This window comes from Lemur catta, chromosome 25, assembly GCF_020740605.2.
Source record: "Lemur catta isolate mLemCat1 chromosome 25, mLemCat1.pri, whole genome shotgun sequence".
Classification (NCBI taxonomy): Eukaryota; Metazoa; Chordata; class Mammalia; order Primates; family Lemuridae; genus Lemur; species Lemur catta.
This window is the reverse complement of record NC_059152.1, coordinates 11,426,821-11,570,999: the sequence shown is the minus strand read 5'-3', so window position 1 is coordinate 11,570,999 and position 144,179 is coordinate 11,426,821.

Below are 144,179 nucleotides of genomic sequence, written 5' to 3'. Positions count from 1 at the left end.
TGCAGCATTTTCATGTCCCCACACCCAGAGGGAGAAGCAGGAACAATGTCTTTCCGTTTCTGCTTCTGATGAACAAGAAAACTCCGCAGAAGCCCCCAGCTGATTCCGCTCATGTCTTACAGACCTGGACTACCGTATATACTCTTTTCTATACCAACATTGGTAGACAAAATGTGGTCATCTCGTTTGGTTTAAACTAATAATCTGGAAATAGGATAGAATTTGGGGGAATGAACCCCAATGACAATTACAACTTCTGGGATATTTCAGAATGCTTATGCCAGAGTAAAGTAAATTGCTTTTACAACTTAAAACTTTTTAAATTGTTGACTAAGAAGATAAAACTCAGCAGACACACAATTCCTAAGCAAAATTAATGCTTAGGAAAGACACACACAAATATTTTTATGTACTGAATTTAGTCCAAAACATGTGAAAAATATTTAGTACAAGTCTTACAGACATTACAGTAACATAAATAAATAAAATTCGGAAGAGCGTGTCATTCTTCAAAACTGTTTCTCTCTGCCACCTATAGTATTCTATCAACAATTCCATGTTAATAGGCGTGTTTCACATGATCCCAGAAGCTCGTGAGTTTCTTGGCTGGAGTAATCACACGGAAATCAACTCCAGCTGCACCTTGAGGGAAACGTTAGCAAATATTTTATATACAGATTTTCCCGGAGTAAGAGGCATGGATGCTGTTGGATGGAAATCCTGGGATAATTTCCTCTTTATATAAATGAAAATAGCATATAACTTGGTATTCCCATTGATGACATTTATTAAAATAATTTCAAGATCATAATAAAATCTATAATTATTCAAGAGTTTAAAAAAATGTCCTTGCCATATTGTATCCCAGAAGGGAGGGTAACAAGAAAGAATATTTCTCAGTAAATAATATTAATCAAATATATTCACTCTCTGCCTGCACTTTTTCACAGAATGGTTTAGCTAAATCAAGAGAGTAAAATACTAGCTCTTGATTCTGAAGACCTTGTGCTTGGAGCCAAAGTGACAAATTCCTTATCACTGTAATACCTAGTTCAGACGGTCAATAAGTATTTGTTAGGCTGGAGACATTTTACACAGTGTGAGGTGAAGACCTAGTCTTTTCATTGTGTATTTATTTGAAACAGTTTCTTTTGACATAAATTCCTGCTTTTTCTAGTCTTCCCCACTGAGTACAATTCAGGTAAAGCTGATGTGTTTTCCCACATACTCTAAGCCATCATCTCACAATACACAGCTGAGCCATAAACCTAAAGAGTATATGGCTCTATAGATGAAACCAAAATAGAAACAGATTGAAGGCCTTATTCCATTTCACGACATAACTAGTCAGGGACAGATTTGGGATTACAGCAGAGCTCATTTGATATTTCATTCATGACTCAGTTAATCAATAATTATATGTTGAACACCCACACATCAAAAGCACTTTGCTAATAATCTCTAGGGCTGATTTCATAAGAAAGTGCACACTGGAATTATAAATAAGAGGTTATTGGTGATCATGCTTGAAGTGAAATGAATAGTAAGTGTAGGAGCTGGACCTGCATGAGTTGAGGAAGAGAATAAAGACCAAAGATGTGTCATCGCTTTTATCTTAAACCTTAAAAAAGAGTATTACAAATATTAAATGGCAAATAACAAAACCAAAATAATTAAAGCATGACCAAAAAAGAGTTAGTGATGCAGTTCAAAGAAAAAACACAAAGGATTCCTTTATGTTCGTATTTGGTGCTTAAACATATTATTTACATTTTAATGAGAACTTTCTGACATTCATGATAATTTACCTATAAATTCCAGAAAATATGAGGACACATGGTTTGAGATCCCAAATTCCATTGTACAGAACTGCCGAACCTGATAATTGCCCTTCATATTCAACTATCAAACTAATCTTAAATGAAAAATGTGTAGCTTCACCTATTTCTCTGAATACTAACTTGGGAGAGCCCATCTAATTGGGTTTTTTTTAAATATAAATTTGAATATAATTACTAGTCATTTCCAACCAAAGACTCCCAGATTTAAAGAAGAAGCTTATCTGGTGTCACCTTCTCTGTGAACTCTTCCTCTGTCTCTACAGTCAGAATTAATATTTTCTGCCTCAGGCTCCATGGCATTTTGCTTGAAATAATCACTGCATTCTGCCTTGCATTCTTATCAGTCATACACCAAGGAGATTTTCTCCAATTGTGCCTTCCATTATCATTCAAATCTCTGTTTTTCTCATAAGCACAGAGCTCACATTTTCAGGAACTTCTTTGTAAATTATGGGGATAGCCCCCTCACATCTTAAGCCCCACAAGTCCAAAACAGAATTTATCTTTTTCACTCTAACGCCGGTTCTTTCTTTAACTGTCCAACAAGCACAGCTGTGCTTGACATACAAAAGTAAATGAGCCCAATTCCCTGAGTTCCATGAGTTTTAGTCTATTCCTATAAACAGGGCCATAAACATATCATTGAAAATATACACAGTAAGCACATAGCCCATTTGAAGGTGACCTCTTTATGTTTTCACCACCCTCATTGTCATTATAAAGAACAATGTCATTATCATCATCACAGCAAACAGTTATTGAGTACTTACTATGTCTCAGCCGCCCTTCTACATGTAAATTCCACTAATTTCTCACAACGGTGAGAGGTAAGTGCTAGTATGAGACCCACTTTTAAAGCTGAAGAAACCCAGGCTAAGAGAGATCAAGAATTTTCTTAAAATTCAGAGCTGACAGTGAAGTTTTTGATTATGATTAAACTCCCATTTAATTTATTAACATTATCAATATATTCCAGTATACATAGTAAATTTATATTAATAATTAATGCAACAATAAAAATATATTATGAAATAAAAATGATATGTAAAATTATATATAAATCATGGAATATAGATCATATATGATTATTAATATATACTGATAATATAATTAATAAAATAAAAAGTAGGTATTCTTAAACTCCATTATAATGTGGAGTTATTAAGCAATAGAAATACTTTATTTTGTTCATAAGCCCTCAGGGCTGAGTGGGGCACTTTATTCTACTCGTTCTCCAGTATGCCCTTCTACCTTGCAAGGCTGTACGATCCAAGCCATGGTTGAACCTCAATTCAAACAGTTCTTGAGTACATTCCACTTGCTTGGCACTGAGGAGGTTATAAAGGTAAAGGCTCCTGACTGCAAGTATTTTTACATCTACTAGGCAAGGAGAACCTCTACATAAGACAGCATGCTAAATGCTAAATCAAATAGATATAACATACCACAGAGTAGGTGAAGATCAAGTAAAATATGCCCAAGGTATAATTGTATACAGTAACTTGTAAATGCCCAGAACCTAGAACCATTTAAAATTGTATTGGCTCTCTGTTCTCTAAAAGGACAAGAATGGAAAGATATATTTTACTTGAAACTCTTAGAAATTAGTTTACACACAAAATCACATCGGGCTTTGTCAGACACCTACATTTCAGCTCATGATATTAAGGTGATGTCCGTTACAGCACTGCTTAATCACTTATTAATCAGTCAGAGAAACAGTTTTCCTGTAAGCTCTCAGAAAGTCTATACTCAAGGTTTACGTTTCCCTATTTTGTTTATTAATAGAGCAAAGTTGTGGTCTTTTGCAGATCCAACTGTCCTTGAGAAAACTTAGATCATACACAAAAAAGAGATGTAGGATTCATTACTTAGAAACTTAATCTTATTTAAATCAAATTTACTTGGGAATGAAAAGCAATATAGCTGGGTGGCTGGAAACATAGATGCCACCAGGGCTCCAGTTTTCATCCTGCACTTACTAGCTGTGTGTACTTCCACAAGTTATTCAGTATCTCAGTATCTTTGAGAGTCAGTTTCCTCATTGCCAAAATGTATCCAGTTACAGGTTTTACCTCATGGGGCTATTGGGTGGATTAAATAAATTAATGCACATCACACACTTGGATGAGTGCCTGGCACACAGTTAGGAGTGTGTGAGTGTTAGATAGTATTTGTTGTTGTAGTATTTGCTTCACAGCAACTGCTTGCGCTCCACCCTGCATGGCTGTTAAAACAATCTAGAAGGCATTAGAAGGCAAAGAGGAAGACCAGGTGTAAAACGCAACAGAAACAACACTGTTGGTGGGAATATAAATTAGTACAGCCGTTATGGGAAATAGTACGGAAGTACCTCAAAAAACTAAAAATAGAAATACCATTATGATCCAGCAATCTCACTACTGGATTTTATTTTCCAAAAGAAATAAAATCAGTATGTCAAAGAGATACCTGCACTCCTGTGTTTATTGCAGCACTATTCACAATAGCCAAGATACAAAATTAACCTAAGTTTCTAACAATGCATGAATAAATAAAGAAAATATGGTACATATACACAATGGGATACTATCTAGCCATAAAAAAGAACAAAGTTCTGTCATTTGCTGCAACATGGATGATCTTGGAGGGCGTTATGTTGACTGAAATAAGCCAGGCACAGAGAGATAAATACTGCATGTTCTCACTCATATGTGGGAGCTAAAAAGTTTGATCTCAGGAGTACAATAATTGTTACTTACTAGACTGGGAAGGGTAAGGGGTGGGAAGGATAGCCAGAGGTTGGTCAATGGATATGAAAGTACACCTAGATAGGAGGAACAAATTTTAGTGTTTTGAATGTTCTTCACCAAACCTATCATGCACAAAAATCATAAAAAATAGCTTTGTCTTTTCTTACTTTAATGTCTTAAACAAGGGCCTTTTCCTCCATCTACTTCGAGTCTATGGAATCCACAAAATTCCATATATGGTGGCTTTACTTTTCTTCATCAACTTTCATATTCAAGTAGAAGAAAGAATAGCATAAAAAGAATTTAGTCTGTTCTGCACCAAATTTTACAGCTTCTCTCAATAAACCCTATCCAGAAATTGGGAGTTGCCATTCATGCCAAAACCTAGAAATTTCAGTGGCATAGAGAAAATGGTTCTTCATATTTTTATTCAATCAATGTTACTGAATATAAGGATTAAAGAAGAATGACATTTGGTCCTGCTATCCAGGAATTCATATATTTTTAAGGAGGTAACCCCCCCCATTACAGTAGAAGTAGTAGAGGTGAGTGCCACAGATGATCAGAAACAAGAATTCTCTTTTGGTGAAGATGAGAAGAAAGGTTCAGAAAGCAAAAAGTCCAGGAACACAGAAGTAGGGGAAATATTCTAGGTCAGGGGTTGGTAAACTATGCCCTACAAGCCACTTGTTTTATAAATCAAGTTTTACTGGAGCACAGTCACGCTCTTTCATTTACATTGTTTGGCTGTTTTCATATCCCAAGTGCAGAAGTTAGTAGTTGCAATGGAGATCATATGGCCGGCAAAGCCTAAAATATTTACTATTTGGTCCTTTATATAAAGTTTGCCAATCTCAGTTCTAAATCATGCCATGATTAAGTCCCCATAAAAAAGAACAAGATACTTGCTACTGTTTATGTGTGGGGCAAGGGGATGATGGTTGGTGGTAAAAGAGATTGTTGACAGTGTATGGGGCTTGTGGAGGGGGAAGTTGGGAGCTCCCAACTTGTCCATGGGAGACACCATGATAGATGAAGTAAAGGATGGACCACAGCCAGAGCAAAGCCTTGAACACTGGGCTGAACAGTCTAGATTGAATCTGGTAGCAAGAGGGATTCACAGATGTTGCTAGAAGGAAAGGCATGATCAATGTGCAAACTAAGAATGATAATCCTCATGTTTGAGTAGGAGTATTTTACAAAAAAGAGATGGGTGAATGGGAACCAGTGTGTGGGAATGTGGCTTACTCAACTTTGCGTGCCAAGTATGTCACAAGGTGTCCTGCATCCAGTGACCAAATTTCTCTCCTTTATTTTTCTTTAGTAGACACTCTGTTCCCACATCAAGATCATAATGAATGGGAGAATGTTCAGCAAAAATGAACTTCCTTTCAAGACTGCCATAAATATAGGTATGTGCCACGTTCCTCCACCCAACAACATTGGACAGATGAAAGTATAGGTTTACACAAATGTATGAATTGGAGTTTGCTTAGACTTCCTGTTATATGAGGAGGCTTTATTTTATGGAAGCCTTTTTTATAAGATTCCTTTTGATTTTACCTTTGCTTTCTCAGAGGACAGAAGCCTGAGGACACGAGCTTCACACTGAATCCACACGGCACCACTGGCTCCTGCCTCTGTCTGCATAGGATGTCAGCCCCCACACCATGCCCGCCCCTCTCCTGTTTCCAGGTCTAGCTTGCTTTCCTTCTAATAACTGTGTTCTGCATGTTATAGTTATAGCCTAAAAACATTTTAACATAAAGATCTTTCGGAGATCTGGAGGGGATGTTTCAAAGCTGAAAAGACTACACATTTATTTTGTTAATAGCATTATGTTTTTCAACAAGTCCATTGTGGTTAAATTACTGTTTTCCTTCCTGCACAAAATAAGCATCTGAGAGAAAGGTAGTTAAATTAATAACTGTGTTAGAAGGAGACAACAATATCCTGGTTGTGTGTAATCCACATTTGCTGTGATACCAAATCATCATTGTAGCCACTTTAAGGATACATAAAAGGTGAGAGTAACAATTTACTCACATAGTGGTTAAGTAGGGAGGGAAGAGTCATGATTTGCCTCCACTTTATTAATACCATTTTCTGTTTACTTAGACTCTGTCTCTGAGGTGCTCAAATAATTTTTCAGACAGTATCCAATTAATCTCTAGCTACGTAGGTGGCAGCATTTCAGATTAAATTATCTCTCAGTCACTTCCTCATTAAAAAAAGAAAAAAGATGTCAAGCATATGACAAAGCATCTTGTCAAAATGATTTCGCAGTTGAAGAAGGCTTGCAAAAGAAGAGCACATCACTCCCATTTGCTCCTGCAAATCCACTCTTTGGAGGAACAACCATCTTAGGCCACTTGGGCTCAATCTTACCAGGAAGTACAACAGTGAGTGGCCTTTTTCAGGATTGTACACAGGAAATGGAGAATCAAAACTGGGAACCCAAGCAGGGTATGATTCCTTAATTTTATAGAATCTACAGAAAAGCAGTTTGGCATTACGATGACAGCTTATAACAATGAAAGCTTCTTAACAGCTTTGGGAGAGGAACAGTCTCCTACTGGACAGCATTTCTGAACTTCATCTTAGTCAGTAAATCTTTATTTAATACCCTCCTGTACAATGAAGGTTAGAATAATTAGAATGTAGAAAATGTTGCAAGGAATGTGAAGTAATTTTTTTCAAAAATTTTAACAAGTCCATTAATTACGCCATGTTAGCACACTAGCATCCTCAAAAGATTCCCTTTCCTCCTTCAAATTTAATTTCAGAGGGCAGTGAACCTAAAAGAAGGAGTGACCCTAAAAAGGTTTATGTGACTTAAATAGCACTTTCTACAAACGTGATTATGCAATCAGCAGCAGATAGCATGGTGACTTTCCAGGGCCACGGGAGAGCGATACTTGGGAATCAGGAATACAAAAAATGTTAGCAAGAACAAACTTCTGAGGAATTTAGTTTCGTGAAAACAAAAATAAAATAGTTCCCTATTTTATACCATGTTATTCATTCAATCATTTGACAAATATTTACTAAGAGTGTACTAATTTCCAACCACTAAGTTAGGCAGTGGCCATAATAGATGAATCTGAAAGCTATGACACAAAACTAAATGAAATGTATAGCCAAGTGGAGAGGAGAGACACACTAGCCATTGCAACTCAGGGTAATAAGAGACTTGGACGGTTCAGAGTTATACAGAAGCAACCTCGTTATGAGATGTCAGAGAAGGCTCCCTGGAAGAAGTAATATTTGATCTCAGATACTAAGAGTAAGTAGAGATTAGACAGGTGAACTGGAGTTGGGAGTTATTCTCAGCAATAAGGTTGTCTTGTTTTTGCTGATAAACGAAATGGTAGCTCAACCAGAGTATGTGGCTTTCCAGGCTCAGTCCCGTTTTTGCAGAGTAGAGACTTGAAAACCATCTTTTTTGGCTTCCAGTCTTGTGGGTGCTTTTATCCCCTAACGGGCCACAGTGTTATCCATCACAGTTGCATGTCCATGTGGATAGAGGTTCTAAAAAAAGTCATGCAAAAAAGAGAAATGATATATTCTACAGTAGTGTGAGAAAATGCTTGTTCTATGAGTAAGCAGAGTGGCTTGCAAAAACACGTGGGTGTCACTGGCCTGTTACTGCCACACTCAAGGCAGTGGCAGAAGTGCCAGGAGAAGAGAGAGAAGGGAAAAACGAAGAAGTTGGGCAAGAACGCAGGCAAGGCTGGGTGGGAGAGTATGAAAGAAGAGAAAATGGAAAAAAAGAGAGAGAGTCTTTGCAATGAAAGAAAGGACTGCCTTCAAAACTAACTTCAAAGAAAAAACTCCTGACCAGATTAATCTTCCTAAAGCTACATTATGTTTGAGGTACACCTTGCTCAAAACCCATCAAAGACCCTCCTCCCCTCCCCTCCACAATATGGTACCATTTATCTTCCCAGCTCATTATTTCCCCCAAAACATGCTATTATACCAACACATATCTAGACTGCTCTGCCTCCCCATGTATGTGGATATCATTCTTGCTAACTATAGCGACATACCTTGTATTTCAGCCCCCAAAATACTATCACTACAATCAGTCTCTGTTCAAATATCACCTCCTACATTACATTTTATTCTGAGCTGTCCTCCTTATTTCTGTGTTTGTTTCTTTTATCAATAGTCAATGAAATTTCACTCAACAACACCAACATCCTTTTCACTGAATGTTCAACCAATACTAGTGCCTATATACCAGGGCATTGTGCAGGTACAAAGCAAAGAAAAAAATAATATGTCCTCTATCCCAATAAGCTTATGCTGTGACTCTTCCATTCTAGTGCAGTGAAATGAGCAAACATACTATCTATTTATTTTAAAATAAGCTTTTCAAAATTGAAAAAAAAAGTCCTAGTATGTGGAAAAATTTAAACAGTGCCAATACCAAATGAAGTAAAAAAAAAAAAAAAAAAATACAGTAGAAAAGCCCAAACTACCAAGTTCTAAAATACTTCTTTCAAAATTCAAAATCTATTAGCAGCAGTTTGAATGTATTATTAGGAGATGTTGCCTATGTGTATATCTGTGTATGCTTGTGCATAAAAGCATACATATATACACACATATACATGTGGAAACATATAGGTTACTGTACTCACCTGGACTTTTTCCACTCAAAATTATATATCATGAATATTGTTCCAGGTCATCACATTTAGATCTACCCCATGCTATTTAACAGCTGTAATCTTCCATTGAATGGAAACATCATAATTTATTAAACAGTTTCCTATAGACAGAATCAAGTTATTTTCTGTCTTCTGTTCCTACAAATAATGTTAAAACCCCATACATGCATTTTGGAGTACAAGGGAAAAAGGGCTAAAAGTCTTGCTCAGCAACTTAGTGCCTGTAGGACACTGGGGATGTTATTTCACTCATCCGGGCCTCAGTTTCTTATTCTATAAAATTAGAGCTATCGTAGGATTACCTGAGTTAAAATGGATAGGGTACATTTCCTGGCACACAGGAGGCATTCAATAATTATATCCCTTATTTTTCTAGGACTGTATTAAGTATTATGTCAGCTACTGCCCCTGTGCTATGTATCTGAGTACACTGTTAAATATAAGCTTTGAACAGAGCTTTAGAGATAAATAAATATATGTACATAAACATACACACACACACACACCAAAAAGAGTCCTTTTTTTACCTACATAATTACACTTTTTGTTGTTCTTCATTTTTCTTTATGGATTGGATCTTTTATCTGGTCCTCTCAGTCTAAATCACTTTTTTCAGTATTTCAGTTGGTGCAAGTTGGCTGTTGACAAATTATCTTAGCCTTCGTCTGCTTGAAAATGGCTTACTTAATCCTTATGCTTCAAAGGATATTTTTTACTCGAGGTAGAATTCTAGGCTGACACACCGTCATGCTTAACAACATTTTGGTCACCTATGCATTATGTGTGTGACAGTGGTGCCTTGAGATTACAATGGAGCCAAACAATGCCTATTGCCTAGTGACGTGAAGGCTGTTGTACCATTGTAGCACAATTGTTTTATTTTATTTTATTTTTTATAAATTTAGTGTAGCCTAAATGTACAGTAGGGTACAAGAATCTTCTAGGCCTTCACATTGACTCACCACTCACTCACCCAGAGCAACTTCTAGTCCTGCATGCTCTATTCATGGTAAGCACCCTATACTGGCATAGCATTTTTTATCTTTATACTGTAATTTTACAGCATATTTTCTATGTTTATATACATTTAAATACACAGATACTTACCACTGTGTTACAACTGTCTACAATACAGAATGTCCTCTGAGTTTCTTCCCTGTATCTGTGTGACTCAAATCTCCCTCTCCTTCCTCTTCTAAGGCCACCATCATTGGATTGAGGGCCCACCCTAATCCCGGATGATCTCACCTCAAGGTCTTTAATTACATCTGCAAAACCCCTATGTACAAATAAGGTCACAGTCACAGGTACTGGAGGTTAGGTCTTGAACATATCTTTTGGGAACCACTATTCAGTCCACTACACAGAGCGAGTGACACAGATAGGGCTTGGCAAGGAAGACGTGAGGGTCACACAAACCTGGACCTTCACCTGGGACTCCAGCCAGGTCGAGGAGCTTGGCAAGGGCAGGGGTGAGCACAGTATGGAAACAGGTGGTTGGTGCTTTGGAAAGGAGGCTGTCAAAGGAATCTGAGAACGTGCTGAAGGTTTGTATCTAAAACATACCCCCAAGCTAGTTAATGTCCAGGTTGAAGATGTTCACGTGAGACTAATGATTATTAAAATAATGCTCTTTCCTTCAAACATTTGCTAAGAACTTTCAATGTGCCAGATGCTGAGTATACCAAGATGATTCATATCCAGACCTGAAAGAGCTTACAGTCTAATAGGCAGAGACATGTAAAATATCTCTATAATACACATAATATAATTATATTGCAATATAATAAATTGCACAAACATTGTATCATTTGACTGTCTACAACAATTCTATCAAATAAACTAGTTTTGGAAGAGGAGACCCTAAGACCCAGGTTGAAGAAATAATCCAGATTTTCTTGCTGGATAAACATGAATGAGAGACTGAAACTCAGGACTTCGGACTCCTCGTATAATTTATATTGCTCTTTGCCATGTGCCTTTTATATGAATTAATGACCTCTGGTCTTCCTTTATGAATTTCGGTTTCTATAACTCTAGTGTGCTTTTTCCTTCTGTAGGAACATATGAGTCTCTTTGTATTATTTACTAATAATGGTTTGCTAGTGAATTCATTGGACTGTGTAGAATTATCTCCTGCTGTATTTGGACTTACAGTCATACCTTTCCTAATTTGGCTAAGAGATTGCATTTATGGGACCACATAGTAGATACTTGAGTTCAAGGTCATGCTGAATCCTTGTAATGGCTTTTGTACATAAGAATATCAAAATTAGTTATTTAAAGCATATTATGACACTAAATTCAAAGAGAAAATCGCAGGAATAGCATCCAATTTTCACTGTTTTAAATTTCAATATGTCAAATGCTAAACAGTAAAACGGTATTGTCCTAAATACTTAAGTGTACCATCTAAAGCAAAGAATTTAAAGACCTGACTGCTGTTTCTAAGAGCTAACAAAAAGTCCTCCCAAAATAGCGAATTTCATTTATATAGGATTGGCAACCATCGCCCTCATTTTGCCAAAAAAACAGAATGCCAAACATTAACTTCAGCAACTTTAATTTTCGAAGGGAGAAAAATTGTACTTTAAAATAAGTACATACTGAGTCATTATTCATAGAAAAAAATATATTTACCATCATAATGGTAAAAACACATTCCAAGAATAAAGGCACATGAGGACTTCTCTATTTTTCCCCAAAAGTCAGAAGCTTCCAAGAAAACTTAGTAATAATCTTATCACTTGATATAGCTTATTTCCCTTATCAATAACGCAAGGAATCATGGCCTCTTTTTTCACAAGCAGTAATGAGAGTCTATTGAGCTTTGCTCGATGACATTTTCACTCTGGGGACAAGAGGAGTGAGTCAGAGTGGAGAGAAGCAGAGATATCTTTACGCCTTTCACAGGGATATCAAAGCCCATTCCATTACTAAGACAAAGTTTTGGAGCTTTTTAAAGAAAAAAATGTAAGGGGCCATGTGCTTTTAGCATAATTCCATCTGTTTTACCACTCAGAACTCTTTAACACCCTCAGACTCGGAGGAGACAAATGATCACATTTTGTCATTTTTTCCTCTTGGAATAAAGTTGGGAGGGGGTGGGGAAAATTGGTGGAGAAAACGATGAATTCTATTTTGAGGAAAACACTCTGGGAAATACAGAAAATAAAAGAGATCCAACTCCCTGAGCAAGAGAAGAGCATGACGTTAACCATAACTTGCTTTAATCCAAGATTCAAATTATCTTATCAAAACGTATGCGCTATTCAGTGTCAGCACTATAGCTGTGTACTTTAAAATAAAGCCAATAAGTAAAGCTCACAGAATATGTCCAGTACCACAGCCATGATCCACCACCCAGTTCTTTTTTTAATGTCCGTACATTTCTTACTCAAGAACTAAAGGCATTTAAGCCAAACAACCCGCATTCATTCATTCACGATTTAACCTGTTCATCAAAGAGAATTTAAAACAAATGTACTTTTCAAAAGGAAAAACAAGCACTCCTTTTTAAGGTATGCATTCTGTTTGATGTTCCTATGGATGGAATTCTTAAAGTGATACGGTTACTTTCTTACTTGCTAAGTATACCACGTTGAAGAAAAAATATAAGGCTGGGCATGGTGTCTAATGCTTGTAATCCCAGTGCTTTGGGAGGCTGAGGCAGGAGGATCGTTTGAGTCTGAGAGTTCGAGGCTACAGTGAGCTATGATCATGCCATTGCACTCCAGCCTGGGAAACAGAGTGAGACCCAATCTTCAAATAAAAAAAAGAGAAAGAAAAGAAAAAATAAAGAAAAAACAAAAAACATCTAGAGAAAAGGTCAATAAATTTAATCACCCATTAAACAGAACAACAAAACACTTCTTAATATTTTAAAAAATGTATTACTCTTTATCCAGGGTTATAGTACCTTTAAGAGTGACTAGAAAAGGCACAAGGATAGGTGTCTGAAGATCTGAACTTTATTCCCAATTCTGCACTTAATTATATAAGTAACCAGGGGATATTGATTGAAACCTCTCAGGCCCAGTTTTCTCACTTGTCTAATATAGATAATATCATCCTCCTATCTATACTATGGGATTTTTATGAACCCAAATAAGTTTAATATAGGGGTAACTTATAATTTAAAATGTTAAATATTACACAATAAGTAATTGGAAATTAAGAATCCTTCTTTTTGAAAATATAATTGACCCTAAATAAGATACAGGTTGGGGCACTGACCCACCTGCACAGTCAAAAATCCACACAGAACTTTTGCTTCCCAAAAAACTTAACTACTAATAGCCTACTGTTGAATGGAAGTCTTACCGATAACATAGTCAATTAGCACATATTTTATATGTTATATGTATTATATACTGTATTCTTACAATCAAGTACGCTAGAGGAAAGAAAATGTTACTAAGAAAATGATAAAGAAGAGAAAATATATTTAATATTCCTTAAGTGGAAGTGGACTGTTATAAAGGTCATCCTCTTCTTCACACTGAGGAGGCTGAGGAGGAAGTGGAGGAGGGGTTCATCTTGCTGTCTCATGGGAGCAGAGGTGGAAGAGGAGGAGAGGAGCTGGAAGGGAAGGCAGGAGAGGCAGGCACACTCCGTGTAACTTTCATTGAAAAAAAAAAAACCCACGCATATGTGGACCCACACAGTACACACCCGTGTTGTTCAAGAGACAGCTGTGTATCTTAGCCCTCAGACTTGAAAGTTTGGAATTACTCAGTATGATGAGGCAATACCTGAATCTAAGTTACCTGCCCAGCAATGCGGCCATGAAGATACGGAAGTATAGAAAGTGACTCCTAACTCTGCATACCTCCTATTTAATAGTTTGGCTGTGGAAGAGAAAACAAGCACAATGTCATTGATGGCAAACAAAGGCAAGACTGCCACATAGGGAAACTGATGCACAAGCCACTGTCACCACATTCACATCCTTCTAAACTATCTACTGGGCTTTGGCAAAGATACTTGGCCTATCAAAGGATATTAAAACTCTTGCCCTGTCATTCAAGACTCTCTACCCCTATGTCATCCTTCCAACTTTAGTTGAATTTTTCTTTATATATATCTTATGCTGTAGTCAGAATGAGCAACTCATTGGCTTATGTCATTTCCAGATTCTTCCTTTTCCTGATGCCATCCCATAAACCTGGAAATCTCTCTTTGTTATCTCACTCACCTCCAGGGAGCACAGGGCATAAGCTCTCTGTGAACTGAAAGACCTTATACATCTCTGTAACATCAGCTACTAGCACAGTGCTGGACTGGCATATCATGGATGTTTAACATTGATTTGCTCACTGTATAAATAAAATTTAGAAAACATCTCATTTCTGTTTTATATTTTAATATTATTGTTAAACACTTGCATGGAAAATTTTGTAGGCACCTAAAGAAACGGAATTAGATTTTAGGAGAATAAATCAAATTTAGAGGCATACATTTGGAATTCTACATGGAGAGACTTTGACTCATCTCTATTTTATTTGTGCATTCTGCACATTTCAGGGACTTGCAAGGTTGCACTAGACATTAATCATGCCTCTTCTTTTAGGAAGCACAGGTACACACATACACACATAAGTTTAGGATAGTTTAGGCCTCTGGACTTTGAACTTTATAACAATGCAACGCTATCATTAAAAATATTTATGCATGTCCTTCAAATAGAGGCATATTCATACATAAATTGCAAACACATATTACATATCATACATTACTACGATATAAATGATGTACCAAATAGCAATTTTAAATTATGTCACAAAAACACATAGCATTGCAAATTATAATATTTACTTGCTATACCCAAATAGATTGTTTGTTACACCTTATTTAGGAGACTTTCCCACTTTAAGGGAAAGTCTCAAATAAAAACGTAAGTTAGAATCAGAAACCATTACAGTCCTTTCTTTAACAAAAAGAAATAGGACTATCTCAAGGTAGTCAGAATTTTTACAGGGTGGCTCAGGGCGTCAACAATGAGAGCTCTAGGAGAAAGAAGACAGAAGTTGCTGGTATCATAAGGCCCAGAACTAGAAATTGGCCCAGTGTCCTTCCTGCTGTATGTGTTGGTTAGAGCATTCCAGAGCCTGCCCATATGCAAAGACACTTCTCAGTGGGAAGAATGTCAAATAATTTGTGGCAGTGTTTAATCCATCATGCCCAGAAACAAAAACAAAACTACAAGTATGCTTATAACCCTGCAGAGTAAAGTGGTATAGGACTTTGGGGTTGAAACAGAAGGCATTACAGATAAGGGGAGAAATGTCCCCATGGAAATGAAGCCTAGAAAGCGTTCACAGTATGAGAAGTAAAGTTTACCACAGGAAGAGGCAAAGCCAGACAGAAATAGAGAATGCATGCCCGTCAGAAGTGGGAAAATAAGACAGATAGGTGTTTAGGTTCTAATTGTAAGGGCAGATAGGGGACAGCTAAACTTTTATTTGCTGAGAAGAATCAATGTGAAAGCACTATTTTAGCAAGATGAATACTGCATGATTTTACTTATACGGGGTATCTAAATTAGTCAAATGCAAAGAATCAAACGGGGGTTTCCAGGGGGAGTGGGGAGGGAGAAATGGGGAGGGACTAACCAATGAACATGAAGTTTCAGTCAAGTGAGCTGCATAGGTTCTAGCGATCTGTTATACCACACGGTACCTATAGTCAACAATGATGTTTTATAAAAACGAAAAAAAAAAGGAACAAGACTGGAAAAATATCTAAATGTTAACAGTTAATAATTTTCACCTAATGATGGGATTATGAGTTGTATTTTTTCTTGACGTAGCCCTATATTTACACAACCTTTGAAAAATGTGTTAATTGAAAAATTAGAAAAAAAATAAATGTCATTTTGAAAAAAAGATGAATACAGCAGTGATGGTTTAGAACTGAGAGATCCTGGATTCCAAAATCTCAGCAGGGGGACTTCGATTCCAGCATGGAATGAGATAGCAGCAATGCACAGTTCACACAGGAAAAGGGCAAGGAAATCAAGATACAATGTTGTCATGAAAGTTGTTCAGACCTCACCAGGACAATGTATGAAAATTAGATTATATGTAGCAAAAAATAGTCTGTCCTTGGTTGGAAAATAATGCCTTATATAATTGGAATACTTATATAATCAGTTATTATTAATATTTATTCATCCATTCACTCACTGTCAGTATCTATTATGTACCAAACTGTGCGAGGTGCTTAGCATTATTTCATCTCATTATCAAAACTATTATAAAGGAGGTGTGAATATCACTCATTTTGTTACCTATGTTGTTCAATTAATTAGTTACACATAGTCTGGTGGAACATAAAAATGCAGCCATGTATTTTAGCTACATAAGGTAAACTGCCTTTTCTATGAATTAGGACTCATAATTTTCCCCTCATATATTTGCTGATTGGTTATCAAACAATTAATTTTGTCAAACTGAACTAGGAGAAATGTAACACCAAGTGTCCAAAATTGATTCTATCAAATGTCTGAACTAACAAAGTATCTTTGCCTCACACTACGGAATTTTAAAATTCTGTGCTAATATAATGTGAAGCAGCAAGAAAAAAAACGCAAAAATAGTTGTTAAGTAAACTTGAGATATGAATCTAAAACCTCACAAAATTATTGGTAGCTTCAAACACTCTGTAGGTACAAAAAGTTAATCTAAGACTTTATTTTGCATAAAGTTATCTCTTTTAGAGCATTTCTGAGTAGTTTAATATCAATCATCTATTTTGATATCCTAATCCGCCAGAAAAGTAATTGACTTCTAGTCAAATTATTTTCACACATACCCTCTAAGCAGCTGTAAAAGTATGAATATACAATATGAAATGATATTTTTATATCCCTGGATGGATTATATCATAAAAACAAAACAAAGAAGTATTTATAGTCTGGCACAAGAATAACAATACAAAAAAGTTGTTTGGCTTTTTTTATGAGTATAAAGTTTCAGAATTACAACTTTTGAAACAAATCAACTTTAAATAACAAAAACTGGTTCCTGATAATATGACAAACGTAGGACAACCCAGAGTACATTTTTTATTGAACCATCTATATACCAAAAAGGTAAACACATCTGTTCAGATACAACTGCTTGTGGGAAAATAAAATGAAGGCATCCTCAGTTTTCGAATTTAGTGAATGTTCCCATTATCATCACAATTCCCACTTTAAGCAAAATCAACATTTAGACATTTTACGTTTCCAAGAAAACGACAAAAAGATGTTCAGAATTATTTATCAGTTAAATAGAAGCAGAAAACAGAAACTCAACCCATTAAGTACATTAAACATAATTTTAAAAAATTAATATGTCTACTCTGCTGAGAGAAGAATTGGTAGTACCTGAGGATGGAGAGGTCAGAGGACAGGCACATTGGAGCGTAAATTTTTTTCCTGTTGATTTACTTATTTATTTTTTTTAAATGGGAGAGAACTGTGAATATTGAGGAGAAAGAGCTGGTAGAATGAAAGCAGAATGTAACCAACCAAGATGTCCCCAGAGGAGACAGGAGGAGAAGGGCTGTGCTGGCGTCTTGGCAATGTCGGGGGGACAGGCAGCAAAGGGGAAACAGAAGATAATACTAGTAACCTTCCTGGGGAAAGGGCTTGCATGTGCTGGGTGAAATTACACTGTGAATCAACCATAAACACCACTCAAAGAGCTCATCCTGTCCAGGGAATCATATTAATTTGTGTATACATGAGACAAGCAGATTCTCTGTCTAAGGTTTGCTTGTGTACAATCTGCATGAAACATACACAAAACAGAAGGAAAATAGATGTAAAGAAATCATGACGGTGTAAAGGAAGCCAATCCTCCCACAATGTAGTTTGTGAAAAAAAAAAAAATCCATAAATAACCAGCTTTTGCGAATTCTATCGTCTTTAAACTATTTCTCCCTGAGACGTCTTGGGATTCAAACATCGTGTCTTCTATGTATATTGACCAAAAACTGCATCTATTTAAATCTCCTCTCAGTAGAATTCATATACAAATTTTAAATTATAATGCCTTCATTATATAATAAAGAGTAAACAAGATTTACATTTAAAAATAATCTTGATTAGAACCTATAATCCATATAAATCTGTCCTTATTCATTGGCATATTATATCTAGATTTCAAACATGTGTCAGAGAATATAATCTTGAACTTCTTGAAATACACTCAATTTCACCCTTGAATCAAAACAAAATAATGAGCTACATACATGGACCATATCACATTGGCCCTTAGAAGAATTACTTTGTTGGATTTTTCTTGGATATATTATGCTATAGACCTCAATGAAGGACATTTTAAGAAATAGCCCAATGAATTTCATTTGTGTATTTACTATTAGTATTGGAGATGACACTCCTTAGTTCACACAATGTCTCTTTACTGAGAACTATGGAAGTTTCTCTCTTCAGCACAGGAATAACTATAACCTCTTCTAAGAATCTTTTCAAACCCACAGGACGCTGCATTTTACTTTGAATTTTCCTTTTTTGTATTGATTGCTGAAAGACTATAATCCCCTTTGCTTTTCACTTCTAAGTACACACGAGTTAATGGTGTTAACTCATTGTCAGCTTCTGCTAAGTTTTATATAATTATTTCCCTTATCTACTTTAATATCTTCCTTTAATTTTATTGGCTTGTACTTTATGCAGTTTTGAAAATCACCTTAAATTTTCTTTGGAAAAAAATTTTTTTTTTTTTTATGTAAAGGAATTACGGTAGGTTAAGGAAGGATGTATTCCTTCAGTGTATGGATGGATAATATAGAATAACAGAGGAGAATTGCCCAGAACAATTATAAAAAGAAAAAAAAAACACAACATCATATGCAATCTCAGGTTGAAAACAACCCACTAGTTTCACTGGTTACACACCATTCTGGGATAAAGTTTGGCAGCAAGTCTATCTCCTAATATGAGGACATTTCTTCAGCATTAACCACAGTTAAGGAGCTCAGGTTGACAAAGTGGAGAGGTCTATTTTTAATGCCCTGGAACATTTTAGCAGTAAGCGGCAATCCTTAAATCATGACTGAAATAAAAAAAAAAAGGTAGGAGTGGGAACCCATACTCAAGAGAGAACAGAGAAGTACCAAGAGCATTATGCAGATCCACTTTTTCTTCCCTGATCCTTTTTTTCGTTTTGTTTTATCTTTCCATTTCCCCCCAATACTTATTCCCTACACTTTCTAACAAGCAAATGGATAAACATCCAACCTTTCCCCTTTCCTAGGTACATTTCCTGTTCAGAACCCGCTCTGGAGCAAGACTGTGTTTTTTAGCCATGTGACTTTGGGCAAGTCGTGTATAACTTGTGTCTTGATTTCTTCATCTGTACCTTCCTCATAAGGCTGTTTGGAGAGTTAAATTAAGTTAGTGTGCATAAAGGCCCTGAATAGAGCCTGATGCACACTTAATGCTAGATATTTATTTATTCAATAAAAATGGGTACTTTGAATGTTGACATCTTTAAGAAGACAGCTAGATTATTTCAAAATGCATTTTCATTACATTTTCAGGAATATTTTGAAGTACTTTTAATAAGGATTTCTGGAGAAATGCCGGAGGCTCCTTCACCACCATAATTTGCTTTACAGAATTGGTAGACAAAACTATCAACTGTCTACCTCAGAGTATTAGCCATCCCCTCCCTCCAAAAAAAAAGCTCTCTAAAAACTAAAATAAAAACATAAATATTAACGCATGTTGCTTTAATTTGCATATAGTTATCAATCTTAATTGAAAATGTGTAGCATTCAGTGGAACTTACTTTTATCCTTATAACCATTCCTCTTAAAAACTAGTGCTTAAAGCAAAATAAGGATCCTAAGGATGAGATGAATCTGGAAAGTCAATGAAATGTAAAATGATAATAATAATCATCTACATTCTGGGGAAGATTCTCTTATACAGGGTACAGGAAAATTTAAGAAGATTAAATAGATTCTTGCAGACACCTTTAAAGCAATGTATTTTCAGCCATATTTTATTGAAATCTAAGTGGATAATGTAGCAAAACTAATATAAAATGATTTTTATATGCTTGTTATTTTTTGGTTTTAATTATGACTACTGTTTGTAATTATCTGAAGTAGAAAAGATTCAATCTTATTTAACAAAAGTTAAAAAAAAAGATACTTGATTTTTCCTTTAGATTTGGAAGGACTTCAGATTCCAGATGATGATTAAACTTCATCCTACTTCTTTGGAAATATTATTCCCACACCTCTGGCCACTGGCCCATGTTACAAAATCCTGTGTCCACACCTCCCCTGAGTCACAAGAAACTCTGAAACCTTGACCACTTGGGGGAGAAAAACAGTTAATGTTGGGGAAAGATCTCTAACTATAGTGAAAACAATTCTTTAAAAGAGACCCCTATAGCTCTGTTCAGCATAATACACCATTTCTGCACAAAGGGCATAAATAATTCCTGTACATCTAAGGTGCAATTAGCTGGAGGAGTTGTACCCTGATGGTGCTTCTCCCATTTCTTCTTCCTGCATTCAGATTAGCAACAAAGTGCATAGCCCTGTTTCAAATTTGTGAGTCTGTGGTCATTATTTTCACAATACCAAACGATTTCTTAATCTGTCTGATGAGGACCTTGTAGAAAAAAAAAAAATTAATGCATCCTAAAAAGAAACATTTTTTCAATCAAGGATTTACCAAGTTTGAAAATTCCTTCAAAAGGCATTCAAGAATCAAACACTTTGGATTCTATATTTATGACACTTTATGAATTTAGACAAAATATGACTTATGATCTTAGTTATTCCGCTTCACTTTATCTACCTATCTTCATCCTACATTGACTTTACATACACTAAGCATTGAAATTTATCATTTTAGTACTAAGATAATAGGGACTTCCAGTTTGGAATAAGCAATATGTTTCTTTTAATCTGAAGCCTGCTTTATTTATTAGTTGAAACCACACCAATATAGTCCTGATCATCATTGAGCTCTGTTGCCCAGACAGATACCTACCACACCCCTAAACTCAGCAGCCAGTCATCTTAAAAATATGGGATTTCCTATTCAGTGGCTTGAGTATGCCTGGAACAACATTTATAATCTGTTCACTGTAAAGTGGATAATCGATGGATAGTTTATGGTAACCTGGGTCACCTTAAATACAAGATCTTCTTCTCAGTTTTATTTTCCTCCATAGCATTTACCACCACCCAACATACTACATATTCTTCTCCTTTCTTATGTATTTTCTTGTATTATATATTCTATCCTCTTCTTTCTTCTCCCAACTATAATGGAGGCTTCTTGAGCACAAGGTTTATTTTTGAGCTACAAATCTTCAGCTATCACTGTGGCATGTACCTCCCTGGACAGCACAAGCACAGCATAACTGAAATATAATTGATACCCACAAAATTTATACTTTCCCAAGGGAACCATTTCTACCACTGGCAGAAGCAAGTGATGAAGTAGTTTCACAAATAGCTTGGTTTAGGTCCACATTATAAGCCATATTCGACCCCATCCTTTAATTTAGTTTATAATCTCCTCAAGCTATTTCACTTTTTCTCACATCCTTCAAGAGCATTCTCAAGCAGTTAATAATTTTATGGGGAGCATTTTTCACAAGGAAACAATAGTAACAAACATTGTATCACTTCTTGATTAGTTAACTGAGCTCTCGGAGGCACGGGTGTCTTGGCCTTGGTCTAGACAGGTATGAATAACTTGCTTCCTTTCATACACCCCAAAACCCTCAAAATTTATTTTTGTCCCTCAGAAATATGAAAGTTTAACGCACTTCACGGAGCTATGATTTTGGTTGCAAATAGGCAAAACCTTAAATTGAAAATCTACATCACTGGACAAGGTCCTGACTTTGTACTTTATAGATCTCTGACACCATTTATTCTATACTTTAAATTGAAGGACACAATTGGAGCTCTCAAAACAAGGCTCATCAGCTTAAATGGAAGCAATGCATACGGTAACCTGGTTATTTCTGGAGAAGTGCAAAAAATGCATAGATAACACAAGGTTATTCAAAAATTATAATCCCAATAAAAATTGCTACTATTTTAGGGTAACTAACATATGCCGAGCATCATACTGAGAGGTTTATATGTGTTCTCTCTTGTTAAATCCTCACTTTCAGTCTCTGGTTCTATTATTATTCCCAGTTTACAGTTGAGAAAACGGAGGCTTAAAAAGTTAAGTAACCTGCTTATGGTCATATAAAGTAAGGGCGGACTGGGGAGCTGAATCTAAATCCCAATGACTGTGCTCGCTTGACCTGAGAAAGGATGACACACGTCAAAGATACATCAGGTAAGGATTTCTGGGAAATGACATCAGCAGGCTGTTTAGTCTATGGCTGGCTCTCAGAACTGGTGTGGCGGAGACTTAAGACTCCAGACCACAAAGTGGAGATGCACATCCACAAGCAGATGTTAAACAAGTTAGAAGTAGGCAAACTGTCAGTTGCTGCTCTTGTGCAAAAGAGACATTTTTACCTTTTACATATTGGTCAGGAAGGTGGCCACAATGGTTTCTGCTCAGAGCGTTCTTCAGTGGAATCTGCTTTGGGAAGGGCAATCGCCTGACAGCCTCTAGCTTTGTACTTTTCAATGCATTGGGACACGAACACCAGGCCACACTCCCTTTCACCAGCCCCAGCCCTCTAATGCCCCACCCTGGCTACTCCCAGCCCATGGTCACGGGTGGCAGGGTACTTAGGTCACGCTATTCTTGTGTAACACTTTGGCTTGGAGACTTCCAATGACATAGTAAGAAATATGCACAGTTACGCTTTGCTTAATGACAAGGATACATTCTGAGAACTGAGGGGTGGGGAACCCGTGGTCTTGGGGCCACATGTGGCCTTCTGGATCCTCGAGTGTGGCCTTTTGACTGAATCCAAATTTTATGGAACAAACCCTTTTAATAAAAGAATTTGTTTTGTTACTATACTGGATACCGTAGGCAACTGTGACACAATAGTAAGTATCTGCGTATCTAAACATACCCAGAGGTACAGTAGAAATACGATATAAAAGATAAAAATTGGAATACCTGTATCAGATAATTACCATTAGCCTGGAGCTTGCACAACTGGGACTTGCTCTGGGTGAGACAGTGAGTGAGTGGTGAGTGAAAGCGAAGGCCTAGGACATTAAGCTACTGTAGACTTTATAAACACTGCACACTTAAGCTATGTTACATTTATAAAGAAATATTTTTCTTTTTTCAATAACAAATTAACTTAGCTCATAGTAACATTTTTACTTTATAAACTTTAAAATTTTTTTTAACTTTTTGACTCTTTTGTAGTAACACTTGGCTTAAAACACAATGACACTGTACAGATGTACAAAAATGTTTTCTTTTTTATATTCTTATTCTATAAGCTTTTTTCTATGTGTAAATTAGAAAATTTACAAATTCTATTTTATTTGTGGTTACTTTTCCGGCTTTTTGTTAAAAACTAAGACACAAGCATACACAATAGCCTAGGCCTATACAGGGTCAGGATCATCAATATCACCGTCTTCCACCCCGACATCCTGTCCCACTGGAAGGTCTTCAAGGACAATAACAGGCATGGAGTTGCCATCTCTGATGGCAACAATGCCTTCCTCTGGAACATGTCCTGAAGGACCTGCCTCAGGCTGTTCTACAGTTAACTTTCTTTTTTTTTTTTTTTTTGGTAAGTAGAAGGAATACACTCTAAAATAGCAATTAGGAAGCGGTATAGTAAATACATAACCCAGTGAGATAATAGTTTCTCATCATTATGAATTATTATTTACTGTACATAACTGTATGTGCTATACTTTTATATGACTGGCAGCACAGGTTTGTTCACACAGGCATCAGCACAAACACAGGAGTAATGTGTTGCACTACTACATTATCATGGCTATGCCACTAGGCAATAGGAATTTTTCGGTTCCATTATAATCTTATGGGACCACTGTAGTGTATGTGGTCTGTAAGTTGATGAAAATGTCATTATGCTGTGTGTGACTGTATTTGTTCTCTGCCCCTCTTTTATGGCACACAGCTCCTAAAACTCTTGGGCTCACCAAAGCCCTGTCTTTTTGTAGGCTAATGAGATGATTGGTGGCTTGAGACTCCCTGGATAGCTTCACCATTGGGCTTGCTGGCAGGGGAATCAAGTTCATGATCAGAGGGTTGGAACTTTCAGCCCCACCCTCTGGGGGATGGTGGCGCTGAAGGTAGAGATGATCACCAATGGCCAATGATTTCATCAATCATGGCTACATAATGAAGCCTCCATACAAACCCAAAAGAATGAGATTCAGAGAATTTCCAGGTGCAGGGAGGATGGCCCGCCTGGACTGGGCTTGGAAATTCTGCACCCCTTCCCCTACAACTTGCCCTATGCATCTCTTCCATCTGGCTGTTCATTTGCATCCTTGTATAATAAACAAGCAAACATAAGCAAAGCATTTCCCTGAGCTCTGTGAGCCATTCTAAGAAATAATCAGTCTCCAAAAGGTGGTCATGGGAACCCCCAATTTACAGCTGCCAGACATCCCAGAGGTGGGGACTTGCCGCTGGCTCATGACAGGGGGATTAGTGTGGGAGACTAAGCCCTTAACCTGTGGAATCTGACTCTACCTCCAGGTAGACAGTTTCAGAATTGAGTTGAATTGTAGGACACCCAGTTGATGTTCTCTGAAGAAGTGCTTGGTGTTTGGGGGAAAAAAACACATATTTTGGTGATGAGCAGTGTGTTGAAAGTATAGTAGGATAAAACAGTTTATTAGTTTATATTTTTCCTGCTATTATCCACTTCCCATCAACCCGGATAAGACTTTCTCCTAACTGCATGGCAATGTGCGGCTCTCTCATTGTAATCATCCCCTCCCTTGTCCCTTCACAGGTGTGGCACCTGCATTGCGATCTTGAAGCCCTCCCTACCTACATGCACTTCCTTCTCCTTTTTCCTTCATGGGCATGTCCCCTCCAAACCCCATAAATCTCTTATACGTCTAAACTCACCTTGGGGCCTGCTTCTCAACTGACACAGTCAGCTTTGCTCATGAGAATGATAACACTTTTAGAATCTTTGCGGTATCTAAGATTATCTAATAGAATGCATAATTAATGTCTTCTCTAGTAGAATGCATAATTTATATCTATGTGCATCCTTCTGTTTTTAATAGCTAAACTTGTTCATTCATTTCGGAATATATCCATGTTCATTGTGTGGAAGTACAAGTAGGCATTATCTAGTTTCTAAAAAGGCATAAAAGGTGTTTGTACAACAATTTCATGCACAACTGTACAAAGACGTAGCTAATGCTATTTGAAACAAAAGCATAGATGTTATTTATAAGTTTAGATGAAACCACATTTAAAAAATTAATCTTTTTCTGAAAATAGGCATTTTAGCTTAGCTTTTGCTACTGTAACACACGGAATAGCAGCACATCCATTTTCATTTATTATTCTGAATTAGCTGTGATTTCACATCGATAAACATGGTAAGGTAGGAATAAAAGAGGACCAGTTTAAAATTTTTCTCCTCCTCATTTCTCAGAAGTAGAGCTGAAATATAATGGAGAGGTTAAATTATCTTCATGACAGCATATTGAGCGTGAAGTTTTAAGGGCCTCTGAGCTAATTCTCTTTTCTCCAAGTCCGTTTTATCATCCCCCAGTGTTTAATTAGAAGCAAGCCTAAATAAAAAAGGAGTATGTTTCATCTTTTTAACTTCCATTGCTTTCTGGAATAGAAATGACTTTCTTTTTAAATATAACTGTCAGATATTAATCTAGAGTTCTGCTACAATTTATACTCCCTTTGGGTAATGAATTTGACATATCCATTAATTCTTTGTTTGCAGATGTCAAGCGATAGACTCTGATTGATACTACATTATAATTACGTCTTGGTGAAAACTATTGGTTACAGTGAAAACTGGTATCTGGAAGTACTGGAACATATTTAGTAGCTCAGTGGTTCTTCAGCGAGAGATTTTTAAAACAGGAAACCATCTTTAAAATCTGGGCTTAATGAAGTAACTGGTTTCTACAATTCCTGAAGTCTTTTTCTCAATACAGTCTCAATTTCTTGGAACTGTCATTGGCCACTTACCACTGTAAATATCCATGGTTGGGTAATGAGACTAATTGTTAATTGTTTAATAATAAACAATATGAACTTTTTAAAGACACGAATTACAATTGGCTTCTATTATATTATATTTCTATTATAGGGTCAGTGATTTTTGTTACATTAGTGGGAACCCAAATCAAAGTTAAAAATAATTCAAACATATGGATTCACAACTATTTCGCATGTGGATCTTTTTTCTTTCATGTGGCCTAAGTCTATATGCTTTTTTGTAAAGATGTTTTTGCATCTAGAGTCATTAATTTTTTTTTAAAAATTCTAAAATACTCATAATCACAATAGAATAAATACAAACCATTTTTATAACCATACTTATTCTGTATACAGCTAACACTGTGTAGGAGAGGACATCCCCTATCTGGGCCAGATGAAAGCCAGTCCTAAAATTAACATATTGAAATCTCAGGATTGTTTTCATGATGTGGCAGAAATGGCAAAATTTCATATTTTTTAATATCATCAACAACTAAGAAACAATTTATAGAAAAATAAGATAACGAGCAACAAACTACAAAACTACAATTCGATCTACAAATTTTAACACAGCACTATTTTTCACGGCAGGCTCCCTAGGATTAAAAAATGACTAAGATATAGCTCTTGCCAAGCAGGAGTTTATAGTCTAGTGGCCGAGAGAGATGAGTAAATAAATCATTAAAATATAGTGTGATGAGTCCTGCCCTTGCAGGAAAAGCACAGTGAAAATGGCACTGCTGCACAGAGTTGGCAAAAGTGCTAAACGATGCAATTTCTCTAGAGGCCCATTTGGCAGCATATTTCAAAAGTATGAAAAATGTGCATACCCAGGAATTCTTCTAGGAATTTGTCCTGCAGAAATAGTTCTAGATGCACCCGAGAATTATTTATAAGGATGTTTTCATGCTTTGTCTATAAAAGCAAAATATTTTAAATAGCCTTGATAGCCAACAAAGAAGGAACTATTGCATTAATTATTTTCTGTCTGTGATGGACTACTATAAACATCTGAAAACCATATTTTCTAAGAATATTTAAAGATGAGAAAATGGACACAATCTAATGGTAAGTGGAAAAAATAATTTAAAAGTATGCAAATCAGTTCCCAAGTTGGTTTTGTTGTAGTTATTGGTTGTTCTTTGGAGGGGAAAGATGGATTTGTATAAAATAAAAATGAAAGGAACTATACTAAAAATACTACTGATATTTATCCTTAAATCATAGGATCATGGTTGGTATTTATTTTTACCTTTTTATTCCTGTATTTTTCTACAATGTATTTATGTTATTTTTATAATCAGTTAATAATGTTTTTGAAACAAAAGAAGAGATAACTAAAAATGCTTTGGAGAAAACTTTAGAATAAAGGGAGCATTTGAGATGGGCACAGACGGATGACAAGACCCATATGGGAGGAGGAGGGTCAAAAAGTATTCCTGACAACAACATGCACGAAAGTAGAGCCATGAGACGCTGAAGACAAGTGAGATCTATTTGGCTGCAGGGAAAGAGCACAAGATATATAACTTGCAAAGGTTCCTATATTATTAACCAGCCCAGGGCATTCATATTTCTTACATAATTCTAAGTTAAGATAACAGAATTTGAGAGCCTGAACTAAGCCCCCAATAATTCACATTGTTTAAGGCTGATGTAGAAAAGACACATTTCTTGAGCATTTCTTACATGTTTGTTAGCCACCTACCTAACATGTGGCCAAGCAGGGACTTGAATTTAGGTTTTCTTATGCTAAACCCATGGCTCTTTCCAATCCACTTTGTCATAATGCCTCTGTATGTTACAATTTTACACACACACACACCCGCCCTTAGAAAGTGACAATTCATCCTAAATAGAAAGTTGGTTCAAATTGAGTCTAGTTTGGTAAATACTGCAATTAATTAAATTTTTTATCTTAGTAGCATCTACTCTACTTACTACAAAAGAGAATTTGGAACCAGCTGCAAATTTCACCCTCCCCTGCTTTTAGGTACTCAACTTACGGGATAGAGTATATCACATACTCTTCCACTTTTAAAGTCTTCTGCAAGCTCATACAATGATCTTTACATTCACCTTGTTTGCAAATTTAGTGTATGGGGTTACATCATATTGTTCAGGTTTTTGTCCAGCGATTTTCTTTTGTTCTTTTTCTAAAACATCTGCTAAAACACTTTTTTCTGTAAAAAGACCCAGTTGATTATTTCACTAGTAAGAACCTAAATAGAGTTAAATATGCTAAAAGCATAGTAATAATATCTTTGGGGTTTGACCAGATACACTAAATTGAGCTGTCATAAGCCTTCTTAATTTATTTGCACAGCAGAATTGTAAATGCAGCAGAAAACAGCTTACTGTAATGTAAACAGAGCTTTCCGTGTACTGCGCACACGACAAGTTTATTTAATGTAATATATTACACTCACCCATCATTGCTACCTTTCAGTTTATACTTTTATGGTAACGAACGGTTATAATAAACAGAGCCGTTGTGTTAAAATCAAATAGAAGGCTAGGTATTCATCCTCCAGCTGAAAAGAATCTGATATCCCTCAATCGTATACTTTGTGATAATAAAGACACTCAAACCACAGGATTTTCAAACTAGAACAGTCCTCAATTCCTAATATTGATGTATGAAGAGTTTTGGCCTAAACTTTTTATACTTAGCTCACCATCTAGTATCTGTTTTCATGGTTTAGCTGATCTGTAACCTGATTGAAAAGAAAAAAAAAAAACCATGTGGCTGGAATAAAACTATTTGGGTGCTTTATCATAATGATTATTACCAACAGTTTTGTCTTCTTTTAAAATCATCTTGTAACTACACCAATATTTCAGTCAAAAAGAGAGAAATCGGTTAAAATAACATTTTGAATGTTAATAAGGAACTATGTATTTAAATTTTTAGACAACTTAGGAAATTTCTCATACAAGGGAAAACTGGGCTCAGACCTGTTACAAATTTGATTTAGTGTGCATGTTTTAAAAAATCAGTTATCTTTGCCCAAACTTCATAACAAATATTACATGTTTTTCCTCAATAACTTGACACAATCATTCACCAAATTTGAGAAATACTTTAATGAAATATATTCTAGACTCCATTCTTACATATTAATGATTTACCAAGCACATGCTAGTGTATACATACTATTTTTAATTAAAGTGAATAAGTAATAGTGACAAGAAGTCCTAAAGTTTCCGGTCCAGACTGTGGACTCTATAGGACTATTGCATCTACTTTCAGAATCAACAGTGGAACAGACACCTGATGGAGGCTGATTTAGAAAAGACACACTACTTGAACATTTGTTATGCTTTTATTGTTGTTATTTTTATTTGCTAAACCTTTTCCCATGCTGTCTTGTTTAATCCCCCAAAATTACTTTATAAGTTACTGTCTTCAGTTTAAAAATGAGGACACTGAGGCTTAGAGAATTTGAATAATTTGCCCAAGACCACGTAACAGTGAAATGGTAGAACCCGGAGTGGAATCCACGTCTGTCTAACCTTCTAGCCTGAAGTGCATGTTTTGTCAAGGACAAAGTGTCGGATTGGGTTTACACCCAGCAACGTGGTGGCTGGGATGAATCTGGAGCTGAATGATGACATATCAAACCTAGCCCCCAAAACCAAGAACTTATTAAAGGGACTGGATGCCAAGACAAATGCTAATTTATAATGTCAATTCCAATGATGCTTTCTTGATAAATGTATGCCAACTTTAAGGCTCTGCTTTCTTATCTGGACCAAAAGCCCCTGCTCTAATATTAAGCATTTATGATTTTTGCTTGTTTGTGTTTTCCTGGCACCCAGATTCTTTTGAAGAAAAAAATACATGCAATATTTTTTTCTCCAGAACTTTGCTTTCTCCCACCCTCTCTCTCCCCAAATTCTTGGGATATTATAAGAAATGTCCATAGTAACTAACTTGTAAAAGCTACTTTTACTTAATACTCTCTATATCTTTTTTATAAAGATTCTTAAGATTTTTCTAAAATAATATTTTTAATATTGAGCAGTCATGAACCCCTGTTACTTTACTTTTAAAAGAAAAATACGTTGCCAACTCTAACTTACAAATATGTGGGAAAAAATCAAAGTAAAATAATTTAGTGAATATTTAAAAATGCTAATCAAATTTAAGTTGGTGATGAAACTGATTGCATGCATACAGGCTCATCAATTAGATTCTAATTAAATAATATTTATGAAGTATAGAAAAACTGGAAGAAAAAAAAGTTCCTTAAAGACTTGCTACCCAAAGGTGACCACTAACAAAAAAATACTCTTTTTCTGAACATCATTACATTAATGATATTATACATACATAATTACATACATAATTTTTACATCCTGCTTTATTTCTTTGATATTATTTTGTGAACAATTTCTATGCTGCTAAATAAACATCACTAACACCCTTCTAAATGTTCCTATAGAACCACTATTTACACCTACCCACTCTCCACTTCTAAATGGGTATTTCGGTTGCTCCAATTTTTCTCCTACTTTAAATAGTGCTAAAATGACAATGCACATTGCCTTACCCATACTTAATATTATTTCAGTAGAACAGGCCCTCAAATGCAGACTTACACATTGCCACGTTATTTTCTTCAATGCATTGCACCATTTACACTATCATTGGTATTACACAAGCTAGCTTATTTCACTGCCAATTGACAAACATTGAAAATGTCAGAAAATTGTGTCTTATTTACCAAGTAAAAAGTTCACTTATGATGGTTTTAATTTACATTTCTCTGATTACTGTTTAAGTTGTAGTGTTTTTGTTCTTGTTTAGACATTTCACTACTATTAATATTTAGTAAATGATTGTTCACCTACATTGATCATTAATCTATGAGGTGCTTACTTATTTCTTAACAGTTCAACTGATACCATTATATACTAAAAACAGTTTTACTTTATTTTGCTACAAATTATATTCACAGTTTATTTGACTCCAAATTTGATTTCCTATTAAGAGTGGTAAATAATGCACTTGTCTTTGTTATTTCTTTTGTTTTGAAGGCTTAGAAAGTACAAACCATTTAAGACGTCTGATAATTAATTCAATCTCTTCTTTTTTTTTTTTTTTAATGGATCAGTACCCTCTGTAGTTGGCAGATTTGCCTTCCTCTCCCACCAGACTGTTCCTTAATGACAGACTATGTCGTTCATCTCTGGATTCCCCAGTGCCTAATAAATAGCACTGATATTTACTGGCCTTATGAATGGATGGATGGATGATGGTGGTAATAATATAGTAATAGCTAACGTTATTTGACCTCTTCTTAAGCACTATTCTTAAAACAGTGTTCTAATCACTTTTATAAACATTAACTCATAGATGCACTAAATTTTTTATTGTTAACTGCATTTATATAACAATCTTGGAAAGAGTCAGAAATCCACTTCCTAAGGCCTGCTTTTTTAATGAAGGGGCATTAGGTAATTGTCAAACTTCTACTTCCACCCCATGTCTTAGAGGATGGCTGCACTGTCTACCAGGAATTATGATACAGAAGTATCTGAAAAGTTCTATGAACCAGTAATGGCATCTTCTATCCATTCCAGTTCCTGTGAGTCCTGAAACATGTCTTCCATGTGGCTGATCATTCCCTATTAAGTTCCCTGTGTCTTTTTCCCTTCATCAATAAGATGAAAATAATAATAGAATCTACCTCATGAGGGTGCCATGAAAGGTAAATGGGAAAGTACTCAGGGTAATGCCTGCCACCTGGTAAGAGTTCACTAACTCTCAGCCATTATCATCAACATCATTATTATACCAGACCAGTAAGCATCATCTGTGTATTATTCATTCTTTCACCTCTGCCAAGCTAGAAAAGTTTCTGGAAAAAAATTATTTCATAGCTGCATGGTTCAACTTCCCCAATTTTCACATATTCTTCCACAGACAACTGGATTATCACTCATTAATATAGTTTCTCCAATGTCAATGATCCAATTAATATAGTTTCTCCAGTGTCCAATGTCAGTGTTGCAAAATCCAATGGTCTCCTGCACAAAAGGAAATCATCACTGATCACATTAAACCTGCTCATCCTTCTGTTTTCCCTGTCGCTACTCTGCCACAGACCTCAGGACCGCTTTTGTTCTTTCTCTTGCCGTCTGCCCTTATTGGCAAATAATCATCAGATCCAATCCTACTGTAGGGAGATTCTCCTTTTCCACTTCTACGGTCTTGGTTCATTCCATTCCTCTGGGCCACTCAGAAACATACAATATTCTCTGGACTTTTTTATTTGTTTTGTTTCTTCATCTCATACCTTTTATATACTTTCGTCAGAGTTGTTATTCTGATTATATTATCCAGTCAATTTCCACCCTTCTCTCCCGCCCTAAATTCTCTCCATTCCTTTCTGTTCATACTTGGCCTCTCTCCTTGACAAAGTCCTACCCATCTTCCAGATTCCAGATCCCAGCTCCTCCGGCAGGGCCTCAAAGGGTCTTTCCTCTTCCCTCCAGCACGAATTAATTGCTTCCTCTTTTATAAATCCCTAGTATTTTATATACTCCTCAATTTATTCACAATATTCTTTTTATTACAGTTGTGCATGAAATATCTGTCTCTCCTACCATATCGTAAAATATCTTGTTTATCTTTGCATGACCCGTGGTACCCAGTAGAGTATGTGTGTTATTTAACTCTTTCAGACCTTTACATTTTCTTCTTTTTTAAGAGAGAAAGCAATTTAAAATATATAGAGAGAGTTGAAATATAGTGGGCTTTCATATATTCCCTGGCGCATACCAGCTGTGTGACTCTTGCGGAAAGACCCATGGCCAGTCGAAGGTGCTTTACTCATCAGCAAAGCCGAATCCTAACAACCAAGCGGAGGGTTCTGGAAAGACCTGAGATGACACATCACATGCCTGGCCAGCTGCTCAGCTCCAGTGCTCAAAAATCACAGCTGCAATTGTTAAAAGCAAACATCTCACAAGCATTAACTAAGACAATAAATGCAGAAGGACTTTGAAAACTATAAAATATGAAACATATTTCACACAAAAAGAGCCCAATTGATATAATTGGGAAAAAGAAGATTCTCAATGAAAGCTTGTGGAATTGAATCCTCTTTTACTTCCTTCAAATTCTCTCTGATGAATGAAGTTTCTCTCAACTATTCTGGGCATATCTAGCCTTGGAGGAGTTAAAATATTATACTGACTAATGCTAAAATGAAGAAAAGTATTTTTCTTAAGATTTTCATTTCCTAAGCATTTCTTCAGATTCTTCATTAAAGTAAGCACTTTCCGACAAAATACTCTGGATTTATTATACACAACTTTCAATGTCACAGGCACCTCAAACAGCCGGAAAAATCTTATCCTAGCGGCAGTTTTTCTTCACAGACACTTTGATGTGATCTTTGCAGTTCCAACTTCATTTGTGCTTACATAAATGTGGTCCAGTTTTGACATTCTCATAATTATTTATTTAGAGGAATTGATATGCATTTTATATTCATGACAGTACAAAGAGCAGCTTTCCTTGGAAAACTTCAAAAAAACTAAAGTAAGAAACACTTATTTTAACACCATATCGGGACATGATATAACAAAAGATAAATCATACAATCACCGGACTATTCTCAAACACATGACTATTCCATAAATGACTTTCATCCTCTATGAACACCAAAAACTGTAATCACACATGAAAGGAGTAAAAGATCGTAAATTTACTTCAGATATTTTTATATGAGAACAATTACCTCACACTTCTGTAATTCACTGTGAAATAAAATAAGCTTTGTTATCACAGTATAAATTAAATACATAAAACCATCAGGCAGTAATACTTTGCGCAAGCAAATAAAAATGTTAAGGATAGGTGGATCTATTAAATTAAAATTGGTATTTTATCTGTATTTATAAATACATTTATTGAAATTTCAGACTTGATTAAATTGCAGTTATTGTTCCTTCTACCCTGCAACCCAAAGACACGTGCATAGTGACAACTGATGTATCCACTGTAGGAAAGAGAAAGGCTCAGCACTGAGAATTCGCCAGAAAAGTGCCTCTTAGCATGAGACAAGCATTTTGTTTCTCCTCCTAAGTCTTTTGACTACCTGAGAATTTGTAAATATCTGCCACTTCTAGACTCCTTGTAAACTCAAAAATAAAACTTGTGTCACAAATTTAACCAACTTTTTAAAATTCCCTGCTTATATTTTTCTTTTTTTCCTTCTCTAATCATAACAAAAGAGTGAGAGTATGCTCTCTCAGAGCAACCTCAAAGGGTCCGATCCAAATTCCCCATTTATGCTTCAAATTCCCATTGGCAGAGTAAAGACTTTTGAACATGAAAAGAAAAAAAAAGTTTTCTCTACCTATGCATGCATCAAGAACTAACATGTATTTATTTATTCATTGTTATTATTTTTTTAATTTCAGAATGTTACAGGCGCACAAATGCTTTGGTTACATACATTGCCTTTGCACCACCCAGATCAGAGCTACAAGCATGCCTGACCCCTAGGTATTGTGCCTTGTACCCATCTGGTGTGAATTTACCCATCCCTTCCTCCCCACTCCCACCTGCCCAACATCCTATGAATGTTACTTCCATATGTGCATGTAAGTGTTGATCAATTAGTACTAATTAAATGGTGACTATATGTGGTGCTTGTTTTTCCATTGATATTTCACTTCAAAGAATGGGCTCCAGCTCCATCCAGGATAATACAAGAGGTGCTAGTTCACCTTTATTTCTAAAGAACTAACATGTATTTGAACTGTCTTTAATGCCCCAATGACAATCAATCTTGGACAACCTGATATTGAACCATAAGCATTTGAGAAAACATGCACATTATACACATTTTGAAAATTAATACATGGGCTATTCCTTTTTTAGGTAGACAATGAAATTCAAATAACACTGGATGCGGAAAACGGAAATGATAATATTTGAAGTTTTATCTTAATTTCTCTTAAACATTGATTTGCTATCAAAGATTTTAAAATCTTTCATCTGGGCTTGGAAAAGTGAGGAAATAGTTCAGCTCATGAGCAGGGTATGGATTCTCACACACACAAACATCTTTATAACAAATTGGCCATGGCAAGATTTGAAGGAGAATTTTGTTTCATTTAAAATTATAGCTACAACTATAAAAAGTAAGCAACAGCATTAACCATCTGGGAAAGCCTTTTCCAGTCTCCCCAAAAGACTTATTTGAAAGAATTTTCATTGTTTTATTTTATCACAGGTCAGAAACAACATTTACGTGTCTACGGACCTTTTCCAAATGTGCTGACAGCTGGTTTTGTCCATCCTTCGCTACATTTGAACAAAGCCAATCTACTGGTTGGCAGACAGATGTGCCAACTATAAATCTGTTAATTCCTGGACCCTCCACTTGTAGATACAATTCTGCTCAAATTTGGAGAAATACCGGCGGCTCTGAGAGAGAAATGAAGCAATGGAGATGCCATCTCACCCTCTGACTTTTTATAGGGACAAGAGATTTTAAAAACATTTTATTAATAGTAGGTACTAATGAAAGGTGCAGTTGTCTAAGACCTTACTTAGAATGGCACAGAAAAGCATGAAAACTAGCTCCAATTTAGGTAACGACTGCGTTATTTAATTTTTTATTTTGTCTTACTTTTGCTTAACTCATTCAGGAACCAACAGCTCTAGTAATTTTTCTAATTATAAATGTTCGTTCTCATTTTTTTTCCATTTCAGATTGATTTATCAGCAAATGGTGATGTATACTGAAAATAACAGCCAGTAGTTCTGGAAAACTTTACAAACCCTTCCACTAATTAATAATCAATATCAGGAGAATCAGTCTTTTGCTTATTTTTCCACTTCTGCCCTCAATCTGCTGGTTTATGGATTTAACTGTCAACACTAAGAGTACTAAGCAATCAAAAGGCTGTCACAGTGAAACACCATGCAGAGTAATGTCTGCCTTACAGACAGAGTAAACGTAAATTCAGTTGCCCCAGGGAGACCGAGCTGGTTATGGAGTTTAACCATGAAGATGCTCGAGTTAATATTGCAGGTTTCCGGACAAGAATTAAGAAATAATTTTATTAGGTACAATTTTGGGGTCATACTATTTCAGCTTTATTATAAAGGATACATTTGTTAATTGGTGGAAGAACAACAGAGCACTGAGCCCAGTTCTCTAACAAAAAGTAATTCACTCAACCAATGTTGAGTATCTACTCTGAGACAGGGTACTTTAAGAGAGAGCAAAGTAAACATGGGTTTAATGATAAATATGCTCTGTATTCCTCTAAATTCCAAACTGGAACAAATGAACACTTGAATATAGAGTCAGCCCTGCCCTTAATTCTCCTAAATGGGATATGAGCATATTATCCAAGACCAGCAGCTCAGTCTCCTGACTGCATTTTCTTGTCTCTTGTCCTCTTTTCTCTTTTCTTTGTGACTCACTTTCAACAACTACCTTCTGTACTTTTGGCTTACACATAAAGTTATCAGGCTCGTGCTCCCAAATTACTATCCCCGTAGAGAGGTTTTTAAACTTCCTGATATCGACCATCTTATTTGCACACGAATTATTTCCTACAATCCAGTAACATGACGCTGCACCCTAATAAAAGGCACGGACAGCCTGTTACTCCCTACTGACCCTTCTCTGTCCTGACAGCCCCATGCCCAGTCTACATCACTCAGGTGCTAAGGTGCAATGACCATAATAAATCACAATAAACCAACAAGGCCTAAATTTAAAGGAGCTTTAATAACTTGTGCTTTGGTCTTAACGATCATCTTTTAGTATTAATAGTATGTTGGTTCATTACATTCTCCATTATTCTAAGAAAAACTACCAAATAATTAGGATTTATACAATAAGCCCTTTCTTATCCTTCTTTGACCCAATTTCAGTCCCCCACTTTGATTGCCCTTACCTAGTCCCTGATGCTGCCAACTAGCAGTTGGAAGGACTGACGCCAGCCCCTCGTGTACCTGTCCTCAAAAGTACCACAAATTCTGTTAGTGCTTCCCTTTCTGCCATTCCATTTACATTTTCCCATGTATGACTAAATATAAAATCTATGGCAAGCTAGTGTCATTAGTATTATTGCCAGCAGAGCTATTCAGATTTAGGTGTTAGAGGACAGTTACTATCTTGACCTCACCACATAGGATATTCCAGGGTTTCCAATCCAACACAAACTCAAGGAGCATGCTGCAAAACTGTATTTTTACTGTCCACTCTCTGGAGGCCTTCAGAGGAACTGCTGGTCAACTCAAAGCACAGTGTGCCTTTTCAGTACCTGCCACTAACTGACCTGAGCCTATAGATTTTCACACTAAGTTAGCCAGGATAAGATACTGCTGCAACTATTTGAGAAATGAGATAAGAAGTTAGCCCTAACTTACACAACCAGGTAGGAGGGGGGTTATGATGTTCATGAAGGAAACTTCAGTTTGGAATGCACCTTAAGTCCATAGGAAACATTCTTTGTTTCCAGGGTCCCTAAGACATCTTGATTTGGTTTTTTATTCTTTCATAACAGGTATACATTTGGGCAACAGTTTGCTTATGTAATATGACAATTCTAGAACAGGTTTCAGAAGCACATCCCTACTGAAAAATAGTACACTGAAAAATAGCTAAGCTTTTCTTAGGTTGCACACTTAATCATAAAACCTCAATTCTCTTTATGAGGGATTTATATCTTTATTTATTTTTTATTTTTTAAAGGCTGGTCAAGTGAAGCAGTGGGAGTGGAGAAGGAACAAAGGCATCTGTAACTGGCTGTGATCAATTAGTTGTAAACACCACTGCACTCGGACCAGCTGGGATTCATACCTTTATAAAAGTAAGCATTATCTCCTCTAACAGACAGATCTTTTCAAGCTTTTGTAGCCCATGAAATTTCCCCAAATCTCAAACATAACGACACAACAGTCCTGTCAAGTTCAAAGTAACAATAGTGCTCACTGTGACTCCATATCACAAGGATAATCTACAGGAAGGAGACGATGTGACAAGCTGTGGTGTTATCAAAGTAAAATATAGAAAGGGACTTCATCAGGGTCAACATGTCAGAATAAAGCAGAGAAATGTCAAATAGACATGCTCATGCCCTATTTAACTTTACTAGTTAATTTATAAAGTGTAACTCCATTTTCAGCTGGATGTGGGTTTGAAATCAAACACTGAGCTAGCTTTGCACGAATGTCTGTGTATGTGCATATGTGTGTGTCAAAAATTTATCGCTATTTATAGATAACATTTAAATTTTATACCCCAATACTTTAACTATAGCTTTAGCGAATAAATCTCTTAATTATTAAGAAATATTTTTCCTAGGGTAGAGATAAATATAAATATAATATGATGAAAGATCATTTAGGTGAGAACATTAGTATGTTTCATTATATTTGAAAATGTAATGTGGTTATGGCTGAAGGAGAAATTCAGTGAATAAGAAGTCATTAATGAGCTTTATTATTATTTTTTTTTAAGTCTAGTCAAGTGCAGCAGTGAGAAGGGGGGGAAGAGTAGAACAAGAAGTTCAATCTGTAACTCACTGTGAACAATCAAGTGAGATAATTCACTACCTCTGGACCAGCTGATGAGCTTTAAATCGTATGGTTTTGGGCCAGACACTGTGGTTCATGCCTATAATCCTAGCAGTTTGGGAGGCCGAGGCATGAGGATCACTTGAGGCCAGAATTTGAGATCAGCCTGAGAAAGAGTGAGACCCCGTCTCTACAAAAAATAGAAAAAATAGCCACATGTGGTGGTATATGCCTACAGTCCCAGCTACTTGGGAGGCTGAGACAGGAGGATCAGTTGAGCCCAGGAGTCTAAGGTTGCAGTGAGCTATGATGATGCCACTGCACTCTAGCCAGAGTGACAGAGGGAGACCCTGTGTCAAAAAAAAAAAAAAAAAAAAAATTCTATGGTTTTATCTGCCTTTTCTATTCTACGTGACCTTCACCGTGTGACTCCTCCATTCCCCATAACCATTATCCCAAGAAAGATCATGGTCACCCACCAGGCAAAGCATTAGGGACATAATAAGGCCTTAGAAATTTGCAAGAAGAATTCAAAAGTGCTTGTGGGTTTTTAAAATCTTATCGATGATCTCTGGTGTCAGATTTAAGACTCATATTCTGAGTTGTTCTGATGATCCTTTTGGCCTCTCATCATTATTTTGTCCATTTCCCTCTTCCTCCACTTCAACGGTGCACACAGGCCCAGTAAGAGAGCCTTTCCATGCCGTCACAACCCCCAAATTCACCAGTACCACTGAAGGAGCAGCCCGTTTCCGAGAGGAGTCAGTGGCAGTATTTCAAAGCTCTGATGCCAACAATGGCATCGAGAAATATTTAATTGGAAAAAAATTAAAATTTTTCATTACCCACTAGACTGTAAACGGCATAGGGTCATTTATTTTTAAAAAAGAGTTTCTGCGTGAGATACAGTGAGGTACCATATGCTTAGAGAGCCCTCATCTGCTGGCCTCGAACTGGAGATCTCACGGGAGGACACTTCATTGGGAGCATCCGTAATGATGAGGTCAGACAAAAAATGGGTAGGCAAAAGCGTAAGTCTCGATAAAGAAGGAATGATAGCATTAACCAAGTTAGGGTTTTATTTGGGAGGGGTGCTGAGGAAAAGAACAGGGCCTAAAGATAAAACCCTGCATGGCTATGTTTGCCCCAGAAGAAGAGGTAGCTGTCAGTTACCCTGAGGTTTTGGAAGGTAAAGCACTGGAAGGTGGGAGGTTACAAGAAACACCATACAGAAAAAGTCTCTGAGCACAACTAATGAATGCGAGAGAACTTCATCAAGCTTTCCCACTTTCAATCAAGATGAGGACAAGTGACTATCCCCTGGCTGTTTCTGACAGGCTGGTGAGGTAGATGAACAAGCACAGCAGGAGCTACAGAGGGGCAAATAAAACCGTGTAGTCTCCGGACTGCGCACGTGCGCGCTGCCCACGTTGCAATGCTAAGGCGGTAGCGGGCGCCAGACCGCTCCTTTGTCATGGTGTAGTAGGACACAGCTTCGTCCACCTCCAGGAGAGCGGGCGTCCACCCTGCAGACCCTGCTTCGCAACGCTTGGCACCAGCTGGATACCTCCAGATTCCAAGTGGCTTGTAGTCCTTCAACTCCCCAGCTCGGAAATGACTCGACTGGCCCAAAGTGGTACCTTTTAAAGTAATATGTTTGCAATCTGCTGGAAAACTTCAGGAAAAGTCTCCATAACCAAACTTAATGCCTTTTAAAGTACTAAACTAAATAGCTATAAGGTTTGTCTCCCTTTCTTACGTGCCCATGAACGTACACATGCACAAGTACATATCCACAGACACAAATTCATTTTTAAAATATTTGTCTCCTATATCCAATAAAGTATCTTCTAAAACTATTTTTAAAAATATACATATCTTTAATTCTTAAGAGAGAAATGTAATCCTCTTAACAATGCCTCATATACAGCCCTAACAGTGCATAACATTACACTATGAAAAGGGGGAAAAAAAGTGGTATAAAATACTTTCCGGGAAAATCAAATGTTCAAATGTGAGTTCAAAATTAAATCTTTAATTTTATAAATTAAATTTATAAACATGGTAGAATTCACTACCACTAGGACACTCTTTCTGTAAACCATAGAAAACAGAGAGTATATTTTTATAAGTATGGACACTTACCAAAAAGAATCATAAAACTTCCAAATGCCTAGCCTACATCACATATTGATTTGGAGGAAAAGCTGCAAGCCCAAGCAGGCATTCACATCTTTATTCAGTATTTCCTTGGGATGACATCAAATGACAATCCCCCCAACAGTAGTGGGAGATTTTTTTACTGCACTCTTCAAAGCAGTCAGTATTACTAACCAGTCTTTCTTAAATTTCTGAAAAATTATATAACGTCATATAATTTTCTTTACTGCAAGTTTTATTCAATATTTATTAACAGGAAGAAAATGGGAACAGTGCTGACATCCACAGGCAGTTGATTCCTATAATGAAGTTACGAAGCAATTGGCAGAAAGAGAAGAAAAGAACCTCTTGAGGAGTTCTGCAGGGGGCCCAGTTCCCTTTCCATAAGCTGATGATTTGGAAATCTAAAATTCCTAACCAGAATACCCATTATTGTTTCCTTTCAGAGAAATTACAATCCCCAATTTAATCTCAATTCTTTCTGTCCTTTTTTCCTTTCTTCTTTTGCTCCATCTCTTTCTCACTCTCTAGTAAATATTATGGGCTAGAGCATAAATACATGTATGCAGGGATTTTTGTCTTGCAAGTACTTAATGTCTGGCACATAGTAGGTGTGCATTAAATATTTATTGAATTGAATTGAATATGCCCATCACTGGGAAGAGAGTGATAAATAAGACACAGTTCCTGCTCTCAAGGCAGCCACTATGTGAGGAAATCAACAAGGTTATCATATAAACAAATGCCTCGATTCTAGAAGGCATGCACAAAATGTTCTTGGAATACCAACAGGCAGCACAGCAACACTACTCCTATATAGATAGTCTTGGGAAATATCCCAGAGAAGATGTTTATCTTGAGTTATGAAAGAGGTGTAGGAATTAGTTAAACAAACGAGGCAAGAAAGGGCCTTTCAGGTAGAAGCAAACAGGACGTGTAAAGACAGGGAGGGAGTAGGAGATCACAACACTTTGCCTGCGGGACCACAGGGAGACTTGTTCAGAGATGAGGGTACAGAAGTCACCAGGCACAAGGACAAAAGTGTAACTGAGGGGAACCTTCGAAGAATTTCCAATGAGGTAGTAATCTGATCTAGACTGTGAACCTCAAAGGAGAGTTCTGAGGTCACAGGAAGGACTAAAACACTGGGGCCAGATTAAGGATTAATTGCATTTTTTTAGGCAAAAAATGAGAAGAGCCTGAACTAAGGCAATAGAGGTGCTTTGGAAGCAAAGGGAGTGAATAAAAGAGCTCCTTAGGAGGCAGACTTGGCCTGGCTAAATCACTGATTAAAAGGAGGTAGTTAGAGCAGAATAGGAGTATTTAGGTTCCATGTGAGTTTTTCTGATTGGGCAACTGAGAATCTCTGAGACCAAGGATAACGAATAGGAGAGTATTCTTTATAGTCTTAATATTAAGAATTTAATATCTAATATGAGAATACTATCCTATTCTTAAATTAGGGTAGCAATATTTTAAAAAATACATAGGTTCCGCTATTTGGGGAGCAGTCAGTGTGGGTCATGAGTTTGAGCTTGGGATTTGGGGTATCTGATGGAGATGTGGGGGGAAAGCTGGAAATACAGGTTAACAGACTGAGCTGGATGAAAACCATGTGAGGTTATGGCTGAAGTAACAGTGGAGAAAGTCAACACTCGAGATAAGCTATCCCAGAGAGAGAGAGAGAATAAAGGAAAGGACAGAGTGCAATAAATAATTGTTGAATTAATGAGAGGACCAAAAACACCATCCTGGGAAATCTTGATATTCAAAAATAAAAGAGCCTACGGAAGCAGCTCAGAAAGTGATACTTATGTATTATTTAACAGACTCTTATGATTTTTATACAGAAAATGCATTTGACTGAATTTGACAGTTTCTCTTTCAATTTTGAAGTACCAAAGAAAGCTCAATCTTCTCTTAAAATTACATTAGTAAATGATACTGTCACCGCTTTTTGTAAATTCCTCCATCTTGCTGGTTATCACATCACATTTTTAAATAACGAACATCAAAGCTAACTTTTCAAAGCAAATAAAGTAGATGTCCTAGCATAGCACTCATAAATGACACACATGGGAGTAGGTGTAAGCTCAGAGCAGTTCACGTTTGCAAAAGCAACCTGCTCACAATCCACCTATAGAGCATTTCTCCATTCACTCTTTATATAACAAATAGCAACAGCACACTGGCATCTAATTAGGTAAGATTAGACACAAATGAAACCCAGATGACTGAAGAGGAGGATCAATATATTTCAATATAAATAGAAAATATCAATTAATTTTCCAATTTATCATGTCAAATCAGCAAGAGCACAGGCCATCTGATTTAATGCCCTTGAGAAGTCACCAACAAATAACAAGATGTTCCCAGGATTTTACCAGGCAAAAAGAAAAACGCTTACAGAATGACTGAGTAGGGAATCACCAAATAGACCATTTCTAGACGGGATTTTGAATTTGAGCCCCTCACCTGTTTTCCTCCTCTGCCCCATGTAGAACCCTGTTGGCAGTCATCATCTACAAAGCATCTTAGAGTGACAAATTGCGCCTTCACATCTTCTCTCAGATCCAATCCTTCCAGGATGAGGGAGATGGTCTTCAAGGAAAAAGTGTATTGAGTGATCAACACCTGGGAAGCCTGGGTTCCTAATCTACACCCACAAGCAGGGGCTTGCTGGGGTTTTATTTAGTTATTTATTCATTTATTTTAGAGACAGGGTCTTGTTCTGTCATCCAGGCTGGAGTGCAGTGGTGCCATCATAGCTCACTGCAACCTCAAATTCCTGCCTCAGCTTCCAGAACAGATGGAATTACAGGCGCATGCCACCATGCCTGAATAATTTTTTAGTTTTCAATTTTTTTTTTTTTTTTTTGTAGAGACAGGGGTCTTCCTATGTTGCCAAGGCTGGTCTTGAACTCTTGGCCTCAAGTGATCCTCCCACTTAGGCTTCCCAAAGTGCTGTGATTACAGGTGTGAGACACCATACCTCGTCTTGCTGGTGTTTTAAAACGTGTCATAACTATGGTTTTAACACTCCAGCAGATTTACCCTAAACAGAAGATTCCTTGAGTTTTGGGGGCAAGTATCTGGATCCAGTAATATGGAAATGGTACTAGTTTAGGGTTAGAGTCCAGAAGTTTAGTTAGTTAATTAGCTTTTCAGATTCCCTAAGGTAGAGTAAGGGTACCCTTGTCAGTTTAATTTCTTCAAAGGGTAGCAAGCACTGTTCTTTATTACTTTGTATCTCTCGTAGTCTTAATAAGCAAGAATTGAATGAAATAAATCATTGCACACTCAAATGGTAGTTGACACTACCTTTGTGAAGTACAGAGCATGGGAAAGGTGGGAATCTCAGGAAAATAACACTAATAGTCAGTTTTTCTTTTCAAAAAGCAGCACCTGAACTTGAACACTGGGTTTATTTTTGTTCCAACCTAAGTCCATACTTCATAATTTTTAGGCATAAAATTTATTTCCTTGTTAGGGAAAAGGCTGTTGTGTCATGTAGAGTCACTGAACCTTGTTAATTTCATTATTTGGTATGCCTAGTTATATCCTCAGGCATTTTAATTGCTATTTTATAGCCTTTAAAAAACTTTTTCCTGAAAATGAAAATCCATTAAGTAGAATTGATCATCTATGGAGGATTGATAGAACAAAAAACTGTTATGTAACCCTTATGGACCTTATAAATTTATTTTAAGTGGAAAATAAAGAAGTTCGCATAGACTTATTATGTAAATTAATTTTACTTCTAACATACACCAGAGCATTTTATAGGCATAGTAGATGTCCATAAATATTTCATAAACAAGTGAGTAAATGAATGAATTTCATTAGACTTTTCAATGTATAGGGATTAGGAAGGTCCTATTCTCTCATTCACGGTGACATCTGGTTCTGTAGCATAATGTTGTATGGATCAGAGGCAGAGACTGGTTTAAAAGAAACCCTGATGCCCATTAAAAGTAACAGATGTCATGATTTTCAATATAACATCAATACATTGAAAATGCTTTTATATTATTGACTTAATATTGAAAGTAACAGATCTCCTTAGCTATTGCTCTCCTCTCATACTCTGAAAAATCCTTTCTCACAATAAATTCACCTACTATAGAAAAATCAACGTACTAGGCAACATTCCAATGCAAAAAAAAATGCTAAAAAGAAAACAGCAAAAAGCTAAACTCCAATCAGGCTAATATATATTAGATATTAGTATATATTTTGCCCATATATATGTTCACACATATATACACACACGCATATTTGATGTGTGAATATATATATATAGGGTGTGTGTGTTTGTGTGTGTATGTACACACACATATATATCTGGAGGAAGAAAAAGAAAACTGTGATTTTAGGTATGGAAACTGCTTCTTAAAATTGGGTCTACCAAGTTTAATGCTTAGCCAGTTATCTATACCAATGTTTAATGGTCACATGAAAACCATACCTATTCACTTGTAAATTTCGTACCTATCTTGGACAGATTAATAATTTGTAAATGTTTATAAAACTATATGCATTTTAGGCATCTATTTATTTAATCTGGAATCACGTGTAAAAATTTTAAAAATTTGTAAAGTTACAAGTTTCACTTATATTTTATACTGCGCAAAAATATTTAAAAGACTGGGTGTTTACTTAGTCACATGGTTTTACACAATTTGAGCATTTATTTCATTTAATTTTAATTCAATGCTTAATAAGTTTACGATGCATAAATATGGTAGAATTCATGTGTAGGAAGTTCAGGAAAACATATATGAATTATCACTGAGACATTAGAGGAGGAAAAACTCCCAACAATGAAGATGGGCAAAACTACCAACAGAAGGGAGAAAATAATTAAATGTAAAGAAAAGAAAAATGCAATCAGACTAACCACCAAATAAAACTACCAGACATGAAAAATCAACACATTGTCATCAGTGTAAAAGAGCAAAGCACAGAAAATATGTGCCTCACACATGCGCTTTGCACGGTAAAATACTGAGGAAAATGCTGTGAAACACATTCAATAAGCATTGTTAATAGCAATTCCATACTAGTTTTATAGCATATGTTATACCGGGTATGACTACTAGATCACAGTTAGCTTCTCTGATCTAGTTTCAAGTACGGTATTACAGTAAATCATGGTTAAATTGAAATAAATCACAGATAATTACTTAAAGATCATGTATTAAAACCTTACTTTCCAATTCAATTCAATTCAATAAGTATTTGTCATCTTAAACTTTGTACTCAGGGATAATGGGTTTTAAGTCACTTTGTTAACTTCCCTCTTACCTAGAACTATCACTATTTACATTCCAGCAGACTTAATGATAAAAACCACTGGAATTGCTCAGGTGAAGGAGTTTTTAGACATGAAAAAGCTGAAAAAAATAGAATTCTATTTAATCCAAGGCAAGTTTAAGAATCAGTAATATTAAATATTCCTTAAATGGCATCAAGATCCATCTCAAATCTTTTGCTCTTGGACCTAGTAATTTGATTTCAGGAAATACAAAAATTTCTTATGGAAAGAACTGAAAACTCAGTAGAAAAAAGTCTGGGTACCAAGCCCTCATATGTATATCTATAAAAATGAAAAACGTCAATCAACATAAATACTCAGTGACAGGGCAACAGCTAAGAAAACCATCTTAAATCTTCTAGGTAGGCTACTATTCAGCCACCAAAAATGATTATAAAGTAATGAGGAGATTTTTCACCATATAAAGCCAACAAGGAAACACCATATACAAATACGTATATTATATGCAGAAAAATGCACATAAATATAAACATCCAGAAAGAAATTTATCTAAGTGATAGATATGGGTATGTTGGCATGTTAAAATTTCTATTGTAGTTGTTTGGTTTCTATTGTAGTTGTTAACACGCGGTTAAATTTTGCAATGGAAAAAAAAACTAAGAAGGAAAATGTCACTTTTACTGATCTTTTGGTAAGATATCAAGCATTATAAGATGAAAACATTTTCCCTTTCGAGTATTCCCATGACTAAATTTTATTGAATCTACTTTTTTATTTCATTTTATTCAACAAACATGTATGAAATGTGTGCAATATGCTGTCCCCTGCCCTGCACGCATTTCACTCAAACTCCAAAGTGCTATTCCCCTGACATTCCCTATTCAATACCAAGACTATCTTTTTCCTGTAAAGTATCTCCTATGCTATGATTTCTGACTCCTTGTCACTTCATCGCCTGGTCCTATCTTGCACTCTGAAATGCCTATTCAAACTGCACCAGACCAAGACTGGAGTTGCTAATCATTTATGTGAAATAATCCACCACCATTTCTGAAATGGAAAATACCGAATCTCTTGCTCTTGCATCTGGTACTGTCAGACTCCAAGAGGACAGAAAGAAGCAGGATCCTCCTGCCTTCCTTCCTTGGATAATGTTATGGTGGACTGAAGTTGATGACCATCCATCTCCTGTTATAAACCTTTTGGAGCATGTGCTTATAGAGTCAGGGTCAGAGACTGGGCAGGAAATGCAGGGAGTGAGGAGTCCACGATGTGGGGTGGCAAACTTTCTCCCCTCCTCTTCATGTGCGATGCAAAAATAATGACAATGAGTTTTACAAACCCGTTCCTGTGGCTTCCACCAATTTAATAACATCATGTGCAAATCATAATACGATATAAAAATAATCACCAAGGATCCTAAATGGCTAATTTCCTGGGCACTCTTTGGACTTGTATGATTAGGTTTTTATCTTGCATGTGTGAAATTGCTGATTGTTTCCTCTTTCTCAGAACGTTCTCGTCTCTTTCAGCAAAACCATTCACTCCTGGATTTCGTCTCGTAGACTTTCTGGATGCTACTTCTCAGGCTCCTCCTTCCACCCATCTCTTACAGGTTGGTGCTTCTCAAGGTTCCCTCTTGTCTCAGGCTCTTAAGATCATCATCTCATTGGCTATTCTCCACTTGCCATTCCAAGGCCACTGTCCCACTATCTGCCTTTCTCTACCCGGCTCTGGGACCCAGGAGGATGGCCTCTGTGGAGCCTCAAAGCATTTCATTACCCTTTGGTTTCATGATGGATTGGGCCAGTAAGAGGCCAAAGATCAGAGTGTAGGAAGAGAGGGAGGTCATAACTCCCCAGGCCTCTCTCCTGCTAGGACACAGTGGGCAGTGGCTAAGTTCCCCTCACCTACAGCCACGTAAAAGATTCGACTTCTGCTTCCCCGCATCATGGTAAACATTCCTTCCACTCAACCCTCCAGGCCTAGGAGTGGAAATGGCTCTCTGTTCTTGCTAGTGCCACCGGGTTTCATCATCTCAGTGGTTTTCCAAATTCTGCCCACAACTTTTATGAGTAGTCTTATCATCAAATTCTCCTTAATTACCTCATTTGAGTGTGACATCTGCTTCCTGCTGGGATCCTGCCTAACACTCCCACTTACTCTCACTGAGTTTTAATTACTGCCATATGATAATGACTTTAAATCACTGTGGCCCAATCTCTTTCCAATTTTCAAACAGGAATTGCTAACCGTAATATTCTCAAACAACTCCAAATTAATATGCCCCAAATGGAGCCCACCTCCTTCACTCAGCTCTGCCTGTCCCACCCACACCACCCACTTCTCAGCCTGTATTTAGAAAACAACCATCCACTCACCTGCACAATCTTCTCTCACCTGTTGTCAAGTTCTCTTGGTTTTACCTCCTATATAATTCTTAAATATATTTCCCCCTCCATCTGCATGGCCTATACTTGAGTTCAGAATCCATCCTTATTTTGTTGTACAGCAATCTCTGTTGTTATCTCTCACCAAGGTTGTATCCAACTTGAAGAAAGAAACCATTGCCTGCTATATAAACCAGTAAGTGCACTGGCTGAATGAGCAATTGAATGAATTAAGTGTAAAATGAAGATGAAAATAACAGAATTGCACTTTTTTTTCATATGTCTTACAAATAGCTCTAGTCACTTCAACCCGCATACACACACATGCATGTATACACACATTCAAGGGCTAACTTAATCCATTTAACCCACTAAGCTTAGTTTGTTTTGTTTTGTTTTGTTTTGTTTTCCCAGGGGTGGAGGAGGGAATTGAAAGCAATGATGTGCTAGAAAGTAATTAACGACTGGTTTCAGCAGAGGAGAGCCAAAGCCCTGATTTATAGCTTCTACCAATTTCCATGGTGAAAATATTCCCATTATTTCTTATAAGAAGGTCAACACTCCTGAATGTGGCCTACAAGGCCCTATGTGATCTGGCCCCCACTGGGTCCTTCCGTCGAACATTCCACCACCCTCCCCCTCGTTGTCCATGGATTTCTTTTAGGCCATCGAGTGCAGTCTGCACACACTACGTCTTTTGGTAGGAATGCTCTCGCCTGATTTTATATAGACTCTGTCTTCTGTGACTAGGTCAGACTGTCTCAGAGCACCCCGGAGCTCTCCTTTGTGGCATTTATCACAGTTACAAATGTGTACTTTCTCTTATGACTATTTGATTAATGTTGTGCTTTCTCGCTAGTCTGTACGTCCCAGAGGGAGAGGCTATATCTGTTTTTACTCAAGTGTTTGGCACAAAATAGCTGCTTCAGAGGTGTTTGTTGAATGAATGAACAAAATGCCATGTTCATTTCAGTCCCCACGTCTTTAAAGATTGTTCCCATTCCTGAAGTGACCTCACACCCCTGCAACCCCGCCACAAATGCAAATCTATTATGGTATTTCTTTCCACGCCTGGTTCAAAAGCCATTATTTTACTCAACAAATATTTTTTGAAAAATGATTGTGTTCCAGATCCTGTGCTAGGGACAAGGACTATATGGCTGCATAGAATCTTAGCAGCTTCCACAAGGAATGCCTGTTCTAGCCAGGAGGATACCCCACGAGTTGTCATGCTGTATGCCAGGAGCACTTACAGAGGTACAGCACATTGGAGAAATAAATTAGTAGTCTCTGGATGTTCAATAAAGCCTCACAAAGCAATTGGCTTAGATTTTTAGGACTTTCTTCTTTAATGTTTTCCTATTTCTTAGAAAAAAATTACCATAATAATATGTATTTTTTAAAACCTATTACTTATCGGGCTTCTACTCTATACCAGTCACTCTGATCAAGGTTTTTTATAAATTGCTAATTTAATCCTACCTCAGAATCTTTTCTGACTTGAAATTTTAGCAACACAGGTTTATAATAAAATTCCACTGAAATATATAATGCGTGGTTGTTATTTAAATTATTTCACTTAATGTCTTGGCTTCCCAAAATACTGCTCAAAAGCTGCAATCTGATATTGTATGTTTTCTGCATTCCCCACTCCGCATCCTTTTCCACAGTGCTGTGTGAGACACAGGCAAAGTGGTTAATAGATACCTTTGGATAAATGGAATCCAGGTGGTCTTTGAGTACATGTGGTAGAGAGTTTCTATTCCAGTCGAAGTGTTCCACAAACAAGTTATCATCATCCTGAAAGTTTTAACTTCTTAATTGCATATGATTTTCTTTTAAATGCAAAAATATGAGGATCAACACTGCACACCTGCTGTACATATTTTTTTAATGCATGTCCTTAAAAAGACCGAGAAAAAAATGAGAAAGAAAATAAAATTTCTTTGGAATTTCAATCTATGTCCCATGGATTCCCTAGAGGCAGACACTGAGCAGGTGCCTCTGCCATGCTTTATTTCCTTGAGTCTTAGCTACAGCCTTATGACATTGAAATTGACATTGCCATCTCCAACTGATAGATAAGAAAGCAAGGATCAGACAAATTTCATGAAACCCGGACAAGACCAGACAAGACTGGCACCCAGAATGTCTGATCTTTAAAGCCCACCCTCTAAACCCCTATTTCCTTCTATGCAAAACTATCTCCCCAGTGAATTGTTTTATACGATCATTGCTTTCACATGTTAGATGGATTTTATTCTTATCAAAGTGCTTCATAAATAAGTTATGATTTTTATAAAAACTTTATCTTCTTAAATGCATGAGATTGTCTTATAAACATAAAAATGTGAGGCTTGACATAGTAAAACGGCAATCTGTATTTTCCCAGTGCTTGCTCTGAAGACGCAAATTAAAATAGGGAAAGGACAAAACATAAAGTAAAAGGAAAAACGACTTATTGACATCCCAGACACCCCCTAAATACATAAACTTGGAGAGCCACTCTCTAAAGATTTAAAGGTCTAGAACATTAAGTTACTGCACAGAATAAAACTCTCAAGCCTCCGCTGAAGTCCACAGCAACAGGAAAAACGTAATCTATGCCCAAATATTGTAACTTCAAAGCTTCCTTATGGTATCGCTTATTCTTGAATTAGGTAAAAGTATTTCGTAATAAACTAAACTCCCCCCCTTTTCTTTGCCATAATCAGTAAGCTGTTTCTTGCATCATTTATTATCTCTCGGCTAAGGTGTCCCATGGCCCTCATTTTCCTGTAATGTTATCTGTGTTATAACTTTAACGGTGACATCATCTAAGGAAGATAATTGCATCTGAGTGGCTTACAATTATTGAATTTTGCACATTCCACAGTGTAATATAAATTATAACCCTCATTCTCAACAAGTTTAAAAAAAAAAAAAGATTTGAGCATATTCTTTAGCCCAATAAAAAATCTGGCGTCAGTATGATGTGGTTTGGCAAAGAAGACTAGAGACTGTAAAACTAGCCTAATATAGAGAAATGGAGAGATAAAGAGTATATTAGAGATGACGCATTCCATAGCTTAAGCTTCACACTGATGGTTGGAATTTCTGAATAAAAGGTTAACACTTAATATTTTCTAACCCACCTATGGAGGTCAACTCAAGAGTAACTGATCAGTTAACATCTTTACAGAATAAAGCAGTTATTTTTATAAACAGCAAGGTCACACATACAGAACATATATATTAATAAAAACAGTATATAAATACAGTTTTAAGAACTAACATTATTTACTGGGTATTTTAAAGAGGAATTTAATTTTTAAATATAATTGAATGATAAATATTTATTAGCAAAAAAGATATGTAAGCTTATAAAATCAAATGCAAATTTATACCCTTCAAGTCATTTTACTCTAATGAAAAGGTCAATGTCCCCAAGTAAAGAATTTAAAACATTATGGCATTTCATACAAAGGAATCAGAAAATGAAATGGGCAAATGAGGTTCACTTATCACTAATCATGCCATGTTTCCAAAATGACTGCATACTGAACCTGAAAACTAAAAAGTGAAAGAATTTTTCACAAGCATTTTGAACATACAGCATAACCTTGCCATCTTATGACAGCCCAATATATAGTATGTGTTTTAAATACACAATAAATGTTTGTTGAATAATTAAAGAAAGGTTGGTTCAGGCTTTAAAAAAATATTACATTGGGATGCATTATTATTTATTCACTTTTTTAAAAAACTAACTGCCTAGCTCACCACCTATTTTAGAAGTTTTATGCACTCTTTATAACCGCCTTTGGCCTTTTTCTCCATTAAAAACAAAAATTCTTAAATAAAATGGAATGTCTTATTACAGATTAAATAAAGTTATGAAATGACCACCAGACCTATAGGTTAAATATGAAAAGGATGACAAATATGCATCTGCCCCGGTGTGTCACTGTTTTACTATCATCATATGCTTATAAAAGTTTAATTTTCTTTTTTTTCCTTAAAACTAATGATGTACTGAGGCAAAAGGCATATTTAAACTTTGGACTATCAGGATCAAACTTATTGAAATAGATAAACTGGGAAAGCAGGCATACATTTCTCAGAGGATTTACACTGAAACCAATACCTATCTACCCGTCTTGAAAGCTAGGCGGTATTTTTAATAATCTTACTCAGAATGAGGAAAATCTGGAAAGACCTCCTAAGATTTCCTCTTACGAAACTCATTTTTAGGTCGAAATGTAAATGTTCCTTAAAGCGTGTTGACACTATTAAGTTTACAAAAACTTAAGGAATATCTGGCTCAGTGGCTCTCAAGTCTACTGTGAATCAGGATCTGCTGAGGAACTTTCAGATCGATTGAATCAAAATTTCCCAGGTGGAGTCAGGGCATCCGACTTTCTCAGAAGCTCTACAAGGGGTTTGGGCACTGCAGTGATGAGCCTACTCATTCAGCATGTGCCCTCTGGTGCATATGCTGAATGTATTCCTAGGTGAATGTATTCCTAGGTGCCTACCACTGAGGCATCCAGAAAGCAAAGTCCTTGTCTTTAAGGAGGGGAAACAGTCGGGAACCATAAAGCATGGTGAGCGTTAAGATAAAGTACATAACAGAGGAATCTGGAGTGATGAAAAGGGAGCCCAAAACCAGATCGGGTTAAGTGAGACAGCTCAAGTCTCCATAAAGAGAAGCCTTCTAACTCTCCTCCTTAAACTACAAGCACAGCTCCTCAATGGGCCTAGCTAGGACCTCGCCTTAAACCATGTTAGAACTTTCTCTGTTCTAGGGAGCATACCAGTCTAATTATTAAATTGAGTCTGTGTATATAACAGGAAGACCAGAAAGTTACTGGACAGCTGAATTTTCACACAAGGGTGGGGAAATGACCAGTCTCACTAAGAGGTCAACAAGGGGCAATGGAAGAAAGATATAAATAAAATTTCTTTATACTGGCACCACACAAGCTGTGCTTGTTCAGATCAATGATTCCGTAGATAAGCTATTGTAAAATAAGAGCATGAAGAATGATGCAATACCACAGGGAAAAGGCTGAAGGTATTTCCATTTTGATCTTTACGTGTAATAAATTGCTCTTCAGTCACATTGTGATGGGTACATGCAGACATTGCTAACATTTAATTTTACTGGATGCTGGAATAAATGAACAAAATGGACCACAGAATCCCCAAGTGTAAGAGCTTTAATCAAACACAATCCGATTCTTCTTTTTAACTATTATCCTTCAGAATAACAGGTAGACGTACTAAATATCCTTAGCTGTTCTTCTCCTGTGATTTCCTAACATCAGAATGTAGATCCAATTGTATATACTGTCACAAACTAAAAGAAAAATCCAAATGTCAAGACAAGTTCTATCGCCACATGATTAAAGACATGAAAAGCAGAACACTTCCATCACCTCTCTTCCAAAAAGGTTAATTTGTAAGAAAGGTCAGGCGGGGAACCCTTGGTACTAAAATGACTATAATAAGTAGACTATATTTGCAAAAATCCTATTGAGTGCTGGACAGCTAAGGTCAAATCATCAAATTCATTGAGGCAATATTATGGATGATGGAAAGAAGGAACAGATGTGTCTGTCTTCATAAAGAGATATATTAACATAGAGATATGTAACATAAGGAGCTTTAGGCAAGAATGTGGCTATTAGTCTTGCTTTCATTTCCTTCCCTCCTGCTTTAACCCTATGTTTCAGGGGCACTGGGTTCTTCCCCCTCCTCCATCCCCAAATGTGCCTACAGGGGCATCTCAGCACGTCCTCTATAAACAGTCCCTCTGCCTCTGAGAGCCTGCAGATCCTTCAAGGTCTATTTCAAATGACATGCTCATGCTTAATACACATTGGGTTTTCTCTTTCCTTCCAATGAAGCCCCATCCTGTCACTAGAATGAGGTCACCAAGTATGCCTCCCCCTCGGGTGAAGTAGCGGCAAGGGAACCAACCACTCAAATGACTGATTATCATGGGCACTGTTTTCCTTCCCAGGAGTTACACGTTGTCCCGCTGCAATATCAATAGCCATAGAAATTTTCCCTGAAACACACTTGGAGGGCAAAAAGAATACATTGAAACATCCAGTTCCCTTGGTTTTCTAAAGAAGCAAACAGATTTTAAAGAACTGTGCTGTTAATAATGAAAAACTTTTCAAGGTTTTCAAGAAATTAAAAAGATAACCATAAAAAAATTTCTCCCCCAAGTATGAAAATTGATGGAATCCAAAATCACAAAATGCTTCTGTGACACAGGTTACAGTCCAAGTAATAGAACACTTTGTGTACGCGGTACTGTGGACCACACACACTGCTGTTCATCCTTTAAGGTAAACATGGAAAGCTGACTGCCTACCAGTTAGATATGAGCCTCAGAAATCTTTTGTTTGCTTGCCCACGCAATAGTTTTAAATTAAAAGATACATAAAGCAACATCTAAACATTGCTAAAAGTTACGTTAAAAACTTGATTTTAAGCATCCCTTAGAAAGACAGATCTGGCAGCAGAGGGTGGGCATGCTTTGTGGTATTTTTAAGACAGGCTCAGAGTTAGCAGTGCGTGGCCTTCCGAAGGGCAAGCCGCCAGAGTCCTATCCCAGGGGATGCGTGTGCATCAGCATGGCCACTGCCTCTCTGCTGCAGGCGCTTCTGGTTCAACTCCTGACTGTATGTGTGTTTCAGCAAACCTTTATGAAACACGGAATTAATAGAGCAGTCATTACAGTCTAGGAAATCTGACACTCAGCTTTATTTCTTATCAAGATGTATTGGCATCTTATCTTACATAGTTTCATCTTATACAGTTTTATCTCAGAAGCAAATGTTTGGTGATGGTAAATAAAAAAATCCATTGAAAAGGGGAAACATCTGTTTGAATTGGTTATCTGCTACCAATAGTTATCAAATTTATGACCTGGGCTATTTTTTCCTTTCATTGTGTTCATTTGTCTAGGGTAAAAAGATTTTCTCTCTTTTTCAAATTGTCTTTAGTTAACAGGGAAACCTATGAGACTCAGAATTAATAAATTAATTCTTTCTCAATGTCTAAAATTTTAAATTAGGAATATTTTAAACAGATGTTTTCATAGTTAAAACTAACTCCTAACACCAAATCACAGTCTAAAGATACATACATACATATGTAGGTGTAAAATGTGTGAGAAAAAGCAAAAAATAAAACAAATTAATCTTAATTTCTCAATCTCACCTACCGCCTTAAAAACACAATTTGTGATGAGTATTTAGGATAATAAACATTATCACCATGCACCTATAATTTATTGTTCATTACGAAGTTAACCTTTCATCAACTTCTCTGACAATCTGCTGAAATAAAAGATGTGATGCCTGGCTGCAGGATATGGCAATTCAGAAGGGCATGTCGGATAACTCTTTAAAGAACCAAACGGAACAAGCTCAAAGTTTACCCAGAAGCATAGGCCACTTATTCTAAAATATACTGTAGTATATATTCTTATGCTATCATGATGTCTATGAATTTCATTTCATAAAGTTTTTCTCCATTCACACATTTTTTCTTTTAAAAACAGCATGTGTGAGCAATGCATATTCACAGCTGAAATTGTTTTCTTCACATCTTAGAAGGATGATGAAAAGTTCACTTGCATCTTCCTTCCCTAAACTCAGAAGCAGATGGTAAGGCTGACTGCAAAATCACCTAGTCAGTCTGTTGCTAGGTAGCCTCTGATACCATGAGACGCTGTCATTTTCAGGCCTTTTTTTTTTATCTTACAAATGGACCCCCGAATTCTCTAGACTTTATAGATTATCCTTTTTGATCCATAAAATTGCTGAGCAATTTTTACTACCATGTTCCTCCCTACTGGTTCTCCCACCACTGTCATAATCAACAATGTGGTGATATGCTATCTCATTTTCCTTTTCTGTCCATCCTCATACTTACTGAGAGAGTCGAGGTAACTTACTAGCTGGCAGAGATCTGGGCTTTCAAGCCATATTCATTGCTAATCTATTTGGAGAAGAGGAGGGTTATATATAAACCCTTCCTGAAATTTTCCTTGCCTCCCAACCATGGAATGAATCTGAAATCTAAGAACATATTTCCGGTTAAGTCTTATCATTTAAACCCTTTCATCTTGACTTAAAAATTAGCAGTTCTTGAAATCATTTTCTGAAAAGACGGAAAATATTAATTGGCAGCAAAAAGAAGAAAATAATTCACAACTTTTACTGATATCTCATAGTCATTAGTATAGACCAATACGTTTTCATTGGAAAGAAAATCAAGTATATTTCATTCTGGTTCACGTTGGTGAATATTATCCTTCAGAACAATAAGATTCAATAGAAAGGGAATGGAATGCCTGTCAGAAGCTCTGCTCTTCATTCCTGAGAACAGTAATATTGTTCTACAGAGAAAATCTCTCTTTTCTCAAGGGGGAAAAATCCTCTACTTTACTAGATAAGACACTCTGCTCCAGTAGTTCCTTCCTATATTGATAACATTGTTTGAATCTAAACTTTAGGGGAAAATCAGTGATCAAACCTGATAAAAATTAGTTCACAAAACTAAGTTACCATTTAATAAAAACCAACCTATAATCACTGGAAAATCTTATGAAGTGTGGTATGCAAGATTTTATTTCTTTAAAATAGATTTTAGAATTCAGATCAAATCTGGTTTCCCCACAATACTTAATTCTGTTCCTGAAGAGCCTTTTTTATGTATCTTAACAGGTGAGATAAATAAAAGAAAGGAGGCACAATGGCAGGGTCCCACTAGCACATACATATATATCTAAACTCTGCTTTTCTTCCCTTAATTTTTATCTGCTTGGGAAATCTATGCCAAATATAGGAATTAAGGATTTCTACATGTCATCGTTTATATTAACAATTCATTATTTACATAAGACCACTGAATCAGTTTCTAAATTGCATAGAGAACACTATTCTCAGTGCATTAGATGATCCTACTTAGATGAATGAACTAACAAATGATTAGAATCATGCTATAAGTGTAACTTCAAAATTGTTTTTTCTCCCGTCAAGCTATTGTTTAAACAATCACTTGTCCTTCTTGCTCTAGTGTCATCTGCTAATGAAAATTTATTATCCTGAGTGTGTCAAAGAAATACAAATGAAGAATTACACTTTTAGATACATTTAATTGTTCCCTATCTGAATTTGGGTTTCTTAGTTGTTAACAACTTTGTATTTTCCTCCAGTTCCTCTTATCTTCCTACTTTTTATATTTTATTCTGGCCTTAATTTTATGAGTTGTTGATATTATAAGAAAAGTAGAGCTGTTCAGATACAGATCATGCCTAAAAATTTTTGTAAATATTAATATTGATATTTTTACCAATGAATTATTTTATATGAAAGAGTAAAACTATGGTTTTTCCACAAACTAGTAGTATTTTCACTACTAGCTACATGTTCCTTAAGAGCAGGGGCTTCCAAGAAACTGACCAAAATACTTTGCATAAAATACATATTCAATTTCTACTCTATACATTTCATTAATCCTCCTTAATTTCAGATGGTTTTAATTTAAGGCAAACTATGAAATCAAGTGTGCTTTCTACGCCAAACTAGCTTTTGAAAATTTATCTTATCTGATCTAAAATATTTTGTTCTGTTCCAGATTTCCTACTACCTGCTTTGGGACAAACATAAGGGAGAGGCTGATGTCTGTTTAATGTCATATAACACAGACAAATTGGAAATATTGGAGAACAGTTTGTTCCAAATAACATCAAACTGCTGTAAACATTTGCCTTAGGTAGACACAACCTAAATGAATATTCAAAATTACTTAGGTTTATTGAAATCAAACTGGGGAAGAAATTAACAACTTTTTTTTTTTTTTAAAGTAGGCCACTTGTATCATTCAGTGTAGAAGGATCCTTTTCATTGAAATTAAAGACAAGCATTTAACTGTCATCAAAGCATGTGGGTTCAATGCAAAATTAATTGTGAATAGAAAGAAAGCAAAGGAGTAAATGAAAAAAAAGAGCAGAGCAGTGCCGAGGCGTGCCGGGGCCCCAACATCCAGACACAAACACGTTTAGATTCTTAGCTCTACAGACAGCACCTGTTCCTAATGGCAACATGCGGGCTGCTCATAAAACTAGCATGGAAGTGCCACAAATGACAAGAGCCTAGCAAAGTTTAAAATTCAAATTCTTTTCATCAGGAACCTTGGTTTCTTCTCAACAAGCATCTTACCCTTGGGTTTATGTTATTTTGATATCATCCATATGATTTTAAAATCAATATGATTTTAAAAATCAAAGCAAGCATTAACAATAACAATGGAAAACAATCTGACATTTAGTTCTTTGTTTAAAAAATATGCATATGTAAATGTGTGCATCCTTCACACCCCCAAACTATGCTAACTTGAAGGTAACATCTGAATCCTATTAACCTTGACTCTTTCCATTTAATGAATTAACTAAATAATCTTGATAAGTGAGTTCTCCATTTTAACACAGCCACTCTCTCATTCTTTCACGTCCCATAGTTTTGTTCAAAATAACATTGAAGGAGTTAACGGAAGCTCATAAAATCCACAACACTACTAAAAGACACCAATACATGATTTAAATACAGATTTTGGTTCACTTCCCACCTTCATGGAAAATGAGCTTATCTTGCCAGGCACAGAGCGTAGGAAGGTACGGACAGCAGTGGTTAATTGGCAAGCCCCAGTTAGACTGGAAACAATTGTCCTCTCCTTCAAGTGACATCAGCTCTGATTTATCCTTGAAAGAAGTCTGCAGTATAGGGGACCATTAATAATAATTCTAATAATTATGATTATATAATCACCCCGCAAGGTCTTAACTTATTCTACAGTAACCTACCACTCTACTCATACTATCCCATAGAAACATTCCTATGAGGGAGATAAGATAATAAGAGAAATATAAATAGCAATAAAAACAGTATATATAATAGCAGTAACACCTTTTTTGGGCGTTTACTATGTACCAAGTTCTACTGAGCTTATACATGTACTCTTTAACCTTTCTGGTGGCCAGAAGAAGCAGGTATAATAATTTTCCTTCCTTCTGCAGATAATGAAACTGAAGAACTGTGAAGAAAAGGTACAATGGTCAGGGGAGAACTGTGAAGGAAATACCAAGACTACAGCTGTATGGCAGGCTTGGAGAGCAACGAGTGCTCATTGGGGCGAAGGCTGGATGGCTTCTGTAGAAAGGAAGAGAGGAAGGAAGGAAGGAAGGAAGGAAGGGAGGAAAAGGAATACCAGCTCTCTAGCAATGGACACCAACCAAAATCAAAATATTGAAATGACAGATAAAGAATTCCAAACATGGATTATAAGTTAAGTTCAATGAAATACAAGAGAAAATGGAAAACCAACACAAAGAAACCACAAAAAAAAAAAAAAAAATCAGGAAGTGAATGAAAAATTCACTAAAGAAATTTAATTATTTTTAAAAAACCAAATAGAAATTCTGGAAAGGAGAAATTCATTCAAGTAAATACAAAACACAGAGGAAATTCTTAAGAATAGACTAGACCATGCAGAAGAAAGAATCTCAGAACCTGAAGACAACATCTTCAAATTGAACAAGTCAGTCAAAGATAAAGAACCAAGAATTAAGAGGAAGGAACAAAGCCTACAAGAAATATGGGATTATGTAAAGAGGCTAAACCTAAGAATTACAGGCTCCCTGCGGGTGAAGAAGAAATCATTTTTTAATCTGTAAACACACCCAGCACTGGGCCTGTCCCACAAGAGATCTCAATACATTTTATTTCTTCTTCCTTCCTTCTCCAAACCTAATAATAACTGTATGAACCAAAACTAAAGTATTACAAAAGCTTAAAAACCCATTAGTGACACTGGAATGCAACAACTGTGTAAATCATATTTAAAAACAAAACAGAGTGGACAGATCTAGGCAGGACTTTATCTTGACTGTACTTCAGTGGTGAAAACAGGCAGATTCCCCAGCCGGAACACAGCAAGTTTAAGGATGCCTACAGCAATGAGGCTGAAAAAAGCGGTAAGAAGCTGGAAGATAAATGAAATTGTGCTTGTTTTGCCTTAGAAAAATATATTGATCTTTTTGACTTCTCAGAAACCAAGTATTAAGGAGCAGGGTAGTAGATGTTTTAATGGAAATCCTTCTTTAGGGACAGCAGGTGAGTCAGCTCTGGGGCCAGGTCTGGAGGGACTAGAGGTTCTCAATGGAGAGGTGATGGAGCAAGTGGGTGGAGAAGGGATCTTGCATGTTTAAGCCAAGGTGCAGCACTTCTCAGTGGAAGAATTCACATGGAAATTGTAGGACTCTGAGGTGTGAGGGGCCGTGGGATCAATGCTCTCTCACCTCAGCCATAACATCCTGATGGCAGGATGTGTCTTCTGCCATGGTAAATGACTGATGCATGCATTCTACAGGGATGACATCATCATCCCCTAGGGCATGAAAATGTGTTCTTAGAGGGTGAAAAACACTTTAGATTTTGCAATGGTTTCTGACCCTCTAAGTGGCCATATTATATGAGCAGATATACAGAATATGTATGGCATTAAAATTTCATGAGGTGGAGAGGTGATTAGGAAAAAAGTCTGAAAGGCTTCTTAGGTGGGATGATAATAAAAAATACCCAGTTAATAAATACTGGCTTAAGAGAAAATGTAAGAGGAAATATTATGATTGGAAAATTCTGGACTGTAAATGGATAAAAATTGAAAAGGCACTCACAATTCTGGGAGCATGAGAGCAGTTTGTAATTGAAAACTATTTTTTAAATTGATAACAGACATCTCAATACCATACATCGAAATATTCTTAAACATGATGGAAAAGAACATTTGATATCCTCAAACCAAAATTGCTCTAGTTTCTAGATCATGGATTTTGTTTTAACCAAAGACATTCTGTATTCAGTGAATTCCTTGTTATCAACCCCAAACATCTCATTACCTTTTAGAGATTTAAAGTGAAGCTCACAAAAATCCCAAATCCAATTTGACCATGAACTTACATGTAATTCTAGTAAAATAAGCATCCTAAATTTTTAAATATCTGCTTAGAAGTCACACATGTACAAGTATGATTTTCTGCTTCAATTCAGAGCCCAAAGTTTTCACATAGACATGTGAGATGGGAAGATGTGAGATGGGAAAAAATTCAGGCCCAACTGAGGTCTGTTCAGGCCCTGTCAAAATAATTCATATCCTTGATTGTGTGTGCGGGATTTGGTGGTCTCAGTTTTAAAGAAACAATTTCTCCAGTGAGTATCTTCTACCTCACCAACTTCAGACTGAAAATTACAGTTTTAGGGGTATTGATCTTCTCACCATCATGCCCATGTCAGCATCCTTCAAACTAGATTATTTATTACATCATAATATTTCTAAAGCTATTTCCCAACAGCAAGAAAAATTACTCGATCCACTTAAGTCCCACTAAACTCAAGCTCCAGGAGGGCAAGATCCTGTTTTCCTTCCTCATCATTCTCTCTCCAATACGCAGCAGCATCCCGGCATTGGCAGCTGCTCAATAAATATTTGAGAAATGAACAAATAAAAGAATACAGTACCTTCAAGCCTGTTTAGCAACATTTCAAGACTTAGACTTTAAAGTTGAAAAATTTAATAGAGTATACCATTTAGTTATTTTAAAGAGCCTCAGACTAACTGAATCACTAGAAATCATATTAATCATATTCTAGAAACCAGCCAAGTAATATCAAAAACTAAGTGTCTTTTGGCATGTCAAAAGCATCCTGGGCCAACATACTTTTGATTACTATCACATTTTACATAGTGGCACATAGTATTAATAGCTACTCAACTATTGATTTCCTAAGGTATGCCACTGAAATCCAAATTCACAAGAGCCCTGTTTCATCTTTCTCTTCCATTTTATGACCTAAGGAATTCCTTTCCTTCCTTTTTAATGCATATGTGCATCATTAAGCAAATGAGTATTTCAATAAATATATATATTTTTTAAAATTAGAAATTAACAAATCTATTCTCTCTTATCTACTTCTAATAGAAAAATAGCATTACTGGAAACAAAGCTAGGCATACTCAAGTAACTCTGATTGAATGTGCTAATTATGTCATTGTTCTTCCGGTGTACCATGTTACAACTTATTGTAAATAACAATATTAGTGGCGATTTCAATGTGAATGTCCAAAAGAAAAGGCCCTGGGTGAAAACAATACAAGATTGGGTTTGTCAGTTGTCCTTTCTGCAATTAAAAACAAGTGACCTTGAGTATTCATTTATCCAGATAGAGTTGTTTAGAAGCCTATCTTGGGTCCGACAGTGTTCTAGCAATTAGAGATTTAACAACTTAAAAAGCATATCTGTTAAGTCCTTACTTTCATAGAGCTCATAGTGTGGTGGGTGTTTGCAGTGGGTGTTAACAGACAATAAGTGAAAAAATAAATATATTATGATGTCAGGCAGTGACAGATGCTGTGAAGAAAAGGACAGCAGATTTAGGAGATGGTGAATGATGGAAGTGATGCACGCTACTTAGATGAAGTGATCACAAAACGCAGCCTGATCAGATGGCATTTGAGGACAGCTCTAAAATAAGTAAAGAAGCAAGCTGTATAGATTTCCGGAAAAAACAGTGTTCCAAACAGATATAATAGTAAATGCAAAGGTTCTGAGGTGGAGTGTTCTTGGTATACATAAGAAACAGCAAGGAGTTTTCCCTTGTAAGGCAAGTATTTCCTGAATCTTCCACCTTGCATCTCCACCTATTTAAATCTTACTGGTCCTTTAAAGTATTTCTCTCAAGGGAAATCCCTTAAAGGAAGAAATTCCTGGTAACTCTCCAAAATGATTTGGCTTCCCCATCCCCTGAATCCTAAGAATGACTTGGCTCAGATAACTTTCTTTTACAAGTTAACATATTTGTAGATTATAAACATACATCTAGGGTCAAGATTTTGCTATGAGTTTTTTTATAGCCTTCCTGAACCTAGCTGCCTTATAATGACATTGTCCAAGCTGCTTAGGAAGTCAACATCAGCATCTATAATTGGTGCGGGCTTTGCAGAAATTTATAGTGTCAGTGGGCACTACTTTATAGTTCAGTCTGGTCTGGATTTGGAAAGTACACAATATGGCACCCTGATTCTTCCAAAGGACATGCTGAGTTAGTTATTTCTTTGCTGAAAAGAGAATGGGTAAGCTCCCCATTAGTTGAATTTGGGCCAGCTTTTGGTTCTGTAATGGTGACTTTAATGATGATGATCCTGGTCTACACATGCGACTTGCCCAATCTAATTTTGGTTTATACTTCATTTTCTTTGGACTTTTCTAACTAATGGTAGATCAAGTGAAGGAATCAGGCTGAAAGTATCTAGTTTCTGTGTTTCTTCTGTCATCACAGGAAAATGAAACATTTGTTTCTCACTCATCTGGAAAACTAGCAAACTCCCTGGAGCCGCCAGTGCAATAATCTATCTCCATTTGCAAAGCCTATTCTGACTTTTCCATACAAACAGGACACTGGTCAAAGTATACTGGGGGGCCCTGTTTAACTTCAAAAATACATGTGACTTTCAAAGGGACTTCTTGCCTTCCACATGAAAAGGAAAAGAGCAGGTAGCCAAATGGAAAACTAAATGCCAAGGTGTCAAAAATGGTCTTGTTTAAAACATGGAGTTCAAGGAACATAACAGCAACTCCTAACTCTCACTCCTGTGGAATTAAACTTTTCTTCTTTTCGTATCAAGTGGCATCTTTTTTGTTTTTGTTGGTTGGTTGGTTTTTTAATTTTTTTTCAAATTTTTTTTTAAATTTCGTAATGTTACAGGGGTACAAATGTTTTGGTTACATGGATTGCTTTTGTAATGTTTGAGTCAAAGTTATAAATGTGCCCATCACCCAGATACTGTACATTGTACCCTTTAGGTATGATTTCACCCATCCCCTCCACCCTCTCCAACCTGCATGATTTCTGTTGAGTTTTACTTCCCTCTGTGCATGTGAGTGCTGATCAGTTAGTTCCAATTTAATAGTGAGCACATGTGGTGCTTGTTTTTCCATTCTTGCTATACTTCACTTAGGGGAATGGTCTCCAGTTCCATCCAGATTATTGTAAAGTATTAATGCTTTTTTGTTTGTTTGTTTGAACCTTTCAAAACTTGACCCACTCATTGGACACAGAAGTGCAGGCGTCTGCCATCTAGTGGCAAAAATCAGTATTAGCAGTTTAATTTTTCTACAAAACAGTCCCTATATTTTTTTGAGAAAAATTTAATCTAAGCCTTACATTTAAGAGGTAAGGCCTAGGGAAGGCCACACATTTAACTGGCTGCACTATCCTAATACACTCATCTTCTCTGATCTTGACACCAAGTGGAGGCAGGCCTGCTTAGCAACCCCCTCAGCCTGTACCAGTCCAGATTTGGAGGATTCAGCATCTTGTCCTACACTTTCATCCCTTCATCCCTAGCACTTAGAACCCTGTGTGACACAATTCAGGAACTTAATACATTGAATGAGTAAGTGAATAACCAACAGAAGGGCTGGAAATAGACCACACTGTAGGTCACCTGGCTCCAGGGTCTCTGCTACCACAGGAATTTCTAAAATTCTAAGAAACAGAGGGATTGTTCATTTTTTGTTTTTTCCTAAGTTAATATACTACTTTACATTTAATTCGTGAAAAAAGTATTAGTTTTACGTAATTTTTTTAATTTACTCATTTACAGAAGACCTTTATAAAGTATATTTTAATTGATGGGCAAAACCAATCTATGTTCATTTGTTAAAATGTTCATGATGATCAAACTAGTATGCACACAGGCATCAGTTCTAGACTATTTTGTATTTGCTTTTTCCTGCTGTTCGTATCAATAATATATGTGATATACTTGCTCAGAAATGTAACCTCTAAATATAGCATTATACACACGCAAAAATATGGTTTGTTTATGATAGTCAGCTCCCTCATGTAACTCAAGAAACAAAACAAAAAATGCTAAGAACCGCCTATATTTCAGGTAACAGTTTCTGTTTCTATAGCACCTTGTGAACATTGTTAACCATATTTTCCTCCCCCCAAAAAATTCAGATACAGTAGGGTACATTTGATGGAGGCAGTTTCATCTTAATTCTCCAACTGAGATCTGAGTTCTTGCTCCATTATGTTTCAATTCCAGTAGGAAAGACCACTCCACCCTTTGCAAGCCTGAGAAACACCCCAAATTGAATACACATCATCTTACTAAAGAGAACAGCCTACGATAATGTACCCCTTTCCAATCCAGGCTATAAATCTACTCAAGAAAAAAAAGAAAATCTTTCTCTCTCCTTCTCTCTCTTTCTCTTTCCCCCTCCCTCTCTATGAATTTGTGGGTCTTAAAATTTAGCAAGCAGAAGTATCATCCAAGGTACAGTATTTACTTAAAATGCAAATTGACAAATGCTGTTTCCATTCTGATTAAGCTGGTCTGGTTTCAAACTCCAAGACTGCATTTTTAGCAGCCATCTCACATGATTTTAGTGCATATGATCCTCGGCCACACTTTTAGAAACATCACCCAAAATCCCTGTGATGGAAACTCTTCCAGTGGTTACCAGATGAACTGGCTACTTGATGTAGCTGATGAACAACCAACAATGACTACTTGAAAAACACTAGCAGTTAAAATTGGTTGGTGAGAACCATAATTTGGGGGATGTTGTCTAAAAAAACCACACCTGTTAACATGTGAGGTCACCAGTACAATCGTTATATCTACACAGACAACGATTCAGACAAGTAAAGTTCTCAATCTCACCTGGGAAAGTTCTATTATGCTCTATATAACACTCATCAGGAACTGCTTACTCTTTACAAATATATGAACTATTTTGTCATTATCAAGATACGTTGAAAGCTGCTAAATCTCAGATTTCTTTTGCTCCCCAAAATGAATAGTAACAGGGAACTCACTCAACAACAAATATGTAATGAAAGTCTATTGTGTGTCAAACAGGCCCTTGGAATATATCAGTGAATAAAACATAAAAATGTCTGCCTGCAGAGGGACCTAAAGCATCCTTCAATTTAGTGAGCTTCTGCAAGATGTAAAGTCTTTGGGATAAAGAAGTAAATAATGGATGGCTCCTAGTGACAAGTTCACAATCTGAAGAAAAAAAGATCATTATTTACATAATTTATTCTAATGTAAACAAGTATGGCAAATGTTATGACAGATGTGAGTACAACACCCTAAAAGAGCGTAGGAATTGAAATTATGTACATTGGCCTCTCCATATTGGTGGGTTCCACATCTGTGGATTCAACCAACTTTGCATCAAAAATATTTGATAAAAAATTTCACAAAGTTTCAAAAAGCAAAACTTGAATTAGTCCCTTGCCCAGTGCTAGGTTGAATCCTCTCAAATGAAGTGATATGTAGGCATTTTATTAGGTATCATAGGTGATTTAGAGATGATTTTCAGTGTATGGGAGGCTGAGTGTAGGTTATATGCAAGTACTATGCCATTTTATAGAAGGGACTTAAGTGAGCATCCTCAGTTTGTGGCATCTGCCAGGGGTCCTGGCACCAATCTTCCATGATACTGAGGGATGGTTGTGTTTTCTTGGGGAATGCAGATCTCCTAATATTTGGAGGACTGCTACAGGCAAGCCAGGGATAGCAAACTGCAGGAAGTGTGGAGGCTTCATGGAAACCTAGAGGCAGGAGAACGGAGGCACAGCCAAGGAACCTCAAGCAGGCTGATGTGGCCACAGTGGCAGGCGGAGGGAGGAGAGGGAGACCGAATTGAAAGTTATGTAGAGGTGACACTGTATATCTAATTACAGAACAAGTAAAATCCAAAAGACCCTGGAAGTGGGAGACATGTTAGAGGCTATTGGAGCTATGCAAGGGGAGATGATGGGAAAACCTGTATCAAGAAAGTAGTAGTGGGAATCGGAGGGAAGGAATTAACGAGATAATAGTTTGGGAAAATCCAACAGGACTTAGAAACGACATATAAAGAGTGAAGGCATAAAGGAAATAAAAATTCAAAAGGATTCAAGTCTAGGCTCTGAGGAAGATTGTTATACAATCAACTAATACAGGAAAAATAGGAGAAATGGCATATTTTGGAGAAAGGTGGTGTGTTCCAAGGTCCAAATGATACATTAGAGGTGCTTGACTGATATTCTTTGTAGACATGTCTAACACAGGGTCAGAAATGGATATCTACCACTTGAGAAGAGGTCTGAGACTGGAGATCTGCTTCTACTGGTACTTGATGCCATAAACGCAGCTGAGGTAACCAAGAGAGAAGGCAGAGTGAGAAAAGAGGCCAGTTGATCCCCAGGAGGTGACTTAGCATGAAAGTACACAGGAACTTAGACATGGAGTCAAGAGATCCAGGCTTATTAATTTTGTGGCCTGGAGTGTAGCATTTAACTTTTTGGGATCTCAGTTTCTTCAAATATAAAATAAGAGACACAAATTGAATAATCTCAAATATTACTTTAAAGTCTGCATCTGATCATATTACAAAGGATTTATATTCAAGGCAAAGGAAGAGAGACTGACAATGGAGACTGAAAAGGAGGAGTCCTGAGTTGAAGAGAGCGTGAGAAGTGAGCATCTTTCGTACCAAGGAATGAGGGAGAACCAAAGTAGGGGAATGAGTGGAAATGCTGTGCAGACAGCACGCTGCAGTTTTAACTTTGACCTGAGTGTGTTAATGCATAATTTTAGGTGGTCAGTTCCACAGAATGGTAAGAGGACCATATTTCATAGGATTGCAAAAACAAAAAAAAAAAAAAAAGAAAGAAAAGAAAGAAATGGAAGCAGGAGAAAAGACTCAGAGGGAAGAGCACTTTGAAATCAGGAGAAGACAAAACACAGAATGGTAACTTGAACAATTTAAAGACTAAGGAAAGGTGCTTTAAGAAAAGTCAAGGAGAACTGCATCTACCAGATGCCAACAGCAGTGGATATTTTCACTGGATGATATCCACAATAGCAGACGGCTGGGTGTTTTGGTTTGAAAATATTTTCTTTGTTTTGTATAAAATTTCTTAAAGTTCCAAATTAAATAAATAAAATTCATTTCTACAAAAAAAAAAAGGAAGAAAAGAAAAGTCAAGTCAAATATGCCATAGTAAGAGGAAAGTATCTTACGGACAGGAAAGCATGGAAAATGCAAGCAGGCGGTGGAAGTTACGAGGGTACAATAGGAAAGTGCTATTGGGCACCGATCTTTATTCATGATGAACCTGGAGAGAGGCCACACGCTGCTTCACCTGGCACAGCCTTCTGACCGAGGTACCAGTTTCTTTATTCAGCTTGGCCTGTCTTTGAGGCCTGACCATGCTAATCAGCATTTCACCAGTGGTTCAACAAGGGCTAGGTCTGTCCCTAAGACTGTGGAAATATTTCAGTCCCTCCCAGAATCTACTTCCTGATTTTATCTTCAAGCCTAGACCTCTGGATTGTTCTTTTCTTTGCCTGGTTCCTTGCTTCTGATAACAAAGGCATGTATATTACATAAAAGCCAAGATAGTAAGGCCTGGATTCATTCTCTGACATTATTAGCTATTTAAGCTGGGAAAATTTCTTAACCTCAGTATGTTTCAGTTTCCTTTTCTGTATATACACAGAGATAGACAGATAGATGGATAATAACAGTCTCTATTTAAATAGGGCTGTTGACTGCATGGTACTGGCACAGAAACAGAGACACGGACCAACAGAACAGAACAGAGAGCCCAGAAATAAATCCATGAATTTATGGTCAACTGATCTCCACCAAAGGTGCCAAGAAAACACACAATGCAGAAGGGACAGTCTCGTCAATAAATGCTGTTGGGAAACCTGGATATCCACATGCAGAAAAATGAAATTGGACCCTTCTCTCACACCAAATACATAAATCAAATAAAAATGAATTAAAGACAAATTTAAGACCTGAAACTATGAAACTACTATAAGAAAACATTGGGGAAATGCTTGAGGACATTGGCCCAGGCAAAGACTTTTTGGGTAAGACCTTAAAAAGCAAAAATAGACCAATGGGATTACATCAAATTAAAAAGCTTCTGCACAGCCAAGGAAACAATCAACAAAATGAAGGGACAACCTGTGGAATGGGAGAAAATATTTGCAAAACACACATCTGATAAGGGGTTAACATCAAAATATATAAGGAACTCAAACAACTCAACAGCAAGAAAACAAATGACTCAATTAAAAAGTGAGCAAAGGACATAAACAGACATTTCTCAAAAGAAGTCATTCAAATGGCAAAAATATATGAAAAAATGCTCAACATCACTAATTATCAGGGAAATGCAAATTAAAACCACAATACTATATTATAATAAATCATCTCATACCTATTACAATGACTATTATCAAAAAGACAAAAGATAAACCAGGGTAGACGAGGATGTAGAGAAAACGTAACCCTTGCACACTGTTGGTAGGAATGTAAATTAGTATAGCTGTTATGTATAAAGGTTCCTTAAAAATTAGAAATAGAACTACCCTTTGGTTTAGCATTCCCACTACTGGGTATTTATCCAAAAGAATAAAATCAGTATGTCAAAGAGATATCTGCACTCCCGTGTTCATTGCAGCACTTATTCATAATAGCCAAGATATGGACTAAACCCAAGTGTTCATCAGCAGATGAATGGTAAAAGAAAATGGGGTACATATACACAACATCATGCTATTCAGCCTTAAAAAAGAAAGAAAGTCTCCATTTGTGACAATATAGATGCACCTGGAGCACATTCTGTTAAGTGAAATAAGCCAGGCACAGAAAGACAAATACTGCATGTTCTCACTTACATGTGGAATCTAAAATACTAGAACTTACAGAAGCAGAAAGTAGAATGGTGGGCACCAGGGGCTGGGGGAGTGGTTGGAAAGATGTTGATCAAGGGTGTGAAGTTTCAGTTAGATAAGATGAATAAGTTTGGGAAATCTATTTTGCAGCACAGTGATTAGGGTTAATAATAATGACTACTTGATGCCGGGTGCAGTGGCTCATGCCTGTAATTCCAGCACTTTGGGAGGCTGAGTCAGTAGAATTGCTTGAGGCTAGGAGTTCGAGATCAGCCTGGGCAATATTGCAAGACCCCTATGTCTAAAAGAAAAAAAAATTAAAAAAAAACAAGAGTTGTTGTTGCTTCAGTGATATATTGTCTGAAAATAATGAATCCTTATAAATTATCAGCAGTCATCATTACAATCATCATCATCATCATCACCATCATTACTTCTTGCTTCGGGATATCTTGTATTGACTTAAAAGTTGCTTCCTTTGCCCATGGTGGTTGCTGGTATTTTCAGACCTCTAAAGATTTGCCTCTTTTGATTCACTTTAAATGTATTTACTTACTTTCCTTTTTTTTCTTACCTTAATATCTGAGCATATTTTCATAGGTATGGTTTTAGACTATATATTTCCAAATTATATCCTGCCCACTTCCCAAATAGAATCTGAAAGTGCTTATATTAATACTGAAAGTTAAAAAAATACTAGAAATAAAAAACAAGTAATATACTGAAAAACCCAGGCAAAACTGGCTATCGTGATTGAATGTCATTTTTAGATCTGAGTTTCCCAGTAGCCACAGAAAAATAAAAATAAATATGGATTAATTTTATTATTAGGTAATTGCTTGCATTATTCCAAAAGAGATTCTATTTTCACTTGTACTAAATTCTAAAAGAAACATATAATACCATAAGGAAGACATATTAACTAAACCAGTGGACACAGTTTTCAGGGATTTGATAGAATATGTAGAAATACTTATTTTTTTTGTAGAAATATTCTTTATATAATTTCCCTAACCCAGACTGCACAAGTCTCATACTGTTTCAAAGCTGTAGCCCTTTATTATCTACTGTAAGTTTCTTCTCCCTAAGACACAAACAGTTTTGCTGACAACTGTAGTTTCCTCAAACGTAATCCTGCCTTCCCTCCACCCAGGAAGATGGTCTTCCAGAGTTTCACCACAGAACTGACTGTTTTAAAAATGAGAAATACGGCAACAGAACAAACATTCATTATTATGAAGAGTTATCCCTACCAAATTCCAAGAGAAGTATTGATTTTCACTTTTATGGGGATTTTCTTCTCAATAAATAGCTTATATTGTGCCCTCAATTATTGGCATTCTAAAACACAGCTCATATGATGTTTTATTTTTGTTTTTCACACTGCTTCTCCCTAAATTGTAGTTTTATTAAATATACAAAAATGTTTTGTTAGCTCTTTGTTAAAAATTTTCTGTTTTTATTCCAAGCTCACATTCATTCACAAAACGAAAAGTAATATTCCTAAATATTAAAAAAGTTATAGACAAACATGCACGCATTCAGAATTCAAAATATGTAACCTGTTCTTTAAAGATCTAAAGAATGTGAAAGCTCACGTTTCAACAGAAAATCCAGCAATCTAAGTGTGTGTGTCATTAAACATGATGGTTTTAATCTAGCATCAAATATGAATGATCACTCCTCTCCATCAGTCCATCACTCAATGTTAGCTGGAAGGCTTCAGAATAGCTTGGCCCTTCTAGAGCAGTATCTGTGTCTTACTCTTATAAATCCAAAGTGTCTAGCACAATCTGAGGAGCGGAGAAACTGCTGAATAAAGACATGCTTAACTGATCAGAAATTCAAAGCAAACATATTTCTACATTGCTAGACCATTTTAAGCAGATTGATTTTATGCAGTTAGTCAATCTTTTGGAACAAGTTGCAGATTTTAAAAAGAGGAAGGTAGATTTACATTTGAAGTCAAGTTGCAAAAGTCTATTATTGTACCAGTTTTGTACAGAGTCAATGTTAGGATGTGTCCAGAAAAATATCAGAGGATTATGCATCAAATTGCTAACCATATTTGGGGAGGCATTGGGTCATAGTGGACTTTTACTTTTGGTATTTACAATGAAAAGTATATGTTTATACTTTATAAACGTATTATAAAAGTTTATAATGAAACAACCAGCACAAACACTGTATTTACCTATTTTATATGTGGATGTGCATTTTGAGCATTCATGGAAAAGACTCTGTACTAGGTAACTAAGGACAAAGACAAATGGAATATGGCATCTTCAAGAATTTCATAGGTAGGTACTTGAAACAATTTTTGTACAGACACACATATACACACTAAAAAAAAAAAACCAAGAGGGAATATAATCAGTGAAAAAACTGAGATTCTGATAAAGTACTAGAAGATGGATTCATAGGGAGAAGTATCATTTCAAGCAGTCCTTGACAAACTGCTAAAATTTATACCCCTGAAGATGTGGCAGAAACGGCATCCTCAGCATCATGAGAACGTGCCAGAGGGTACCTGCATCAGCAAATACTCAGGGGAAAGTGAAGGGTGACCTTGAGACTGGACACTGAATTTAAAACGTATTTCCAACTCATGGAACAGGATAAGTCGGCCGCAAAACTTTTAGTCATTACTCAACAGGAAATGGAAGGAGATGTCAAGGAAAGTGTATAAGGGTAAGAGAAAAATTATCAGATTTGGTCTTCAGTACAAGTAATCTGAGCGTGGTGGCTCGTGCTGGTGATCCTAACACTCTGGGAGGCCGAGGCGAGAGGATCACTTGAGGACAAGAGTTTGAGACCAGCCTGAGCAAGAGTGAGACCCTGTCTCTACAAAAAATAGAAAAATTAGCCGGGCATGGTAGTGTGCACCTCTGGTCCCAGCTCCTTGAGAGGCCGAGGCTGGATGATCACTTAAGCCCAGGAGTTTGAGGTTGTAGTGAACAATGACGACGCCACTGTACTCTAGCCTGGTCAATGGAGCAAGACCTTGTCTCAAAAAAAAAAAAAAAAAAAAAAAAAGGAATCTCTCTAAAATGTATTAAAAGGCCAGAATATATTCTACAAGATCATCTGGGAAGCTCAATACTGTTAAAAAAAAAATTCAAATTTAATAATTTATGCATTACCATCAAGACATACATGTTCCTATGTTAAGACAAAGAGAAAGGTTTAAAGGTATCACTCCAGGCCTTTCTTCTCAGTGTAGACTGAGCCCAGATGAGCAGCATCTACACCACCTGGGCGCTTCTTAGAAATGCAGACTCTCAGGCCCCACCTCAGTCCTCACAAATCAGAATCCACATTTTCCCCAAGATCCCTATGTGACTGGGAAGCACATAAAATTGGGAAAAGCAATGAATTAAGGAGATGATAGCAGGGAAGAAAAAAAAAAAAAAAGTAGCCAAGAAGTTTGAGATCTTAGTTGGTTGAATTATTAGAATTTGTTGCCTAGCTAAATGTGGGAGGCAAGGGAAGAGAATAAATCAAGATTACTTGATTTATTCAGAAAGTTTGAGCTGTAGGATGGTCATGCTATTCATAGAAATAGCAACCCCAGGAGGGGAACAGGATGAGAAAGAAGCAGGCGAAGGCTGCGCTACCCAGCAGGCGCACGGAAGTGCTCCCCACCGAAGCCAAGGCAGGCTCGGAGAGGCGCAAATGAGTGTGGCCCACACGGAAAGGCTATTTGAAACCACGAAAACAGATGACATCATGAAAGGAGAGGCAAGGGAAAAAAGCACGGGAGTCAACTGAGGAGACACTGCTGGAGAGCCCTACATTAGGCAGAAGAGGAGGGTGGGGAAGTCGGAAGGAGGGAAAAAGAACCAGAGGAGAAGAGACCCACGGAGGTGTCATGTTCTGAAAAGAAGGGAGCATAAAAGTGTTGCAAAGAGATTAAAGAGGACAGCCAAGAAAAGGGCTACTCCTTTTGTGACTTCGGAAACGTGGTTGCTGTGAACCTCCTGGGGATGGAAGTCAGGAGTCCAAAGCTCAGCATCCGCGGGCAGTGAAGTGAGGAGAGTGCGGATGCTGCTCAGTGCGTGTCGATGAGACGGCTAAGAAAGAACGTGACAATGTAAGAGGGGCACAGAAAGAGCAGGGTGAATTAACTTTGTTCCACTTCAAAGGGTTTCTTATGGCAGAAAGATCAGAAGTGTTCTCATCCTAATTCTCAGTATTAGGGAAGCAAACAGGCACAGTGAGTGGGAATTAGATTTTTGGCTCAATATAAGGAAGATCTGCCTCTCACTGCTCTCTGGGAATGGAACATGCTGCTGTGTGAGTGCTAATTTCTGAAAGCCTACAAGACTGCACAGCTGGAAGAACACCCATGGGGAGTCGCAAAGTAGAAAAGCTGCTCATTGATGGTCCCAGTGGTGGCCCCCCAAAAGAGATGCCCACACCTCCTGATCCCCAGGATCTACAAGACTACCGTATGTGGCAAGAGATGTGACGAATTTAAGGCTCTTGAGAGGAGGCACTTATCCTGGATTCCTGGGTGGGCCCCAAGTGCCATCACAGAGGAGGAGACACACAGAAAGAAGAGCGGGAGGCAATGTGACCACAGAGGCAGAGATGGGAGGGATGTGGTCACAAGTCAAGGAATGCAGACAGTCACCAGAAGCTAAAGGATGCCAGGAAGGAGTCTCCCCTAGAATCTTTGGAGGGAGTATGGTTTTGCCAACACCTTGATTTCAAACTTCTGGCCTCTGGAATTATCAGAGAATAAATTTCTGTTGTTTTAAGCTCTAGGGAATGAATACAAAAGCTAAAATCCCTTCCAACTCAAACGTGTTGAGCCACTCCCACCTCATGTTGATCATATCCTTCTGGAAGGCAGAGCCCTAGACCAGTGGTCCCCAACCTTTTTGGTACCAAGGACCATTTTCATGGAAGACAATTTTCCATGGACTTTGGTCAGGAGATGGTTTCGGGATGATTCAAGCACACTGCATTTATTGTGCAGTCAAACCTCTCTGCTAATGATAATCTCTATTTTCAGCCACTCCCCAGCGCTAGCATCACCACCTCAGCTCCACCTCAGATCATCAGGCAAATGCTCACAAGGTGTGCGCAACACCTAGCTCCCTCCCATGTGCGGTTTACAGTAGAGTTTGAGCTCCTGTGAGAAGGAGGTGGGAGTTCATGTCATGATGCAAGCGATGGGGAACGGCTGTAAATACAGATGAAGCTTCACCTCCTACTGTGTAGCCCAGTTCCTAACAGGCCACCCAGACTCACCCTTCCTGAGTATCCAAAGCAGAATATCCATGATGCCTGGCACATCAGATAACAATAAAATGAAAGAGTTACAGCAGAGATGTATAACCAGGTGTGTATGTGATAATCACAGATAGATTAGATAAAGAGACTGATAGGTAATTGAGAGATAGATAGAGTGATTTCCTCATTCTACTCAAACAAGTATATGTTAAAATTTACTTATCACACGCTCTCATGAAGTTAACTTCTTTCGAGAGAATCAAAGTAAATACTAGCTAGGTTATCCTTGAGTTATCAAATTTAACATTAAAGATAGTAAGTACTGCCACGATTCAGTGGTGAGAAACGTGACCTGTAGTTGCTCAGTCAGATGGGTTTTCAGTTTTGAATATTCAAATGAATCAAGTGATTATTAAGATAATTTATCACAGGGAAAGCAAAGTGATAGCTGCACTCAAGGAAAGCTGGAAAAGTTTGGCTGTTCCTTGCATGATGAGAAAGACTTAGGGGCGAAGACAGAGGAAAGGAGGATGTCATATAAAGAAACATCATGGCCAGTGCGGTTTCCCTTCAGCTCTCCCATAACACAACATACTATATGTGGTGTGTGTTATTGTGCACATGAGAAATCATGGGCAAAAACAGGACAGGAGGATCATAGTATCATTTGGTGAATGAAAACATCTTTTCATTGTAAATGGTTTGAGGGACATCCACATACCAGAAATTGTGCTTTTAGACTCTTTGCACTAAGAAAGTTGAAAATCACAAAAATCACTGTGTTCAATAACATTTTTAATTGAATATACATATATAAATATAATCATAAAAAATACTGTTGATTTGAAACCAAGAACCCGATACTTGAAATTTACATGGATTTTTTTTTTAAAGAGATGGAGTCTTGCTGTGTTGTCCAGGCTGGAGTACAATGGCTATTCACACGTGGGATCATACACACTGCAGCCTCGAATGCCTGGTCTCAAGCAATCCTTCTGCCTTAGCCTCTTGAAGAGTTGGGACTACAGGTGCATGCCACTGTGTTACATAGATTCCCAGTCTGTGAATTACCACTGGATTGGGGTCCAGTTCAGGTGAGAGCTAGCTTGATGGGACTTCAAATGGCTGTGGGCAAGGACTGCCCTGTCGTTAGCAGTCACCAGTTTTCTCTACTGTCTGGATCCCACAGGCAATTCCAATGGGAAAAAATGTACTCCAAAGTGACAAGTTTAAAAATGTACACAAAAGCTGTCAGCAGATCCCTGTTCCTATAGCTTCATGGCAGGATATTTTTATATGAATCTAATTCCAGGCCATAGCTACCTGTGATAAACTAGAAGGCTTCTATAGAAGAGCATTAGAACACCTCACAGTCATAAATACAGGGTCCCCTGAGGTAGACATTTGGTAGCCCCTCTTTTTGGGGACCCTCTCCAAAAAAGGCTGAAAATATTGTATCTTGGTTTAAACTCACTTGAATTTTATCTGAACAGTAGTAGTTGGAGGATATCCTGCCTAAACCGGGATGCCCATATTAGCACTACTTCCTGGCATGGAGGTGACTGAAGGTAGACTATGTCATGGCTCAGCTGGTATGCCAGATTTCAAGGAAAACATGGGGACAGGAAATAGGGTAGGGCTAGACTAGAACAAATGACCTTAGGAAAGATTAATTCCATAGTGGACAGTCAGCAACTCAAATTACAGTGGCCAAGAGGGGTGTGGAGAACTGAGATTTGATCCTGCCAACAATGACAGACAAGGCACATTTATTTGTCAAGTGGAACTTGGCAGTACCAGTCTCCAGGCAAAATGATACATTGTGCCTTAGGTCCCGGGGTTGTCCACACTGGGATTGAATCAGAGGCTGAGAATAGAAAAAATGGGGTCTTGCTCCTGGAAAGAAGTTCTTGGCAAGGGTAAGGCTAATTGTCAAGGTCATAGCTAAAATCTTTCCAGGTAGGTAAGACATTAAGTCCAGTACTAAAAATGCAAACTGAAAACATAAGAGAAGCCTATTCCTGTGAAATGGCAAATGTCACAGGAGTTAGAGACACTGAGGTTAGGGGGGCATGGGAATTACTAGAGCTCGGTAGGGTTAGTGCAGACTCCCCTCCTCTGTGCTCTGCACTGGTTGAAGAATCAGAAAGGCCAGGCCCCTAAGTCCCATGCAGAGCAGGGCCTGGAAGGCAAGAGCTCAAAGCCCGCACAGAATAGCTGCCAGCTACTGTTTGTCTAATTGTGCTGGGTTTTCTTTCCATTGTTTTTCTCAAAGTGTTCATATTTTGGTTGGGTTCCGGATGAGCTGGTGACACAACTGGATGAGAAGATGGCAGTGGTTCAGAATATTCCTTCTGTTGACTTCCTGTCGTCACTAGTGGCTCCTGGGCCTGCTTCAATGTGGGACGCTGCAGCCTCAGCAGAGAAGCCTAAGAAGGTGCACTTCAGCCAGAGTCCTTGGCCTTCAGGATGGTATGAGCAGGAAGTTACAACAGGTGGGGGAATGCAAATCGCCAGCCTGCCAGAGGCTGGGGAATCTGCAAGCTGCCAAAACTTCTGGACAAAAAGGCACACACAGCAGCCAAAGACTGAGCCAGCCAGCGACTACCTACTGGCACTCAGTGCTCTCTGTCAAGGAGTGTTGAGGTGGCGGCAGGTCCCAACCGTAGGCTGCATTTCACAGAGCTTTAGTGTTTGTTCACAAAGCACTTCCACATGTATTGGATCCTCAAAACCACCCCAGGAGGTGGACAGGGCAACTACTGTTGTCTCCATGTGTATGCAGGGGAGAGAAATTCTTCAGGAGGCCATTCAGTTTTCATATAAGCCACACTGTGGTTTAATATTTTCAATTGCTTCACTAAACCAAAATTATTTCTCTATTTGAAGACAAGGCTAATGCGGATCTATACTGCCCAGGACATGCAGCTGTTAGGGAATGTAGCAGTCTAACACAGCCCTCCAGGAGTTGGGTGGACCACTGACAGGGGGAAGCTTCCATACCTGCACATCCTTCCATGGAGAGCTGGTGGAGGAAGCAAGGCAGCGATGGCTGATTTTGGATAAAGAGCCTGCTTTGCATTTGATCTGACCAACGACCTCTTCCTTCATGGAGAACACAGAGCTTGGCAGACACCAGAAATTAACTTCTAATTTGTCTGACTTTGCCTCCTGTCAAATTCATTAGATTATCTCTTCATAAAATCAAAACTTTCCATTGAGGTTGAAATTCTCTTCCAAAGTTCTGTAAGGCTAACAAACCAGGACAGGGCTTCTACGGGTCTAAATGAACTTTATAGGTGAAAAATCTGTGCAGCACTTCAGCGATATCACATCTAGGAAAACTCTGCATTCAATGATTAAGAGTAAGGCACATTTTATTGTGCTGAATTGATTTTTTTAAAAAAATAAACATGTTAGAGATTTGATTACTTTTTTATTGGACTCATATATACCTTTTTAAACAAGCTTCTCTAAGGAAAACATATTTTAAATTCACAGACATATTGTATAAAGGAAAACATTTCCAGTTATCCGTAGATCTTTCAGAATCACATTGTGAGAATAATGCTGTTAGTCATAATATATTATGATATAAATTAAGCAAAGGACAGATGCATCTCTCTGCATACCGATCAGAGTCTCGGTCTTCATATGAGTCACAGTTCATTCATCTCCCGTCTGAAGTGCCACTACACCACAGCTGTTCTCAATATAAACTTCCCTGCCCGCAACAAGACCCAGGCCATTTAGGAGTAAGCAACTAATTCGGCCGATGTTAACCATGTTGTTAAGCAAGAACAATATGTTGGCTCAAGAAATAACAGGACATGTTAGGTAAAAATCTGAAAAAATAATTATTACTGTATAATATATAAATACATAAAGCAACTTTGTTTTTAATCATATGCTTTAACTTTCTATTCAATTTACTAGTGTGGATCCAAGATATTCTATTTCTGCCAATTTCATATTTTTTCTACGCTCACTGTCAACAGGTTGCCCACAATATCATTAGAAGTTCATACTTTTACATAGTCTAGCTTAAAATAACAAATTTTCTTAGTGTAAGAAAATAAATCATTTGTCTTTATAAGGAAAAAATGAGAAGGTACACTCTAAGGAATTTTTACACATGCCTAAATAATATTCAGAAATAAATAATACTTTTGAAGTGACATTTTACTCCCCTCCCAGAAATAAAAATAGGATAATGAATATTCATAGATTTCTCTAAACTTTAAAGGAAAGTTTCCTAAATAAGCTTAAACGTAGGTTTAATACAGAACCACTTTTATTATAACACTTGTTTTTTCTCTAAATCTTCACCAATTCCATGCTTGCTTCTTTTCCCAATTTACACTCTTCCCTTACAGTAATTTTCCCTGCAAAAGATTTATAGCCAAAGACATTTTTAAAGTCGACTTTTTATCTCATTTTCTTTTCCAACTAACAAGTCCATTTGCATAATTATCCATTGTTATTTAAAAAACAGTATTCCAAAACTACTATTTGCATGTTAAATACAATCTCATAGCACCCTCCCAGCCTACGGAACCCATCTAAATCAGATCTGCAATGTTAATCATTTTTAAATTAATAATTTAAGCGAAAGTTATATTTCCATATGGAAACCACTTCAAAAATAATGTGTTCTCTAGCCCAAGAATTGCTAATTATGTATTAAGCTAATTGAGATTAACCATGTAAACAAAATCTAAAGACAGGTTATTCAGTGGTATGATGTAAACCACACTTCTGTGGCATGTCGGAATGCACACACAAGGGAGCAGCAGGCATGTTCCATGTATATGCATACTTAGAAATATCAGCTCCTGTAACAAGAGAGTGCGTCCAACACCGTCAAAAAGACCTTAATTTTTTTATTATTGTGCTGCCCCCACAATCCTGGCCACATGCATGTATTTGCTCTAGGTTTAGCTTTCCCCTTTCTGAATTGTATATTTTTATTCAGGGTCTCTCAAGTAAATACATAGTCATTGTTTTAAACACGAGACATTGTGATGGGTAGTTCATGCAATATAATGATCTCACAATATAAAATTATTTAGACTACATAATCATTAAACCCACTTTAAAAAGATTATTCTTCAAATAGTAACCTACACAGAAGGCCAAAATGGGGGGAGGGATAGGTTATCTGTCTTCTTGCTTCTTGGTACTCAGAGGGCAAGAGAGAATCTCTTTGATAAATACATTTCCGTCCCACAAAGAGCGGTCCTTTCTCATTGCAAACACGGACACACGCAGGGATCGAGGGGACATATCCTTACAGCCTTTGGACAGGTTCAAATCACACTTGCAAACACACGAAGGTTTGCATTTTTTAAGTCTGTCCATATGGATGCAGTTCCCGAACTCCTGCTTCCTCTCTACCACTTCCAACCTGCGTGCGAAGGGAGTCGCACACACGCACGAGCGTGCAGAACGGGATCACAATTCCAGCAAGCACACCGCGAAGTAGACAAGCGGATTCCGCCGCTAAAGTCAACTGTCCCCCCCCCCGCCCCGCCTTTTAAAAGCATGCAGAAAGTGACCCCCGCGGTAAGAGGCTGTGCCGGGCAAGTGCTTCAAATGCGAGATCCGACGCAGTCCAGCGGCTGCTTCCCCGCCAAGTGTGGACTCTCCGTGGCTCAGTAAAGACGCGCACCAGGCGACGTGCCTTCGCCCAAGTGTTAAGCAAAGTGCCACATTTGCCTATGCGCCCCCCGCCCCCCGAAATGCAATCGGGACAGGCGGCCCCGCTGCGAGGTGGGCAGGGGTCTGCTTTAACCTTCTTGAAAACCGCAAGGCTTCAAACGGGAGAGGGGAGCCCCCACGCACCACACACACACCCCGAGCCCAGCAGCTCCGCTCGCTCGGACACTTGGTGCTTCCAACCTGGCATCTGGGGACAAGGGAACGGAGCGGCGGCGCGGGAGCAGGGTGGGGCGACGCCGGCTCTCTCCCGGCCACCGCTCGCAATATTCCGGTCCCTTTCCCGGCACCTGGGTGCCCCCCGGCCATTCCCCACCCGCAGTCCCGGATCGCGCCCTCGGGATGCAAACACCCCTCCCGCCCCCCAAACCCACCTACCGGCCTCTCTCGTCCCCCCGTCCCCAACCCTTTTCGTGCCACTCCCTGAGCAAAGGCATTTCCTACCCGCGCTAAAAACTTTTCGCCACGAGATAAGGCGACACGGCAGGTCAGCAGCTGCCGCCGCCCGCCGTGCCCAGCGCCCCGGTGGCGGGCGCCGTCCTCACCTGGCGGCCGGGCTCCAGGTGGCCGTCCCGCGCCCGGTCCCACGCAGGTCCTCCGCGCCTCCCTGCCGCGCGCGCCGGGGGGTGGGGGGGCGTCGGGGCCGCTGTCCCTTCGCGTCCTGCCGCCGCTCAGGCGTTCAGAGAGCGACTGTCCCCAGTCAGGCTCGTGCGCCCCTGCTCGGAGCCGCCCTTCGGTTCATCGCGCGTCTTCTCAGAAGCGCCGCCGCCGCCGCCCCGGCGGGCCGAGCAGGAGAGCGGGGGTCCCGGGCGGCGCCGAGTCGCCCCGCCGTGCGCGCTCCGCCCGCGCGTCACATGCCGCGGCCGCCACCTGCCCCGGCGGCGGCGCCCCGGCCGCTCGGGTGCCCGCTTTCTGTTCACGCCCTTTTTTTTTTTCCCCCTCTGTCTCTCCCTCACTTTTCTTCTTCTTCCCGTCTCCTTCTTTTTCTCGTATTCCCTGTTTCCAAAAGCTGACAGGAGAGTGGGAGGAGGGTCTCTCCCTCCTCGGGAACTCTTCCTCCGCCTGGTGGTGGCGGTCGCCGCTACTGCCGGCCGCTCCTCCTTCCCTTCCTCCTCGCGCCCCTCCTCCTCCTCCTCCTCCTCCTCCTCCTCCTCCTCAGGCTGCGACCCAAACCCGCGCGGCTTCTGAGCATGCCCCGTAGCCCCGCCGGGCCCGCGTCCTGCGCCTGACGGGGGGCGACCGGGCCCCCGCGTCCCCCCGGAGCCGGAGAGAGACGAAAGCCTCACCCGCCCCGCGCGGCCTCGCCTGCTGCCCGATTGTGTCCCCGGTGCCTCAGCGGTGGGTTTTGTCCGTCCGTCAGTCAGTTGGGCTGTGTTCTCTCTTTCAAACTGGTTGCCCTGGACTGCTTAGAAGGATTGCAAGGAAGTCGATCCCCTCTGGGCACAACTTAGGGATGCATGACCCCCCCCCCCCCCCAGCTCGGTTGCAGCGCAGGATGCAGGCGGAAACCTTTCCCCAGGGAACAGTTTGCTGCATCTACTTTTTGCCGTGTGATGAGAAAAAGCCAAGGACGTCTTGGCTTTTCCCGCCCTAGGAAAATACATCTTAGGAGAAAATGAGGTGAGCATCCATGGAAAAGACAAAGGAGTGCACACACACACCCCGCCCCCACACACACTTTTTAAATGAGAAAATAAAATAAAAGGTATACTTTTGCTAGCTAGGCTTTTAAAGCTCATATATAACTCTAGAAGGATGAGAGAGAGAGAGAGAGAGAGAGAGAGAGAGAGAGAGAGAGAGAGAGAGAGAGAGAAATGCTTACTACATACTCCTGTCAGCTAACTAAGGAAAAAGTGGAGAGAGATCAAATATCAAAGCTGCAAAGATAAAATGAGGCCGGAGGTTTCTCTCAAAATCGTGTAAGAAAACATGCTAGGAGAATCCCACAAGAAAGGACAAATGTACTACTAGTTGTAACTCTGGGGGGAAAAAGGAAGAAGGAAGGAGAAAGAAAGAGAAGAATGAAAAAGGAGGGAAGGAAGGAAAGGAAGGAAGAAAACGAAAGAAAGAAAGAAAGAAAGAGAAAAATGAAATTAAAGCACAGTATGAAATGAAACTTTAAACAACATTAAAGGCACCAAAGTGATTTTAATTCTATCTGGAGCAAGAAAATGCACAGGAAAAGATAGAGCTTTTTGAAAATATAAGTAATGTTAAGAGATTAGAAAAGCATAAATATACAAATTCCTTCCTGAGTCTATATTCTCCTTTGGGTAGAGCAATTTTTAGGAGGGAAGAGACTAAACATTGCTTAGAGAGAACTGAGGTCATAACAGGAAAAACGCTAGTGATAAAGTATGTGGCTACTTAAATTAATTCAAATATCCAGGCTAAAGTGAACTGTATACTGGAATGATAATGTCAATTAGCAGCTATCTTGTTTGAGTACCTCCCAGATGGAAATATAATAGTTGCCTTCATATATTTCTCTAATTTTCAAAACAAACATTCAAACTATTTTATCCCCATTTAATAATGGAGAAAGACAAGGATTTACAGGAATAAGTGAATTGTTCATTATACAACTAGGAAGAGGAACATGAATTCAAATTTAACATATCGTTCCCATTATATAGAATTGCTGTTTGCCTGTGGGAACGATATTTGGTAAATCCATAAAGAACAGACAGGGACCAGAAGAATGGGCAAATAGAGATTATCTAGGTTTTTTTTATTTTTAAGGCTAAAGGTATATTCTGATATGTACACAATGATTAAGTTTGCAACTGTGCTCTAGCAATATGCTAGAGAAGATCCTGAAATGAATCATTTGTGAGTAGTCAGAAAAGAAAAGGAAACAACTGCAATTTAGTGAAAGTATCGTACCAGACTATATTCCTTTCTCTTTGTAAATAGCCACTAAACTCATACATAGGGTATTTCCTGATTCCAGCCAACCTTCTCATTATTTTTATGGACAAGATAAATGTAGATTGCCTGTTTGTATTGAACAAATTACAAACAACAGTTTGTACAGAGTTGCCCCAAGTTTCTTGGTACATGGATTCCTGCTGGGTTGGATAAGGAAGGTATTTGGTTCTGACTTCAGTGCCCTATTGTTCAGGAGATTTATCAAATTATGTTTCAGAGAAAAATATAAAAAAGATACTTAGTGGATTTGAAAATGAACCAAACTCGGGGTAGGGCTAATTTGTAAGAGTCCAAAAATCAGAAACCAAAGTGTATTTACCTTTGGATGTTAGTCTAAAACAAAGGAAATCAAACTAGAGCTGGAATAAATTTTGGAATCCTCCATGTTAAGTTTTTTTTCTTTTTAACACACACAGGATAAGCATAGAATTCATTCCATTATTTATTTATTTATTTATTTAGACAAGACGTGGTCTCGCTCTGTCACCTGCACCATAGGCTGGAGTTCAGTGGCATCATCACAGCTCACTGCAACCTCAAACTGCTGAGCTCAAGCGATCCTCCTGCCTCAGCCTCCCAAGTAGCTGGGACTACAGGTTTGTACCACCATGCCTGGCTAATTTTTCAATTTTTTATAGAGATGGGGTCTTGTTCTTGCTCAGGCTAGCCTTGAACTCCTGGCCTCAAGAGATCCTCCCACCTCGGCCTCCCAAAGTGCTGGGAATACAGGTGTAGGCCGCCGCACCTGGCCAGGATTTATTCAATTATTAAATGAGACTCTGGTTATGAGCAAGACAGATAGCTAATAGTACTCTTACCCTTCTATCATAAAATAGCTGTGAAACCTTGACAAAGTATAAAACAAAGTATAAAACAGCAGAATTTAGTTATAAACCGCAGCCAAAATAGGGTTATAATTTGAGGTGATTAGAGGCACATGGGGTAAGCCCATTCCCACTGATTATTTTCATAGGGGACTGTTTTCCAGCATAAGTACTGGGATATTGAGATCAAGCAGAGAGCTATAGTCTCACTGGGAGAGGATACATGACTCAAGAGCTTGCAGCTGCATAAGCAACTGAGATTACGAGGGTTGAACACAGTGACAGAGAGGTAGGTACAGAGAGGCAGTCCCAGAAGTTGTGTGGCAATTCTGTTACTTGGCTGACCTGCTAGGCTACATGTGCTCAGGACATGATTCTGCAGGCCTGATATATGGAGTTCAATGGCTTAGAGGCTGAAATTTGAGTAGAGGTTCTTGAAATCCCACAATTCTGAGAAGTTGCAGTCTGGGTCCAGCCTGTCTGGAAAGACTTTGGTGAATACTGTAAATGTTCTGTGGAGACCCCCTGACTGATAATCCTTAGATGTAATCACGGTGATCTAAGAGAAAGAATAACCCAAAATAGATTTGTCCTAACAAAACAAGATCCAGGCTTTTTGCAGGATTCAGGCGAGCCACTGATGATTTAACAACCTGCTAGAACATGACCCAAAGTTCATGAGAGGAAGAAAATATAAGCTAGAATCTCTCCAAATGTAGCACACAATCAAAACTCACTAGACAGGCAAAAAAGCAGAAGAGTAACTGATGACCAGAAAAAGATACCAGGAAATGTTCCAGATTTTAGAATTAGTAGACAAGGACTTTTAAGTAACCATAATTAATAAGTTATATAAACTATCCTGGAAGTGGGCAAAATGAATGAAAAGACAGAGCATTTCAGCAGAATATTGGACTGTATAAAAAAGAATCAAGTGGATTTTGTTGAACTGCTGAATCAAGAAGTAATTAGATAGGTTTTAAAGCCACCTGACACAGAAGAAGATAAGTCAATAAAAAATATCCCAAAACAGCAGAAAGAAGAGACAGAGAGGACCAGAAGCAATATTTGAAGACATGATGGCCAAGAACTTTCCATGTCTGATGAAAAATATCAGCTGTGGAATTCAAGAAGCTCAATGAATCCTAAGCAAAGAAAACTCCAACTAGGTCTATGAGAGTCAAACTTCTGAAAACTGAAGGTAAAGAAAAAATTTTAAAAATAGCCAGGGGTAAAATAAACATCACCTTTGGGGACCCAATGTAAATGAACATTGACTTGAACAGAAAAATAATGAAAGGAAGAAGATAATAGACATATTTCAGGTACAGAAAGAAAAGAAGGAAGGAAGGAAGAAAAAGGAAGGAAGGAAAGAAGGAAGGAGGAAGACTATCAAAGAAGAATTCTATGCCCATTGAAAGTAATTTAAATATGAAGACAGAAAGATACACTCAGGCTGACAGAAACCGAGAGAATTCATTGTCACTTGACCATAATCTACTGAAGGATATTCTTCAAGCTGAAAGACAATGATCTTGAATTGATTCACAATAGTGTAAACAAGAATGAACAGCTCCAGGAAAGGTAAATGCATGAGAATATGCAAAATACTATTTAAGTTATAAATAATATCTTACAGAGCATATACTATTAATATTTATCAAAGTAAAATTTTAACCAGATGAAAAAGGGTAAATATAACATGCTTGCATTTGATGAAGATTTAAGGTAATACTATTAAGGATGATTTTTTTTTAGTGTAACCAATGAAAAAATTATACCAAAAGTATAACAAGAAAAGGTAATGCCTAAAACAAAATTGATTTATAAACCATACTTGATTGATGTAAAAGAAGTCAGGAAAGGAAGAATTAATGAACAAAGAACAAATGGGGCAAATAGAAATAGTAACAAGATGGTAAACTTAAACCTCAGCAGTGCAACTACTTACATTAAATATAAAAGACCATTTAATAGACAAATATTAGATGCAAAGCACTAAGACTGGAGAACGCAAACTTAAATAACACCTAATTCCTGCTCTCTGAAGAATGGGGACACCTGGCTTGTCTAAAGTTCATGTAATAAAAACTTGAGGTTAATTGTTAGAAAACTTGTACAACTTTCTTCTTAGTAAGGGAAAAAAGTCGTAACCTGATTAGGTGATAATTCCTTGGTACTATGTTTTCCACAGAATCTTCTTGATTCTTCTGAGTTAAACCACTAGATTTTAAGAGGTGAGAACTACAGACAGAATGACTGAGAGTCATTTATACTTTCATGCATCTCCTTACTCATTCACTTACTTTAATGGACTTATTTAATTTTTCTCAACGTCAGGTACTAGGCGGTGCTCTAGTCGAATAATAGTTAAAGGATGCCGCTCTTTTTAGAAGACCTAGAGGATGTGAATGGCTCCTTGGAACTTTTGAAGAAAAAGTAAACAAGTTATTTAGTTCTAGAAGAAGCCTCCAGGGCATGTTATAAGAGACTTAGCTGTGAGGCAAAGGCAATATATGTAACCTAAACATTTGTACCCCAGTAATATGCTGAAATTAAAAAAAAAAAAGAGAGACCTAGCTTAACCTTTATGAAGTGTCCATTTGGCCTAAGAAATGGTGAGATTTTTATCTCTGGCAACATTTCAATACAGAATAATAGTAACAATCACTTTTAACCTTACGTTTTTGCTAGGTAAGGAGCTATGCACTTTGTATTTATTTTAACAACTACCTTATCAGGAAATTCATATTGGTGCCCTTTTATAAATGCGGAAATTGGACAAGTGACAGGGCAAAACCCAAACACAGCTGACAATTTCCCTCTTTTAGATGATGATTTCTAAGGAATGTTGCCACTGGAATTCTTATAGTGTTGGAGGATACATATGACCTCTCATATCTTTTCCAACTCAAAGATGTTGTAAATTTATCTTGCATGTAGAGTGGACCCTAGTTTCTGAAACCCGCAGTTTATACAATTTGGTGAGTTTTCTTCAGGCGTAGATAACATACCTTTAGAAATATTAATATAGGTGTAAAACCTTAGAAGGGTGTTCATGCCACTAAGAGGCTCTGAAGTTTGGATTATTCACTTCCTAGTTAATCATCTCGTGCCTGCTTGTCATGAATGATTTTCCTAGGGAGCTGATAATGACAGGTTCCTCAGACCTAGGCTTTCTCCCTGCTGCTCTGAGTTCTTCTATACTTGAGCAATGTCATCCGTAGTCAACGTTATCACAACTACAAACTGGATGATGACAAATTCACCAACACCCTTCTTTCCCTCTCTCCTCCACTTCCAAACCTATTTCATCTGAGTGTTTTGTTACCAGGTGAGCCCCCCTCTTCTTTATAGTTCATTACACAGCAGTCCCAATTCCTTTGACTCAACTCTCCATTCCTTCAATAAGTCATTAATTACCATCTAATTCGCTCCCTAAAATTTTCCCAAACTTGTAAATGGATTGCGGATTAAAACTCAGAAAGTTCATGATAGATACCAAGATTGAGAAAAAAAACTTAAAGCAAGAAAATCATCTCTAATTTAGTGGCAGAGGCAATGTCATTTCTAGAAACAATATGACAATATTGTGTTTAACATTTATATGTAAACTTTTAATACTTTAAATACTTTCATTTGTGTTATTTTGATCTCTGATGTCACTAACTCATTTTAGAGGGGAGGGAAAAAAAGGCTAAAATAGCATGGATGTCTTGTTAAATGTGACAGAAGTGAATAAATGGCAGAAGTTGGATTCATACTAAGTTTTCCATTACCCTGGAAATCATGCAGAGATGATTTCTGCTCACAAATAAAACTAGCCCAGTGAGGGGAGCAGCTGTTCTTAGGTAAAAATAAAACAAAAACCAAAAGCCCTTTATTCTCTTCATTACAAATCAAATTTTTCCTCTCACATAATTGTTTTATAATATGTAAATTTAAAATTTTAAAACATGTGTCTCATTTACTTTGGATTATCTGTGGTATAATTTTGACTCAAGAATTTCCTTCTTGCCATCCTACAAGATTTGGAGTTTTTGTGCTTTAGAGAACATGTACTCAGGAACACAAAGTAATTACCAGAGTTGCTAAGGAAGGAAAGCAATAATTTAGAAATGGAATGTATTTGTAAAAATGCTACATAATGAATTAAAAGGCATATATATATATATATTACTCTTGATTATCTGTTGAATTATTAATGCTTATAATTGAGAACTTAATTACAAATCATTAAATACATTGGCTGATGCTTCCAGAGCTATTAACCATATGGATTATGCTAAAATGACCCATAGCCTTTTCTAGACGGTGTGAGACTGCTTTTTGACTTGTAACATGAACTTCTTTTACAGTGTCAGTCTCAATCTACAAAACTTTTGTTGGGTTTTGAATTTTACAGCTTCCTTTCCTCCTCCTCTTCCTCCTCCTTCTTTTTGCTCCAAGACATTTTGAGGTTCTGAATTACCTTCCTCCTTCCCTCCTTCCTTCCCTTCTTTCCTTCTTTTCCTTTCTTCCTTTCCTCCTTCCTTCCTCTCTAGCAGTCCATATTCATAAATCAACAGTCCTCTTTCCGAATATTTAATAACTACTTAGCAGCATTTATTAGTACCACACATGTGTCTGACACCAAGCATTTTATTTACCTAGCATAGTGCCTCCTTAGGAGGTCATTTTATTAATTGCTCAATTGCATTTACTCTTCTATGCCTCTACTAAGTGTGCTAAACAGCTGACACTTCTCTCCTGAGATTTGGGGGAAGATCCATCTAGCTATTCTCCCAACTTCTATACTTGACTGGATCCTCCCCAGGGCAGATAGAATACTATTTTAAAGTCTTTTGGTAGTATAATCCTTATGTTTCCACTCTCTGGGAGAGAAGAACCCTTTAACACAGATTCCTTGAAAAGCCTTCTAAAGCCTTTTAAGTTTTAGTCTCTGCTTATTTATTTATATTAATTTTATTTCAATTGCCATCCCCTTTCTTAGAGAATTCTCACCAAATCTTCCCTCTCCTAAAATGCCCTTAACTTTATTACTCACCTAGCTAACTATTTTTCCTCCTTGAGATCTCAGCTTAAAAGGCACTATCTCACAGGAGCTCCCTAGACTAGACAGGTTTCCTGTGTACCCCGTACTCTTTCTTTTGAAAAGTCTTACGCTTAGATTCTGATTTTCCCATAGACTGTAGCCCTATAGTGATAGGTACCTCATTGCTTTTCTCTTTATTGTATCTGTAATACCATGATTTTGTTCTTTGTCAGAATAATCTTGCTTATTCTTAATTTTTTATATTTCCACATGAATTTCACAAACAGTTGTCATTTTCCACTAAAAATCCACTGGGATGTTGATGGGGATCACATTCCATCCATAGATCAATTTGGGAAGAACTGACATCTTTATACTGTTGAGTCTTGCAATCCAGGAATATAATTTGTCTGATTATTAATTTAAATATTCTTCAATTTCTCAAAACGGTGATGAGTTCATCTAGGACATAGATCAACTTAATCTAGTCTATCTTGAGTTAATTTGAAACTCAGTTTCTTCAGCCTTGGAGGGAATTGCACTATTTTTAGTTTGTTATGACTTCCAGGGTTTAGTCTTAAAGGGCTCCAACTGAATGCCTGGGGTGGTTACAAGGGAACCTCTTACTCGGCCAGCCCTGAACCTCAATTTTTGTTTTCCTATCAATAGGATTGCTCAAAAGTCTTCTCTGCAATCTAATCCTTTGGTCTTTGCATGAGACTTGGCTGTGTGGCCTCTTGGCTCAGAGAGATAAATGTCTCTAAGGGAAAGGTAGTGCACCATGTCAAGCTCATTAGTCCCGGTATCTAGGTTTGCATTGACAACAGTCCACATCTTTGATTTTTAAAAAATGTTTATTTATAAATTCTAGCTGTTCTCCTTGAAAAAGCTGATTTGATTCATTTGTGGAAGTCAATAACAGAGAGTTAGATTTGAAGGTTATGTGTTCAGCAAGTCCAAAACCATTATAAATTAAGAGTTCTAATTGTATGGGGATGGCTGAAAACATAGTTGTGGCAATACTTGTCAATGACAATCGTGATGTTTTACCTTCTAATCTGGTCAGGTCAATTTCTTGACTCATACCTGAGTTTCCCATCCAATTCCTATATGTGTGCTTTTAGGATTAAATTTAACACATATATGATAAGGCCTCAATATTAATATCAAAATTAAATAAGATAGAGGCTTATATATCCCACCCATAAAAAATACCTAAAAGTATGGTAAGACCACAGTCATCAGGGAAGCATGTTCCTCCTAGCTTTCTGCTTCACCACCTTTAATTTGTAGCTTTCATCCCGTTCTCCTTAGGGTCTGTAATGGCTGCTGGTGTTCCTGTAATCACATCTATGTTTAAAACAAGAAAAGGTAAAAGGGCTTATCTCTAGCCTGGGATGGTCCACTTTTAGGCTAAAAGATACATCAAGCAACTCCCCCCTTATATCTCATTGACAATTCTATTTGCAAAGCAGGCTATGAAATGTGGTGCTTTGTTCAGAATGTAATCTGAGTTTTATAAATAAGAAAGACAGGGAAAATGCATATCTGATAAAAAAAACACTAACAATCTCTGCTACATTTCCTCTTTGCTGTTAGGATGAATGTGTCACGTATTTTGAAGCGTTACTTCCTCATTCATCCTTTTGTAATTCTACTGCAATCCACATTACTGCCCATATCATCTTATTTATAAAATAGAGTTACTCATATAACTGATTACATTACTAAACACACATACCTATACTATCCTAAACAAACCTCATCCAAGACTGGATTAAACTTAGTTGAAGAACATACGGGAATAGTAGGTACTAATTGCTTTTTTCCTTTTCTAAAGTATAGGCTCCTTAAAGGTACAAAATAAGTTTTATTCATTTACATACTTCCAAAACTTAGTCAGAATGTTATCTCCTAATGAAATATGGAAGCAATCGAAATAAATCATAATAAATAAATAAGAATACAAATTAATTGAGAAAGAGCAAAAATTTCTTCTAGACTCTCAGAGTTGTAGAGTTTTCACTGATAACTAGCAACCTGTCTTAAAACATTATTTATTAGCTGATTTTTAGGCCTGTATCTGTGCATTTTGCAAAGCAATGGGCATGCGTTTTCACAAATGTACCTTTTAGTGAGGCTGTATGGCTACCTATATTTTGTATGCATTTACCACACACCAAAATTATACTTCCTTGAAACCAAAGATAAAACAAAGTACACAAACAAATGAAATCAGTCCCTTATTTCTGAACTCTCTGAGCTCAGTAAAGGCATATTGGTTCAGGATTCACAAGCACTGTTGGTATTAGAAGTCGCTTCACATCATTCTTTCATATTGACTCGAGTTTTTTCTTTAACTTCCTTTAAGTCTGGTATACTTTTAAGTTATTCCTAAGGAGATTTAGGTGTTAAATCTTTACCTTCAACCAACTGTTCATTTCTCAATCTCTCAATCTCTCTCTCTCTCTCTCTCTCCCCCTTATTCTAAAATTCTATAACCAGCTCAGTTTTCTTTTTATGGTCCACTCAACCACGAACTCATTATAATATCAGTCATTATCCAGTTATTAGAATGTGTTTTATTTGGGATTTCTTCATATTATTCAATGCCGTCTTTTTTTCCACTTTTAAGATTAAGGAATGAATGAGGTCACTGGGGAATAAAAATTACCAGACATATTGATTTCTTGATGTCAAACTTGGACCAAATTGGAGTAGGTGAATTTTCAAAGTTATTCCTACTAAAAGGTTATTTTTGTGTCTAATTTTACTTTAAGGGACAGTAACTGGCTGAGTGGATAGAATTTGAAGCAGATCTCAGAATTCATTCATTCACTGGACAAATGTTTGTTGAATGTCAGCTGCACCTGGCCCTATTTCTAGACATGATAAGATGAACACAGAATTTCTGCCAAAAGAGAGAATGAGGAAGAGAGGCAGAGAGGAGAGGGTAGTACAGAGATTGGGGGGGGGGGCAGGGGGAGAGAGAGACAGAGACAGAGAGAGACAGAGACAGAGACAGAAAGAGAAAACACAAGACTATCTGTAAGAGGTTAGGCTCTATACTTACATAGATGAGTTCAAATCTCATATTTCCCTACTAACAACTGGTTAAGTTATTTAATTAACCTCTTTAAGTCTTAGTTTCTAACTTGTCACCTAAAAATAGGGACACTTGGCTCGAAGGAGTGTTTTGAGGAACAATTGATTGTGAAGTTATTATCACAATACCTGAGACACATTAGATATTAGGAATAGAGAGAATTTAAATTCTTCTGGAGAAAATTGATCATATCATAAGCCAATAATTGCTAGAGTGACTTAGATCAAACCATGATGTTTGGGGAGTACTGACAATGGCTTCTGGATCCAGCAGGAGTGACTGTGGTGTGGTTGTGGTGGTGAGTGGTAAGGAAAGACATCAAGGACTAGTTAACTCCTATTCTGAATCTGAATAGACAAGTAGAAGTCACGTGGAAAGGGGAAGAAAGTGCATTACAGGCAGGAAGGACAATGGGAATAATAACATGGTACCAATATGTAGCATGGTGTGTGTGCAGAGAACTCGATGCCACTGTATATTGCCAGAGCAGAGTGTTTGCAGCAGAAAGCAAATGTAGATGTTTGTTAACAAGATCTGTAAGGCCAGACTTTGGAAGGTTTGTGTCTTGATTGCCACAAGAATGTGTTTGCGTTTCATCTTGTAGTTAATAGAGTGCCATAAAAGGATTTTCAGCTGAAGAGTGAAATGCACAGCCACTGTGTGCAAAATGGGCTTGAAGTGGAATTGACTGGCAGCAGAGGAATTTCTTAGGAGGCTGTTTTGTAAGATAAGCAAGAAAAAAAGAAGAACTGATGCAAGGCAGTAACTCCAGGGTGATTCTTGGGTGATAGTGGGTAATAATATTTAAAACAGAGGCCATTAGTGCTAAAGCATGACTTTGGTTGAGTGAAAATGACGAGTTTTTAATTTGTCAACAAAACAAATGCAGTGACAGATTTTCTTTGGAAAATGGATATGGAGACGTCCATGAAGTATTTGGAAATAAAACTCTGAAGATTAGAGTGAGTTTCACGCTAAGGATGTCGATGGGGGTCCCCAGACAGCTGGGTGCCTGAGAGTCAAGGAGAATATTAGGGAAGATTGTTCTGATCAAGGCAACGTATCAGTGGAACCCTGAGAAATCATCACTGTTCAGAAATCAGAACAGAAAGAGAGACGACACCAAAGGAACACAAGGATCTCTTAGAGAGCCATAGAAGCTGGAGCTGGAAGACTGCAGTGTTACGAAACCAATGGAGTGAAAGAATTCAAGTAGCGGGAGTCATCCCAAGTATCAAATGCACCAGAGGGTTCTGATAAAATAAGGATTAAAAACTTTTTTTTGCATTTGTCAATTCAAGTATTAGTGAAGATCTTATTGAAGCTATTTCTCAATGACAGGGTTTGGAAACCAGACTGCAGTAAGAAATAGACAGGAAAGTTAAGGTACAAAAATTTTAATAGGTTTATTGAGGTATAATTGACAAACAGTGAAGTGTACATATTTAAAGTGTACAATTTGATGACTTCTGACTTGGGTATATGTGTGTGTGTGTGTATATATGTATATGTTTATGACACCATAATCATGATCAAGATAATAAACTTATCTATCTTTTCAAAAGTTTCCTCCTGATCCTTTTGTAACTCTTCCCTTCTCTTCCGTCTTGTCTGCCACTACCAAGCAACAACTGATCTGCTTTCTGTCACTAGAGATTAGTGTGTATTTTCTAGAAATGTATATGAATGGAATTATACAGCATGTACTCTCTTTTGGGCCTGGCTTCCTTCATTCAGCATATTTTGGGATTTATCCATACTGTAGTCTTTATCTGTAGTTAATTCCTTTTTGTAGTACTGAGTAGCACGGTTTGTTTACCTGCTTACTTGTTGGTGGACATTTGAGTTTGGACTATTGTATATAAATATTCTAGGAACATTCTTGAACAGGTCTTCTTATGGATACAGACTTTCATTTCTCTCACTGCCCAGGTGTTGTGGAGTGATCTGATTGTACAAAAAGGATATGTTGAACATTTTAAGAAGCTGCCAGACTGTACCGTTTTACATTCCCACTGGCAGTGGCTAAGAATTCGAGTTCCTCCACCTTCTCACCAACACTTGGTGTGGTTAGTCATTTTAGTTTTAGCCATTCTCATAGGTGTGTAGTGATATTTGATGACTAATTTAATTTGCATTTCCATAACTATTGATGGTGAGCATGTTTTCGTGTGCTTATTTATCATTGGCATATCTTTGGTGAAGTGTCAGTTCAATTCTTTGCCCATTTTTAACTATTATTTTATTTGTGTGTGTGTATTTACATATGTATCTCACCAGAGAGTTTATATATCATTTAGAGAGTTACATATACATCAGGATTCCTTTATTTTAACAGTGTAATCAGAAAATTCTTGGGTAGGAGAGAGGAATTCTGATGGAGAATTTCTTAGAGTGGAAAAGGCGTGTGGTCAAAGGAATATAGATGGTGGGGTTGATTGAAAGGAGATGGCATAATTGTCTTCCACGACCAGAGGAAGGAAGGCAAAGGTAAGCATTGACATAGAAGCATAAATGGCTAAAGAGAACTCAATGAAGCATCTCACTGTTCTCATTCCCTTCTAAGAAGGGGCCTTTGCTCACTCCATGGCCTGGTACAGATGGGAAGAAGTCTCTGCCAGTGAAATAGAGTTTCATAGTTCAAGACATGGTGCTCCTCTAACAGCGATAGCTCTAACTCCTCCTCGGGAGAAAGCCACGGGCTAAAATTTTTTAGAGAACCAGACAAGAGAGGTTTTGGGACAATAGATATAACACTAAGAGGGAATTTGGGAAAGCTTTGGGAAACCTTGCTGTGTGTATAATTCTGTAGTACATCTTCTAGGGAATGCAGTATAGATGCCTACTCTTCTTCAATGCTTTTGAAGTAAAAATTGTGTTTCTTTTTAAAGCAGAGCTCTTGTAGGACTAATGTTATGCTAAGATTTACACACACATGCACACACTTTATAGTTGGGAGGGTACGGTGAGAGATCATGCATAATGGCTAAGCAAAACTCACAGGAAGTGGGGATAAATAGTCACTGAGGGGTGGAGCATGGGGTCTGAATAATGAGTGTACGAAGAGTAATAATGAATAGGGAGCTTTGGGAAAGGCATTGTGGGAGATGACAAAAGAAGCAGAGAAAAGATGAAGTGACATTTTTACAGGCTGTTCTGAAGTCTCAGCTAAGTTTTAACACTGCAAGATTTTTAAGCCATTATTTTAGCAACCCTCAGCTTTCAGGGTGTAGGAGCTAGGATTATAGTGTTAAATGTTCTGGGCCTGGACGGTGGAAGCCTAAGAAACAGGCTGGGCAGGAAAGGAAGAAAGGCAAGGAGAAGGTGAGAACTCTGAGAGTATGTGCTGCTGATACCACAGTGGCTGGATCTTCCACTCAGCTTTGTCCTACCACGTGGTGTTGTCAAGGAGTCACCCAGTAAACCCAATCTTGCTATTATTTTTATCACCATTATTCCCAACTATTGGTATGCCAATATTGGTATATTGTCAATTACTGAATGAGTACTACACAGCACACCTGTGCAGTATGCTAGGGATATAAAAATAACCAAGACCCTGCACTGATGGCATTCCTAGTATTACACTTCATTTTACAAACTTTTAAAGTCTTTTCTATCTTCAAATAGTCTTAGCACATCAATATTTCCTAATTAAATAACTTCTAGCATTCCTTAAAATTAAAATGCTTTTGACTACTGTTTCCCCGTGTTACCTTGTATTGTCTAATTCTTCTGTGAATGATGTTTCCAGCTTATATTTCATTTGCCTTAGTAAAATAAGATACCTACTATGGCAAGAAAATATTTAAAGATATCAGTTTTGGTGCCCTATAAAATGGCAACTGTTTGAAATTCTGTCATATATTCCCTCATCATTTTGTAGAAGTTAGAGCTTCTTGTTCTTTCTCTATATTTATAGTTGACTCTCCTTTTTAGTAGTTCACCTACCTTTTCCCAATATTATTACAGCCTTGGGATATGAAAGTAGATTTAATTGCTTCATTAACCCACATCTTTTGTGCTTGCAAGGAATGGGGCTTCTAGCCAGATATCTTTGCCACTCCAGTCATTTATTAATGGACCAATAAAACATACCCTAAAGTGTGCTCATGCTCTAATAGAAATCATAGCAGACATTTATGCGGGAGTTTTCATTCTGTGATATTCAAAGCACTTGGCAGATTTTTGCCATCAAACTTACTGAATTTATGAATAGCAGAGTATCAGTTGATTCAGCAAGGAAAGGTATTGATTTCTGAAATACAAAATTCAAAGGTAGTGGCTAAATGAGAAAAAGGAAAAACATCTTAAAACATCTACGCCTTTCTCTGATGCTAGAAGACGATGGTCTCTAGGTCACACAGGAAAATTTAGGATAGAAACAAAATTACAAAAGTGTGCTCTGAAGGGAGCAGTGATAGGTTTATAAAATAAAAGGAAAGAGAAGAAAGTTAAAGAGTGAGTTTATGAGGGAAAAGGAAGTAGAAGAGTATAGGGAGCAAAATGAATGTTTCTGTTGGGCATTGTGCTGCTTCGAACCCCACCCTATGTATTGTGAAAGGTCACATGTCAGGAGCAAAAAATAATCTCTGGGTTTGTTCAGCTAGTACAGACTGAAATGCTAAATATTAGGAGTCATGAACTCTAAAGGTACAAAGACCATAATATCCCTTTTTATGCAGTTTTACCTGATAGGCAATTAATTTTGAACCTTATATTTCACTGACAAGAATAACAAAGTTGACATTTGAATTTCATATTTAGACACGGTTTAGGAATCCCCATGCACCAACAATATTCTTCATAATTAACAGGGGAAGTCTATCTTGTAGGTTGAATATATGACACAGGAACAGTTTAGAGGTGTCAGAAGAAAGAGAAACATTTCTATCTTACCCAGAAAATAGATGAAAAGTATAAGAGTAAAATATAAAATCCATATTACATTATTCTTCCTTAAACCTTTTTATGGGGTGATTAGTAAATAATATCATACATTCTTTTGGAATTAATATAAGTTAAAGTTTATTGCTGAGTAGAAAAGAAATTCATATGAGTTTTTAAGATGAAGGAGAAGGTTTTGGAGAAATCACATGCTTGTGGTTAGATACTTTGAGCTATATGGCCAGTCCCTCCTCCCAAAATACAAATGCATTCTCCTCTATCTTAGGGGGGATTTGGTGGGTAAGTTTGAGCTTTACTGCTATAAGAGAACAGGTTGTAGAAGTGTCCTGATAGGACTCTGACAGCCAGTTTGTAATTATCAAATCATTGATAAATCTAGTTAATACTATCTGAAAAGTAAGTTATGAGAAAAAATGGGAGAATGAACCATTTATTGCAACAAAGCAGCATTAGTATCTCCTTCCATATAATGGCCTCTAATAAAGCTTGTTTAATCACCTGCTGCGAACAGGAATTTCCTTTCAACATGTCTAGAGTCAGAACAAAAGAACTATTTTACTTTCTCCTTTTAATGCCTTCTGTCAAAGCCAGTCCTCAGTATAGCTGAATTGACAACCAGTTATGTGAAAGGTGGGAAGATTTGGAAAGTTCGGTAAAGCCTTCCTGTCTCCCAAAGTTCCACCTACCCCTGAATCAACCCCCTCCTTTTTGCCTAGACACTTCCTCACCATTGAGGAACGTCAGGTGACTCCTGTGGAGAAGGTCACTGGCATTCATGTGTGTTACCTAAGAGCGTTGTGTAAGACAGTGGGGAGAGCCTGAGGCCAGCATGGGATTTGTGGGCTTGTCTTTCTCAGTAAATTTCCTATTAACATGGTTTACTGTGTTGTATTCTTTAGAAACAGATAGGACCTGCTATTCATGTAAATTAAATATATATATATATAAAGCCATGGACTATTGAGGCACTAGGAACTGTATGGGGAAGGGGAAAACATTTAAACTTAAAGTGCTTTTTACGTTCTCCCACTCAAAACAACAATCAACACAGTAGACTTCTGTGACCAAATGTGGGAGGTGTCTCCCCACCACCAAGCAAGCAGTCAGTTCTGCATTGGACACCAGGTGGGTGTCCTCCAATTCAATGTTGACACTATCTACTTGGAGATGGCATCAGATCCAATAGAGTGAGGGCTCGGTCCCTAAGACTGTCCCCTCCTCCCCAAGACATCTGTTGCAAGTCTAGGCCTCTGGAACCTCTGACTGATAGACTTCTAGCTGGGGTTCTCATGTCCCCCTCTTTGGGTTCAAATAATTTGCTAGAGTGGCTCACAGAACTCAGGGAAGAACTTATGTTTACCAGTTTATGATAAAGAATATTACAAAGGATGCAGATGAAGAGATAAGTAGGGCAAGGTCTGGGGGGAGGGGCACAGAGCTTCCATGCCCTCCTTGGGTACACGACTCTCCAAGAACCTCCACATATTAAGCTATTTGGAAGCCCTACCAACCCTGTCCTTTGGGTCTATGGAGGCTTCATTATGTAGGCATGATTGATTAAACCACTGGCCACTGGCGATCAACTTCAGCTACCCATCTACTAATTAGTATACAAGAAGATATCACTTTGGAGATTTTAAGGATTTTAAGAGCGGTATACTAGAAAACAGGATTGAAGACCAAATATATATTTCAATATTGGGGCAATTTTTGAGGCAGTTTTTTTTTTAAAGAATCTTGACTGTTAAAAAGAACTTCATTGTTAAAACTGAATTGAAGCAGTTTCTGGTATAAGATGGCAACATAGCAAAGTTTCTGCCCCTGCCCAAAAGGAGAAAAACACTGTTTTCATCCGTCATTAAATTAGGAGATATCTATAATTTTGAAACAAAATGTATGATGATTAAAAGAAATAGGAATAATATTAAATAAATTACTTCACAAGGTAGAGAAAGTTCAAATATTTATATCCATATACAGATATAGGTATATATCTATCTACAAAGGGAGTTATCAGTGAGAAGAAAGCTGGCTTGTTCTTTGGATTAATGGAAAGACTTATGAAGCTGAGGCACCATGAGGGTAAGGAGTGTGTTTGGAGGTGGGACATATACTTGGGGTAATTTGGAAGTTGACATAAAAGCAGTGAGATGCTTAGGACCCACCTCTACCTCACCAGTAGTCAGGCTTATACACTGGACCGAGAATTTGAGGGATCTTTCTCTAGAAACAACCATTCCAGAGAGAAAACTTGGATTCTGCCATTTAGTGATGTCCAAAGGCCATCTGAGTGTCTCTGAGTAAAGTCTCCCAGTCAGAACACTCTGCCACTCACACAGAGCTTAAAAGCAACCTTTGTATACAAACAAATAGCTAAGCATCTCAAAACTTTTGAGAAAAACCCCTCACTTGAAAGTGAGAAGCCAACAGCAATAAATAAGAAGCTCAGAAAAAGCAGAGGTAATGTTGAAAGCAAAGGAAGCTTCAAAGAAATTTGTAATTAATATACTCAAGAGATGTAAGAGAACATATAGGACCCATTACAGAAGAGCATAATGCTATGAAGAAGGAATTGAGATCAAAGTAAGAGCTCCAGGAAATGAAAAACATCATACCAAACAATTTTTAGACAAAAGCAAAAAGTTTGGGGTGCCAAAGTTAAGGAAAACTCCTGGAAAGTAGAACATACAGGCAGACACATGGATTGTAAGAAAGAAAGGTGTGATTGTTTCAGAAACAATCCAGCCAAGGCCCAAATAATAAGAATTCCAGAATGAAAGAAAATAGACTTTGGAGAGGAGGAAATAATTAAATAAATAGTAAAGACAATTCACCAAGATTGGGGACACGAGTCTCCGTATTGAAGTGAATCAGTGATTGTTCAGAGTAATGAATTAAACAAAAGACATAACCTCGTCACATTTTTTTAAAGAGTTTTAAATATCAGATCGTAAAAGTTCCTAGAGCAAAAGGACAGGTCTTATGCAAAGGATCACAGCTTAAAGGGGCATGAGAGTTTCCCATAATGATATTTTAAGCTAGAATGCAATAGATGGATGAATTTAAAACTGTCTCCAAACACCAATTTCAGGGGTCTAGCTCAGTAGCAAAGCATTTGACTGCACAAATGTTATAAATTGTTAGCATATGAGATTTGCAAAGAGAGAGAGAGAGACTTTGAGGTCTGAATCCCAGTCCAATTAGTTTACTCTAGAACCTTGTGGCTGCAATGACCCTTTGTCTCTATTGCATCATTTTTCTCCTGCTTTACTGCATAATTCTCTTTAGCACACAGATAAGCTCTAATAGGTCTTAATTTTAAAAAAATTACAGACATCATGTCTCCAGCTCCTATTCCTTTTATCTGGCCATCTTTACAACGGATCTTGAAAGATTTGCTAAGTTCTTTTTGTTTCTTTCTAATTCGATTAGCTCCCATTTACTCTTCCATATACTTTAGTTGGACTTGCATTCTTACCACCATAACAAACTGTTCTTATCGACGTTACTATCTCCATACGGCCACATGTAATGGCCAATCCTCTGTTCCCATCTTCCTTGCCTACTGAACAGGATTTGGCAGAGTAAACCACTCTCTGTGCTTTGAAACAAGCTATTTGTTTGGCTTTTGGGACACTATCATGCACTTCCTTTTCTGCAACTAACTGGGTCCTCTTCCTTTGTCCACTCTTCCTCCTCTACACGACTTCTCTGTTGAAGAGTCTACTTGGATGTCTGACAGGCATCACAAAATATTTCCAAAACAGAACTCTTGTTTCTCCTCTCAAGCCCATTGCTACCCCATTCTTCTCCATCCCATTAAATGGCACCACAACCATCCATTTACTCATGGTAATAACTAGGAATCATCTCTTTTTTTCTATAGTTCAACCTTCAGAATAAATTCTGAAGCTACCCAAGCTACCATCAATAATCATATGCCTGGCTTTTCTGTTACCATCCTCGTCTTTTCCCTATACAGCAGCAGTACAATATCGTTAAAGGGTGAATCATATTGTAACACCTCCTCACAATCTTTTAAGTACTTCTCATTCTACGTAAAACAAATTGAGACTTCTGACCATGACATATGAGGCTCTATATTGGTGTGGTCCCTAAAAATACAATGTAGGCCACATATGTAATTTAAAATTTTCTGCTAACTACTTTAAGACAAAGAAAAACAAGTGAATTAATAGCAAAAATATTTTAAACTTATTCCAATGTATCCCAAAATTGCCATTTCAATATATAATCAATATAAAAATTATTGAGATATACTGTATTCTTTTTACACTATATCCTCAAAATCCAATATATATTTGTGTTTTATACCTACAGTGTATCTCTATTCAGACTAGCTTGATTTCCAGTGCTCAGTAGCTACACATGGCTAGTGGCTCCCATATTGGAAGTGCAACTCTATATGGCTTAGTCCTAATTACTTCTCCCACCTCAGCTATCAATCTCCATATCCTTGCTCATATGGCAGTCAAAATGACCTCCCTTCTATTCCTCAAATATGTTAAGTTCATTCCCACTCTAGGCTTTTGCATAGCCAGTCCCTCTATGTGGATTTTGGTTCCCCAAAGCATCTCAGAAGAGGTTCCTTCTTGTCATTCACATATCAGCTCAAATGCCACCTTCTGGCAAAGGTCTTCCCTTACCCTCCAATCTAAAGCAGCGCTCCTGCAGGACATCTTAGTCCTATTAACCATGTTTAACATTTTCATAGAACTTATGTGTTTCATTTTTATCTGAACTCCTGTGCCACTATAATGCTATCTTGAGTACAGGGACTTTATGTAGCTTGTTCACAGAGTTTAGAACAGTTGCTGGATTATTTTCTGAATGGCTGGATGAATGAATAAATGAATGAATGAAGGGATAGTCATTAAAATGTTAATAGTGGTAATACAAAGAGTGGAATTCATTCCATTGCGTTTTCTAAGTTTGCTGTAACAAATACATATTACTTTGGAATTAAAAAAAACAATTAAAGGTTTTGTAACAAGTTAAAAAAAATTGTGAAACTACTGGATGCTAGACTGTGGAAAATCAGTGGTATCAAAAAGAGTGTCACCTCTCTGGTGAAGTGAATGTAATCCCCTCCAAATAAGAGATTTAGCTGCTTTGCAATATACATTGGATAGAATGTTCTAACATTTGATGCTGAACTGACCAAGGGTATAGTTTATCTCAGAGGTTTCAATGGATAAATATTGCTTATTATTTGACTGTATTCTTCTTGGCATTTGGCCTACGGCCAGATTATAACGCTTCTATGCTATGTACCTTGCATACCAAATCTCTTTAGGAGGTACAGTAGAAAATAACGTGCGGGACACAAAAGAGCCCTTTTGCCTTAACCCTAAGTCTGACGCTGAGTATGGTGAAGTCACAAGTGCTTGAGTCCCTCAGGAAAATAGTTGTCATTTTCCAGTCTCAAACTTGGAAAATTTTTGAGAGTGTACATTCTTAGTGTGGTACCCTGGGAACCTGCATTTCTAAAAATTCATTCCAGGAGATTCTCCTGCCCTTAGTTGTAGAACACTGCAGAAAGTCAACGATCCATTCCCTTTTGCAAAGCAAGTTCTCTGAGGAGAATAAGGTGAGCTACTGTGAGCTACTAGCCATTTAGAGGATGAGATTTGAGGTCCTTTCTAACTGGCAGCCTACTGAGAGCAGAGTTTAAAGAGAAAAGGGTAAAGATTTTTGCAGAGTTCAAGAGTTTCCCAGAGAGAGGGTCTGTTGTAATGGAATTCTCTGAGCTGCCAGGGCTCAGCTAGCGTAAGAAGGAGAGGCATGACCAGTCTGCAAGCAGATGGAAAGGTATCTAAGAAAAGCAGTGCCCACTGCACAATTTTGTCAAAATGTACGATTACATTGGGAAGGAAACAAACCCTATATATAAACACACACTTAAATGCAAAGAATGAAGAAAAATATTAGTACTTTGGAGCATAGATGTGAAAGTAGCACAATCCCTAAACCCCCCTGTTAAAGGCTTATTTTAGAGATTTACAAAGCTGAGATGCGGCAAGATGAATCGTTTGGCAAGAAACTCCAGCAGCTATCAGTGCTGAGAAATGAAGCCTGCATCAGGGCTCTTAAGGACTCTGAGTCACCTGGCTATTAGCCTAAAGTGAAATCAAGCAAGTATTCTATCTTTTCTCTCCCCATAAGCTTTAGGTTTAGCGAGCTAGTTTACACCTACGGCAGATGAATCATCTTTCTAAATGACCCTGCTAAATCATACGCAGTTAATTATAAAGATTTTAGTGCTATGTTGTGTGAGTGGGTTGCAGATTACTATTGCCTGACCACATCTTCAGTAAAACCTTAAACTGTCATCAGACCACAAATAAAAGAGTGGATTCTTCATTCGCTATAGCTATAGAGGGGGGAAAAGTGATAAGACTCTCATACTGGGAAGTAACTCTGCTCCGTCGGTCATGTCTGAGTGCTCCCAGACCTCCATCAGGATCTTGTCTGTCTTGTTACTTTAAGCGTTTGTATCTTTGTGGATGATTGTGTGATTGTGTCCATGGAAATAGAGCAAACCTCTTGTTACAAAGTCAATAAATCTAACACCAGGAAAAGAGAATTACATGGAGGAAAATACAGATTTGTGTGGCCAGATGATTTTGAGGGCAAATTATTCTTGTAAATTCTACATTCATTGTCAAGACAGATGAGCAAGCCAACCAAAGACATGTAAACAGTGTCTTCAGCATTTGCCCCAGAATAAAAATAATTCTCTTTTTCCATTTCAGAGGGAATAAAAGTTATTAGACTGTGGGCTGTTCAAGGTTACATACCTTAAAGTTCTCACTAGCTTGAGGAAGAGAGTAATGTCTGTGTTTAAAAAAATAGTGCTGGCCATAAATTAACCCCCTCCGCAAGAATTCACATTAAATATATCAAATTTGCAATTATTTCATTTTATATTTATCACAATGTTCTGTGGCATGAACTTAATGGGGGAGAAAACCTTTCTATGCCATTTCCTATTCAAGAAGCATTTTAACCTGACTTTAGCACATGTACTTAAAAAAGCTTTTAATGCAGAAAAATGTATGTTTTTTTTCTCATTTAGCTATAGTTTAAACATCCATGTGGAATTTTAATAGCAAGCATGAACATTACTTAATTGTGGGAAGGGAATGTGTGAAGTTATAGGCCAACAAAGCCAACTTCAGATTACTTATGTGAAAAGAAGCAAAATAAAATACATTAAAATTCTAATATTTTACTTGTCATAGAACCAAATGTAAACTGCAGAGCTTTTCTTCCAGAGAAGTTTAATTTTTTAAGTACCACAAAATTTGTTTAATCTGAATTTTTGTCATTTCCTTATTACATGTTTTGCAACAAAGCTCAGAACAGAACAAAATGAAATGGAAACCAAAAAGTAATACAAATGATCCACAAAACAGAAAGTTGGTTCTTTGAAAAGATTATATGTTTTGCAGAAAAGAATGCGTATCAATGTGAAAAAATTTAAGAATTCAGAGACAAAGAGAAAAAAAATCCTCTAATTCATCATCTCTAAATGGTTAGATAATATTCCATTGTTTGATGTAGTTTTACCAAACCCCTAAGTGTTGGATATTTCTCCTCCAACTTCAGCCTTTATAGTCAACTTTTATATTAATAGGTAATTATTTAATTGATAGTAAAAGTGAACACATTTTCATATAGTTACTACCTATTCATACTTCTTATCTATAATTCATTAGTTTACTCCTTAGCCTTTTTTTAAATACTGGTGACATATTTTTTTTAACTTCAGGTGCATTGTATTGAGCTATGGAACAGTATTATCATTGGTTTCTAAAAAGTCTAATCCTGTTTTGTTACCTTGTTTTATGTTTATATTTGTTTATACACTCCATTTCCTACATTCCATTTCTCATCTCTTTTCCCAAGAGGAAACATTCTAAAGTGCTTATGCGAAATTTATTTTGCTAAAAACAGAAGTTGTAAATTTTACCTAATCCTTTTCACATGTTTGGCCCAATGTATCAACCCAATTCATTGAATAGAAATTTCTTTTTGCACAGGATTAAAATGGTAAACTCATCTCATGCTCAGCTCTATTTTGATCTGCTCTGGACTTGCAATTTACTTTCATTACTTATTTTATTAAACATATCCGATGCTTTTCAATAAATACAGAATTGCTGTATAGTTTATTGTTGGGTTTATCAGGGTAACTATTTTTATTATTTTAAAGTTTAGAAATAATACCTGCTTCTTATTTTAAAAAATGAAAATACAGTATATAGAAAGAAATTAATATTCTCTGCCTCCTCCTTTCTTACTTCCCTTAGGTTACAATTTGTTAACATTTTCATGTCTATTCTTCAATAAATTTTCCTGTCTTATATACAAGTGTTGTTTTTTCTATTTTTAAAAGAAATTGGATCCTAATGTATACATTATTCTACAACTTGCATTTTTCACTTTATAATATATCATAGATATGTTTTAAATTTCTTATAAAAAGACTTTTATCAATTATGGCAAAGTTAGCAAAATCATTAAATGAACCTTTCTACAACACCGTTAACTACAGACTTTATTTGGATTTCACTGATTTTCTATTTATTAATGTCCTGTTGTTATTGTTGGTTGTTCCACGATCCTATCCAGAATTCCACATTAAATTTAATTGTTATGTTTCCTCAGTTTTCTACAACCTGTGACAATTTTTCATTCTTCCTTATCTGTTGTGACCCTGACTCTTATTTAAGAGTACAGATCAGTTATTTTGCAAAATGTCTTTCAATGTGAGTTTGTCTGATGTTCACTCATGATTACACTGAGATTACACGTTTTTGGCAAGAAAGTCATAGAATTGATGTTTCTTTCTTGGTGCTACGTATCAGGAGCTATGCAATGTCAATAGGTCTTATTATTAGTGATGTTAAATTTGGTCACTTGGTGAAGATGCTGTCTGAGTGAGGTGTTTTTACTAGCCAGGTCTCTGCACTGTAATGTTACTGTATTTCCTTATGGAATTTATAAATACATCTGTACCTTGGAGAGATACTTTTGTCAGTGCAAACATCTATTTTCCCATAAACTAATTTTCACATCTATCAGTTGATCTTGCCCACATAAATTACTGCTATGGTGGTCAATTTTTTTTCAATTTCCTTCATTCCTTTCACATTTAATAGTTGTAATTTTTATGCAACCAAGAGTTGTCTCTTCTCATTTATTCTGTCATTTGTTTATATCATTATGGGTTCCTAGATATTTTACTTTATAGATTATTCTATAGAAAATATCATTTCTTATTTTATGGCTCAAATTGTCTCATCTTTGGTCATTGGCCATTTTAGGTCAACTGCTATGTCTTTTAGACATGTCCTCATCGTTTTTCCCCCCAACATTATTATACTTTCTGGCACCACAGGATGCTCCAAGTTCATCAGACACTTTTCACGTCCTAGTTGGGGGATCAACCCTTTCTCTAAGCAGCCCTGGTTCCTTTAATAGAAGACTATTACTTAAAAACCGAGATCTGAATAGCATTCTATTGTGTATGTTTGTCAAATTTTCTTTATCCATTCATCTGTTGATGGACACTTAGGTTATTTCCATATCTTGGAACAGATATTAACAAAGTATGTATTTATATTTTGTGTTTTCCAATTGTCCATTCCTATGACAAAAAGAATGGAATTGTTAACCGATTTGGGGAATTTAGTCTTGATTAACTTTTCAGGGTGGTGACTATTGAATCCCTGCAAAGTTATTAAGTTCACAAAGAAAAGGGCTCAAAACCCATGAAGACAGTGAAGACTCAATGTCGTTCCATGTCCTTTTCAACTGCAGTCTGCTGTGAAGGAGTTTCATAGGTGGCATCAGTCAGAGTTACTGGATATGCTATTTAAAGAAATCAGCTTTCAGTGAATTAAGAGAATTAGTGTGTGTGTGTGTGTGTGTGTGTGTGTGTGTGTGTGTGTGTGGTGTCCTCAAAGATCCAGATATAAAAGCAAGAAGGAATAAAAGATAAGATAAACTTCCATTCTGGCATGTTTACAAAGTATTTATGTTATTTTATTACTTAACAAACACCTCCTCTAAGGATTATTAAATATTGATTCATTTAATTAATCTCTTGATGGCGTCACTCTTCTGTCTGGGACTGAATGCAGCTGTAGTTCTCCGGCACCACATCTAATCTATGGCTCATCAGGTGCCCAAAACTCCACGTTCAGCCACTCTTCGAAGCCTTTCCTCATCTAGCTCCCTACATATAGAGTGTCCTTTTCCTCTCGATGCCTAGGACCTGCCTCTCATCCTTCAGGCCTCAGTTCAAATGTTAAATTCCTCCATGAAATTTTCCTTAACTCTCCAGACAATTATTTATTCTCCTGATCCCCTATTGCTTTATAGTTTTCTTTATTTTAATACTTCTAATTTCATTTCTCCAGGATATTCTGGAGTTTGGGGTCCCTCAGATCAGAACCTGCACCTTAGTCATGTTCACATCTTCAGTGCCAAACTCAAGGTCATTTAATAAATGCTACGATTGTTGAGCAATGCCTGAGTTCTCACGGGGCTGGAATGAAGGGAGAGCCAGGAGACAGAGGTTCCTGAAGACTTGATGGCTGGCCTTTTACTCCATCCTTAATGTTGGGTGAAGATTAAGGCATTTTACTTTATCCTTCATCCCTTCACCTCCACCCCTTAGCACAGGAAGAATGTCACACTGCTTCCTAGGGACTGAGTCCTGTGCCACATTAAATGCTGAGTGTGTGGTCCATGCAGATTCTTCCTCTCGTCACATTCCGTAGTGGTGACTCTGTAAGAAGTGCTTCAGTTTGGAAGCCAATGCTCTCATCTCTCTCCCTTCCTCCGTGTACCTGTCCAAGTAGTAAGAGTGTCAGTGACCAGCATGGGCATTTCTCTCTCTATCTCCATTTTCTCTTCTCCCAAATGGCTACTGGACACGGGAGAAAAAATGGTAAAAGACCAGGCTGGACACCTAAAACAAGGTTGATTGGCACCATCTAAATTGGTGTAGCAATATCCATGAGTGTAAACTGGAACCCTTTCTCTGCATTGCAAGCTCTGGGGAGAAGGAGGCAGATGCTTCAGGTGCAGCCACTGGGACCTGGAGAAGAATAGGCTGCAGGCTTGGGGAAAAGACAAGAGATGATTTCAGACATATTTATGACACACACACATACACACATATTTTTAAATGCATATGTCTCAAAGTTTTGCCCTAGAACACCTTTATTATAATTACTTAAGGTGTTTTCATAAATCAGGAGCCTTTGGGAAGGGGGATAAAGGGACCAGGAATCACTATTTTTCAAAACATGGCCCATAGATAATTCTTGTACATATATAAGTCTGAAAGTGTTGCTGTCTAGTCTCCCACTTGGCATTTCTTAAACCACAAACTGCAATTGTTAGGTCACCTTAAATGTTTGTGAAAAAATACTCCCTTTCTCCCAGGTGGGTTGAGTTTTTATAACTTTAACCTGCTACTTCCTGTTAAAGAGTATTTTTATGAGATTTTTTCCATTCCTGCAACAGTACACTGGGTCTTTCCTTAGCTTATCCAGTTTGGGAAACAAAAGTGGTGGTGGGGAGATGGCCCGAAATCATAGTGACAAAGTGAATTTCTTTTCTTTATTCTGACTGACTCCCTTTACAAAAAAAAAAAAAAAGTAATTATATTATTTTATTGATTTTGCAAAATCCTTTTGGCTAGGATTTATATTTCTTTTTTTCTTGAAGCTATTCATATCACCAACGGCATGGGAAGTGGGGGGAATGGTTTCTGTAAACACTATGTCAGGAGAGCAATCAACCAACACCTTATTTTTAACATTCTAATTCATCAAGGGACAAGAATGAAATCTTATTTGCATTTTCTCTGAGCACTGCACAGTGATTGTCATATAATTTATTAGCAATAGTGTCAATAGAGTCTGATAAGACAAATGAATGTGATACTGGGAAAGCCCAGGTATTAATTTATATTGCAAAAAGCATTAAGCACATTTTATTTTTAATAATTAAATGATGCTTGACTTTTTAGACTGTACAACTACAACTGCATAAATACTATGCACACACACACACACACACACACACACACTTTTTTTCAAGACAGAGAATCTTTGTTTAAGTTTCCAGGAATTAAACTCCAGGGTTATGAAAAAGTGTTCCCTTTCCTCTCAATCAGGAAGACAGTAAATCGAAAATCATTTGGAGATCGTGCTCCGAGAAAGCCAGGGGCCCGAAAGCGTCATTGCTCTTGATAATGCAATTATGGCAGGTGGTGAATCGGGTAATTCTCCCAGAGCTTTGGAGAGCTCCACAGCTACAAAGAGATGTAAGGCAAGAGAAATAGATTTCCAAGGAAGTTTGTTTGAGCGCCGCTGGTTCTATCGCTGTGCAGATAAACACCTTCCTACATTATTACCATGTCTAATCATTAACGAGTAGGTATAAACTTTCTAATTCTTCACACCTCACTCAGTTTGGAGCTCAGGGAGACTGGAATTAGCTTTCCCTTTTCTGTCTACCAATCTTTGCCTAACAAATAGCTGTGGTTTGTCCTTTAGAACTTTTATATCTTTCTTTCCATTGACTCTTCTCAGACATCAAAACTGCTGAAATAACCTCAACCTAAAAGAAACAAGAAAAAACAAACAAGCTGACACATCTTCCCATCATGTTGCTCCCTCTCCTGGCATTGATCAATTTCTTTTCTTTCTTCCCCCACAAAGTTACTGTTAAGAGGAGAGCATATTTTTAGCCCTGGGTAAGCCCCTCCCATTTTCTTCTGATTCTTCCATTTTTTAAAAAATTTTTTCCATCTTTTGTTACCCCACTCTTAATTTTGAATCTTGTCTTAAAAAGGTGTCATATCCACTGACTCCTTCTGAGCCTATGACAATGTGGTCTCTAGTGTTGGGGTAGATTGTTACTATGACAGCACCTGATGATTCATGCTCCTCTCCACTCTGGCATTTGTGTGATCCTCCTACATTCCCTCTGGGCTTGGCCAATGGGATGTTAGGAAAGGTAGTGCCAGTAGATACTTGAAAAGTATGTGCTAAAGCAAGGTTGTTCTCTGGTGCAGCTCTTGCAACATTACAAAACTAAACACAACAAAACAGCTATGGCTAGTATCCCGGAAGTTGAGTGCAAGGAGAGAGAGGCCTCAGTCATCCTAGCTGTCCTGACAGAGGACATGAGTGAGCAGCGCACAATCCTTCTCAACTGAGCCCAGCCCTAAGTGCCAATTCACAGAATCATGAGCAAAGAAGCAGCTGTTATTTCAAGCCATTAAGTTTGGGGACTGTTTGTTTCCCAGACTAGATAACATCATCTTTCTGAAAACATAGTTTCCTTAGATTCCATTTCATGTTATTTCAGCCCCCTGGTTCTTGATCTTACTCTTCCAATGACGTCTATTTCTTCTCTTTTTTTTTCTCTCTCTTTAAATATAGTAAGAAGTAGGATGTATTAATATTAACTTTAGTGAGGTTAGGTCACAAAGCAGAAATAGAAAGAACATCAGTACCCAGGAAGTTCTGATCTATTCCTGCCATCTCCATGGAAAAGTGCAAATGATCAATGATTTTTAGTAAGGAAACCACTCTTCTTTGATTCCTAAGCTTGTAATCAGAATGGCAGTTGTCATTATCTGCATGTTGTTTATAAAAACTTAGACATCCCCAATGTTCCTTTGGAAGAAATTACAAAGGTTTTAATGTATCATCTATATGCATTATTGATAGTCTATACTGTCACCAGAAAAAAATGAATCATTTGGTCCCTGATTTCCCATATCTATTTTGCATCATTTGTTGTTACTAAAGTGGCAAAGGTACTTATACTTTGTGCATAATCAAAGGTTATTTATGTCGCCACAGTGAGTCTCTATATAGCACACTTAATTACTTACCTAATTTTGCTTATGGTTATTTATGTGCAGTAGTAAAAACCAGTGCTTTGTATATTAAATAATACTTTAGTATGGACATATACTCGACCAATAGGCTACATAATTAAATATAAAGAATGTTGCATTCCACTGAGAGTGCCATGTCACATTTCTGACTTTAGTAAAATCAGATGACAAAACTAAGTAATATTCTTTCAGGCAGACCTGCCTATGTATTTTTTCAGATATTCAGTGAAGTTAGATTCCTTTGTAAGTATAGGGTATTCTTGGTGGTTATTCCATTTAGCATTTCTTCCTGAAATTATTTTAGACTGGGTTTAAGATATGGAAGGAGCACTTTCTGGCTAGCTCACACAAAAATATTCCATGATCATCATAAAAGTACTTAGTGCAGCATGGTATACTCCTGTCTTTAGCATTCTCCTTAGTTTAATAAGTACTGACAAAGTCTTTGAGTTACTTACTCCAATAAGAGAAGTGTTGATTAAATTATAGAATGTAAAAAAAAAAAAATGTTTAGAGTAATACAGAGTCATTACTTAGTTTTTTGTTAATATCTGCCCACATGCGGGTTAACAGAACATGTTTTAGCTAGTATTCCATAAGGAAGAATAAATCCAGCAATTTTTGAAAATGCCACTGAATGGAAAATGTATTTAATTTCAAATGGGTTCTTGTGATATAATTGGGGGAGGGGATTTGGGGCAGGGGATTTCAAGGAATTTTCAGTGACTTGCACATAAAATCATTTAGGGAGAACTAGCTTGATACTATTCATCATAAATCAAAAATAATGCAAATTTTATTTAGCATAAAATATTATTTCACCTAATCAGAATTACATGAATGGGGGTGTGTTTATTTCTCAGTCCTCTGACCTTCAATCCTTAAATGTTTTTGGTTCCCCTTTATTTCCTCCAACAAAAGTCAACCTTAAAAAAAATTAAACAATGTAGTCTACAAAGCTTGGACTGGTCACCTATCAAGGTCTGCCCCTATCATCTGTGACTATTGTTATACATGTGACTCTCATTTTCACTGGAATTCTTCCTTGGTAGGGTTGCTTTTTTCCTTTATTGTAGCCCTGGCTTGAATAACTTCATTTCTCCAGAATAATTTTTTTTTGTAGCTATTTTTACTTATCTACTTGTTTTCTTTGTCCAATATCAATAGAAATAGTTGGATGTGACACTAGAAATGAAGCTTACATTGGCCAATTGCATAATTTTTTCTCTCTTTAGATTTGAAATAACTTAGGCCAAGAATACAAACTAGAAAATATATAGAAACTATAGTAGAATTCTAACTAAGCCCTTGAATGAGTGATGACCAATATGAATTGTTGATACTTAGAAAGGAAGTCTAAATTAAAAACATGTCAAACATTCTACTAAAAATGCAAACAGGTTTGAATTAGTTTAAATTGTCATTATTTCCCAAGTTATGGAGGAGCTTTTCTATTAATTATATTAGAAAGTCCACAGAAACAAAACCTGAAGAATGAAGTGTTTACAGAAGTTCTCACAACCACACACTTTGCAATTACTTTTAAATTTATTTTCTGGTTTTGAAACATTTATAAGAAGTCAAAATGTATTATGATCCTCATAATGTCACAAAACACTCCTGATCACTTCTTCCCCCTCAAAAATAAATAATAGTAAATTAACTTAGAATGCCAGCTTAAGAGTTGTTTATACTTCTGTGAAGGTGAAAAGTATAATTTTCAGGCCTTTGAATGCTAATATTTGTCTGAAGTTACTCATTGCAGGCCAAGCAGTAGTTATTTTAAAATCTGAGCCCTGGTGCCTGGTTTACCTTCTGGCTGTACCATGTAGTTGTGTGACGTTACTCACCCCTTCAGGTTTTTTTACTATTAAATGAGCTGTGAGTACCAAATACATCAACACTACAGAGTAGAGACCACTGCCCAGAACGTAGTAGGGGCTACAAGACTCATGGTACTATCGTTTTTAATATTTTTGTCTAATGATTTGAGATTAACTTTTGTAAGTGGTAAACCAAAAATAGTAGCTTATCAACACCTTTGAATTAAGATTCTTGTTTTGGGGGAAAGGAATAGAGAAGTGAAGGTCCGGATTGCTGATATGATCTGGCAGGTTTCTACTGGATCAGAAAGGGCTAACCTAGAGTTACATCTCTATTACATTGAAAAATGGTATTTCCTTCTGTGATCACATAAAGGTTGAAGGCTTCAGTAACAGTTACACAAAGTACAGAAAGGAAACCAACTTCTATAAACAAAACCATGCACGACAAAGAATGTGCTGCTTGTTTTGTTTTCCTTGCCATTTTGGATGGAAAAGAAGTGTAGTTTCAGTTAGATATTATCCTCTGCTCTGTAACAAAGACTGATTCGTTAATCAGTAGATAAAGTAATGAGAGAAGGCAGACTGTAGATTAATTATAGGGAAAGGAGACTTTTAATTCAATTCTCTTATGTAATTAAAGAGATATGAAAGTATGTAAGCTAGAAAATCCAAGTCACAGTTCTCACCGAAATGTACACCATTTAAAGCATCAAGAGTTATGTAGAAATCTAATCACTGTTTACTTTACTCTTGAGATTTTCTCTCCAACTCTGTACATATATATTTGGTCTATATATGATGTGAATCTTGTAGGTCTAGTTAGCCTTCAAGAATTTGGATCCCTGTTATCAATGATGATCATATAAACTTGCCATCTTTCATATTTAAAGGTGAACTGAAACATTTTATGAGAAATGACATTTGGGTTGATATTCTAGCAATGTATATGAATTTGAGTCTGTGAAAATGTATTCTGTTGTTCAATATTTTTCTTAACCAATGATAGAAGTATCAAAGTTATTCTAGTTGATCTAAGAGTTCACGTTTGGAAAGCATACTCAGTGAGCCTCCGCTAGCTCACCATTTAGTGATTGAGTAACCCCCCAAGAGTCTCTGACATTATTAAAAACACAATACTAAATTTTCTCACTGACTCAGTTTTTTCATTTCAATTGTGATATTTGATTATAGAAATTTTGCTGCAATTATTATACAACCAGAATTCTTTTTTTTTTCCCTAAGAAATGTTTTCTCTATTAACTTAAAAATCTCTTGAAACCATGATCAAAGAGTACTGGAATCTCTCTTTGAGACCATTTTAGAAACAGCATTATCTTTGGCGAAAATTCTACCTAAGTCCTTCAGTTGTCAGCTCTGTTCTCAGAGGGTAAAATTCATGGTATTATTATGATTTTTTTTTTTCATTTTACTTTAGCTTTTGAGTTTTAGCTACAGAGGAGGGTTTATACTTCAGGAAGGAGCCTTTGACTCTTATAATTTCTTTAATTGTAAATTGTTTTATTATAGACTGTGAATCTCAATGCTTTGGTGAATAATTCATCAGCATCTTTTCTTACGCTGTCAATCATATAATGTCTTTTTTTTTTTTTTTTTTTGAGTGGCATTCACTACTGGTAGGAGCAGATTTTCCCAGAAAACCCCCTGCATCTGCAAAAGGAAAAATGCCTATCGTGAAATGAGTGCTGTTTTGGTTGCTCATTTGTCCCTATTGGGTATGAAATTTTGCATGTTCTATAATTTACCTTTATCCTTCTGTAATTTACTTTGCTCATCAAAAGGTAAAACAATTCCAATAATCTGAAGAACAGTCATGATTATTTTAAGTCTCCCCATACTTGTTTCAGTTTCCTACATTTATGAGGTTATAATGAATTCCCTTGTGGGAAGCAGGAGCCCATTTATTCAAGAATTATTTATAAAACATTGTTCAATAATTATTTATTAAACACCCTCCAAGAAAAACATCATTTAATGTGCATCTAGAAGGACTCTTAGAGATCTTTCAGTCCAAATCCTTCATTGTTTAGGTGGGTATTTTTAAAGCCAATAGGTTGAAGTGACTTCTCCAGAGCCCTACAAATATCTCTTCAGTTAGAACAAAAGCAAAACAATAAATACACAGCAAAGGAATGGACAGAAAGCTGGAGAATTTATACACATTTTTCCCCATTTTTTTTTGACTACACAACCAAGATTTGCAAAATATTTCCACCATAATATCCCCTGCCAGTCAGCTTTGCTATCACCAAAGTAATGCGTGTGTCTATAACTTGACCTTGATCTATGTCAATGCTCTTTGCTTGGTCTTTGATTACAAATCCTAAGGCTCTCCAGCTCTGTGGTGAGGTACCCCTAGGAGCTGAAGCAAACTCACAGTGGGGTTTCATATTTTTGCTCAAGTTTAGCTCCACCTAGAATGTCATCTGTGTCTATCTCCTATTTGTAAGGGCTCAATTCAGGCCTAGGTAACCAACCTATATCTCTTATTCTTTTAATGTCAGCATTTACTGTAATTACTTCTCATGATTTGATGAGCAAAAAAGTGGGACTGCATCCAACAGACTTAGTTTTGAAATTTGGCTCTATCTCTTCAAGTAACAGCGCTTCAGGTAGATTACATAACTCTTCAAGCTTGTTTCTTCCAATGCATTATTGAAATATAAAGGTTTTTTTAAAGGTTAAATGTGAGATTGAATAATATAATATTTTAAAAACACCTAGGACTACCTTTCACATGGTAGGCAGACTGAAAATAAAAACTGTCATCCTTATTACTACTATCTTGTAACATTAGTTATCTTTTTCTTTGTATGAATGCATTATCTCCAAACTTGACCTTAAAATTCATAAGTGTTTTAAAATTTTCTGTTTCTTCCCATTTGAAGCTGGAGAATTGGATATTGGAAACTTTCAATTAATATTTGGGATGGGAATAGAATATTGTTTCTAATTTTAGTGGTTCTATTAACTTTTTTCATTTTTACTATGAGCAGACTGTCACACAAGCATAACTTGGTTGCCCAAATTTTATGGTTGCTAAAGATTTATTTTATGAATATGTATATTCAGAAAAAGTTTCAAGTATGTCATTTTTATGTCATTTCGAGATGAATTACAGTTACAGAGGATTCTTAGAGTCATAATGACTGCATTTTCACTGCAGTTCCGGTATCTACTACAGCCTTGGCAACAATCTATGTGGCTTTGGATAACATTACACCAGTATCCTGCCAACCCTGTGAAACGTGCACAAGCACTGTTGCTCCTCCTTCCCCTCACATTCCTGAGACAATGTGAAAATTATTAATTCTATGCAAAAGTATTTGAGTCTTGAAAGAAAAGACATCTGAGACAGTATCTAAAGTGCATGGGTTTCAGATTGTTGAATGCCAGGAATGTGCATCGTTTGTTCTATTCCTAAATTTGACAGAATTGAGTAGACTTTTCTTTTTTTTTTTAATTTCATAGTTGGAAATCAGTCAATATTGGGACATCTACTATTGTTATGTATTAGATATAGTCTTTAGAATAAAACTTTGTTTCCCGCCCACTTTGTTCTCTTTCACATCTATTTCCCCACATTTTGCATGAGCATCATAGGTCAGATGCAGCTTATGTTCTCCTCTGATTTTGAAAGCAGAAAGTACAAATGTTTATATAGTACTGGAGAAATCATTGAAGAATGTTCTAGTTGCTTCCTCTGTTATTCACAAGTGAAGATGGTCCACTCAGCTGGAAACTGATTTGACATCTTCAATTTTAAACAAGTTGTATTTCAAATACATGGCAAAAACAACTACCTAGAGTGTGATCCTTTACTAAATGAAGAAAACTTGTAATCTGTGTATCTTGCAAAATAATCAGTCTGCTTCTAAAAGTAGTATCAGGTTTTAGAATGTAAGAAGCAATAGTATCTTAATTTCATCAAGATATGTAAAAAAGTATGTGTATATAGGATACTGTCTTTCCCTCTCTCTCTGTCTTTCTCTCTCCCTCCCCCTCTCTCTCCTCACAATAACCCTGAAATGTAGATATTATATAATTTTCATGACAGGAACATTGAATCTCATAAAGGTGGGGTGATACACTCAAGGTCTTGGATCTTATTAGTGACAAACTTGGCATTTCAATTTAATCTTCTGATAATAGATTCGATTCCTATACTACATCATAATCACTAAGAATCTTGAAACTGTTTTGTCATTTTCTTGCTAATCACTCATACACCATTTTTTTGTGAGAGTTATGCTAAACTGTTTTGAAAGCTATCATGTGTACTACAAATATATTATCAACTGTGCTTACTTTTCTCATTCTGTATTACATTTGCAATGTATGTCTCAGGGAGCTAAGGCATTTTGTACTTCCCTGATCACCAAAAAGGAATATCTAACTTTATTAAAAAACTATTTTAATCATCTTTTATCATGATACACTGAACTTGGCACAGTGGTAATAGTAACTGCATCATAAACTATTCTGTAATATATATACTTGACTATAAGCATGGAAATAAGCTCTCTTTGGCATCTTTTCATTAGTGGTCAGTTCAAATCCCAACCGCATTTAGAAGCAAGCTCCTCATCCTTAGTTTTCTCATCTTCTTTTACAAGTTTCTTTGATATATGCTTTTCCATAGTACATGTCACACTATAACTTATAGCTTAATTTCTCACTTACACTGTGCAATCTTTGAGGGCAGAGTTCAATCTTGTTAATTCTTCACCATCAACAGCATTTAGTATAATATTTGGCACAGAATAGAAGTCTATGAATGTTTATTGACATGAACAAACAGACATTTTCTATTATAGCTCGTTTCTCAAAGATGTGAAATTTCCAAGACCGTTGGTCTCAAATTCACCTCAGTCCCATTTGCTCTAACAGAGTCCCATTAGTTATGTAAATTGTGTTACTTAATTTAAAAATAGTGATGTGATCATTTCAAGAAAGCGAGTGGAGGAAACGGGGCCCACGTTGTCCTATCCTACATGCTGTGGCTCAGACAGAGCGGTGGTGCTGCTTTGCCATGTCACTTCCTCTCCCGGGTCTTTCTGGGGTCAGCGTGTGCTGAACAATCCCATACACACTGTGAGTTTTCACATTTACCTTGTTCTCACTACCGGCAAATACAAAAAAAAAAAAAAAAGAAAGCTATGTGTTTTTTGTAATCACAATTAATTTTCTTTTTCAAAATCAAATATATTCAGGGGTGATATACCTTAAATCTGTGGTCCTCAAACCCTGGGCCATGGACCGGCTGTTAGGGACCAGGCCCCCTCCCCCACCAATGCCCCCATCTCTTCCGTGGAAAAATTGTCTTCCATGAAACTTCGGAAGGGGGCTTGTGCACGGCAGGAGATGAACAGCCAGGGAGAGAAGCTTCATCTGTATTTATAGCTGCTCTCCATTTCCCAATTGCTGTCATCACCGCCTGAGCTCCGCCTCCCTCACCCCCACCATGGAAAACTGTCTTCCATGAAGCCGGTCCCTGGTGCCAAAAAGGTTGAGGACCACTTTAGGGATCAGTTTGAGAAGGTAATGGATTATGATAGAAAAACTGAATGTGTTCCAATTTTATACCAAGTTCAGGATAAATAAGAAATGAAAGTATAGAGAAGAAAAAAAAAATCCCCAAAAAAAAAAACCTATCAGCTCTTGATTTACATGTGTGTTTATACACACAAACACATAGACACACATCGGTGACACATATTTTGTTATTCATGTAACTAAAATTGATTCCAAATATTTGAATTCAAATTTTATCAGGTGAGATGGTATTTTTTCCACAAATAAAAGTGTAAGATATTTATGCACTCAAGAATTCCGAGGCCTTGATTTTTAATTTTTCCACTTCTATAGAAATGGTCTACTGTGAATGGATGAATTTACCCAGTGTGCATGACAAGACGAAAGCTCCACTATATCGTCCAATAAGTCATGAATAAATGGGGAAGTTTAAGGTCAGTAGTGGGATCAGGTATCTGGCTGAAAGAAATTATGAGAGAACAAGGAAGGAGATAAAGTTATGGAACATTTAAAAAAAGTTTGAAAAAAGGAGAGTAGAATGAGATCGGTTAATTTATTTTTTCAGGATAAAATCATTTTGTAGATGGAGAAAAAAAGGAACTAAATCAGTGAAAGAATTATATTAGCCAAATATGGAGAGCTGTGGAAATGGAGTACTTAAGGATGGGGAGGAATCATCTTAAAAGGCACAAGTTAGCTTCAGCCAAGCAGAGGGTAATTCATTTCAAGACAGGGGGAGGGATAGGAGGGTATGTATGGTTAGCCAAGTGCAAGTGTTAAACTAGAAATGAAGATTAAAAGTGAATGCTTATATAAAATATATTGGCTTATTTATCGGTTTCCTGGTTGGTTTGTTTTGGGTAAATGTCAAAATCACTTATACATGATGTAGCCATCAGAAGGAGTGAGTTCTTAGTCCAGTAAGAGTAGAATGTCCTCAGAAGTAGGTTTATGGAGGGTTGAATTAAAAAGATTAAAAAGGTATTGCATTAGTTAGGACAAAACAACAAAATGGCTGACTAACAGTGCCTTAAAACGTTTCAGTATCTCCCGTTACAAGAAGTGCAGAGGTAGGTAGTTCCAATATTTGCTCAGCACCTCAGTGATATCCAAACAGTGAGTCAGCTTCTGTCCACTTCTCTTGGCTTCTCCCTCATGCCCCCGTCGCCATATCCTCACAGGACAAAAACAAAAACTAGGAGGAAGAGGTCGTGAAAAGAGAACATTTCCTCATGATTTTATTTTCGTTGTTTACCAAAACGTTTCCATCACCAACGGCCTTTCCCTTTATATCTCAGTTGCCCAGAAGTGGATTACAAACCTCTTGTACATAAAATGTAAGGTATTTACGTCCCATATCCAAATGGAATGTTGAAATTGCCAAGAAAAAAGTGAGAAATAGTTTACAAGGAGGCCGAGAATTATGTCCATCACGTGTGCTACCAGGCAGTGATCCAGTCTACTACCCATGTGCTGTTGTTTGTGGAGACCATGGAGAAAAACGGGGCAGTCTGGAAGTCAGAAGCAATAAGCCTATTGTGCATCTGTTGAACCTATTTGATGCGAAAACAAAATATCTTAATGAGTCATACAGAGTTGACGGCTGGTATGGGAGTTTCTTTCTTTATTTTATTTTATTTTTTTACAATTTACCCAGAACAAATCATAGTGCCTGAAAGGAAGAAATCCTAGGAACATATGTCTTGAATGAGCCAATAAAGATAACATGGGCAAAAGAGAGCTGGCTTAGAGGAGCACAGCACCTAAGGACACAGGACAATAAAGACTGAGTAAACTGCAGAAAGGATGAAGTCATCGTGGATGAAGGTAGAGGCAGGGACAAAGATGGGAGCAGATAGGAGATAAGCAAGAGCTTTAGAGGGTGCACATGGAGCATGTGCACAGGACTAGGCCCAGGCTTGAGCTGCTCCTTCTTCCATAAATGATCTATCACCAAAGAAATGCAATGGAGAGAAAAATTGGGAAGTGGGTTTCCCCAAAGTTAGGAATTCACAGGCCTGGTGAGTAGGTGGCAAGGAATCTCTGGATTACCTGCCAGAGTGACATAGAACTACTGATCTGCCAGACGTAGTTTATGAGCTACACCAGATCCACTTGGTCCTGTCTGTCTCTGCAAATCTCAGCGTTGATTCCTAGGCAGAGTGGTCCCAAGCAAGGGTTCATGCTGGTTCTGTAGTCACAAATCTGCCACTGCCCCAAGAAGATATTGCTGTTCTTTACTCAGTTTCCAAATCTAGGTGAGTTCGCAAACTTAGAGACCACTGATTGAAAAGGGAGTGCAGGGAAATACCCCACTGAGAAAGGACCCAGCAAAACCACTGCTAATACGCCTGGTCAATATTTCCCGTTCTTTCTCCAGAGGAAGCCAAAACCATTGGCTAGGGCAGAAATACACTGGGAAGAGGAGAATACCAAAGCTTTTCAAGGACTTGTTAGATTCAAATTTGAGCTTACACTTATACCAGGAAACAGAATATGCTGTTATTATCCTCCTTTTTAAGAGTAGGTGATAAATGGGGTTTCATCCAGGTCCAACAACCTTAAGTGGTTCCAATAGGTCCATGAATATACCTTCTTGGCCTAGCACTGAACATGTAGTTTATGTAGATAAGATGATTGGCATTTGGTAGTAGGATTATATAGTTCCATGACCAGGTTTTGCTGGAGATATCAACAGGAAGTCCCCAAAACTGCTTGATTTCTGGCCAATGTAGTAAATCAGAGGCGATACCATATCCCAGAAGAATTACAGAGATTAGTAAATACCACCATAAAAGCCTCGGGTTATATTTCATTGGGTATCTGAGCAAAGACAGCCAGCCACTGAATCTAAACTAACTGGTAGAGAGTTTAGTATGACCAGAAAACACATTCACTCTTTGAAGTAGGAAGGATTATATTACTGGCATCTCTAGTGAAGATAAGGATCCAGTTCTGGGTTAGAATTGTCAAGGTTGTAAGAACATACAACAGGAAAGGAGGTTGTTCCTAGAGAAGAACAAGAGCTTAGAGTACAGGCAGGGTTCTGTAATGCAGAGTTCTGTAATACATAATGCCAAATTATAAGGCTGTGCTGATTGGAGGCTAATAGGAAGAGAAAGTCAAATCACATTAATGAAATGGATTACAGAATTTTGCAATGACAAAATCTTATGGATCACTGACATAGATGTTGAAATCATTGGGAAAACAGTGATTTTCACTTGGATTTTCATTGGATACTTTAGTGCTAGATGCATGCAATTCATCATAAAATGATATATCACTTGAGGAGAAATATAGTAAAAAATATTTGAATGTACTACAGCCTATCTTAGTGTTATGATTCAGCCAATTGTTTTGACCCTCCCATTATTAATCACTCTTATTATGTCATCATTCCTTTACACATTGTTTGCTCTTCTTTATATACTACTTGCGTGTGTTTAAAAGAAACAACATAAAAATGCAAGTTGTAATAGCAGATACCTAGGTCAGAAAAAATAACTAGATAACATGCAAAATTTTTACTATATTTTTCTGTTCTTGAGTTTAATGCTGAGTAGCAGGCCAAAAACAATGGCCCTGAAAAAGATATGTCCGCATCCTACCCCCTGGAACCTGTGAATGTTGTCTTATTTGGAAAAAGGGTCTTCTTTGTAGATATAATTAAACTAAGCATTTGGGGATGTAGCTATCATCTGGGATTACCTGGGTGGGCCCTAAACCCAATGACATTTGTCCTTAGAAGAGATACACAAATGGAGAAGGCAGTGTGACCAGAAAGCAGAAACTGGGGTGATGTGCTCACAAGTGCAGGAACGCTGCCAGTTGTCAGAAGCTGAAAGAAGCAAATAGAACATTCTCCACTAGCATCTCGGGAGGGATCACAGCCCTGCCAGCACCTTGATTTGGGACTTCCAGCCTCCATAAATGTGAGAGATACATTTCTGTTGTTTTAAGCTGCTGGATTTGTAATACTTTGTTGTGGGAGCCCCAGGAAATTAGCACACCCTGTACATGGCCCTAGATGTGCAAAGAATAGATCAGAATCAAGGAATAGATTGAGAATTAGAGAAAATGATCATATTTTAGCAGAATGAAATTTTTATCCTAGACTCAGCTTCAAATAAGGAGAGAACTAAGATTGTTTATTTATTTATCAAGTATAAGGCATTCTGTGTTTTCTTACTTCATTCTTTAAGCAATCTGGTGAGGTATTTAGCATAATTCCCATTTTGCAGGTGCAGAAACTGAGCCTTAGACAGAGACTTATGAATAAGTGGTAGACACGACATTCAAACCTAAGTCAGTCTGCCTGTCTGCAAAGCCTATGTTGTCACTTTTCCATATCATTGTCCTATAAGGGAGCAATAAACAAACTGGGGAGTGAGTAAGATCATACAAGAGATTTGCACAGAGTGTAGGTTTATGAGGATTCTTCCTTAGTGAAGGTTAACTGCTGCTATTGTGCTGTTGAAAACTAAGGAACTCAGGCCAACATTAAGACTGGAGGTTAGGGCTGGATATCATAGCAATTTGGTGATTGGCTTCTTTTCCTCAATATTACATAGTAGTTATGAATTTCACCCATATTATTGTGTGTATAAGTATTTTTTTAAAAAAACACTTTATTTGAAATATACAGAAAAGTTGCAAGACTAGTTCAAAGAATTCCTGTGTACTAGTCACCTGTGTTCTCAATTGTCAGTATTTTACCACATTTGCTTTTTCTTTCTCTTTCTGAAGCCCTTGAGGTAAGTTGTACACTTTAATGTTCCTTTAGCCCTAAATACTTCATGTGTCTCTTCCCCAAACAGTATCTTCTTACAGTATAACAGTGTAATTATCATTCAGTAAATCAACATTGATAACGATACTAACATCTAATGTAGGTACCTTATTAAAATCTCACCAATTGTCCCAGTATTTTCCTTCAGAGGGAAAAAAAAAGGGAGAGTGGTTTTGGTTCAGGATCCAATCCAGGATCAAGTCCAGTATTGCTTTTACTCTTCAGGTCTCCTTGGGATCATTTAATTAGGAAGAGTCCCTCAGTCTTACTTTGTCTTTCATAACCTTGACATTTTGAATAGTACAGGCATTGTATAATGTCCTTCACTTTGAGTTTGATATTTCCTCATTATTAGATTCAGTCTATGCATTTTTAGGGAGTTATTATTCTGTCTACCAGACAGCAGTTAAAAAGAAGTAAGGAATAGAAGAAATCATGTATATACACACATATATGTACTTAAAATGTATGTATGATTAACTATATTGAATATAGTATAGTGAATCATATGTATCCACACACACACACACACACACATGCACACATATTCAGTCCTACAGCCCTCATGGGTTTGGGCAGAGGCTTATAAGATGACCCGACCTAGAAAGAAGGGTCTCCAGGGGAGGTTATCTAGACCAGCATTAGAGGAAGGCATACTTTAAAAATGGGTTTTGAGAAGGACAAACATCAATTCCAACTGCAAAAATTGTAAAGGAATAGTTTAGACCCCGTGCTAATCCATCTGGTGACCGGGTTAGGAGGAAGGGTCAGTTGAAGTCCATGGTTCCAGTACACTGCCAGGTATAGCAGACAGCACCAGGAGTGAGAAATGGTCATGCATCATTTGACAGTGCTAGTACCAGTGGGTATCTATGACGCAGACTGGTAATCAGAACAGAAGTGCACTTTGTAAGCTGGGTACAGGCATTAAATGAGGAGGGCAGGCCTTTAGGTGAGTGAGCACCTAGGTGCCTGTGCATACATATTAGGCTCGGAGCCGGGACACTGTATCTAGACATCATTTGAAGGAAAGTGAGACTATGATGATTACGTGTATTCACAGGATTGGTGCTTCATTGCTTGAGGTCTAGAATGGGCTGTATTTTCCCATTCAGGTTTTCAGTAATCACAATGGTGCAGCATTGGGAAAGTCATAACTTAATAATCAATAAATACACCCAATATTAATCAACTTTTGTTTGTAAGTGTACTTAACCTTTGAACAAAGCTGTGTAAAATGAATAATAAACTACTTTAGAGCAATTTTAGGTTCATAACAAAAATAAACAAAAAGTGCAGAGATATCTCATATACCCCATCCCTATACAAACACGACTTCCCTCACTACAGGTATCCCACACCAGATTGGTAAACTTGTCATAATCAATGAACATACGTTGACCCATCATGATGCTCTAAAGTCCATACACTAGGGTTACTCTAGGGTTCACTCTTGGTGTTGTACATTCTTTTGGCAAATATATAATGACATGTCTCCACCATTGTGTATTGTGCAGAGTAGTTTCATTAAACATCTCTGCACTCCACCTATTCATTTCTCCTTCCATACTAACCCCAGACAACCATTAATCTTTTTACTGTCTCCATAGTTTTGCCTTTTCCAGAATATCATATAGAATGTTGGAATAATACAGTATGTCACTTTTTCAGACTGTCTGCTTTCACTTAGGAATATGCATTTAAGTTTCCTCTGTGTTTTTTCATGGCTTGATAGGTCATTTCTTTTTAGTGCTGAATAATATTCTATTGTCTGGATATTTATTCAGCACCTACTGAAGGGCATCTTGGTTGCTTCCAAATTTTGGCAATACATCTTCTCTGTTCATCCATGTGCAGGTTTTTATGTAGATATAAGTTTTCAATTCATTTAGGTAAATACCAAAGAGTATGATAGCTGGATTGTATGGTAAGAGTCTATTTAGCTTTGTAAAAAATGCCAAATGGTCTTCCAAAGTAGCTTTGTGATAATATATTTGCATTCCTACAAGATATGAGTGAGAGTTCCTGTTGCTCCATAACCTCAACAGCATTTGGTGTTGTTAGTGATTTGGATTTTGGCCATTTTAATAGGTGTATGGTACTATCTCATTATTGTTTTACTTTTCAATTACTTAATAACATATGATGCTGAACATCTTTTCATAGGCTTACTTTCCCAGGAAATCTTCTTTGATGAGGTGCCTGTTCTGGTTTTCTGCCTATTTTTCAATTGGATTGTTCTTTTTTATATTGTTGAGTTTTAAGAGTTCATTGTACAATTTGAATTGCAGTCTTTTATCAGATGTGTCTTCTGTAAATATTTTCCCTCAGTTTGTCTTCTCTTTTCATTCCCCTGACAGTGCCTTTCATAGGGCAGCAGTTTTTAGTTTTAATGAGGTTCAGCTTATCAATTCTTTCTTTCATAGATTGTGCTTTTGGTGTTGAATCTAAACAGTCATCAACATACCTAAAGTCATCTCGGGTTTCTCCTCTGTTACCTTCTAAAAGTTTTATAGTTTTGCATTTTACATTTTGGTTTGTGATCCATTTTGAATTAATCTTTGTGAAGGGTCTGTGTCTAGGTTTTTTTTTTTTGCATGTAGATGTCTAGTTGTTCCATCACTATTTGTTGAGAAGACTATCTTTGCTCCATTGCATTGCCTTTACTACTTTGTCAAAAATCAGTTGCCTATATTTACATAGATTTATTTCTGGGCTGTTTAATTCTATTTTTTAAGCCATTTGTCTGTTCTTTTGCCAGTAATACACTGCCTTGTAGTACACTATAGCTACAGAAAGTCTTGAAGTCAAAGAGTGCCCATTCTTTGACCTTGTTCTTTTTCAATACGAAATTGGCTGTTCTGGCTCCTGCCTGCCTCAGAGACTGGTCAAAGACAATAACAGCAGGAGACAAAAGGACCACACAAACCCCATTTGCATCATCCCCCCTAAAGGGAGAACAAGGTTATAAGGCCACACCCCCTTTCCCTTTTCTACCTGCAGCCACAAGGGAAAATGACACCAGGCGTCTGTGAAAGGAGAAGTGAAAACAGGAGGTGAACTCCTTGACGGAGGGAGGAAGTAAGGTGCAGTGCATGGTGACAGGAAGGATAATTCTCGCATGTCACCGAATATTTACCCAAAGGAAACTAAGTTTTAAACTAAAAGTGAGAAGAATACCTGGAAATGTCATGATTTTGTTAATCCTTGACCATTGAGGAGGAATGGGGGCTTGAGAAAGGAAATCAAATTCGTATCAAAACAAAGTTTTGTTTTGTTTTCTTTTTCCACAAACATTTGATTTTACTGTCTAATTCCTTCCTGTTAACAATTGCAGTTAGGTGGCACTTTAATATTCAGAGCACTTTCCCATGGAATCAGCAAGCTTTTGCTCTTGTGGCTTGACAACATGAACAGTGATCTATGAATATCATAATCATAGCTCATTGTGTCATTTTAACCTGACAATAACTGAAATGGAGAAGGATGGCATTACTATTTCTTAGTATGAATAAATAGCTTCAGAAATATTGTGACTTCTGACACACAGGCCAGTGATTATTTTAAAGATCTGTGATAATTAGCCCCCATGTCAGAATTCTCAAGGCTTGGTTCAGGGATCCCCTGCATTAGAACTGCTTGGAATATTTATTAAAAGTGTAGATTTTTTAGCCTCGCATCTGATCTATGAAATCAAAATATATGGAAGTGAAACCTAGGAAAATAGCACGTGCACCATATTCCCGGGTTATTTAATATTCACTAAAATCCGAGAATTATTGTAGACCACATTGCTTCTCTGGCTAATGTATGTAGCATCCTGAAATGGCCTGAGTGTTTAGTTGTAAATAGGGCTTAAAAGGTATCAAGTTCTATTTCTGACCTTTGATCATTAAGGATACATTTAGCAACCTTTTCCTTTTACCGCACAAACACGTTAAAAAAAAATTAAAATCCTAGATCTCAACTGTAAGAGGTTGTGATTGAATCTTTCACATTCTAAAACGCTACGGCTGACTCCTTGGACTCAGGCAGATAGAGAAGTCAGTCCCTGGAATGCAAAATATGCCAAAAGCCTTTCCCTTTACTTTTTAGGTAATTAGTTTTCCAGTGGGTTATTCTGAGCCTCCTTTTTCCTTTAGCTCCAGACCAATAGCTGGCAGTGAATAGCTTCGTGCTTATTTACTGTGTCTATGAGCTGCTGCTGTTTATTCAGATGTGTGAGTGAGTGGGTGATTTGAGCCCTGTTTCACTTGTTTTTACTGATATTTCTTCATTTGCAAGTTTAAAAAATTTGTAAATACCTTAAGAAAATAAAAGAAAAGGGAATATTATAATATATGAGCCTGTGTGTATTTATTTTTAAAAGCACAGGGGTATCCCTGACCTGTTCAGAGTGGGGTATGCAGCTGGGCGTCAGGAGGGGCTGGATCTGGAATATGCCTTCCATGATAGGCTAAGACTTTCGCAGGTTCTTTCTTCTTGGAGGCATATGGTTGCTTTACCTTTTCTTCTCTTTCCACGTCGACTTTATTCTTCTTATTTTGTGGTCTATGCCTACTTCTGCAAGCACGTGGATGTCTCACAGCTCTGAATTCTAGAAATAAATCTTTACATTTAGCTACATGCAGATATCCCAAATCCAAATTCCTGGCGAGATATCTGGATCAGCCCAGCTTGGGTGAGATGAATATTCATCACTAGCTATGGCTAGTGATCATGGTGCCACTGCCAACAGGGGACCAGGGTCCCATTCTTGAGAAGTAGAACGGTTCTTAGAGGAAGAGAACCATTCTGGACTGTTAGATCCAAAGGTGTTTGGGTTGTCACTTTGCTTATTTATTCTCTCTGTGTCTGTGTCTCTCGGAATCCAAAGCTGGTCTTCTCCAACATTATCCAATTAGCTCTTGAACAACCTTAAGTGCACCTCGTCACTCACTAATCTGAGACGTTCTAAAGGGAGTGCAGTGTCTGCATTCAAAGTCTATGCCACTGGGTCCCTCTGAACAAGTCCACAGTGTCTTCATGACGGCTATAACTTTTCTCATGTGGCTCAAAATGATCTAATTTCATGCCACATCTTATGAACAAAGTGATAAAAGTTAACTACCTCCAACAAACAATATGCAAAATTCACCAAAATAAATGTGGTCTGAAAATAAGAGAACAATGAAAGCCCTACTAGAACACTATATGTTGTTCATAGTGCAGAACATACATTGTACCTTCTACTTCCAGTGTTGGATTAGATGCCATCTGCTCAGAGAGGCTACCCTGAATTTTCTATTTCAAATTGCAGTTCCTCCCCCAATCTTACCCTACTTCATCATCCTTATCCTCCTCCCCTGCTTTGTTTTCTCCACAGCGTTTATCCTTCTAACATATTATATAATTTACTTATTTATTCTGTTTGTGGCCTGTCTTAACCTCACTAGAAAAATGCTAGGAATTTTTGTCTTTTATATTAACTGATCTATCTCCAGAGCTTTGAACAATGCCTAAAACCTGATAGATGCTCAGGAGCTGTGTGTTGCATTAATGCACTACTTGGAGAATAATAAATGACTGGACAAGTGTTTTGTTTATGGAGATGCTTCTATGGTATTAGAATGAGATCCATTAGTCAATGCATCTTCCTATTGTAGACTCTGTGTGACAGAGAATTTATACTTCCCAGTGTTCTTCATGGCTAGCCCTGAGAGGGACATTCCTTAGCAGATCACATCCAGTTGGTTCTGGCATCCTCTGTACCTGGGCCAGGGTATTGTTTGAAGAGTGGGGACTGCTAGAGTTACTAGCTTGGGTTAAGTATGGATTACTCTTCTTCTGGCTTGGGGCATGTTTACTTTGATAGCACTATCATAAGATCTTAGAGAATTTTTTTTTTTTTTTGGCAAATACAGTTTTAAGATTTGTCTTGCTATTGGTCAACACCAGAGAACTTGCAAAGACTAGTTGCTCCTAGAATGGCCATACCCATTAGCGTCTGTTTCAGGGCTCATTTGGGCGATTGGCAGCAGTGGGCTGCAAGGGGTGCCATGCAGACGTTCTCAAATCTGCCTTGGCTTCACTATGAGACTCATAATCCAGTTGGTCACCACCCATAGCGTAGTACTTGGGAGACTGGGGAGTCAGTGCCACAGAATTCTTGGCAAGCTTCAGAACTCTCTAATCTAACTGTCGCAGAATCAATCTTCAATCAGGGCCCTGATTTCTTCCAGTGAAACAGAATACGGTCATAGCATTTCTGCAAGGTACAATTGTGGCAGAACATGATCAGGCAGGTTCAGCAATTGTAGCAGAGGACCCTGCTCTCCTCTATTTGTATCTAGCTGGAATATCCAGGACTAGAATATGTCTCATTTTTACCATGTGTGACTCAAACCTGTGATGAGCCAGTCTACTCCAATTAAGATGAAGAGGCCAGCCCCAGAACTTCCAGTGGTGGGGAACTTGCGGCCTTGGGGCCACATGTGGCCTTCTGAATCCTTGAGTGTGGCCTTTTGACCAAAGCTAAATTTTACAGGACAAATCCTTTTAATAAAGGAATTTGACTCCTTCTCACCCTTTCCTTATACTGTAGATTAAGCTACTATGATCTTTTTTCCTGGAATACTCAAGTAGCCTCCTGACTTACCAGCCGGCTTCCACTGGTGTTTCCTTACAATTCACACAGCACCCAGAAAAGCGCATCAATCCAAAGTTCCCCTCCACAGCTTCCTGTCACATTCAGGACAAAACACAATCTTTTTTCCAAATCCCAAAGTCTTCTGCTTCTATCTGCAGTCCCCTTTCCTGTCAGGTTTGGGGTTGGCCCCTCCCTTCTTCTCTGGTGGTCATCCCTGCCTTCCCGGACCATGCAAGGGTCAGGGCCTCTGCATTCACTTTGCCTCCAGATATCCACAGGGCTGATTCCCCACTTGATTTGTATTTATGCTCCAATGTTATCTCCTTGGGATTTCCCTCATTGGCCACACTCTCTAAAATATCTCCTGGAACCTTCTATTTCCTTACCCTGCATTATTTTTCTTCATTGCACATATCACTACCACATGTGCAATGTGTCCATGTTTTGTTTTCCTAGGACTCTGCTTGTCATGTTCATTGTTCTATTCCAGTACCTTGAATAGTGCCTAGTCTATAGCAGGTGCTCAAATGCTGAATGAATTTTTGAACTCTTGAATGAATGCCGAGTTATCTTTTCTCTTACCATCTACCCTCCAAATATTAGGAATCTTGTGACTTGAGCAACTTCGTGTGGTGTAGCCCTGTATTACTGGGATTTAAGAAAAGATTATATGTGAAATTTAATACATATTTCTCCTTAAACATAGCCAAATTATTTCACTCTTGCTGCCTCTATTTCTGATGCATATGTACATTTATTTTTCCTTTGCAATTTGTCATTCATTTCTAATAGTTCCCAAGAGTTCTCTCAGATGCCACCAAATGACCTCTTTCTTGGATTATGTGTGAGGGATTTCTCCTTCTCAGAGGTAGAGCTATGTTTGTTTTTTGTTTTGCCAACCTGGCACCTATTTACCCTCCTCTTTGTAAACAACCCAGTCTTTCTCTAGGGAACCATGTGTTCCCATTTTCAATCATGACACTTTAGATGGAGTTGATGAGTTTCACCCCTGATTTCAGACATCAGTAGGAGGCTTTAGTCTTATCAATCGGACAACCGCTAGCTATAGTTAACGCTTTTGAGATGCACTGCGACCAGGCCAGTGTGAATCAGGGCCTGATACTCTCAAAAGTGCTGGGGAAGAGACAATGTTCCTTTCCACTAGCTTTGAACATGACAAGATGTGGGCCTGGAGCTACTCGTTCCCTTGCTGGAATCATGTTGTGCTCAAGGATAAAATCAATATTTGGACAAGAACAAAGCTGAAAATCGAGAGAGACCAGAACCTGATGATACTTACTGAGTTCCTGAATTTTCAGTTACATGATCTAAAATATTTTTCTCTAAGTTAGCTTGGGTTGGGTTTTCTATCTGTAAAGAATACCTAGCATAGCTTCTTTCCTATTTTAAGATCCAATATCTTATCATCTCATACAACCTTTGGTTTAATCCTATGCTAAATCCATTCTACCTGGCTTCCCTCCCAAACTTTACTCTTTCTTTACCCAACCCCCAACTGGGTTGTAAACTCTTATATCTATTGGGGAAAACTGACCTTACTCATCATTGAGGATATTTTCCTTCTGGGAACATTTACCTCCCTTAATTTACAAAATAGAAATACCTTGCTATGCTCTTAGTCTTTTGCCGACCATCCTCTCTCTCTACTTTCTGTCTCTTTTCCTTTTTTCTTCCTTGAAGTTTGTCCACTGCTGATGATCCAACTATCATATCTCTTATTTCTGTTTACAAATAAAATTCATAATGTCTAAACTTAAATTTGTTCTCTCCTAAGTCTCCTTCCATTGCTATTTTCTACTAATAATTATATGGAAAATTTCAAGAAGAAAATAAACCAGAAATGTAGAGTGAAACTGGCCAGAGAGAGAGGAATAGAAGAGTCTTCCAACATACACTTGATCCTTGAAAAACAAGGGTTTGAACTGCACAGGTCCACTTACACACAGATCTTCTTCTGCCTCTGCCACCCCTGAGACAAAAGACCAACTCCTCCTCCTCCTCCTCAGTCTACTCAAGATGAAGATGACAGAAGTGAAGAACTTTACTATATTTACTTCCACTTAATGATTTAAGCAAATATACTTAAAGTAAATATATTAAGTAAATATATTTTGTCTTCCTTATGATTTTCTTAATAGCTTGCTCTTTTCTCTTACTTTATTGTAAGAATACAGTATATAATACATATAACATATAAACTATGTGTTAATTGACTTTATGTTATTGGTGATGCTTTTGGTCAACACCGTAGGCTATTAGTAGTTATTTTTGGGGGGGAGTCAAGAATTATACTCATGAGCCAGGTGCAGTGGTGCACACCTGTAGTCCCAGCTACTTGGGAGGCTGAGATCAGAGGACTGCTTGATCCCAGGAGTTCAAGGCCAGCCTGAACAACATAGCAAGATCCTATCTTAAAAAATAAATGGTTATACACAGAGTTTCGGCTGTGTGGGTGGTTGGCACCCTTAAGCCCCACATTCTTCAAGAAGGGTCAACTGTATTTCTATGTCTTATAAGTCAGGAGAAGTGAGTGTTTCAAGAGGAGTGGATTCTCAATGTTGAAACTTTCAGTCCACAGCTTCAAAAATTTGGAGCGTTTTTGATTCATCAGTCTCTCTCCCACTCTGTGTTCTATTAGTTCTGCTATTTTCTAAATGTCTTTCCCCTCTTTATCTTGGTGAGCCCGTGGAACGAGTCAGCATATGGAAACTAACCATTAGCCATACTGACAATTAAGGACAAGCAAGCCCACTGAAGTAGTAGGAGCTAAACAGAAAAGCAAGAAGAGACACTGCCCAGTGCTAATCCAGAATTTTCCAAGAGTTCCATCCAAACAGAATGTAGAAAAAATTAGGATTAATTTTCCTAGATAATTGGGGTGAGATAGCATATAGAGAGAAAGAAATCGGGGAATTACTCCAAGTTGACTTGAGATTTCTGATGGGATTTTTCCCTTGGATATCAATGCCCTAAAATTCAAAAGAATTTGCCAATCTTATAGGGCTGTAGGGTTGTTGTAACTAGGTTAGAATCCCAGTAGAGAGACTAAAGGGGCTGGCTGTTTTATGATCCACTGAAGGAGAGAAACAAAGGTGGACATATCCCTCACAGCTACATTAGGGCCCAAAGGAGGAAATGTGAAAATGTTTCTCTTTAATGATCATAATAATAATAACACTAATATATTATTGACATTTTTACATTTTAATTTGTCCCATTTTCAACCATTAATCTTTCTCAAACAGTTTTATTGGTGTGTTTTTTTTTTTTTTTTACTTAAATCCCAGGAGTGATTCTCCATTCCCTTTGAAGAACAAATAGCTTCTTTAATTGACAGTGAATACCTTCTACAATTAGATCTCGGTTCACCTTCAAGCCTTCTATTATATCATTTTCCTATGGTTTCATCAAAATAGGTGGCTTCTACTAAGTTATTGTGCCATGTGCTTTCCTCACTTTGCTCATGTTCTTTGCCTGGGACTCTAAATCCTAATCTTAAGTGTGAAAGTCCAAACACCCTCTAGGTCAAATATCATATTCTGGAAGAATGTTCTTTATGTCCCCTGTTTAGAAGTTATCTTTTCCTCCCCTGTACTCAGATTTTGCATTATTTGAGGGCTTGAAAGCACAGCACTTATATGCATAATTTCTTTTCCGTAATAGATTATGTGTTCATTGAGGTTTGGGACTATATGTATATACGTTGTGTACCTCAGAGACCCAGGGTCAGCGCCTTCCTTGCAAGCAGCAGGTACCCAGTAAATATTTGAAAATAAGAAACAAAGAATAAGAAAGACTATACTTTAAAAATAACAAAAAAACCCCACAAATGTAGCAGCCACTGTAGATCTAAGATATAAAATTCAGCTTCAAGTTTGCTTTTGTCAGATTGTCATGTGACAGTTTTCAATGGAAAATTTAGGAAAAGAAAGGGTATTTTTCATCAATATTTGCAATAACTCATTATCAATAGGCTACTGAGAGGCAGTGGGCTTATTATAAGATCATTTGCAGCACTGTAATGCCCTACAGAGTAGAAATTGCTATGGTGAGAAGTCAATAAGCATGTGTGTGGCAGCTGTATTTCATAGTTAAATAATCTATTCTACAAGGGGAATTATTTAAAAATGTGAAAAAGCTTTTGCTTGTAGAAATCAGTATCTAAAAAAAGATTATTCTCAAAAACATCCTTCCTTTTGTCACCCTTAGCAAAACAAAAAGACCACTTAAAATAAATAAAATGTCATCCAACTTCCCCTCGAACATGCATAGCAGTTAAAAAAAAAAATCTAAGAACACATGTTGTATCTAGCTGGAGCCAAATTGAACCAAATGCAAATGGGAATGCCTTCCTAATAAACGCTTTGGAATGGACTCACAATAAAACGTTGACATATCCTTCAGCATAACAAAAATGTTAGGAGCCACCGTAAGTGCCAACTTTGGAGTGTGACTGCATGGGGGAGAGAGAGAGAGAAACTTTTTAAGGTGCCAATACAAACTTCCAGTTCAGTGGTGGCAGCTAATTGAATGCAATTGCTCTTGTGGTATTGGAAACCGAGCCACAGAAGTAGTTCATACAGTACATCAACTTCTTCCCTGGGATCTATCAGCCTGAAGGTTTTGCTTCCCTTGAATACAAAAAGAAAGGAAATGATCAAGGTGGACATCTGAACAAATATACGCTATTTATACAGAGCAGGGTGGTTTCTAGAGCTGATCCCTTCCCTGATTTGACATATCAATTATTTGTACTCTTCTGCCTCCTCTTACGTAAACTCAAAGCTGTGCCGTGCCTTGCCGATTTACTCTGATAAGGTTTCACTGCCTGACATTAACAGCCGGTTGCATGACCTTGGGTAATTCATTCACATAGTATCAGTGTCAGACATAATGTGCATTAACTGGAAACATTACAGTAGAAAATCAAGTCCTTCAAATATGAATATATGCATTCTAAAAAGTTCAGGAACATTGGTAGTTTAGACTAATCAGTTCAAAAGGAAGAAATGGGCCTACATCATGTGCAGGTGTAAGTAATTTGGCATATTTCTATGTATACTATAATTTATAATGTATCTAAAAATTAGAAGCAGAATTGATTCTTACAAATCAAAATCAAAAACTCACGTAATTCCAAACAACTGTCTTCATGATGTAGTTCATGTTTTCCTTCACAAAAAGCAAATCTGTTGCCAGTGTGGTCAGGTAGATTTGTTAGACTCATCAAATGTTAGGAAAAAGATTTAGGCAAGACTATAAATAATAATCACCACCACTGACAGAACACAAAGTGTGGTATTTATTGATTTAATAATAATAAAGAGATAGAGCCAGAAATTTTTAGTTGGAGGGAAACTTTAACATTATATATCAGCATATTAATTGTATAGAAAATACAGTTATTGGCAGAGCCTAGACTAATACACAAATACTGGTTCTCTTTGTATCATTGTGCTATTTTGATTTCTATTTTATTTTAATATAGAGAAGGTATAGCTCTGTGAACCAAAAGTAACGTGGTCCCTGGGAAGAGGCAATGATGGCATACAGCTTGCTCTGTGGTGCAAATAAATGCATAAGATCACACAGTGAAAGCACATCGCCTCTCATTGTAGGTGTGTAATAAAAGTTTGTTGAATTAATATGATAAATGAATAAATCTTAAACTACACTTTGCTTATACCCTTCATAACATAAATGTCCAATATCTCATAAAACAGCCTGTCAGCAGAAATTAATCTACTGACAACTTGATTTAAAGCAATATAGATACAGAGTCAGTATTTCATGAATGCCCTCACTTCTGGAAACGTAGTCATTGTTGATTTAGCACGGCACGGATTGTTTGTATTTAAAAGGTCACCTCTTCCTCCACCGCCACCATAGCTAGCATTAGAGAGAGTTAAACCAAGGAATTCACACTTTCAAAAAAATAAAATATTAGTGGAGACTATTTCTTAGTGTTTTTAGTTTGTTGGAGGTAATTGTACTAATAGTGCACTTAAAATTATTTAATGCATAAGGCACTAGAGTGATACTATTTTGGACTTAAAGTCCCTAAATATTTTAATTGTGTTATGAAATCAACAGCCAAACCTGTTGCATTGTGACTTTTTGGAGATTTGGGAGGCCGTTTCATTCCCCAAGAATTTTTCATCAGTGAATTATGTTCATGCCCCCACCCCCATTCCCTTATTTATCAAGTGACATTGCAGTCAGGTAGGCCTGGGGGCTTAAGCAGTGCCTAGTGGCTCTCCCACTCTGTGATCCCTAACAAAGCCTTCCTGGTTTTTGCCCTGTGCCTGTTTAACCTCCCATTGATAGATCTGGCCTTAGCCATAAATTTCTGTCATCTCTTCACTGAAGTCCTCTACATCACAGCCAGGTCTTACTGACAAGGGGGAGTCGAGCAAGCATGCAATTATCTGGGTAATTTAAGTCACCACCACGCTTTGTCTCTATTATGGGGACAATTGACTTGCTGGGAAGTCAATAGTGAAGAGATGATTAACTTGCAATTACTTAGGGAATTCAAGTCAAAGCAGTGATTTTGCTTGACTTATTATGCAGAGAATTGCTTCAAATCTAGATTTCACTTTGCTAAGTGAAATATAACCTTAGGAAGTATGGTTTAGGGCAGCAAGTAGCCTGAGGGATCCCAACTCAAACATGCAGCCCTGGAATTTTTATTAGAGCTGATCCATTGTATTTTTATAAGATGAATACAATAGCTAACTTCACATACAAGGAGCAGGGAGATAAGGGCCTTGTGTGAGGATGGATAAACATCAAGTGCATGAGCCTAACAGACCATCCTCATTACAGCTCAACCACTTAACCTCTGTAGTTGCCCTTGGTTGAGAGCAGAAGGAGGGGACAGATGACATTGCATCTTCTGCACTCCTTAGTCTATGATTAAACTGACAATGTCATGATTCTCCCAGGTTCAAAAGCAAGTTGTCCACCCAAATTTCCTAAAGAAAGAGAGGATTTAATTTCAAAATTCACATGGGATGGGGCTGAATTGAGAAGCTGCATCCAAAGGGTAGGTCCTCTTTGCTCTCTCCCTCTTAGAACTCTCCTGGAAGGTCACTCGGGGAAACTTGTCATCTGTCGGCTTGATTAGTTTTAGAATGGCTGCCCCTGTTCGTAATCTGCCTTAAGATCACTTAGCTCAGATAATCATTTCAATCTCACAGTTTCTAATTTTTAAACTCTCAAGAGATTAATATGATTGGTTCTGCTGATTTTTTTCAAGCCAGAATGTATGTGGGGGCTGCCCATGGCCCAGTGATCACTGCTAAGCTTGGGTCAGACCTGCGGGTTCAGACGGAACAGCAGCTTTCTCTGCAAGCTCATCTGCAGTGGTATAGCGAGTGGATTTTCTTAGAAGGGTGTATTGTGGGGAACGGGCAATGATTTATTTCTATATGACAGAGCGCTATCAAAATATCTTTTTCTCTGAGACAGTCTTTCTCTGTTGCCCCAGCTAGAGTTCCATGGCATCATCATAGCTCACAGCAACCTCACATTCCAGGGCTCAAAGGATCCTCCTGTCTCAGCCTCCTGAGTCGCTGGAATTACAGGCATGTGCCACCATGCCTGGCTGTTTTTTTCTATTTTTTAGTAGAGATGGGGTCTCACTCTTGCGCAGACTAGTCTAGAACTCCTGACCTCAGCAATCTTCTCACCTCAGCCTCCCAGAGTGCTAGGATTACAGGTGTAAGGCACTGTGGCCCACCCAATTAGTATTTTTCTTCTTCAAATGATGGTAATGTATAAACATCACAAATATCAAACATTATCATGAATAAACGTAGTGTTCTGGAGACTAACATGTGTCATCTGCAAACATCCATTGAGTGCCCATTGTATTCTAGGCACTAGTGCTGGGACTACAGCAGTAAATAAGATGACACGTTCCATGGAGTTAACTTATAGTGGGAGAGACATGCTACAAGTAAATACACAAATTCCATCACCTCTTTTTGTTTACATCCAGAACAAATTCTAGCTTCATCCTAATCACAAATAAGTACCCATCCTGATTATTATTTCCCCTCCTCCTCCTCCTCCTCCTATTTAGTTTTTCAGACAGGGTCTCTCTCTGTTGCCCAGCTAGAGTTCAGGGGCATCATCATAGCTCGTTGCAACGTTATACTACTGGGCTCAAGCCATCCTCCTGCATCAGCCTCCCAAGTAGCTGGGACTATAGGCGCACACACCTCCACATTGATTACGTCTTAATTCTTTGCTCATATTATAATTATAATTTCCTGCTCATAGCTACTCATCCCATTTTTGCTTTTGCAGTATTGTCTTCCTGATGTTATCTTCTCCACCACCACCAAATGATGATTCTGTGTCTCTCATTTTCTTTCAAATTAGCTTAATCCTCACTTCTTACATTAATTGCATGAGACTCTCCCATTCTTTCTTTTGGTACCCATATTTCACTGAGTTCCATTTGTACCATATTGATTTTATACTGGATTCAACAAATACTTTTGAAGAATTACTGTGGTGAAAATTGTTATCCTGTGCTTTATACACGTTCTGGTTCTTATTAATATCCATCACAATGGTTAGAGAAGTGTCTTGTAAACAGTAGTAACACTAGTTAGTAATAATTCATACTAATATAATAACCCACAATATTTAAGTAGTCCTTCATTCTTCACAGAGAATGTATTACGATGTCACGTAAGCCTCGTGATGAGACGATGAGGGAGATATTATTGTTCTTTCCATTTTATAGGCATTTATATTTAATGTCTATTACGGCACCTGCTCAAGGAAATAAAGATGTAGAGAAGGGTAGAAAAACAGCATCTAGTCCCATTGGCTTATAATTTGAAATAATATTTACATTTAATTAGATAGAAAATGAGAACAGACCAAAGGTACGGCTGGGAGGCAATTAGAGGTGCAGTGGCCTGTTTTATATGAGCAAACACTGTTAACTGTGAGAACAAGAAACAAGATTTCCAGCAGTTTCTCACAGACACCACCATGGCAGTTGTTTTGAAGTGTATGTTAATTACACTCCCAGTCATTATTTTGTTGTTTTTTTTTAATATAAAAATGGAATTGAAACGCTGCCAAAAGTGGGATTATACCCTTTATTATTTTATGTCAGAATACAGACTTGTTTACTAGAAAGAAAGAACATCCCTGCTAAATAAGATGACCAGGATTATTAACGAGTCAAGAATAAAAATGAATGACTCTATTCTCTTCTATATAAAACATTCCCAAGTAAAGCAACAAAAAGGCACATAAAAGTACAAACCACAGAGATTTTCGCTTTTTCTTTCTTTCTTTATCACAGTAATAAGCACTTTTATGTGTGGTGGCTTCCAAAGAGAATTTAGTTTACTTTGTCAACTGAAAACAATTTCTCCGTCATTGTGAAAAATCACATGGAGGAAGGAGCCCAAGTGGATTGCTTCATCCTCAATACTAAGGAATTCTCTTAAATGTTCTTTGATGTCTTGTGGCCAGAAACTGCTGCCTTTGTTCAGGGTGAGTTTCTTTAGGCTAATATATTTTCTTTCTTGATTTTGAAGAACAACCAGGAAACAAGCTGTGTAACTTTAAATAAGTCATCTAATTTCTCAGTCCTTAATTGCCAGGGCTATGAAATGAGATAGTTGAACTATATGATCTCTATTCTTACTTCTAATTTAAAAGTTGTATAAGTCCATGGCACGCATAATAAACTCAATATAATACTCTGCCTGTCCTGTAATGTGTGGTGTTCTTTTGCAAAGTTTTGTTCTTTTTTTTTTTTTTTTTGAGACAGAGTCTCGCTTTGTTGCCCAGGCTAGAGTGAGTGCCGTGGCATCAGCCTAGCTCACAGCAACCTCAAACTCCTGGGCTTGAGCAATCCTACTGCCTCAGCCTCCCAAGTAGCTGGGACTATAGGCATGCACCACCATGCCTGGCTAATTTTTTCTATATATATTTTTAGTTGGCCAGATAATTTCTTTCTATTTTTAGTAGAGACAGGGTCTCACTCTTGCTCAGGCTGATCTCGAACTCCTGAGCTCAAGCGATCCACCTGCCTCGGCCTCCCAGAGTGCTAGGATTACAGGCGTGAGCCACCGCGCCCGGCCCCAAAGTTTTGTTCTTGTCAGTCTTTTGTCCGTGAGCAATCTCTTGTAGTCTCAAGGATGTAATTATCACATAAGTATTGAGCTCTCAGACACAGAGCTACAGCCCATCGTTCTCCAAAATGTGTTTGTGGGGAGATAGTGTTCCTCAAGATATTAATAGTAATTCAACCAAAAAATAGTTCCATTGGAAGTAATTTTAGGATTCTGCTTACTCAATCTTCCACTTGGAGATAAACAAAGCACCCAAAGCATATTAAGTACTTTGAAAAATTGCACAATACAGAAAGCTGCTTAAGCCAATGTTTTCAAGATACCTTGGGGTACTAGCAGGTGTCTTCTTCATTTACCTATCTTCTCTTGAACCCCATAAATCCTTAATAAGCATAGTACTTAGAGCTCCTAGTGCTTGGATAAGCCATCTTGAGTTAGGCTCCTCACATGTTCATGTTTGCCCATGTCTCAGTGGAAGACTAAGTACTCACATTTTTGTTTCTCAAACTGCAAATGCTTTTTTCCCATTCATATTTTCTGCAGTGAAAAAAATCTTCTCACTATACGTTAATCTACCTGATCAAAATCTGGATGATTGACCAAGTCAAACCAACAAAAAAAGGAAAGAAAAGAAAAGAAAGCTTCAGCGTGGGCAGTTTGGTTTGCCCATTGAACAAATGCTGCAATATTTATGATTTTCCCACTGTACTTCAGTGGTAGTAAACCCAGACGGTGATGGTGGTTTGAAATGCTTAATTTGAATTCTTATTGTGGAATTGACTGTTGGGATGTGAAAACTTTTAAAGACCAGGTATCTCAGACGAGATTTGAAATTTTTAAGATAGTGTTCCCGAAATCACATCACAAAGACTCAGTTTAGTCCATATAAGGAAGTAGTTGGACAATATTATTTTATGGAATCCAAGCATGCAAAATAAACTTCCTTATGACTGATCCTTTCATAGAATAATAAATTCTCTTGTAAATATTAGAATGAAGTTGGTGAATACTGTAATTTTTGTGTGCACATATATATTAGGGTTTATTTAGAACTTATTCTAAGCCCAGAGTGACTTAAACTTTACTGTTCACCTGTGAACTGTATTATTAAACAAGGTCATTCTTATCACATGTCACAATTGCAGCTTACCTTAGTTAATTGTTAATAGCCCAGACCTGTGGCTTTCGGTAACCAAGTTATCGGATCAGTATTGTGTGGGACAGTTATTTGAAGTGAAACTAATTCCTTATTGTCTTTATTCTATGCATTTAACACAAATTATCTTTTGTGGGAGAAGATAAAATGCATAAACTTAAATGTCACAAGAATATCTTTTTTCTTAGGAAGATAATAATAGTGGTCTTAGAAAGCAGGGTTAGATCTTCAAATATTCGCAATCAAAACTCTCCATCACATTCCATGGATAAAATTTTGATTTAACTCTAAGGTTTTATTTTAAACAGGAGAGTTTATTATTCCATCAGAGTTTCTGTGGTTCTTTAATCTTTTCAAAGAGTGAATTTTCTATAGGGAGAAAGATTTAGGGAAACAAATAAGATATGTCTATGTTAGTTCATAAGCCACAGTGAGCAATTTAAACAATTTTTATTATTTTTCACTAAATAAACTTTTGCCAGTTTTAACCCAAGTCTCAAGGCAAGTTTAATGTTCAAGCCTAATTTGACCAGAGGGAATAATTTATTGAATGGCATCAAGCAAACTAACAGCAACAGGAAAAGAAATCAAATGTATTGTATCTGTCAAGTAAAAACCATGGTGATTATATATCATAATTTGTTTCCCCCTCCCCAGATACATGCTTAAATTATAAAGCTTATTTAGAAAATAGGGTGAGATCTTACAATTTTTAAAATGCTCAGAGGAAGATGATTTTCTTCAATACGAATACTGTACAAAGGCAGAATTAGCCATATAAAATTATGGAATTTTTTTATTTAAAAAATTTGTAAAATGGCCAAACATTTCTTTGGAGGTTAAAAACCAAAACTGCATAAAGAAAGAATATTAATATATCAACAGAGAATGTATATTAGGCTCTGGGCATTTCTGATTTATTCTCTTTAGACTCTCAATATTCTTTTCTCCAGTCATAACACACCAGATGTAAGATTTTCTCAAGTGATATTCACTGATACTAAGTATCCATTGATAATCACTCGTCTAGTACAGTCTGGTTTCAAGGGCCACCTTCCTACTGAGAAGGCAGTTTCCTGTCGGTCATCTGGAGGTGTTTCTGGTGGGGTGCAAAGGAAAGAGCTGTGCTGGCACAAAGATAAAGCAGACCTTCAGCTTTTTGGCTAGAGTCTGAACTGTGTCCATCTTACCAATATAAGAGGAAGCTCTGACGTTTCATTGATGAACTCCAAAAATTTGTGTATGACCCTCTTCTCAGGTTGGACAACTGATGGACCTCTTAGTTACACTAAACAAAGCGTTCAAGGTAATGGAGGATCCAAGCTGGATTTTTTAGTCCATTCTCTTCATTTTACGATGGAAACACTGGGGCCCAGAGAGGTCACATGACATGGGAGGAGATCTCACAGCAGAGAAGTGTCAGCCAACAGTTTCATCCCATTGGACTCCAAGTACACTACCTGGAATGCTATCTCTTTTGAGATATTAACTCAAAAAACATTGAGTTTTTACAATGAATAGAACACTGAATTTGAATTCTGAAAATATGCCTAATAAATGAAACCAATGGAGGGATTCCAAAAATTCAATAAGAAATAATAGTTATGCAAAAGAAGTAGAGGTAAGTGAAATATTTATCCCATAAATTTTAACACTATGGAAGGTTAATCTACATAACTCATGACAAATTGATGTAAATAATGAAAGCCAGAAGGAATGAAGGAAATTATAAATAATCTTGGCAATTTATTTTAGTTT